The 135,346-nt window shown below is 40.1% G+C and overlaps 2 pseudogenes; both read right to left on the bottom strand.

Annotated features, from left to right (window-relative positions):
- LOC131523933 (tripartite motif-containing protein 16-like) overlaps window positions 1-2,490 on the bottom strand; it is a 3,170-nt pseudogene extending 680 nt beyond the window's left edge.
- Window positions 2,491-20,539: 18,049 nt separating this feature from the next.
- LOC131522177 (tripartite motif-containing protein 16-like) lies at window positions 20,540-72,548 on the bottom strand (annotated as a pseudogene).
- Window positions 72,549-135,346: the final 62,798 nt, after the last annotated feature.

The raw sequence follows: 135,346 nt of genomic DNA, 5'->3' as shown, positions 1-135,346 counted from the left end.
TCTACACAACACCTGACGATAACCATCAAATCTGTCTGGATGATCAGGATACGGCTGGACTGTGTCAGTGACAGTAATCACTCTGTTTCTCTCAGACAGATGGAGGAGTTTATGTGCTGTGTTCAGATCCAGAGTGAACTGATGGGAATCTGATGGAGATAAAACACATCAGAATCAGGAATTATGAATCTGTTTGATCTTTTCATGTATCTGAACTCTTCATGTTCAGTGTATCATCAGTGTCTCAGTACAGATGACCAGATATCTGTGCTAATCATCATTTACATCATCAATTATAAACTCTTCTTTCAGCTTCTACAGAAGAACATGAACACACTCAGAGAGTTTTTCTGCTGGTTTTCTTACTGACTTACATTGTAGGAAGTGGTTCCTGGTCCTGGGAACAATGTTGGTGAATGTTTCTGTGGAAATCAACAGACATGAACAGTGTGATTCTCATGATCCTGCATCCATTCCTAACACATTTCTAATATGATGTTCTCCATGATATGAGATGATGATGGACTGGTTTCTGAGAGCAGATGAATCTCCAGGACTTTACCTCTGTCTGAGATCTTCTTGAGCTCCTCTTTGCAGAAATCCTCCAGTTTGTCTCTCAGCTGATGGACAGATTCTCTCAGATCATCAGAAGAGACGAGAGAACTGAAGAGATCATCATTTACGTCTGTAGATTCAGGAGGAGCTGAGAGAGACTGGAAACTCTACAGAAAACACAAATCAAACTCATCAGCTTCACACGAGGATGTGTGAAAAGATGAGACCTATTTGAGCAAGACTTCCACAGCTGACAGCCATTTGTTTCTTTCAAAAGAAGACGATCAGATGAGAGTCTGACTGATGATTATATAATAACACACTCATGAAATGTTTCTCTGTGAGTCTGGTGTCACAGCAGGATCTGCTCAAGTCCACTATGACCCTGTTCTTCTAGATGTGTGTTACCTGCAGGAACTGGATGTGATCCTGTGTGTGTGAAAGCTGCTCCAGCTCAGCGTCTCTCCTCCTCAGATCATTGATCTCCTGCTCCAGTCGCTCCAGTCGTCCTTCAGCTCGACTCACTGCTTGCTTTTCCTGATCTCTGATCAGCCGTATCAGCTCAGAGCGGCTTCTCTCAATGGAGCGGATGAGCTCAGTAAAGATCCTCTCGCTGTCCTCCACTGCTGTCTGTGCAGAGCGCTGTTAGGACACACAGTGATTCAGGCTTCAGTGAGTCTGAACTGAGACTGAGACAAACTTCTCTTCTTCTCCAGACTCACCTTCTGAGACTCCACAGCCTCTCTCAGCTGCTGGAGATCTTTCTCTCTCTGCTGGATTCTCTGCTGGAGCGTCTTCTGCGTCTCCTTCAGCTGCTTCTGCAGGACAAACACATGATAGTGAATCTCACAGAAAATGGTTCTGGATTAAAACTCCAGATGTGATGATCGAACATTTACCACCATCATACATTCATTAACATGAAGATTAAGGCCTGTTTCAAGTGTAACTATCATAAAAGTAAAGCTGACACCAATGAAGAGCTTCACACTGACACTGTTTCTGTCGTCTGTCACTGCATTTAACCTGCACTTTTACTGATAGAAGTCTATATTTTGTCAAAGAATAGGTAAATAGTTCACTCCATTATTTCATGTTTCTTAATCAAGGCCTATTTTATGAAAGATCATGTTGATAAATGTTTACGGTGTATTTTCAGCAGTGAAACTCTTCTTGCAGCTGCTGTTCATTTCTGCTGTCGTGTGCAGTGTGAATGCTGTCAGCTGTTAATATGGTGCTGATATAAACACATATGAAACGAGTGTCAGCAATATTTCATCAGTGTCTAGTGTTAAATACCTGTTTCTCTGTCCTCTGTGCTGCAGCTGATACAGTGTCGTGGTTTTTATGTTCATCCATACACAGCACACATATACATTTCTGATCAGTGCGACAGAAAACCTCGAGGAGCTTCTCATGTTTCTGGCAGATCATCTCCTGCAGTCGTCCAGTGGCTTCAGTCAGATTGTGTCTCTTTCCTTTAAACAAACTCTCATGTTGTTCGAGGTGATTCTGACAGTAAGAGTTCAGACACACCAGACAGGACTTGACAGCTTTGTGTTTTCTTCCAGTACAGACGTCACACTGAACATCTCCAGCTCCAGCAGGAACCACACTTTGAAGTTTAGTCTTCTTCAGTTTCTCCACCATTTCAGCCAAGATGGTGTTTTACCTAAAATAGGTCTTGGACTGAAGGTCTGTCTGCACTGAGGGCAGCTGTAGACTCTCTTCTCATCCTCCTCATTCCAGCAGTCTGTAATACAGCTCTTACAGTAACTGTGTCCACACTGGATGGCCACTGGATCCTTCAGGAGATCCAGACACACCGGACACAAGAACTCATCCTGAGAAAATCTGGCTTCTGCCATTTTCCTGCATGTGAGGCTGATATAAAGTTGCAACAGGACAACAGCACTTAAGTTTCGGTTTCTCTGATTCTTCCTGGTTCTGTGTCTGAGAGACGGAACAACAGGCGTGTCTGTAAATTCCCGGATAATAGAAATGTCCACTAGATGTCAGCCTCATACAGACACTGAACTGGTGCTAATGGACTGCTAGCACAACCAATGAGTCCAGGTTTGGCTGCTTAGCATGGTATTCTAACGAAATCCTTTTTTTTTTTTGCAATATGGCTTATATAATATTATAAAATATTTGTGCAAATACAGTTATAAGTTAATCACACATCACGTGTCTAATCTCAAGCTCTTTTTATGTCAAATGTAATAACTGTACGCAACATCAGCTGCTGTGATAGATAGATACACACTTACTTCCGGTCTTGCGACATTCGCATTTACTGTAAAGGAAACTTACATATGAAACTTGGCTAGATAGATATAATTAATGTTTTTTAGATTAAATAGCGGATAGTGGTATTCATGGGTTCCAAAGACGTCACTTCCGCTATGCTCGCCGCCATATTTGTGTCCGATGTGACAACGAGCACAGCACATCTCTATGAGATTTAATAGATAATATATTGGAATAATAAATGACCTTTTACTACCATTTCCCACACTGCTCCCTGGCCTTGATTGTGTTTTTAGGACAGCAAGTGTGACAGTTAGACCATCTCCTGATAACTTGTAAATTTAAAGCTGACATCAGCTCAAAGCACTTTTGAGTCAATGATAGTGTAACAAGATAACGTTATTAGCTTACTACACAATCTGAATTTAATTAGCTAATATTAGCACAATTTATAATAAATCAGTCTTTCTGTACAAATTACTGTTTGAATTGAGAACGTAGCCGCTCGATGAAGGCTTTACGAGCTTGAAGAATCCTCTGCCGGCGGGTCGCTCCTGCTTCCGGAGGGGGGCTCGCGGTTCCCTTCTCCGTCCATGTTTTGATTTCAGCAAGTCAGTTTTGGTGAATGCAGCAACTTGATTACTGATCATGAGCCCAACATCCAGCAAGCCAAGAAAACATGCAATCTACCTGAGGGAAGACGTCTTTCACTTCTAGTGTGGATTTCATTATTGAAGCACAAATCCAGCCCACACCAAGTTCTCTTTAATTAAAAATATGCATTTTCATTTATTCATGGGCAACATGGCTGCAGTAACATTTCAGTTCAAAATTTGGCCATTGTTAAAAAATGCTTTACTGACTGACGATTCAGACTTTCAGTTTTATGCTCTCAAAATGTATGCCATATATATGTATGTAGGCTATGTCCTAAATTATTACACCACTTGTGCCGCCAGTCATTACTCAGGAGTTTTTTTTTTTTTTTTTTTTTGACAAATTCAATAATATGTTAAACAAATAGGTTTAGCAAAACAAGTGTGATTATTTTTGAGAACCTTGTCATTATTTTTATACACCTGTAAAATATATATATATATATATATATATATATATATACATATACATACACACACACACTTAACTGCAGACACAAACGACGTATGTGGTACAATACAAATAGTTTAGCGTCCTTTATTCTCCTATAAAGAATCACAATTGTCTCTTATTATCCTTTTCTGACTGTACGTTAGCTGCCAGTGCTGCCTTCTGATTGAAGCCAACAATTTATTCCACCTATCTAACCTCTTTGGGATCGAATCAATTTGTAATTCGGGGTTTTTATGACGATTGTTGTTACAGCACAACATATCCCGGGCATATTGTAACCTTATGAACCTTCTGGGAGTGTTTCGTTGATCTTCCTCTGGTAACTGTGGCTGCTGTGACCATAGACTGACAGGTCACGCAGCTGTGACTCGGACACAAAAATGGCGGCGATAAAACACTGTGACGTCACATGGAACCTATGGATAGACCCTTTTTGCGCCGACGTCACGATTACGTCACAGCGCTAGCTGGAGGCAAAACAAAGGGAGAGGCGGCCCATTCAAACCAGCGCAGATTCGGCTACATAAGGAGCTGAAAATATCATCTTCTTGTGATGTTGGATGCAAGAATCGACGTAGTACAGGCTCCAATTTAAAATTTTATCGCATATCCTTTACAAAAATAACCTACGGGAATCCTGCAGGATTTTCATTTGTTCTGGTATCCTGCAGGACAAATTGACAATATGTGCAGGTAATTCCTATAGGCTTTAGAGTCATGCAGGACGATCCAGCACTCTTTACGGAATCCTGCAGGATTTTAATTTTTTCTGGTATCTTATAGGAATTATAAAATCCTGCAGGACACATTGACAATATGTGCAGAAAATTTCTACAGGTTTTAGAATGGACCCAGAAACATGCAGCAAACACAAGTGAAAAATCCTGCAGGACTGCTGTGCACCTCATGCAGATATATATATATATATAAAGGAAAGTAGTTTTCTTATGGGAGATATTTCCTGTAATTGGAAAGTAAGACCTGCCTAAATACCTACAGGTTTTGGAATCTACAGGATTAGACTAGACTGGAGAATAAAACTCTGATAGTTGCTGTAATTTTATAGTGTATTTTTATTTAGATTCAAAGTAATGTACATTTCATGGAACTATTTTTGATATAAAAGGCACTGACTGTTGGCAGCAATAAAAAAAAATGTGTCCTAACAAATAATCAATACAGCAAACAAACAATAAATAAATAAATAAAAGTATGCTTGTAAATAGATTATAGGCAATTATACAAAATTAACCATTACTCTAAACCATTCAAAATTATGCATTTATGCAAACATCCAAGAAAGTTTCAATATTCAAGAGATATGACACTGTAAACTGTACACCTTTAGGTTTTATTTCTATACATTCATTAAAATGCTAGTCCAGCTATCTATTTTTAATCCAACTCCCATCTGTTTGGCTGGATGCAAAAAAACAATCTGCAAGACCTGGTAGGTCCTTGAGGTAGACACAGGTTGAATGTATGTCTGTGCATTTGATGAGTTCAACGGAGTCTATCCCTCTTTCGTTTAAAATGTTTGTTGCTGTTATCCCTGATTCTCTGTGTTTTCTGATGTTGTTACTTGTTGTTTTCATTACATCAATGAAGGCATGTCCCTCTCCTTGACCACTACCTACATCTATAAATGATCGTATTAATGCTACACACCCATGTTTAGTTTGAACTGCATGGTTGATTATTTTATTTCCATTACCTTGACAATCGTCAGTCTGTGATTTTATAATTTTTTTACCATGTTTACTTCAGTCCCGATGCAAGTGAAAGAGGAGCGTGAGGAGGATAATCATCAGCTCGAGGATCCTCAGCTTGTCCTCAGCATAACGGTTCAGATCTCAGAGCAGATAGATACATCTATAACAGCTGGGTTCACAAGTTTATCAGAGTACAGTAAAGTTTCACCTGGCTTTCCTATGAAAAATATATTATATTTGATCTAACACCTAAACATGACTTTTGTCATTGACTTTTGTAATATCTTAGTTTGAACCCAAAGAAATCTTTTTTTTTTTTTGATAAGTATTTTTATTAGTTTTATATTGCACAATAAACAACAACAATAAAAGAACAAAATACATAAAATAATAATGATTAAAAAATAAACAAATAAATAAATAAAAACAGACTTTTAAGAACAATCAGCGCAGGGCGTACATGCAGTTTCAATGGAAAAATGACTAGGCACTCAATAGTGGGCAGACAAGATACTAAGCATTACATTGCTGGTCAAAGTCAGCATTATATCGGTCCAAATGATCTAGAAATGGTTGCCATATACTGTAAAACGTATTAAGATTACCAATAACTCCATACCGGACTCTTTCCATGTGCAATATTCCAGTAAGATCAATATTCAGCCAGGTCTTAAACTGAGGAACAGTGTCTGATTTCCACAGCCTCAGAATGACACTCTTAGCAATAATCATTCCGCAAATTATGGTACTTTGTACAGACACATTATGATCTAACAGAGAAATAGAATAACCAAATAATGCAATTTCTGGATCAGGTGTAAAAACACAACCAGAACAACACCAGAAGTCGTATAGTTTTGGACATGGGTCAGAAAAGAGATGGGTCAGAGAGCCTTCTGCAGATATACACCTGTCACAAATAGGAGAAATAGTAGGAACAATTCTGTGCAATTTAGATTTTGAATAGTGCAGTCTATGTATCACCTTAAACTGAATTAACTGATGCCTAGAACTAATAGAGCAAGATCGAATCCTGCTGAGGCTCTCCTCCCATACATCAGCCTCAGTCTGTACGCCCAGCTCCTCCTCCCAAGCATTTTTCAAAAAATGTGTAGAATAACTCACTTCTTAAAAAAATACATTTACAAAATCTGAAACCAGATGTTTGGAATCAGGTGAGCCCAACAATAGCCTATAAATCCTCCTTTCTTCTGGCAGAGATTCAAAATTGGGTACCGCATGACGTATATAATTTCTAATCTGTAAATGTCGAAAGAAGTGGGTTGTGGGAAGAGAAAACTTCTCTTTTAACTGTGAAAATGAGGCAAAACGTTTGTTAATATATAACTCCTCCAGGTGACTATACCACTCAGCCTCCAGATACTGAATGTCGTATCAGAGATAGAAGGGGGCAGAAACAGCAGTGTCAGGTAATTGCAGCCCTTCTTAATTTGATGCCATATTTTCAGACAGTTTGAAACAATACAATTATCCATCTTAACAGATGCTAGCAATCCAGGAGCTGAAAAGAGAAGGGCTGGAAGCGAACTATTTTTAATTCCACTTTTTTCAATAGCAACCCAGGGAGGTGTATCAGGAGAGATTTCCACTTTATAATCCTCCTGCCAATAGACAAGGGCCCTGGCATTCGCTGCCGATAATAATGTAAGAAACATGGTAGCCCACCTTTATCTCTTGGCTTCTGTAAATGCATCTTTGATATTCTGTGAGCTTTAAAGCCCCAGATAAAAGGGAGAATTACAGAATCTAATGTTTTAAAAAAAGATTTTGTCAAATAAATAGGCAAGTTTTGAAAAAAGATATAAAAACTTAGGCAAAGAAACCATCTTGACAGCATTTATACGGCCTTATCATAGAGAGAGGAAGTGTCCTCTATTTGCTAATGTCTATCTTCAAATCTTCCAATTTCTTAAGAAAAATCAACTTAATGTATTTGGGGTTTTGGGCAGAACATCTCCAAGATACTTAAGTCTGTCTGTAATTTTAAAAGGGAGATTATGCAAGAATTCAGTATCAAGATCAGCACCTAAAGACATTAATTCACTCTTCTGCCAATTAATTGTATATCCAGAGACTGTACCAGATGATTTTATAAGACCTAACAGTATAGGGACCGAGTGTTCGGGATCTGACAGAAAAAGAACAATATCGTCTGCATATAAGGAAATGTAATGATCCACATTTCCCAGACTTACAGGTTTGATAGATGAATTATTTCTAATACTGATCGCAAGAGGCTCGATCGCAACCGCAAAAAGCAAAGGACTAAAGGGACATCCTTGACGTGTCCCACGATGTAATGAAAATGGCTTTGACTTCTCTTGATTTGTAAGTACAGAAGAAGTTGGTTGAGCCTACAATGTTGTAATCCATGACACAAAACCCACATTCTTCCAAAACTTTCACCATATAAGGCCATTCCAACTGATCAGATGCCTTCTCTGCGTCTAAACACAAGGCTGCCACCTTAGAGCTTTTTTAAACTCATGATGCATTATGTTCATTAATCTTATAACATTAAAAAAATGAGAATCTATTAGGAACAAAACCAGTTTGATCCATATATACAATGAAATATATTTATTTAATCTATTAGTGTCATAGTTTAATAATGCAATAGGTCTATAAGATGACGGCTCAGTCTCATTCCTACCGAAAAAGGCGATTAGTCACCAGAAGAGACGGACGGCAGCGCGTAAGTGTTTTAATACTCATTCTTAGCTCTGTTGTTTAAATTAATTCCTTGCTGCTAGGAAAGAATAGTTTGTTTCCTACCTATTTCTATTCTGCTTTTTCGTTGTGGTTTATATTTTTGATTGCACTTACTGGTCATTATAATAACTGCCCTTTAGCTGAAACTCCTTTCCTGCACTTAAGTGCGAAGTGTTAGTTTCGATTTGAGCCATTGCCCTGCGATTGGCTGGTGGTTGTGCTAATTAAAAGCGACCACAGCTTTTTCACTCTAGACTGTGTATTTGTTTGAGGTGTGCGCTGACGCCGAAGCGTTCAGCCGTCGTGTTCAGCCTCCTCGTGTGAAGACCGAGGAGTGTAAAGACCTGCGACTTTTTCCTGTGCGACTTGAACCGAGCAACGACACCTAAGTATCTTTTTTCCTTCCTCACTCTGCTCTCCTATCCTCTTTCCTTCTACCTCTATCATGTGTCTCCAAAACATTCCGGTTCTCTCTCAGCCACGCTCTAACATCACTCGCAGACGGCAACGTAATACTGCTAACCTCGCCCTATCTCTACATCTTCCACTACACCTCTGGCTTTCTCTGTGGGTCTCTGTAATTGTCAGTCAGCCGTCAACAAAGCTGACTTCATTTCTGCCTTTTCTTTAAAATCCACTCTCAGCATCTTGGGCTTGACTGAGACCTGGATTCGTCCAGAAGACTCAGCAACCCCAGCTGCTCTCTCTACTAATTTCTCTTTCTCTCATACTTCGCGTCAAGTTGGTCGGGGTGGGGGTACTGGCCTGCTCGTTTCACACAATTGGAAATACTCAACCCACTCTACCCTTTGCAATTACAACTCATTTGAATGTCATGCCATTACTGTATCAGCTCGATAAAACTCCAGATTGTGGTAATCTACCGTCCCCCTGGACAAATTCTAGCCACCTTCCTAGAGGAGCTGGACGGGTTGTTGTCCTCTTTTGTGGAGGATGGCACTCCACTCTTAGTCTTTGGTGATTTCAACATTCACCTAGACAAGCCTTATGCTACAGACTTCCACTCACTCCTAGCTTCATTTGATCTCAATCGCCTTACCACTACTAGCACGCACAAATCAGGCAACCAACTTGATTTAATTTACACACGCAATTGTACTGCAGATAACATTCTGGTACAACCGCTACATATCTCGGACCATTTCTTCATTACATTTACACTACATTTTGCTACCCGTGTGCCACCAACCCCCCTACCGGTTACTTTTAGACGAAACCTCGCTCCCTTTCTCCTTCCCATCTTTCCTCTGTAGTATCCTCCTCTCTTCCCTCATCTACCCATTTCTCATCTCTGGATGTAAACGCAGCTACTGAAACTTTATGCTCTACCTTAACTTCTTGTCTAGACGACATTTGTCCTCTCTCCTCTAGGTCAGCACGGACTGCCCCTTCTAACCCCTGGTTATCTGATGTTCTTCGTGAACATCGGACTAAACTCAGAGCGGCAGAGAGAAAATGGCACAAATCAAACAACCCGTCGGACCTGGTAGGTATCAGTCTCTGCTCTCATCTTTCTCTGCTGATGTCCACACTGCCAAATCCTCACATTTCCACAACAAGATCAACAGCGCTCCAGACATGCGTAATCTCTTCAGAACATTTAATTCTCTCCTCTGTCCCCTCCACCACCTCCCACCACTTCTATTACAGCTGATGACTTTGCTACTTTTTTTACAGACAAAACTAGATCGATCAGTGATCAGTTCTCACCTCCACGCACACAGGACCCCCAACCAACCACATCCACTGCTAAACCTCCCATCTTCTCCTTCTGTCCCCTGACGGAGGCTGAAGTATCAAACTTCTCCTCTCCAACCATCCTACAACATGTCCTCTTGACCCAATCCCTCGCACCTTCTGCAAGCAATCTCTCCCACGCTCTTACCGACACTCACACACATCATCAACACATCCCTCCTCACAGGCATCTTCCCCACTGCGTTCAAGCAGGCTCGGGTAACCCCACTGCTCAAAAAACCTACATTAAACACTTCTCTTATAGAAAACTATAGACCTGTCTCTCTCCTTCCATTCATAGCGAAAACACTTGAGCGTGTTGTCTTCAACCAGGTCTCATTGTTTCTTTCACAGAACAACAAACTGGACGCTAAACAGTCAGGTTTCAGGAGTGGCCATTCAACTGAGACTGCACTTCTCTCGGTCACTGAAGCACTGCGAATTGCAAAAGCCCATTCCAAATCATCAGTCCTCATTCTGCTGGATCTATCTGCCGCGTTTGACACTGTCAATCATCAGATACTCCTCTCCACTCTCTCATCACTGGGCATCGCTGGAATTCCACTTGCTGGTTTGAATCCTATCTCACTGGTAGGTCTTTCAGGGTGGCCTGGGAGGAGGTATCCAAAGCACATACACTGGTCACTGGGGTTCCTCAGGGATCGGTTCTTGGACCCTCCTCTTCTCCACATACACTACATCACTGGGTCCCATCATACAGGCACATGGATTCTCCTACCACTGCTATGCTGATGACACACAGCTCTATCTCTCTTTTCAACCAGATGATCCAACGGTAGCTGCAAGGATCTCAGGTTGCCTGGCGGACATCTCGGCATGGATGAAAGAACATCACCTCCAGCTCAACCTGGCAAAGACTGAGCTTCTTGTCTTTCCTGCCGCTCCAACTCTACAGCATGACATCACGATCCAGTTAGGTTCATCAACAATTACCCCATCAACTTCGGTCAGAAATCTTGGTGTAATCTTTGATGACCAGCTGACCTTCAAAGACCACATTGCAAAGACTGCTCGATCTTGCAGGTTTGCACTACACAACATCAGAAAGATCAGGCCCTTTCTGACGGAGCATGCTGCACAACTTCTTGTCCAGGCCCTTGTCATTTCTAGGCTGGACTACTGCAATGCTCTTCTGGCTGGACTTCCATCAAACACAGTCAAACCTCTACAAATGATTCAGAATGCGGCGGCACGACTGGTCTTCAAGGAACCCAAAAGAGCCCATGTTACACCTCTCTTTATCTCATTGCATTGGCTACCAATCGCAGCTCGCATCAAGTTCAAGACACTGATGCTTGCTCATAGAACAACCACAGGCTCAGCACCCGCCTACATGCACTCACTATTAAGAATCTACATCCTCCAGAAGTCTGAGATCTGCTAGTGAGCGACGCCTCGTGGTACCATCACAAAGAGGCTCAAAATCACTCTCCAGAACATTCTCGTTCACCGTTCCTGGCTGGTGGAATGATCTTCCCACCCATATTCGGAGTACTGGATCCCTGTCAATCTTCAAGCAACAGCTGAAAACTCATCTCTTTCGACACTACTTGACTTCAACCTACACATAAAAAAAAAAAAAAACTCTTTCTCCTTATTTATTCCTTCCCTTGCTAGCTTGTACTTATTTAAACAATGCCTGAGACTTGGTGTTACAAGCACTTCCTTTGTCGGATTGCCTCTTCAAGATGAATCGCTTCATGTGTTCCCCAAATTGTAAGTCGCTTTGGATAAAAGCGTCTGCAAAATGACTAAATGTAAATGTAAATGTACCCTCTTTCAATATTAGTGAGATATTAGCATTGTATAATGTGTCAGGACATTTTTGAGTTTCGAGAGAATGAGTGAACATCCTCAGCAAAAGGGGAGCCAGCTTCTCAGAATACTTTTTATATATTTCAATACCAAAACCGTCCGGCCCTGCTGCCTTGCCGTTAGGAAAAGATTTTATAGCATCAACAATCTCTTGAATAGTAATATTAGAATTTAAGGCCTCACGAGCATCATCACTCAGCTTAGGAAGATTCAAGGGTCCTAGCCAATTAGAAACATCCACTCTTGCTCTTGATGTATATAACTGTTCATAATATTCCCTGAAACAATCATTTATATGTTTAGGATCCACAATAATGTCCCCAGCTTTTGATCTAATTTTATGTATGGCTTTATTAGCTTGTAAGCTCCTCATCTGTCGAGCCAGCAATTTATGAGGTTTGTCCCCTAACTCAAAATATTTTTGTCTTATCCTTAACAATTGATCCCATACCTGTCCAGATAATACAGTATTATATTCATACTTTAACTTAAGAATATTCTGCAAGGTGGATGGGCCGGAGGAAATTCTATAAGAGGGTTCTAATTGAGATAATTCCTGTTCTATTTCTGAAAGGCGAACCTAAAGCAATCTTGACAAACTATATATCGTTTGAAAGCGTAAAGACTCTAGTTTTCATATTTGGTGACTGATTTTTGAAATATTTTACAGAGCAATTGCAATTTATTAATTTGCAAGAAGAGTACTTATCAGAGTCAGAGAGCGAGTTCTGACCTTTACTTTGAAAAATCAGTAAAAATCTGCATTCATGTTCATGTCAAGTGTTCAAAAGACAACATTCATTCTACTTTTTGAGAAAAAAAAGGTCTAAGTGTTTCGAATATAAAGAAAAAAACAATAGATTCTCAATTTTTGAAGCAGCGTGAACTATAACGTACGTCCAGGGTTCTTGTCGCATGTTTTTGTGTTTTTAGAGGTTGAATTGAAATCAAATACTGCCATACTGCCCTTAATACTTCTGAATGTGATGTCTATGTCATAAATATTGAGAAAAGTATGGAGAAACATGTTTCAGATCACTCAAACCGTGTATAGAAATGGAGCCGCCCTGATATGGTTACTAATGTGGTTTGATGGTCATCTAGTGGAAAAGCTTGGTATTACGCCCAAACAAAATTTCACTGAAAGCTAATTTTTTGAGATATCAACCTCATGTGACCCTGGACCACAAAACCAGTCATAAGTGTCAATTTTTCAAAATTGAGATTTATACATCATCTGAAAGCTGAACAAATAATCTTTCTGAGATACAACTATTTGAAAATCTGGAATCTGAGGGTGCAAAAAAATCAAAGTACTGAGAAAATCACCTTTAAATTTGACCAAATGAAGTTCTTAGCAATGCATATTACTAATCAAAAAGTAAGTTTTGATATATTTACGGTAGGAAATTTAATCACTTAATATCCTAATGATTTTTGGCATAAAAGAAAAATCAAAAGGACCAGATTTTTTGCCCGTCTCTGATATGGGAGAAACAGTCAGTCAAACAAAATGCAGCAGCTAGAGTCCTTACTAGAACCAGGAAGTATGACCACATTAGTCCTGTTCTGTCAACACTGCACTGGCTCCCTATCAAACATCGGATAGATTTTAAAATCTTGTTAATTACTTATAAAGCCCTGAATGGTTTAGCTCCTCAGTACTTGAGCGAGCTCTTATCACATTATAGTCCTCCACGTCCGCTGCGTTCTCAAAACTCTGGCCGTTTGATAATACCTAGAATATCAAAATCGACTGCGGGCGGCAGATCCTTTTCCTATTTAGTGCCCAAACTCTGGAACAGTCTACCTAACACTGTTCGGGAGGCAGACACACTCTGTCAGTTTAAATCTAGATTAAAGACACATCTCTTTAGCCTGGCTTACACATAACACACTAATACGCTTCTATTATTCAAATCCGTTAAAGGATTGTTAGGCTGCATTAATTAGATCAACCGGAACCGGGAACACTCCCCATAACACACGATGTACTCGTTACATCGTAAGTAGAATGGCATCTACGCTAATATTTGTCTGTTTCTTTCCTAGTCTGTTTCTCAGTCCGTATCCGGTCAGAAGGTGGATCAGCACCAAGAGATGATGTCTACAGCCCTGATCGTCAGCGGAGACCAGGACACCCAGATGACCCCCAGAGATATATCCCCAGCGAAGACCTCGATTAAAATACAATAAAACTAAAAATATAACAAAATAACTAAAAATAAAATAAAAAACCTAACTACATAATACTATTATTGTTAGAAATTGCAACAAAATAAAAAACAGAAATATAAACTTTTGAACTGCGGGTTTCGTCTGGCCAGAGGAGAACTGACCCCCGACTGAGCCTGGTTTCTCCAGAGCCATAGAGAGAGAGAGTTGCGACAACTCCGTTGACTCCAATGGACCGTTTTTTTACAGCAATGGCGGATCATGGAGCCGCTCAATAGTTCCCGGAAGTTAGTGCTCAGACTATCAGCGCCGTAGAGATGCAGCAGAAGAGACCGCTGTGATGAACTTTTAAAAGGTAAGACATTTATAGGACAAAGTTGTATATTATCAGCACAGCTAATCAAATTACCTTGTGCATTAAAACAGGTTATTATTAGATTATTCCTCACTTAATTAGTAGATTTACAGTATGTTATGCATTCTCTTCAGGCAGTTTCATGCATCGTTGTGTAATTAAGGCTTTTAAACGTGATTTCTGCTGCTGGGAAGTTATTTAATAGATTTAGATTTATTGCAAAGGATGCTGATGGACCTGAGTGAGAATAAAAAAAGTTTAAAATAGGCGAGCAGTTTTCATTTCAGAATCAAGAACCACCTGAAGACTCCCTGTAATGAGATATCACCCTCACAATGAGTCTCTTCACTGGGTTTGGCAAGTCTTTCCCTGTTCTTTGTGAAAAAGTGCCAGTTCCCATATGATTCCATCACATTTTGTTGGTGTAATCTATAGATTGCTGCTGCTGACTATATCCAGCCTCTTATGAAGACTTCAGATGACCAGCACCTGTGAAGAGATGACGCCAGCCCTTGAGCGGACTTCAGATGAAGCTGACTCTGAATAAACATACAAAACTGATCAATTTTCCTTTCATTGTAATCAACATCAAATCATGTAACCATTGCTTTAATTTAATTTGTTCATTGTTTCTGAATACATGACATTACTTAACTGCATGATTTGTATAGCCTAATTTCAGAACATTTCTGCCATATGAGCATTACTATGGCACAGTTACACCTGTTAACAGAACTCTTATTTGTAATGTAGAAACATTCATTTTCTGTAAAGCTGCTTTGAAACAATGTTTGTAATAAAAGTGCTATACAAATAAATGTGAATTGAACAAAACTTGATGCATCATTTTTTCTCCTCTCCATGTCAGTAGAAAAACCATACATTCACACTCCTTTCTGTGAGTGACTGGAGCGCTCCCATGCAGCACAGCAAACTATAGCGGAGACTGTTCAAGGACAGCATGCTTTATAGCATGTAAATAAGTGCATAACAAAAGTTAACATACATAAAATATGATTAAATGGATTTTAAGTTATTTTAAATTTGAATATACTACAAATATATATTTATATATATCAAAGAATCAAAAACATTAAAAGAGATTAATTCCCACTTAGTCTTAAAATATCTTCACATATTTGGAATTAATTTTCAAAGACAACAAACTTAACATTCACCATGAGATTAATAAAACGACAATGAACATTAAGATGTGATTGCACTTGACTAACATACAAGTTGTTTGAAAACACACACACATAATTATATTTATACAGAGAGGCTGAAGTTACCTTGGTAAAAGACCACGATGTCGTTTATATAGCAAACATGGACTTTTTCCATGGTAACATCAACCTAAAATATGTTAACATGGCAGGTAAGGATAGCTGGCCACATTAATCCTCAAATATTCGCGGATTTTATCTTTTAAAAGCAACACTGATACAGCTACATATACTACTTATAAATTAATTTATAAATAATGTAAATAAATTATTTTATTGTCTACTAATTACCAAAAATCGCAGTTCTGTCTCTCTAATGCCTGGCTCACACTACAGGATTTTTAAAATCCTAACCGATTATGAAATCTGGTTGCAGCACACACATAAGGAGAATCTTTGCAGATTATCTTCCCTCAAATCTTAAACATGCACACACTACAACATTTGAAATTCGTGGCGCATCACACACTACAAGATATTATTAAGATTATCATGCCAGAGGGAGCGCCTCACGTGATCTCACGCAGCAGCTCGTCAGCAATGTTTACATGTGTTAGCTAGCCTGCTAGCAGCTTTCACTCACCCTGTGCATTCAAAACTGAGGCGATTTCACCTCAGCGCTTCTTTCTCCTTATCGGTTGTGATACGTGTTCGACACATTATACAGACAATCGTGTTACTACAAAACTTCAAGAAGCAGTTTCCTCCGTCTCCACTATTCAACGGAGCCGTACAGCAGCTGTTTTGCGGTCACGCATTGGCTGTTAAAGTGCTGATGTAATCATATAGCCGTCATCATCCCGATTTAAATCCTAAATATCAAACATGTTTGATATGATCGGGGCGGCCCCGATTTGTGTGCTAGAGGATCGGGAGGTGCAAAGTTCTATCGGTGAACGCCTCACATTACCAGATAATCCGCGCCTCACATCGGGACCGATCGAGGTGCTCGACAAGATTTTCCCTCCGATTCTCGGGAGGGGGAAATGGGGGGTTAATCGGGCAAAAAATCCTGTAGTGTGAGCCAGGCATAACTCAATGCATTCCAATTGCCCGCTATTAACTTCCTGGAACTATTGAGGTCTACGTGAATCACGTCACGATCGAGCGTTTTGAACTTCCGTTATCGCAACTCTGTCTCTCTATGGCTCTGGGTTTCTCAGTCTTTCGCGAATTGATTTGCTGAAATCAAAACAGGGAGGATAATAGGTGGCGCCAGCCAATGAGATTGTCGTTGCGCATTAGTTCCGCCCACTACCAGAGAAACCGGCAGTTCTTAAAAGCTGAAGAATTCCAAAGGAACTCCGTGATTTTGACAGGAAAATACAACAAAGAATATCGTTTACATGTAGCGCGTCACTTCTGCATGTTATGAAAGACTCTCTTGCTCTGTATCTGTCTTTGCGTGCGTGTCTGTGAGAGAAAGCGGCGGCGAGTCGTGCGCTTCACACTAGAGTTTATGGTACATCAAATACAGCTACACTGCATCCATTCAGATGAACTGAAAAATGTAATTCTAATAATATAATATAGTAACGCCACATTTTATTGTCAGTAATGGTAACGGCGTTGTAACGGGGGAAACAGTAATTAGTTTGATTACTCGTTACTGAAAAGAATAACGCCATTAGTAACGTCGTTTATTTCTAACGCCGTTATTCCCATCACTGATCATTATACATTACTGACACTCTATCCTCCAATTTGATACTGTTAAGTGCTTTGACACAATCTGTATTGTTAAAAGCGCTATATAAATAAAGGTGACTTGACTTGACATATAGAATATGCACAATTCTGGATAAATTTATCACTTTTTTTTTTCAAATAGAGATCACATTCTCCTACGATTCTCAATAGACAACTAAACAAATAGCTTTTAATTTACTAGAGGTTCTGACAAAATGTTAATTGCTGCAGTCTATTTAATTTTTAAAATTTGAATTAGCCTATTTATTGCAAAATTTGCACCTCTGTTGAGGCTAATATTAATTTCATAATTATCCTTACTCCGTGAAGTAGCGTTCAGCCTTTCACTTAAAAAAAAATAAATAAAAATGGGGGCATAAAAAGAGTAGCTTATGCCCACTTCTCCAGGCACCACTACACCACTGCTCCTTACTCTCCACCCGTGATCAGTCAAACCTTGTGTTGGATGCAGGGTCGTCAAGTCCGAGTTTTTATTTTTTTCTTCTACTGAATTGGGCTACTTTTAAAACGGGTTAATTTCCCCCCCGTGGGTTAAGTGCTTGAAATATTGAATATAAGGCCTAAATTAAATTTCACTGAAATGCTTGTATTGAAATATTTTTCATTCTACCATAAAAATATTCTGGATGTTAAGTCTTGTGAAGGAGGGCCACTGGTAGGAAGCCTTTGAGTGTTTATGAAGCATAACAGCATAACAGTGACTGTAAAATATGTATTTTAGGTATGGAAATGAGTTTTGATATTTGGGTCCCGCGGGAGCCCAAACCCAATGCAGCCCTCTAGTCAGGTGCAACAATACTTCTGTCCATATAGTGTGTCTTACTTACCTGACTTACTATTAGACTTATTCTAGGTCCATAATTTAAACTAATGTGAAATGCTGATTTTAGACATGATTCAAAATGTGATGTTAATACTGTAGATGATTTTCATTCCTCTCCTGTGGAGAGACGTTGAGCAGGGAACAGTCATCTGTTTTTCCCAAAATGTTTTTGTTAATGTCTTAATGAGTCCAATCCACTGTTGGGACTCAAAATCCCCATCGGACGAAGATTCAGGTTTAATAATAAACACATAAGAAATAACTCTGAATATCTTGAATTCAATTGGTCCAGGAATAGAAGCCATCAGACAAATGAGGAAGGTTGATTAACAAAGTGAATTAGACAACATAGAAAATACACACAAATCAAAATCCTGACTGATAGCTGATAAACAACAATGTTCTTCCTGAAGGAGATCGGCCTGTTGGTGAAGAACCATTTTCTCTCTGGGATTGATGTTTTATCCAGATGTGCGGCACAGATCACAGCTGAAATACAACAGGTGTGCAAGTACTTTGATAATAGTCCTTATCTTCTATTCTTTTATAGCATTAATGTGGTATTTTGTGGCAAAATTCATCTGACACTATAGGCAACATGGATAGGTTGGTGACATGCCCTTATTTGCAGAAAAAATGTTGCTTTATTTATTTATTTAAAATTGATTCTACGTGCATCATATTGGAATTAGATAACCCATTTAAAATCTGGGTCCTGAAGTAAAACCAGCCGAGATTCACTGATTTCTTCTTTCATTTTTTAAAAATTTATTTATCCTTTATTTTATCAGGATAGTCCCACTGGGATGCAAAATCTCTTCTTCCAGAAAGTCCTGGCCAAAATTGCAGCACAAAAAGTTTCACAATAAAGCAAATTACAAACACATAAAACAACAAAATTTTGCCCTGCACTCATATAATAACAAATCAAAAAATTTCCAGCATTATAACACTCTGCACCATAATGAGCGGGTAAAAAAACAGAAGGCAGTTTTGTCAAACTCTGAGTATACTCTTGGAAACTTTAAAAGAAGTTTAGCAGTAGATCTAATGCTATAATTGCACGTGTAAAACATTTCCTTCTGAAGCAAGTACATAAAATCCCAGTTTTTCATCCAACCATATACCCAAATATTTGTAACGATTTACTCTTTTTCAGTATATTCCCTTGTAAAGTTAAAATAGGTTGATCTGTTTCAATGCGACGAGTTAAGAGCATACATTTTGTTTTGTTTTTGAGTTTAAAACCAATTTAAGTTGGACAAAGATTCCTGCAAAGCCTAAGGCTTGATTCACCGAATGTGCTGCTGTGTCAATAATTCTGTGCACACATGCATATATATAAGAAAAATATGTTATGTTTATATATTAAATATATTTACATATAATATAAATATATACATGTAAATACTATAAATATTTTCAAAATATATGTACTGTATGTGTGTCTATATATGTACATAATAAATACACACATATATTAGATAAACAAAAACGTTCATTTGGATGCACAAAAAGCACAAAACACACGGTCACTGGTGTGAGCAGGACTCACACACACACACACACACACACACACACACACACACACTGATCTTACTGTCTATATGAGGATTTATTACACACACATTTATTCTGATGATATTTTCCTGACAGAAGTTCAGCTGCAGTATTAATGTAATGAAGAGGAAATAAGAGACTCTATAACATCTCAGCAGGGGTGGACTGGGGCTAAAAAGTGGCCCTGGACTTTTTGGCACAGAGATAATTACTCTGGTTTTCAGCGTCACATGATCCTTCAGAAATTATTCTAATATGCTGATTTGCTGCTCAAGAAACATTTATTATTATCAATGTTGAAAACAGTTGTCCTGCTTCATATTATTGTGGAAAATGTGATACAAAACCATTCAGTCTGGAGTAAGTTTAAAAAAAAAAAACAAAAAAAAAAAACAATACTTTTATTCAAAAAGGTGGCATTCAATTGATTTAAGTGACAGTAAATATATACTTATTACAAATTATGTATATATATAAAATGCTGTTCTTTAACTTTGTATTAAACAAATAATCCTAAAAAAGTTAGTGTCACAGTTTACACAAAAATATTAGGAAACAAAAACAGTTTTCAGTATTGATAATAATAAGAACCATTATTAATAACTGAGCACAAATAATAATGAAAATAATTAAACAGCAAATCATGTGACACTGAAGACTGGATTAGTAAAGTCAGCTTTGATCACAGAAAAATTTAATTTAGCCTAAACATTAAACCATTAAAACATTTATATTAAAATATCATGCGGCTCAAAGCATTATGGGTAGAATCTCTCATCAGTCTATTCTGATTCATCAACACAGTTTCACTGATGATCCAGAACCAACACTAAACCCAGGATAGAGCGGCTGAGTGAATGTGGTCTGGACTGTGTGGATGAGGCTCATTGTGTCAGAGACGCTGTAGAAGGACAGAGTTCCTGCTCCGTGATCCACAAACACTCCTATTCTCCTGATGATGGGCTTCACAGAGAGATCAGTCTGTATGTTATTGTGTCTGAATGAGTATCTGGAGGAAGAGCAGAACAAACTCCAGGACTGATCATTAGATCCAAACAAACACTCTTTACCCGCTCCCTTCCTGCTGATGCTCTTATATGACACTGATATAGACACACCATAATCTCCACTCCACTCCAGCTCCCAGTAACAGCGTCCACACACACTCTCTCTACACAACACCTGAGACACATCAAATCTGTCTGGATGATCAGGATACGGCTGGACTGTGCCAGTGCGAGTAATCACTCTGTTTCTCTCAGACAGATGGAGGCGTTTATTCACTGTGTTCAGATCCAGAGTGAGCTGATGGGAATCTGATGGAGATAAAACACATCAGAATCAGGAATTATGAATCTGTTTGATCTTTTCATGTAGCTGAACTCTTCATGTTCAGTGTATCATCAGTGTCTCAGTACAGATGACCAGATATCTGTGCTAATCATCATTTACATCATCAATTATAAACTCTTCTTCCAGCTTCTACAGAAGAACATGAACACACTCAGTGAGTTTTTCTGCTGGTTTTCTTACTGACTTACATTGTAGGAAGTGGTTCCTGGTCCTGGGAACAATGTTGGTGAATGTGACTGTGGAAATCAACAGACATGAACAGTGTGATTCTCATGATCCTGCATCCATTCCTAACACATTTCTAATATGATGTTCTCCATGATATGAGATGATGATGGACTGGTTTCTGAGAGCAGATGAATCTCCAGGACTTTACCTCTGTCTGAGATCTTCTTGAGCTGCTCTTTGCAGAAATCCTCCAGTTTGTCTGTCAGCTGATGAACAGATTCTCTCAGATCATCAGAAGAGACGAGAACTGAAGAGATCATCATTTACGTCTGTAGATTCAGGAGGAGCTGAGAGAGACTGGAAACTCTACAGAAAACACAAATCAAACTCATCAGCTCCACACAGAGACACCGCTTATACAAGTGAAAGAACAGTTCTGACATGAGACCCACAGCTGAAAACCATTCGTTTCTTTCAAAAGAATATGATGCACTGTAAAAAAAAAAAAAAAAAGTCCATAAAAATACTGTACAATATACTGTAATAATTTGAAGGAATTTTCCGTATTTTTAAAAAAAAAATTTAATTATGCATTGCATTGTGGGAACAAGAATCTCAGTCGATTATCGGCGCGAAAAGTGCTTAGACGCTATTATTCACGGAGAGAGCCTTGGTCAAAATTTCATTTTAAAGTCGTATTTCGGGTTCGGGGAACCGTTCTTACACTTCCGCGGTGAATTATTTTTTGTCAAATGTAACGTTAAGTTAGTTGCTGTCTGCCTTGTTTGGCAAATGAATGTCGGAGCCATTTTACTGTACACTTTCAGCACACCGTCACATCTCACTCGACGTGGAGGTAAGTTTCGTGTAACAGTGTGCTCACTTTCCATTTTATAAATAAAGGTTTATTCAATTTTAATTGTTGTTGATGCGGTGTATTTGTTACTGAGCGTGTCTTAAAGCATCCTTACTGGTGATGTTAAGCTGTGATAACTTTAAATCTAAAGTGCGGTACAACTGTGTTTAGAGCGCTTTATGTCTTCAGCAGGAGCTGGCAGAGCAATTGTCAAGAAAAGAAGATACTATTACGACTTTTTGTTATTATTATTTAAAAGAGATTTACGACTAGGTGAAGATCTGACATCACGGAATTGTCAGATTCAATAACGCACCTTTTCCGCCAAACGAGGTAGGTTTAGACATTTTATTGCCTTATGATACACACACACACACACACACACACACACACTCACTAGAAGTTAATTCGGTAACGTAACTGGCGCGCTGTCTGTGACACATGTCATGCACGCGCAGCGAATACGGGAGTTTTCTCTCACACACACGGACAAAAGCACATACAATAATGTCAAAATGACAATTTTTGGCGAGTGACCGTCTTAAATTAGTTGTCTTAAAATGTCTTGACTGATGTAAAGAGTTGGGACGTGTCAGATGTGAGTCGATCCGAGTCATGTTTTGAAGGGACCGCAGTTCATGACATTCCTGGTGTTTCTTTTGTTTTCTTTTCTAATAACAGGTCGTTATTGCTGCTGTACTGTGCATCCCAAGCACCCCTGCATTCTTATCATGGGTTTGTATTCTGTTATATTTATTAACAGTGTTTATTTATGGAAGCATATGGTAAATAAATTTTGCATATTAAATTAGCAAAATTTAAATTGAAATGTAAAATGCAAAATGGCAATGTATTTCTGTATTTAAATTGACATTTTCCAATACATGTGCAATATTTAGTGCACAATGAAAATTCAATTATATAATTTACATTTGCCATTTCCTAAGCTAGTTTTAATATCCAAAATAAAAACATATTTTAATGCTTTATAAGTTGCAAAATGAAAATTTAAATGTATTACACAAATTGATTAGATGTGTTTAATATGTCCAAGTCAAGACTGTAGTAAAATGATCATTTAAATGCTGTTTTTCCTAAATGCATTTAGACTTGGGAGTTAGGACACTTGGGATTGCATTTTCATCATAATACCGCATGATAATTGTAGCAAAATGCAGTGAGAATTTGAGGATGCGTTCTGAGCCAAAGGTGCAGCAAAAGAGTAGCAAAATGGTGATTTAAATGTCTTTTATTTTTCTTAAATACATTGACACTTACATATCAGATGCTTCAATTGCATTTTCATTTAATACCTCACTATGGATATAAAGTCAATGTGGATTTGAAATGCATTTGAAAATGCCACACGCCCCTGACCTGTCAGTCGTTAGGCTCAGCTACAGGACGCACACTATGTCAATATTCACCGTTAACCAAACACTTTCCACATTTACTTAACTATATTCATTGCGGAGTATTAAATTAAAATGCTATTGAAACGTCTTATATGTAAGTGTCAATGCATTTAAGAAAAATAAAACATTTAAATCACCATTCTGCTACCCTTTTGCTGCACCTTTGGCTCAGAACGCATCCTCAAATTCTCACTGCATTTTGCTACAATTATCATGCGGTATTCTGATGTAAATGCAACCCCAAGTGTCCTACTCCTAAGTCTAAATGCATTTAGGAAAAACAGCATTTAAATGATAATTTTGCTGCAGTTTTTGCTTGGACATATTAAACATATCTAATCAATTTGTGTAATACATTTTCGTTTTAATTTTGCAACTTATAAAGTGTTAAAATATGTTGGGTATATGAGGGAGAGGGAGAGGGTGAGGGAGACTTTGACTTTTTAAAGCAATTTATTCTACATTTACAAACTTTTTAACATCTAACAAACAAACATTTTTATCAAAACATTACCATTTAAAAACGAGCTCTTCACCTTCTATAAATATCAAACTTTTGTTTACACACCATTTCTTCTCAAAACTAAGCAGATTGCAATTCATTTTATTAAATTCATATTCTAATCTTACCCTTGATTCAACCAAAGCTATGAATAAATTAACCATGTTAACTTCTTGTTCTTCCATTTCCATTTTATAAGCCTTCCAAATGGCTAACTTTGCTTGACCAACCAAAAAATTAGAAAACGTACAAATTTCCCACTTATCGCGAGAATATTTGCACCCAAAAATAAACACCATTTTCGAAAAACTTATCCCTAACCTACTCAAACATCTACCCACAACATCAAAAAGCGGAGATAATTTACAACATTCACAAAAAACATGAAAAACCGTGTCAAGTTCATTACACAAAGTACAGAAAGAAGAATCTGAAAATTCACAGTTAAACAAAAAAACTCTTGTTGGTAATGCACAATGCAAAATGCGCCACTGTAAATCCCCAGACCTTTTTGGTAAGGGATTTTTATACAATAACCGCCATGAAGGTGATTTATTCACTGTCACTGAAAGATGAGATCTCCATTTTGTATCTCTCCTCTCTCTTAACTGTCCAACAAAAAAAGACTTCACACAAATGTTATATACATTTTGTTTGTTCACTATAGAAAAAGGAAGGCTTTGTAAACCTTTAAAAGAGAGCAACAAGTTCACATTATCATCATTATCATTTCCATTTCCATTTTGGTCTACCTGTGGAGTTATAAACACTTCTGGAAAAGGAACTGCTGAATAATTATTGCCAGACATAAAATTGGTTATATATTCCCACAAAGAAGTAGGGAAAGATGTTTTCAAATTCTTTAATATATTTCCAACAATTCTCTCTGATCTACCTCCAATCTTTGTAGTAAAATGTTGTACTGAAATCCACTCTCTATTCGTTAAATCAATCAAATCTCCAACTTTAGTTACACCAGCTAAACTAAAGCTAGAAATATCAAATCCAGACATAATAAATGTATGGAAAAACCAAGGATTGTGAAAAAGTGGTTCATTAAAGCCAAAATGTTCTTTTCGCTCCGGCTTAAAATAACTCCAAGCTTCAAACACAGATCCATAAAACTTGATCATAAACATATCCTTTACAACATTTTCTGAGATGAGAAACATTTGTTTATCAAAAACCATCTTGTTTTTTCCCCGTAGAATGGCAAGACCAAAGCTAATCCACGGTACAGAGTCAGAAGAATAAAGCAGTTTTTGGGCAGTCTGTAACCTCATGGTTTTCACCTTAGAGGCTAGATGAATTAATCCTTGACCGCCCTCAATCACAGGAAGACAAAGTACCCCTTGGGGAAGCCAATAATGGCCCCCCCCCAAAAAAATCAACAAAGGCTTTTTGAAGTTGTGCTAACAACTCTTTCGGAGGGTCTAACACTGTTAGACGATGCCACAACATTGAGGCGGCTAGATTGTTCACTACTAACACTCTGCCTCTGTAAGAAAGCTGGGCTTGAATCCATTTCCATCTCTGGAGCTTTCCTGTCACTTTTTCTAGAAGTCCTTCCCAATTCTTTTTCATGAAGTGTTCAGACCCAAAGAACAGTCCAAGTATCTTAACACCTTCTTTATTCCAAAGGCACTGATGTGGAAGTTGCGGTGGATTCTGATTCAACCAATGACCTAATAATAAAGTGTCCGTTTTTTCCCAATTGACACGTGCTGAAGAAGCACTCTCATAGATGTTGAGGCATGAAATTAGATGTTTAACATCATCTTCAGATCTAATGATCACTGTAATGTCGTCAGCATAAGCTGTTATTTTCACTGATGGAGTATTTGAGAGGCTAGATGATGGAACCGTCAATCCTTGCAGCTTCTCTCTCAACATCCTCAACATCGGTTCAATGGAAATTGTGTACAAGAGACCAGATAAACTACATCCCTGTCTCACTCCTCTATGTACAGAAAAAGGTCTGGTCAGAAATCCATTAATTTTCAGCATACTATACACATCCTTATACAGAAGTCTTATCCATGAAATAAACTGTTTTCCAAAGCCAAAGCCCTCAAGTGTTTTGAACAAATATTCATGGTCAACTTTATCGAAAGCTTTTTCTTGGTCTAAACAAACAAGACCAAGATCAAACTTGTGCAGTTCAGTTAAATACAACATGTCCCGCACAAGAAAAAGATGGTCAAAAATAGACCGCTTTGGTACACAATAAGACTGATCTTCGTGGATAATGGATGCTATAAAAACCTTTAGACGATTTGTCAGAGCTTTAGATAAAATTTTATAGTCAATTCCCAAAAGAGAGACTGGTCGCCAGTTTTTTAATAGGCCAAGGTCTCCTTTCTTGGGTAAGAGAGTGACAACAGCTCTTCTACAACTCAGGGGTAAGATTCCTGATTTAAAACTGACACAAAACACAGCATACAAATCCTGTCCAATGAAGGACCAAAAGGCCTTGTAGAAATCAGATGTCAAACCATCCAACCCTGGTGATTTTCCTGAGGATTGCTGCTGAACAGCCTCACTTAGCTCTTGAAAAGTCAAATATTCCTCTAACTCAGCTTTATCTTCTTTTTTAAGATGTGGAAGTCCATCTAAAAGCTGGTTTGTTGTTTCAAAGTCACAAGGTTGTGCTGTGTATAAATCTTCGTAAAAGAGTAAAGTTTGTGAAAATATTTCTTTGTTTTCTGTTATTTGTTTTCCATGTGGTAATTTAAGATGATTTATGTTTTTCTTCTCTCTAGAGTTCCTCTCCAATGAAAAAAAGAAAGTTGTAGAAGAATCCATACTGTTCAAGTGAAGATATTTTCCTCGTATGGATGCACTATGGCTTCTTTCTTCATACAGATTCTTTAAAATCAAATTGTACTCCTTAAGCATTTTTACAGTTTCTGTCTCTTCACCATCACTGATGGAGCTGCTTAGTTTTAGAATTTGTTGTTCCAAAAACTGGACTTTTTCTTTCTGTTCCATCATACGACTTCTCATATATTGCTGGCAAAAGAGCTGGATCTGTACTTTTCCAATGTCCCACCACTGGCCTAAAGTTTTATACTGTAACTTTCTCTCTCTCCACTCTCTCCAAAACAAAGTAAAAAATTGTACAAAAGATTTATCTTGCAGTAATCTATTGTTAAAACGCCAACTATTATGGTGGGAAGTGCTCTGTGTTATAGTCATAGTTACCGCAATATAATGATGATCAGAAAATGATGTTGGCAAAATTTTACTATTAAAAAACCTTCCTCTGTTATTCCTTTGAACATAAAATCTATTAAGTCTTGCACCAGAGACTGTGTTGGAATTAATTTTCAACCATGTGTATTGCTTATCTCTAGGAAAGGCTTCTCTCCATACGTCTACAAGATCGTGACACAGGACAACGGTTTTGAGAGTTTCAGACGAATTTTTATTTGGTTCGACATGATTACGATCCATAGTGTAATCCAAAGTACAATTAAAATCACCAGCTAAAATTATTATTCTATTATTTGGAATTTTTGAAATAACATTTTTTAATTTAAAAAAAAAAGAAACTCTATCTACACTATCATTTGGAGCATAAATGTTAATAAGAGAAAAATATAACTCATATAATTTCATATCTATAATTTGCATTCTACCAGGTATAATTTCTTCAGCGCTGCTATCTTGTATTTGAATATCTGGAGAAATAAGAATTGCTACACCGGCACTAAGATTTGAACCATGGCTAAGGAAAGATTTACCTTTCCACTCACTTAGCCATTGCACCTGATTACTCATATCTGTGTGAGTTTCTTGCAGAAAAACTATGCTTGCCTTTTTCCAATTCAAAAAATTAAACAAAGCAAACCTTTTTTCAGCACCACGACATCCATTAACATTCAACGATCCAAAGTTTAAGGATGCCATGATGCGGACTATTAAAAAAAAAAGAGACTAAAGAGACTTTTTCAAACCTTCTTTACATTACGGTTTACCATATTTTTTACCTTTGTTATTATTTTCTTCAAGCGATAACGCTTCTGTCTACTTAATTCTTCGAAGGTTGCTTTGTTCATTGCAGATTTACATGACACTAAAAAGCGCTTCAAATCAGGGAAAAAAGTCTCAATTTTTGGTTTGCGCACTCCCTTAGTGCCATCTAGAAAGTCATTGATTTGCTTTACTGTGTACAATTTAGAGCCAAAAGACTCTGTTCTTTCAGCATCCTCTACCTCAGAAAGACTATCTATACTCTCAAGATCATTATCTGAATCATTTTCAGAATGGGCATACTCTGAACTCACAGTGCACATCTGGCTATAGTTTTCCTCAGCTGCCTCTCCTTCACCTTCTATCACTGTTTGGTCGTTTCCTGACTGTTTATCATCTTCAATTATCGTCAGAGCCGAATTTACTCCACTAGGCCTACTACTAGCCAGATTTACGATCTCCTCACCCGTATCATGATTTTCTACGTCTCTTACATCAGTGTTTTCTTTAGGTGCCGTTTCAACGACAGGAACAAGAGTATTATTTTGTCCAGCGTGTTGCTCAATTGTTTGCGAATTAGACGGCTTTTCTGATTGTTTATTTGGACATGTTTGTCTAACATGCCCATGTTCTCCGCACGAAAAACACCGCATGTAATCCGAACTAATAAAGATTATATAATCTTTGCCTTCATTTGTAAGTTTCACAGCCAAATTGAGCGGATCTTGTTGTTCATTCAATATCATGTACGTAAAGCGTCTAAAAGACATTACGTGCTTGATATTCGGATTTTTCAGACCCAGCGGAATCATTTTTATAGGTGCCGTTAATCTGCCATATCTTTCAAGAACGCCTTGGATAGCTTCGTTCTTAATGAACGGAGGAACGTTCGATAGTACAATTTTCTTTGATGGACTCGATAACGGCAGTACTGGCACAAACGTATCGTTAATCGTAATTCCGCGTTCAACCAAACTATCAACCATCTGAACATCGGCAAGAAAAACAACAACAGCTTTGTTCATTCTGGAAGCTGACTTGATATTTAAACCACCAACCTGTTCGCTGACTGCAACCACCACATCTTCCACAGATATTGAGTCATCAGGTGTGCATTTCAAACCGTGCCTAAGAGTCAAGTGTGAGAAGTCTCCGCTTGACCCCATTTTCCCTATCTAAGTTTGCTGACCTCAGTCAGTGCTCAAAAAGTTTTATAAAACAATTTTAATCCTTTAACGAAATCTACAAAAAAAGAAAACGAAAAAATAGATTCAAAAAGTAAAACAAACTCTCAAAAGCGTGCTCCTGAACTCTAATTACTCCCACTACCCACACTCCCGAACACTCCGCACATGCGCACAGAGAGCGAGAGAGGGAGAGGGTGAGGGAGAGGGAGAGGGTGAGGGTGAGGGAGAGGGAGAGGGAGAGGTGAGGGAGAGGGAGAGGAGAGGGAGAGGGTGAGGGTGAGGGAGAGGGAGGGAGAGGGTGAGGGAGAGGAGAGGAGAGGAGAGGAGAGGGTGAGGGTGAGGGAGAGGAGAGGAGAGGGTGAGGGAGAGGAGTGTTACCATGGTTATGATGGGAGTTGGCAACAAAATAATCAGCTCCTGATTTAACAACATTTTTACCAGAGAATGCATGTTTTTAATGACTCAAATCTTGATTAATTAATTGGATACCTAACTGTAAACAATAGAGGCAGAAGATTATTAAGGTAAGACCTCTAAAAAAAGTAATTTTTTTATTGATATCAACTGAAAACTGCAATATAATCAGTACATCAAGCGGCCTGCTAGCCAAGCTAACATTCCGTGGCAGTTAATTCAGTTGAGAACAAAATGGGCCTATCTAAAGCAGAGGCATTTTTCAAAAATGAAGAGGAGCTGGAGATAATATATCCAGCAGAAGTTAAATCTGCCAAAGACAAGAAAAAGATGAAAGAAATGATCCTGAGAGAGAACCCAGAGACACTGTTATCTGACTACAGTGGACCAGAAAACAACAGAGTCCGGTGTAACCTGCTCTTCTTTACCGAACACCCATCATCCTGGCACACCGTCCTCTGCTCCGCCATGACATGTATGAGGAAAGGAGGCATCAGCAAAGGTAGACAACTCACCCTGGAAGGAGACGACACAAAGCTGACTGTGAACCTTTATCACAATGGCACAGTCATGGTCCAGGGACTAGAAACCAGCCTCAATGAATTCCAGAGGAACTTCAGAAATCTTAAAGGGGAGGTTCAGAAAATTAAGAAAGCTCCTGAAGTAAAGAGCCAAGCAGAAGAGGAGGCCGGCACAACCTCAGTTACCATCACTGACCCCAGCTCAAGAACACATGGGCACACCAGCACTCCTCGTCTCCCAAGATAAAGGCTTTGAGAGATAACATCGCTGAGCTGGAGCAGGACTTCTTCCTGTTTAAAGAGGAAACGAACAACAACCTTCATCAGCTCCTGAACCTGACCAGTGTGCAACAGCTTCAACAACTCTGCTCTGCTGTAAGACACCTGGAGGAGGACAATCAAGAGCTGCGGCAGGAGCTGAGGAGGGTGAGAGAGGAACTGACCAGAAGAGAACAACACGGCCACACTCTGGAGAGACGGCTGGAGGAGACCAGAACCCAGCTGCACACAATACAACAGCAGCAGTGTGTCAGCACACGACCCCACAGCAGCCCCACGACCACAACTCAACACCAGAGGCGTGTCAGATCACAAACACCCAGCACCTCCACAAACTCAGCTCAACAGCAGCGTGTCAGCACACAGTCTCGGAGCTCCTTCACCCCTGCCACCCGTCAGTCTCCTCAAGCCCATCAGAACCTCAGCAGCACTCAGATTCATCCACCGACTACAACATCATCATCATTCACGAGCAACGGCAGAGAACAGGAGAGAAAAGACAACATCGTCATCCTCTGCGACTCCAACGGCCACCATCTTGACCCCAGACGACTGTTTCCGGGGAGATCCGTGAAGAAGTTCTGGTGTCCCACCTCACACTCTGCTTTAAGACTGCTGCAAGAGGGTGCATTGGGTGCCCCGTCACACATTATTATTCACACCGGAACAAACGACCTCAGCACCAGAAGGGTGGACGTCACAAAAGCCCTGACCAGCGTGGTGAGAACAGCTAGCAGGATCTACCCCAGAGCCAAAGTCATCATCTCGAGTCTTCTACCTCGCAGAGACGTGCCACAAAGGATCATCAACAACATCAACGTGGAGATAGCTAACATCTGTGCCCCAATACCGAATGTCCACATAGCCAACCATCAGCAAATCACACATCAGCATCTCTACGACCATATCCACATCCACCGAGAGGGCATGAGACTGTTTGCAAAACCATCAAGGCATCGACCCTGAACAGCCCTCAGAAGACACATCCGGACCGGGAGGAGAGCTGGGCAGCTTCCCGGCAGCGACGCCGCTGTAGCGGCACGACGAGGTACATCAGACTCCACTGACCTCATCCAGATCAAAAACATGCTGAAAATTATATGTGATAATCTATTAACTTAAGCACAAGATGGGTCTATAGTCAAGAATGATCATTATTTCTTAATGACTTATTTATTTTATTTTATTTTTTGCTTATTTACTTGTTTATTTTTAAATGTAACATTTGTAAAATAGACCCACTCACTGTATTTCTATATTCTCTATATCATCTTTTAATTGACTAATCTATATATTTATATGATTGTGTCATGAACTCATACATTATTCTGGTAATTACAATAATACTCAATGTCATCGTTTAAAATCACATGTTACAATATTCAAGGGATGTTCTCTTCAGCTTTTGGGGAGAAAATGACTAACTCTGATTTTGTTAATATTGTATATAGTTCAGATATAATTATATTACTTGAGACGTGGAGTCGTTTAGACTCCAAATCCTACACCCCTCCAAACTACAGAGAGCTGCGTATCCCTCAATCAAACAGCCTAATGTTAAAACGGAAGAGATTCAGGAGGAATCATAGTTTGGTTCAAAGACCATCTGTGGCAGTATATTCAGCCTGTGAAAAAGGAAAAACACATATTTGGATAAAACTTAAAAAAGAGATTTTGTGTTTAGATGAGGGCCTGTACCTATGTTCCACATATATCCCCCCACGTGAGTCGCCTTATTATAATGAAGACACCTTCTCAACTCTACAGTCAGAGATCATATACTTTCAGTCTCGAGGCCCAGTGCTGTTAATGGGGGATCTGAACGCTAGAACAGGGAGAGAAGCGGACTACATTAGTTCAGATGGAGATAAATATATTAACAGTTCACATACGTACCAACAAAAACGTTTTACTAAAGCACGACAGAATTATGACAACACAGTAAACAGACATGGAAAACAGGTCCTGCAGCTCTGCAAAAGCCTGGGTCTATACATAGTTAACGGCAGAATAAAGGGTGATTCTCTGGGTCGACTCACCTACTGCTCCTGTCTGGGCAGCAGCACAGTAGACTACGCCATTACGGATCTAGACCAAAGCAAAATCAACTATTTCACAGTGATGCCACAGCTACCGTTATCAGACCACAGCCACATAGTCCTCAGTCTGAACACGTCAGTGAATCTTCTGCCATCTTCAGAGCAGAAGGTCAAACTGTACCCCCTCCCCTCCACATTTATATGGAGTAAAGACAGTCCTGCCCAGTACGAAGCCGAGCTCCACAGCACTCATGTGGAGAACATGATGGACTCATTTCTACTGACTTCATTTGGTGAAGAGAAGAAAATGATCAATTTAGCAACAGAACAATTAACTTCAATTTTCTCTACCGTAGTCAGAAAAGCCCTGAGAAAAAGAAAACATTACAGATGTAAAAAGGAAATCGCTAAAGCTGGTTGGTTTGATAAAGAATGCCAAAAACTAAGAAAAGAATTACGATCATTATCAAATAAAAAACACAGAGACCCTGCAAACCAACAAACACGAGCCACATATCAACAAACCCTTAAGATATACAAGTCACTGCTAATACAGAAAAAAGCTGATCACATGAAGATAAAGCTCAACAAGATCGAGGAGGCAGTCGATCAAAATTCTTTTTGGGAATTATGGAATAATTTAGATAAATCCAGAGAAGCTAAACACATTCCCATCCACGACCCAAACATCTGGACTGAACATTTCGGAAAACTCTTTTCACAAAATGAACCTACCCTTACCCAAAAACATCTGACCTCTGAACTACACGACCTAGAATTCACCATTAAAGAGCAGCTAAACCATCTAGACAAACCCATAGCATTAAATGAACTAATAGACAAAATGAAATCCCTAAAAAATAAAAAATCCTGTGGCTTGGATGGAATATCTAACGAGATGCTGAAACACAGCAGCTCCAAATTGAAAGATGCTATTCTGAAATTATTCAATCTCGCACTAAAATCAGGACACTTTCCCGAAATCTGGAAAGAAAATCTAATAACTCCAATATTTAAACAAGGTGAGAAGTACGACCCAAACAATTATAGAGGCATCACAGTCAGCAGCAACCTCGGAAAACTATTCTGCTCGATTATTAATGACAGATTAGTTCAGTTCATTCAAGAACACAAAATTATAAACAACTGTCAAATTGGATTTATGCCTAAACAAAGAACATCAGATCACATTTACACACTCCACACTCTCATACAAAAATACGTTCAGCAGACAAAACAAGGAAAAATATTTGGTTGCTTCATTGATTTCCAAAAAGCCTTCGATTCGGTGTGGCACGATGGACTTTTCCTAAAACTTATCCAGAGTGGAATAGGAGGAAGGACATATGACATCATAAAGGACATATACAACGGGAACAAATGCTGTGTCAAAATCAGCGACAAGCGAACCGATAATTTCAGTCAGGCGAAAGGAGTCCGTCAAGGCTGCAGCCTCAGCCCGACTCTATTTAATATCTATATTAATGAACTGGCATCAGCACTTGATAAGTCATCAGGTGTGCATTTCAAACCGTGCCTAAGAGTCAAGTGTGAGAAGTCTCCGCTTGACCCCATTTTCCTATCTAAGTTTGCTGACCTCAGTCAGTGCTCAAAAGTTTTATAAAACAATTTTAATCCTTTAACGAAATCTACAAAAAAGAAAACGAAAAATAGATTCAAAAGTAAAACAAACTCTCAAAAGCGTGCTCCTGAACTCTAATTACTCCCACTACCCACACTCCCGAACACTCCGCACATGCGCACAGAGAGCGAGAGAGGGAGAGGTGAGGGAGAGGAGAGGTGAGGTGAGGGTGAGGGAGAGGAGAGGGTGAGGGAGAGGAGAGGGAGAGGAGAGGGTGAGGGTGAGGGAGAGGAGAGGAGAGGGAGAGGTGAGGGAGAGGAGAGGAGAGGGAGAGGGTGAGGGTGAGGGAGAGGGAGAGGGAGAGGGTGAGGGAGAGGGAGTGTTACCATGGTTATGATGGGAGTTGGCAACAAAATAATCAGCTCCTGATTTAACAACATTTTACCAGAGAATGTATGTTTTAATGACTCAAATCTTGATTAAATAATTGGATACCTAACTGTAAACAATAGAGGCAGAAGATTATTAAGGTAAGACCTCTAAAAAGTAATTTTTATTGATATCAACTGAAAACTGCAATATAATCAGTACATCAAGCGCCTGCTAGCCAAGCTAACATTCCGTGGCAGTTAATTCAGTTGAGAACAAAATGGGCCTATCTAAAGCAGAGGCATTTTTCAAAAATGAAGAGGAGCTGGAGATAATATATCCAGCAGAAGTTAAATCTGCCAAAGACAAGAAAAAGATGAAAGAAATGATCCTGAGAGAGAACCCAGAGACACTGTTATCTGACTACAGTGGACCAGAAAACAACAGAGTCCGGTGTAACCTGCTCTTCTTTACGAACACCCATCATCCTGGCACACCGTCCTCTGCTCCGCCATGACATGTATGAGGAAAGGAGGCATCAGCAAAGGTAGACAACTCACCCTGGAAGGAGACGACACAAAGCTGACTGTGAACCTTTATCACAATGGCACAGTCATGGTCCAGGGACTAGAAACCAGCCTCAATGAATTCCAGAGGAACTTCAGAAATCTTAAAGGGGAGGTTCAGAAAATTAAGAAAGCTCCTGAAGTAAAGAGCCAAGCAGAAGAGGAGGCCGGCACAACCTCAGTTACCATCACTGACCCCAGCTCAAGAACACATGGGCACACCAGCACTCCTCGTCTCCCAAGATAAAGGCTTTGAGAGATAACATCGCTGAGCTGGAGCAGGACTTCTTCCTGTTTAAAGAGGAAACGAACAACAACCTTCATCAGCTCCTGAACCTGACCAGTGTGCAACAGCTTCAACAACTCTGCTCTGCTGTAAGACACCTGGAGGAGGACAATCAAGAGCTGCGGCAGGAGCTGAGGAGGGTGAGAGAGGAACTGACCAGAAGAGAACAACACGGCCACACTCTGGAGAGACGGCTGGAGGAGACCAGAACCCAGCTGCACACAATACAACAGCAGCAGTGTGTCAGCACACGACCCCACAGCAGCCCCACGACCACAACTCAACACCAGAGGCGTGTCAGATCACAAACACCCAGCACCTCCACAAACTCAGCTCAACAGCAGCGTGTCAGCACACAGTCTCGGAGCTCCTTCACCCCTGCCACCCGTCAGTCTCCTCAAGCCCATCAGAACCTCAGCAGCACTCAGATTCATCCACCGACTACAACATCATCATCATTCACGAGCAACGGCAGAGAACAGGAGAGAAAAGACAACATCGTCATCCTCTGCGACTCCAACGGCCACCATCTTGACCCCAGACGACTGTTTCCGGGGAGATCCGTGAAGAAGTTCTGGTGTCCCACCTCACACTCTGCTTTAAGACTGCTGCAAGAGGGTGCATTGGGTGCCCCGTCACACATTATTATTCACACCGGAACAAACGACCTCAGCACCAGAAGGGTGGACGTCACAAAAGCCCTGACCAGCGTGGTGAGAACAGCTAGCAGGATCTACCCCAGAGCCAAAGTCATCATCTCGAGTCTTCTACCTCGCAGAGACGTGCCACAAAGGATCATCAACAACATCAACGTGGAGATAGCTAACATCTGTGCCCCAATACCGAATGTCCACATAGCCAACCATCAGCAAATCACACATCAGCATCTCTACGACCATATCCACATCCACCGAGAGGGCATGAGACTGTTTGCAAAACCATCAAGGCATCGACCCTGAACCGCCCTCAGAAGACACATCCGGACCGGGAGGAGAGAGCTGGGCAGCTTCCCGGCAGCGACGCCGCTGTAGCGGCACGACGAGGTACATCAGACTCCACTGACCTCATCCAGATCAAAAACATGCTGAAAATTATATGTGATAATCTATTAACTTAAGCACAAGATGGGTCTATAGTCAAGAATGATCATTATTTCTTAATGACTTATTTATTTATTTTATTTTTTTGCTTATTTACTTGTTTATTTTTAAATGTAACATTTGTAAAATAGACCCACTCACTGTATTTCTCTATATTCTCTATATCATCTTTTAATTGACTAATCTATATATTTATATGATTGTGTCATGAACTCATACATTATTCTGGTAATTACAATAATACTCAATGTCATCGTTTAAAATCACATGTTACAATATTCAAGGGATGTTCTCTTCAGCTTTTGGGAGAAAATTACTAACTCTGATTTTGTTAATATTGTATATAGTTCAGATATAATTATATTACTTGAGACGTGGAGTCGTTTAGACTCCAAATCCTACACCCTCAAACTACAGAGAGCTGCGTATCCCTCAATCAAACAGCCTAATGTTAAAACGGAAGAGATTCAGGAGGAATCATAGTTTGGTTCAAAGACCATCTGTGGCAGTATATTCAGCCTGTGAAAAAAGGAAAAACACATATTTGGATAAAACTTAAAAAAGAGATTTTGTGTTTAGATGAGGGCCTGTACCTATGTTCCACATATATCCCCCCACGTGAGTCGCCTTATTATAATGAAGACACCTTCTCAACTCTACAGTCAGAGATCATATACTTTCAGTCTCGAGGCCCAGTGCTGTTAATGGAGGATCTGAACGCTAGAACAGGGAGAGAAGCGGACTACATTAGTTCAGATGGAGATAAATATATTAACAGTTCACATACGTACCAACAAAAACGTTTTACTAAAGCACGACAGAATTATGACAACACAGTAAACAGACACGGAAAAAAGCTCCTGCAGCTCTGCAAAAGCCTGGGTCTATACATAGTTAACGGCAGAATAAAGGGTGACTCTCTGGGTCGACTCACCTACTGCTCCTGTCTGGGCAGCAGCACAGTAGACTACGCCATTACGGATCTAGACCAAAGCAAAATCAACTATTTCACAGTGATGCCACAGCTACCGTTATCAGACCACAGCCACATAGTCCTCAGTCTGAACACGTCAGTGAATCTTCTGCCATCTTCAGAGCAGAAGGTCAAACTGTACCCCCTCCCCTCCAAATTTATATGGAGTAAAGACCGTCCTGCCCAGTACGAAGCCGAGCTCCACAGCACTCATGTGGAGAACATGATGGACTCATTTCTACTGACTTCATTTGGTGAAGAGAAGAAAATGATCAATTTAGCAACAGAACAATTAACTTCAATTTTCTCACCGTAGTCAGAAAAGCCCTGAGAAAAAGAAAACATTACAGATGTAAAAAGGAAATCGCTAAAGCTGGTTGGTTTGATAAAGAATGCCAAAAACTAAGAAAAGAATTACGATCATTATCAAATAAAAAACACAGAGACCCTGCAAACCAACAAACACGAGCCACATATCAACAAACCCTTAAGATATACAAGTCACTGCTAATACAGAAAAAGCTGATCACATGAAGATAAAGCTCAACAAGATCGAGGAGGCAGTCGATCAAAATTCTTTTTGGGAATTATGGAATAATTTAGATAAATCCAGAGAAGCTAAACACATTCCCATCCACGACCCAAACATCTGGACTGAACATTTCGGAAAACTCTTTTCACAAAATGAACCTACCCTTACCCCAAAACATCTGACCTCTGAACTACACGACCTAGAATTCACCATTAAAGAGCAGCTAAACCATCTAGACAAACCCATAGCATTAAATGAACTAATAGACAAAATGAAATCCCTAAAAAATAAAAAATCCTGTGGCTTGGATGGAATATCTAACGAGATGCTGAAACACAGCAGCTCCAAATTGAAAGATGCTATTCTGAAATTATTCAATCTCGCACTAAAATCAGGACACTTTCGAAATCTGGAAAGAAAATCTAATAACTCCAATATTTAAACAAGGTGAGAAGTACGACCCAAACAATTATAGAGGCATCACAGTCAGCAGCAACCTCGGAAAACTATTCTGCTCGATTATTAATGACAGATTAGTTCAGTTCATTCAAGAACACAAAATTATAAACAACTGTCAAATTGGATTTATGCCTAAACAAAGAACATCAGATCACATTTACACACTCCACACTCTCATACAAAAATACGTTCAGCAGACAAAACAAGGAAAAATATTTGGTTGCTTCATTGATTTCCAAAAAGCCTTCGATTCGGTGTGGCACGATGGACTTTTCCTAAAACTTATCCAGAGTGGAATAGGAGGAAGGACATATGACATCATAAAGGACATATACAACGGAACAAATGCTGTGTCAAAATCAGCGACAAGCGAACCGATAATTTCAGTCAGGCGAAAGGAGTCCGTCAAGGCTGCAGCCTCAGCCCGACTCTATTTAATATCTATATTAATGAACTGGCATCAGCACTTGATAAGTCCTCTGGTCCTGGTCTGACCCTCGAGGGCAGAGAAATCAAATGCCTCCTGTATGCAGACGATCTTCTGCTCTTGTCTCCTCATGAAGAGGGGCTGCACCAGAGCCTCTCCATTCTGGAACAGTACAGTAACGATTGGGCCTTACCGATAAACATGGAGAAGTCAAAATCATGATCTTTCAGAAAAAGCCTCGTCTTGCTGACAAAAATATGAGTTCACAATCGGTGGAACAATTCTTAATCACGTCACCTGTTATAATTATTTGGGTCTGACGATCTCAGCCTCTGGCCAGCTCAATACTGCAATCAAAGATCTGACGGATAAGGCACGCAGGGCTTTTTACAGTATAAGACGACCCCTGTTCAGATTCAACCCACCCATTAAACTGTGGCTGAAAATCTTCGATAGCATCATCAAACCCATTCTCCTCTATGGATGTGAAATCTGGGGCCCCAAATTTAAATTAAACTATGAATCATGGGACAAAAACCATGGGGAGAGGGTGAGGGTGAGGGAGAGGGTGAGGGTGAGGTGAGGGTGAGGGTGAGGGTGAGGGAGAGGTGAGGGTGAGGTGAGGGTGAGGGAGAGGAGAGGGTGAGGAGAGGGAGAGGTGAGGGAGAGGGTGAGGGAGAGGAGAGGAGAGGGTGAGGGAGAGGGAGAGGAGAGGAGAGGGAGGGTGAGGGTGAGGGTGAGGGAGAGGGAGAGGTGAGGGAGATGGAGATGGAGAGGTGAGGGAGAGGGTGAGGGAGAGGGAGAGGAGGGGAGGGAGAGGGAGGGTGAGGGAGAGGGTGAGGGTGAGGGATGCAGTTTGTAACCTGTCACATGGACTTCTTTTCGCTGGCTCCAGATAACTTTTTGTTGCTTTTGAGTGCTAACCATTGGTGTTACTGTGAATTTAGTTGTAGATTTGTACATTTGTTTAGGATTTAAGAGTTTTGTAAGGAAACTTGTAGGGAGGTGGGTGCCTTCTTTCTTTAATTGCTTTTCTCCTGGTTATCTGGGTAGTCAAGGAGTTAGGGAAGTTGATTTTGTTATTCATTTGTTTTTGATTTATGTATAGATAAGTTATGTTTAAAACGGAGTTAGAAATCTTTTATGCTGGCCTTTGCCCCCTCCTGAAGTATGTTTCCTTTTATCTTTTTCTTATGATTTAATAATAAACAATAACAAGTTATTTTGTTTGGAGGTGTGTCATTGGGGCTGGAGACAAGAGGCCCCTGTGCTTTCTCTCTCCAAAGTTTGTTACTGCTATGCCCATTACCTCTAGACAAAAAGAGGGCTAGCACGTAACAGTGTACAAAACGTATTCTCGTCACTTCATAAAGTTCAGATTGAACCACTGATGGCAGAAGGACTGTTTTGGTCAGGAGCCCAGGTCAGGAAGCAGACAGACTGGCTAAACCGATCGTCTGCTAGCCGCCTCACGCCACCAAAGTCAGTTAACTCTCAGCACATAGAAACTTTTTCACCTAGATATCACTCTATAGAGACTGTGTCTGTTCCCCGAACTAGAAAATACAGAAAACATCCAAACCAAAGTAATAGTAACAATTTAATTGATGTTCAACAAATAAAAAAACGATATAATACAGATAAACACATGATAAAGCTTGGCTTATTAAATATTAGATCCCTTTCTTCAAAAGCACTTTTTGTAAATGATATGTTCACTGACCATAAACTAGATGTGCTTTGTCTGACAGAAACCTGGCTAAAACAAGATGATTACATTACTTTAAACGAGTCTACACCCCAAGATTACTGTTACAAGCATGAACCGCGTCCAAAAGGTAAAGGGGGAGGTGTTGCTACAATTTATAGAAATATTTTCAGTATCTCTCAGAGGTTGGGTTTCAAGTATAATTAGATTCAAGTAATGGTGCTTCATATAACGTTATCCAAAGAAACAAGTGTTAATGATAAATCCCTGTGATGTTTGTACTGGCTACTGTATACAGGCCACCAGGGCACCATACAGACTTTATTAAAGAATTTTCTGATCTTCTATCGGAGTTAGTGCTGACTGCAGATAAAGTCCTAATCGTTGGTGATTTTAATATCCATGTTGATAATGATAGAGATTCGTTGGGATCAGCATTTATAGACATTCTAAACTCAATTGGTGTTAAACAACACGTGTCAGGACCTACTCATTGTCGAAATCATACTCTAGATTTAATACTGTCACATGGAATTGATGTCAGTGGCGTTGAAATTTTGCAGCAGAGCGATGATATCTCAGATCATTATCTAGTCTCCTGTATATTCCATATAGCTAAAGCTGTAAAGCCAACTTCTTGTTACAAATATGGTAGAACCATTACCTCTACCACAAAAGACTGCTTTATAAATAATCTTCCTGACTTATCTCAGTTCCTCAGCATATCCAATAGCTCAGAACAACTTGATGATGTAACAGGAACTATGGACTCTCTCTTTTCTAGCACTTTAGATGCGGTTGCTCCTTTACGCTTAAGGAAGATTAAGGATAAGAGTCCAACACCGTGGTATAATGAGCACACTCGCCCTAAAGAGAGCAGCCCGGAAAATGGAGCGCAGCTGGAGGAAAACTAAATTAGAGGTATTTCGTTTAGCTTGGCGGAAAGTACCCTATCCTACAGAAAAGCATTAAAACTGCTAGATCTGATTACTTTTCGTCTCTTCTAGAAGAAAACAAACATAACCCCGTTATTTATTCAATACAGTAACTAAATTAATGAAAAATCAAGCATCAACAGGTGTTGGCATTTCCCAAGAGCATAGCAGTAATGACTTTATGAACTACTTCACTTCCAAGATCGATACTATCAGAGATAAAATTATATCCCTGCAGCCGTCAGCTACAGTATCGCATCAGATAGCGCACTATAGACCCCCTGAGGAACAATTCCACTCATTCTCTACTGTAGGAGAGGAAGAATTGTATAAACTTGTTAAATCATCTAAACCAACAACATGTATGTTAGACCCGATTCCATCTAAACTACTAAAAGAGCTGCTTCCAGAAGTCATAGATCCTCTTTTGGCTATTATTAATTCATCACTGTCATTAGGATATGTCCCCAAAACCTTCAAATTGGCTGTTATTAAGCCTCTCATTAAAAACCACAACTTGACCCCAAAGATCTAGTTAATTACAGACCGATCTCAAATCTCCTTTTCTGTCAAAGATACTAGAAAAGGTAGTATCCTCACAATTATAGTCCTTCCTAGAGAAAATGATATCTGTGAGGAATTCCAGTCAGGATTTAGATCGTATCATAGTACTGAGACTGCTCTCATTAGAGTTACAAATGACCTGCTTCTATCATCTGATTGTGGTTGTATCTCTTTATTAGTTCTACTGGATCTTAGCGCTGCGTCGACACTATCGACCACAACATTCTTTTGAATAGACTACAAAACTTTGTTGGCATTAGTGGAAGTGCCTTAGCATGGTTCAAATCGTACTTATCTGACCGCCATCAGTTCGTAGCAGTGAATGAAGAGGTATCATATCGATCACAAGTGCAGTATGGAGTACCTCAAGGCTCAGTACTAGGGCCGTTACTTTTCACGCCTATATGTTACCCTTGGGAGATATTATCAGGAGACATGGTGTTAGCTTTCACTGTTATGCTGATGATACTCAGCTCTATATTTCTTCGTGCCCGGTGAAACGCACCAAATTGAGAAACTAACGGAATGCATAGTCGATATAAAAACTGGATGACGAGTAATTTTTACTGCTAAATTCTGAAAAAACAGAGGTGTTAATTATCGGACCTAAAAATCCCACATGTAACCTAGAACATTATCTAACACTTGACGGCTGCTCTGTCAATTCTTCTTCATCAGTCAGGAACCTAGGTGTGCTGTTCGATAGCAATCTGTCATTTGAAAGCCATGTTTCTAGCATCTGTAAAACTGCATTTTTCATCTCAAAAGCATATCTAAATTGCGACCAATGCTCTCAACGTCAAATGCAGAAATGTTAATTCATGCGTTTATGACCTCAAGGTTAGACTATTGTAATGCTTTATTGGGTGGTTGTTCTGCACGCTTGATCAACAAACTACAGTTGGTCCAAAATGCAGCAGCTAGAGTCCTTACTAGAACCAGGAAATATGACCATATTAGCCCGGTTCTGTCAACACTGCACTGGCTCCCTATCAAGCATCGGATAGATTTTAAAATCTTGTTAATTACTTATAAAGCCCTGAATGGTTTAGCTCCTCAGTACTTGAGCGAGCTCTTATCGCATTATAGTCCTCCACGTCCGCTGCGTTCTCAAAACTCTGGCCGCTTGATAATACCTAGAATATCAAAATCGACTGCGGGCGGCAGATCCTTTTCCTATTTAGCACCCAAACTCTGGAACAGTCTACCTAACACTGTTCGGGAGGCAGACACACTCTGTCAGTTTAAATCTAGATTAAAGACCCATCTCTTTAGCCTGGCTTACACATAACACATTAATACGCTTCTATTATTCAAATCCGTTAAAGGATTGTTAGGCTGCATTAATTAGATCAACCGAACCGAACACTCCCCATAACACACGATGTACTCGTTACATCGTAAGTTGAATGGCATCTGCGCTAATGTTTGTCTGTTTCTTTCCTAGTCTGTTTCTCGGTCCGTGTCCGATCAGATGGTGGGTCGGCGCCGGAGGTGGCGTCTGCGGCCCTGATCGTCGGCGGAGACCAGGACGCCGGATGACCCCAGAGATATATCCCCAGATATATCAACCAAAAATAACAAAATAACTAAAATATAATAAAATACCTAACTACATAATACTACTATTGTTAGAAATTGCAACAAAATTAAAATAGAAATAGAAACTTTTGAACTGCGGGTTTCGTCTGGTCAGAGGAGAACTGGCCCCCCGACTGAGCCTGGTTTCTCCCAAGGTTTTTTTCTCCATTCTGTCTCAGAGGGAGTTTTGGTTCCTTGCCGCTGTCGCCTCTGGCTTGCTCAGTTGGGGACACTTAATTTCTAGCGATTATCGCCGATTTGATTGCACAGATACTATTTAAACTAAACTGAGCTAGACAATGACATCTCTGAATTCAATAATGAAATGCCTAAATGAAAATTGAGTGTTTAATCTTATCATTATACATTACTGACACTCTATCCTCCAATTTGATACTGTTAAGTGCTTTGACACAATCTGTATTGTAAAAGCGCTATATAAATAAAGGTGACTTGACTTGACTTGACTGTTTTGACGATGCTTTTCATGCTTCTCTGGGCCTTGACAGTGTAATTTACTTGGCAGTCAATGGGACAGTCATATTTCATCCAAAATAGCTTAAATAGTGTTCCGAAGACGAACAAAGCTTTTATGGGTTTGGAACGACATGGGGGTAAGTGATTAATGACACAAACATTTTGGGGTGGAGTAACCCTTTAAGTATATCATAAAACATTGTTGACAAGATCACATGACGGATGCAATTGGAAACCACTAGAAATTCAAGTTTAGCATTTTATAAACAATGTTTGAACTGGAACTTGATAATTCAATCTCAACCTGTTCTGCACGTTACTCTGTACTTCACTTTCATTCATTTCATTTCTTATAATTTCTAGTCTTCCTGTGAAGAAATCCTGAACGAGGGTCGACGGTTCAGATGAAGGGAACCTACGCTTCCAAGACTCATGTATGAACAACTTTGAGAATCCATGGACAATTTGAGCTTTTTTCAAATCTCAACATGGAACTTGGACCGAACATGCAGCAAAAGAAAATAAAAAAAGTAGTTTCCTCAAGCTGGCACATGGCAAGAGATACTAAAAGCACACAAACACTTGGAGCCCTGCTCTTAATTTAGATTGTATAGTTCTCTTAGTTTCACATTGAAATGTGAGGCATGAGTGCATGAATTTTTGTTCTTTATTTTCAAATGCTGTATAAAGTTTTTTTTTTTTTGCAGTACCATGTCAGTTGTAGATGACAGAATTCATTTTGGGTGAACTGTCCTTTTAAATAACATTTCACTTGACTATTGACTATAAGTCTATAGCAGTTGTTATTAACGACAGCCCTGTCTTTGTATAAATGTTTTCCCATGTATCTGAAAATGTTTTGAATCTTGACTGTTTCACAGTGAAGTTTATCTTTGTGACCACTATTTGGTGCAACACCAATATTGTACGAGTACCTGCTCATGTTTTCTTTTTTCTGCCTGTTGCTGTTTAAAACTAATATGTTTTCCATAATACAAGCATTTTCAACGGTGCTTTACATATTGTTAAATTAATTGATGTCATAATATTTTTGTCTTCACCTGTTAAAGGCAAATAAAAGCTACTGAACACAGTTTTAAAAATGTTTACACGAGGTAAAAACAAACCATGTTAAATTTGTACATATTGTGCTGGATCTATTTGCTGCTAAAGATAGGGCCTATGTTATCATTTTTTTTAGAAATTTTTGCGTAACGGATTGTCCGTTTATGGTACAGAAGAAAATGTAAATCTACAGAATTTAATTTACCAGAAAATGTCCTGGTAATTTTCTGCCAGCAAATTCTCAGTTTTTACGGAATTGTTTTTTACAGTGAGATATGAGAGTCTGACTGATGATTATATAATAAGACACTCATGAAATGTTTCTCTGTGAGTCTGGTGTCACAGCAGGATCTGCTCAAGTCCACTATGACCCTGTTCTTCTAGATGTGTGTTACCTGCAGGAACTGGATGTGATCCTGTGTGTGTGAAAGCTGCTCCAGCTCAGCGTCTCTCCTCCTCAGATCATTGATCTCCTGCTCCAGTCGCTCCAGTCGTCCTTCAGCTCGACTCACTGCTTGCTTTTCCTGATCTCTGATCAGCCGTATCAGCTCAGAGCGGCTTCTCTCAATGGAGCGGATGAGCTCAGTAAAGATCCTCTCGCTGTCCTCCACTGCTGTCTGTGCAGAGCGCTGTTAGGACACACAGTGATTCAGGCTTCAGTGAGTCTGAACTGAGACTGAGACAAACTTCTCTTCTTCTCCAGACTCACCTTCTGAGACTCCACAGCCTCTCTCAGCTGCTGGAGATCTTTCTCTCTCTGCTGGATTCTCTGCTGGAACGTCTTCTGCGTCTCCTTCAAGTCTCTCTGTTGAGGAAATAATGCTTAAATATGTTACACCGTACACCGTACCACAAAATGATTATATAAAGGTTGCGTGAATTTATTTATTTATTCAAAATTAGCATGTGAATACCTCCTGAACTAATATTGATATGAATACTAATATAATGTGTACTAGTACTACTTCTAGTTGTGATCATTATTGCAAAATAAACCCTTTCATTGTTACAAGCATTGATTGCACCATTAAGGTTTATTATTAACTGTTAATGATAATTATTTGTTGTTAAAGAACAAATAATATTGTTACCTCTTTATTATCTCTTAAAGAATAAAATCATGAATTAATCATAAGTTTAATTTCTCATCAGTCCTCACCTGTTTCTCTGTCCTCTGTGCTGCAGCTGATACAGTGTCGTGGTTTTTATGTTCATCCATACACAGCACACATATACATTTCTGATCAGTGCGACAGAAAACCTCGAGGAGCTTCTCATGTTTCTGGCAGATCATCTCCTGCAGTCGTCCAGTGGCTTCAGTCAGATTGTGTCTCTTTCCTTTAAACAAACTCTCATGTTGTTCGAGGTGATTCTGACAGTAAGAGTTCAGACACACCAGACAGGACTTGACAGCTTTGTGTTTTCTTCCAGTACAGACGTCACACTGAACATCTCCAGCTCCAGCAGGAACCACACTTTGAAGATTAGTCTTCTTCAGTTTCTCCACCATTTCAGCCAAGATGGTGTTTTTACCTAAAATAGGTCTTGGACTGAAGGTCTGTCTGCACTGAGGGCAGCTGTAGACTCTCTTCTCATCCTCCTGATCCCAGCAGTCTGTAATACAGCTCTTACAGTAACTGTGTCCACACTGGATGGCCACTGGATCCTTCAGGAGATCCAGACACACCGGACACAAGAACTGCTCCACTGAAATACGGGCTTCTGCCATTTTCCTGCATGTGAGGCTGATATAAAGTTGCAACAGGACAACAGCACTTAAGTTTCGGTTTCTCTGATTCTTCCTGGTTCTGTGTCTGAGAGACGGAACAACAGGCGTGTCTGTAAATTCCCGGATAATAGAAATGTCCACTAGATGTCAGCCTCATACAGACACTGGACTGGTTCTAATGGAATGCTAGCACAACCAAAGCAACAAATGGCTTATATATGGTTTTATAAAATATTTCTGAAAAAAACAAAACAATAACACTTAGCAGTTATTTATATATCACGTGTCTAATCTCAAGCTGTTTTTACGCGAGAGACTGTAATAAATGACAAGTGAGTGATTCTATAATTGCAGGTACATTTGGTGTCCAAAGTCATTATGTTTTCTGCTTTTTTCAAATGGATATATTTTTTTAATTATTTTAATATTGTGTTACTCAATTACAAGATGTTACAGTCCATAATAATATAATTAGTCAGTGCATTTTTTTCCATCATGTATCATTGTGTAATCAAAATATTTTATTATAGGCTACTTTTCATTTGTTAATATTTCATTCATTTTATTTATAAAAACCCTAAAGAGTAATTTTCCTAATTCTAAAACATTATTTGTTTTAAAAATAACTTTTTCTTATAAAATGTGTGACAGTAAATCTTGCATCAACTATGTAAGATACAGGAAATGATGTCACTTTCCTCGCTGATAAGATCTGAAGCACTGAAAAGTCTATATGCTCTCTGTAAGAAAATATTTTAATCTAAAAAGTTCTTACACCAAGAATTATTTTATAAAGTGTCAAAACTGTCACCACAATATTAATTGAAGTTTATTTGTATAGCGCTTTTTACGATACAATCGTTGCAAAGCAGCTTTACAGGAAATTAAGTTTCTACTATATATATGCATACACACACGCACACATGCACATATATATACATACATATACACATACACACAGAAGAAACCCAATATATTTAAGTTATGACAGACTTAACTTGGTAATTATGTGTTGTCTGAGGGTTGGCATCCTCCATGGTCCTCTGTGGTGTTGCCATCATCTCTTCTCAGGTGTTTGGTCATCTCGAATCTTTTTAAGGGTTGGATCCAGACTGACGCTTCAGTAATTCCTAGTTCGGCAGAATCAGAGAAACAGATAGAGACATAATTAGCGTAGCTGCTGTTCTATTCAAGCAAAAATGATTTGTTCAACCCAATCTAAAGAATTATAATGTACATTTGATCAGATATAAATGCAGTACAAGATTATAAGATGCATTATGTGAATGCTTGGCTAAAGAGATGTGTCTTTAATCTAGATTTAAACAGAGAGAGTGTGTCTGAACCCTGAACGTTATCAGGAAGGCTATTCCAGAGTTTGGGAGCCAAATGTGAAAAAGCTCTACCTCCTTTAGTGGACTTTGCTATCCTAGGTACTACCAAAAGTCCAGAATTTTGCGACCTTAGGGAGCGGGTTGGATTGTAGCGTGGTACACGTGGTACCTAGTTAGGTACGCAGGAGATAAACCATTTAGTGCCTTATAGGCAAGTAATAATATTTTGTAATTGATCCGGAACTTAATAGGTAGCCAGTGCAGAGACTGTAAAATTGGGGTAATATGATCATATTTTCTTGACCTGGTAAGGACTCTAGCCGCTGCATTTTGGACTATCTGTAGCTTGTTTATTGAAGATGCCGGACAACCACCTAACAGTGCATTACAATAGTCCAGTCTAGAGGTCATGAATGCATGAACTAGCTTTTCTGGATCTGAAACATCATGTTTCGAAGCTTGGCAATGTTTCTAAGATGGAAGAATGCTGTTTTTGTAACATGGGAAATATGATTTTCAAAGGACAAGTTGCTGTCTAATGTAACACCCAGATTTTTGACTGTAGAGGACGTAACAGTACATCCGTCTAGTTGCAAATTGTAATCCAAGAGATTCTGAGTACTGTTTTTGGACCAATAAGTAATATCTCGGTCTTATCCGAATTTAATAGGAGGAAATTATTGGTCATCCAATCTTTTACATTTTTAACACAATCTATTAGCTTAGATAGTTCAGACGTTTCATCTGGTCTTCTTGAGATATATAGTTGAGTATCATCAGCATAACAATGATAACTAATCCCGTATTTTCTAATAATATCACCAAGGGGCAACATGTATATTGAAAATAGCAGAGGACCTAGGACAGATCCTTGTGGTACTCCATACTTTACTGGTGATAGTTGAGATGACTCCCCGTTTAAATAAACAAAGTGGTAGCGATCGGATAGGTAGGATCTAAACCATCTTAAAGCCTGCCCTTGAATACCCGTATAGTTTTGTAATCGATCTATGAGTATGTCATGGTCTATAGTGTCAAACGCAGCACTAAGATCAAGTAAAACTAGCAATGAGGTGCAGCCTTGGTCTGACGCAAGTAGCAAGTCATTTGTAATTTTAACAAGTGCAGTTTCTGTGCTATGGTGAGGCCTGAAACCTGACTGAAATTCGTCATGGAGATCATTTTTTTGCAAGAAGCAGCACAATTGAGCAGACACAACTTTTTCTAAAATTTTAGACATAAACGGCAGATTTGAAATGGGTCTGAAATTTGCCAGTTCACTAGAATCTAGTTGTGGTTTCTTAATAAGAGACTTAATAACCGCCAGCTTGAATGGTTTTGGGACGTGACCTAAAGATAACGATGAGTTAATAATATTGAGAAGCGGTTCTTCTGCTACAGGTAACAACTCTTTCAGTAGTTTAGTGGGTACAGGATCTAATAAACATGTTGTTGGTTTAGATGCAGTGATAAGTTTATTTAGCTCTTCCTGTCCTATAGTTGTAAAGCACTGCAGTTTTTCTTTGGGAGCGGTGAATGAAACTGAAGTACTAGACGGTGTAGAACCTACATTTGTTATTGTATTTCTAATGTTATCTATTTTATCAGTGAAGAAATTCATAAAGTCATTACTATTAAACTGTGAGGGAATATTTAGATCGGGTGGCGTCTGTTTATTTGTTAGTCTAGCCACTGTGCTAAATAAAAACCTTGGATTGTTTTGGTTATTATCTATGAGTTTGTGGATATGCTCTGCCCTGGCAGCTTTTAGAGACTGTCTATAGCTGGACATACTGTTTTTCCACGCAATTCTAAAAACTTCCAAGTTAGTTTTTCTCCATTTGCGCTCAAGATTACGAGTTTCTTTCTTGAGAGAATGGGTATAACTGTTGTACCATGGCGCAGTACGTTTTTCTCTAACCTTTTTCATATTGAGGGGGGCAACAGCTTCTAATGTATTAGAGAAGATAGTGCCCATGTTGCTAGTCATTTCGTCTAGTTCACGTGTATTTATGGGTACACAGAGCAGTTGAGATAAATCAGGCAGGTTATTTGTGAAACTATCTTTGGTGGCTGGAACAATAGTTCTGCCCAGACGATAACGCGGAGCCATATAGTTAATATCGGTAATATGCAGCATGCATGATACAAGGAAATGATCAGTAACATCGTCACTTTGAGGTACGATATCTATATCAGTAAGATCAATTCCATGCGATATAATTAAATCTAGCGTATGATTGAAACTGTTGAGCGTCGAGTGCGCAGTTCACCATCACTCGTTTACGGAAACAAAAGCAAAACGTTGCTCATGGTTTATTCACCTCTTCAACTTGCTCTTTTATTCAGCATTAACTTTTTCACAATACATTCGTATCGCTCTCGTACAACGAGAGGCGTAAACACGTAACAACATACGTCACCACTTACGTACCTTAATACCTTCAAATAAAACAATAGGTAATTTGTCTGATACCGTAGTGCAATATATAAGAGTGCAATACTTAACACGCCCTCTCGCTCTTAGCTTATTGTATTATCAGAAAACTAACAAAAACAAAAATGAAAACAAATAAGACTTCTATTTTACATCAATAATGTAAACACACATATACTCTTAAGTCCCAAATATATCTCGAGCAAATCTCTTCAGTTTTTGCTTAGTTGCTGGCTTCGTCATAATGTCAGCAATCATTTTCTCAGTGGGACAATACTCCAAGATTACCTTGCCATCATTTACAGTTTCCCTTATAAAATGGTACTTGATGTCAATGTGCTTGCACCTTTGCCTACAGATCGGGTTTCTGGCTAGTGCTATGGTACCTTGGTTGTCTTCATACACCTTTGTTTGTGTGTACTGATATGTGTCCATATCCCTGAGTAACTGCTCTAAGTAGATACATTCCTGCATGGCTGATGCTAAGGACATGTATTCTGCTTCACAAGTAGACAGTGCCACTGTTGATTGTTTTCTGGTTTTCCATGAAATCAGAGAACTTCCTTCATTTAAACTGACTCAATAACCTGACGTACTACGTCTGTCTTTTGTGTCTGAAGCCCAATCAGCATCACTATATACTCTTAGACCTAATTTTGCTGTGACATTTCTTCTGAAACATAATCCCTGTTCTGCTGTACCTTTAAGGTATCTGAACACATGTTTTACTGTGTTCCAGTGTTGTTCTGTTGGTTCAGCAAAATGCTGAGATAATTTACTGACAACAAAACTTAAATCTGGTCGTGTGCAAGTGGACAAGTAGATTAAACTTTCCACTGCGTCCCTGAATCTCTGTGTCTGTCTCAGATGTCTGTGTTTCTCTTTCTTTGGTTGTCCTAGTTGTGAACTTCACCAACCTATGTTTTGGACCTTCCTGTGTTAGGATAGTACACTAGATAAGCTGGACTGTTTTGTCGTAGCCTATAAAAAGACCCCGATCACATCTAGAGTCTAGTTTACCTTTCTCTTGTTTGTAGGCAAAACATATTGATCCAAATTTCTGCATTATGGAAACATCTGGCTTTCTGCCCGTGAATAGCTCATATGGCGTTTTCTTTGTCCGTCTACAGTAGCACCTGTTTCTCACGTAAACTGATGTTTGCATAGCGTAGTTCCACAATTCATCTGGTAACTCACTCTCAATCAGTAAGCACCTGCTCATGTCATAGAGTGTTCTCCAACCTCTCTCTGCTGTGCCATTCTGGTGAGGCGAATAAGGTGCAGACGTTTCATGTCTAATCTTATTCTTTGTTAACAGTGCCTGAAAGTCTCGACTCTTAAACTCAGTGCCGTTATCTGAACGGATGCACTTGACTTCTCCATAAGGTGCTATGTCTGCCAAGAACTTTTCTGTGGCTTGTACTGTGTCTGCCTTAGACTTTAGAAAATACACTAGCATAGTACCTGAGTAATCGTCTGTCAAAGACTGTGCATACCTGTACCCTTCTTTTCTCTGTGTTGGCATAGGGCCGGCCAAATCAGTGTGAATTAGTTCTAAAGGTTTCTTTGCCTTTGTGTCTGGCTCTCTGTTTCTTGTCTGAGTGAATTTTCCCTTCGTACACACTTCACATAACCAATTTTGTCTAACCATGCTTCCCTTTATCTCCATGCCTCTAACCACACCTTGTAACTTTTGTACATCTTCGAAGTTACAATGACCCATAATTTCATGCCACGTTTGTAAATCATGACTTACTTTGCACTGGTCAACACTTTTTTCAATAGTTGGCAAATAATACAAATTTCCACTTTCGTGGATGTCAAACTTGCTACCGTCTTTGGTAACCATCTGACTGTCCCCCTTTTTAAAGGTAATCGCTGCTCCTCCGTTTGTTGCCCTTGCTACTGAAAAAATGTCATGTGGGTATGAAGGCATGTACAGTGCGTCCCTTAGTTGTGCTCTTTGATGTTTTCCAGTGTCGTCTAGAAAATATATCACTGCAGTTCCTCTTTGTTGTGCCATTCCGCTGCATTTTGTTCCATCGGCTAATTCCACTGAATGAGTCTCTGGTTGAAAAAGCTGTCAAAGTTTTGAACTTTCTGATGTCGTTCACGATGTGAGATGTTGCTCCGGCATCTACCATGATACTTTTCTTCTTTATATTGTCTGGCGGTCTTTCATACTCTGAGTGTTCAGCTTTGAAGAGGTGGTCTTGATCACTGTCTTGTTCATCTGCAACCTTTCTGGCACCATCTTGGTCACCCTTTTTCTTGCACAGGAATTCTGCATGTGTACTATTTTTACAATGGTTGCACCACACCCTCTTGTAACACTTTCTTGCTTTATGCCCTCTTGTTCCACATTTGTAACATGTCACATCTTCATCTTTTCTATCCTTAGTTTGTGACTTGGAAGGGCCTCGTCCTTGTCTCGTATGTGTCTTCATCACGTTATCTGTGGTTTCTGTTCTTTTAATTTTTTCCGCCTCCTCGTAAATCCGCAGTCGTCTTTTGAAGTCCGTGAACGTAACTTTGTCCTCATTTTGCGTAACGTGGACGGCAAGCGGCTTGAAAGAGTCTGGTAGCCCGCGGAGAATCATAGCAATGGTCAGCCCGTCGCTCATGGCTTCTCCTGCATCTCTTAGGCTGTGATGATGTTCTCTGCTCTTATTAAGTAATCGGTAACGCTCTCGTTGTCAGTCATGCGGATCTGGGTCAACAGCGTGTACATATTTATTATCCGTGGCTTACTTTTCCCTGAATAATGCTCCTTCATTATTTTCAGGGCTTTCCTGCCATCGTCAGCAGCTTCATGTCTTATCAGTGATAGGCTTTTATCATCTATCAGTCTTATCAGTTCAGCGTAGCAATCAGAATTTTTCCGTCTGTCTTCAGCTAGCTGTTCAGCATCGGCATCAGCGGGCTCATGCAAAATAGTCTCTTTTAGCTTTAGAGTATGCAGATAACCTAGAAATCTTGTTTCCCAAAGATCATATTTATCTTCTGATCCGTCAAACAAAAGCTGCGGTACCTGGAATCCTGTCGCTCTACTTGCCATTTTGTGGAGTCGCCGTCTTTCAGCTCTTTTCTGAATAACGCGTAATTCGTCGCGTATAACTTGCTCAAAAACACTCGCTTGTTTCCGTGACTGGGCCCATAACCTGTTGAGCGTCGAGTGCGCAGTTCACCATCACTCGTTTACGGAAACAAAAGCAAAACGTTGCTCATGGTTTATTCACCTCTTCAACTTGCTCTTTTATTCACCATGAACTTTTTCATAATACATTCGTATCGGCTCTCGTACAATGTAGAGACGTAAACACGTAACAACATACGTCACCACTTACGTACCTTAATACCTTCAAATAAAACAATAGGTAATTTGTCTGATACCGTAGTGCAATATATAAGAGTGCAATACTTAACAGAAACGATGAGTGGGCCCGGTGACGTTTTGCTTGACTCCAAAAGAGTTTATTAGGTCAGTAAACACAAGTCCTAACGCATCATTTGTATTATCAACGTGAATGTTAAAATCTCCGACAATTAGCGCTTTAATTGGGTCTCTCCAGATTTTGCAATTTTGCGGTATTTTTCTTACTCATCTCGGGCCTGTTCGTGCAGAACAGTTGTGCCTTTACATCGTACACCCGTTGTGAGCTTTTGGATATCGGTTTGCGAATTTCCGACATTTTTATGGACAATCTTCGACTCCTTCTTGAGATCGCTAGGACACCCGAGGCTATGCACCCTACCCGGCCGGGCGGAAGTGCTCGCAGGCGGTGTCGAGATCGTAAACAAAGGCGGGGGAAGCGTGGAGGACTAAGAGCTAAGCTAAGGCTAACACCACACCGGCTCTCTTTACCCAGCATTTTCCTTGCCAATGTACGGTTGCTAGTGAACAAAATGGAGGAGATTCGACTCAGCATCACACACAGCAAGAAACTTTTGAACTGTAACGTCCTAATCTTCACGGAAACCTGGTTAAACAGCGGAATACCGGACACCGCTATTGAGCTAGCGGACGCCACACACTCGGGCGGATAGAACATTAGATGGCTCGGTAAGACCAGAGGTGGTGGATTGTGCATTTACATTAACAAAGCTTGGTGCACAAACTCTGCTATTGTTGGGAGTCATTGTTCAGCTAACCTTGAGTTTCTCATGGTTAAATGTAGACCGTTTATCTACGCGGAGTTCACTTCCACCATTATAACTGCAGCCTATATTCCCCGGATGCTGATGCCAAGCTTGCTATGAAAGAACTTCACGCAGCCATCAGTAAACAACAGACTGATCACCCGGAAGCAGCTTTTATTGTTGCAGGTGACTTTAATCACTCAAACTTAAAGTCAGTGCTACCCAAGTTTCACCAGCATGTTTCCTGTCACACCAGAGGAAACAAAACCTTAGACCATGTTTACACAAACATGGCTGGAGCTACGTTGCGACACCCCTCCCCCACCTGGGACAGTCAGATCACCTTTCTTTGTTCCTCACCCCCAAATATGCACCCCTCATCAACCGTGTGAAGCCATCAGTGAAGACCATCAAGGTGTGGCCTGCGGGGGCAGATTCCACACTCCAGGAAAGGTTTCTACACTCAGACTGGAGTATGTTTGCTTCTCAAGCCACCAGTGGCGCTCACACAGACATTGACTCTTACACCTCCTCTGTATTGGATCATATCAATATCACCATTGACAGTGTTACAACCCAGAAACAGATCACCACATATCCAAATCAGAAGCCTTGGATGAACAAGGAAGTGCGACTCCTGTTGAAGTCACGCAACACTGCTTTCAGATCAGGAGATGCACAAGCCTACAGCATATCCAGAGCAAACCTGAAGAGGGGCATCAAAAGGCCAAGCACTGCTACAAGCTAAAGATAGAGGACACTTTTCCAACTCTGACCCTCGACGCATGTGGCAGGGCATTCAGGCTATCAGTGACTACAAACCCACCCACTCCACCCCGCAGCCACTGATGTCAACTTCCTGAACAAGCTAAATTACTTTTATGCTCGCTTTGAAAGAGACAACAGAGAAACTGCCACCAAGCTCAATCCCTCAGCTGACCACCCACCAATCATACTCTCCTCCACAGATGTCTGCAAGGCACTGAGCCGGATCAGCGCGCACAAGGCTGCTGGACCAGACAACATCCTGGTCGTGTTCTCAGGGCATGTGCGGAGCAGCTCGCTGGGGTTTTACAGACATTTTCAATCTGTCTCTTGCCCAAGCAGCCGTACCAACATGCTTTAAATGCACTTCCATTGTGCCAGTGCCAAAACACTCTAGTCCGAGGTGCCCTAATGACTACCGCCCTGTAGCACTCACACCCATCGTTATGAAGTGCTTTGAGCGGCTGGTCCTGGAACACCTAAAAGACTCTCTACCATCCACATTGGACTCACACCAGTTTGCCTACCGTAGCAATAGGAGCACAGAGGATGCAGTTTCCATGGCACTGCACTCTGTGCTCACTCACCTGGACAATAAGAACACTTATGCACGTATGCTGTTTGTTGACTTCAGCTCAGCATTCAACACTGTCATCCCAACCAAGTTAATAGCCAAACTTGGAGACCTGGGCATCAATACCTCAATGTGCAACTGGATTTTGGACTTCCTGACCAACAGACCCCAGAATGTTCGATCAGGATTCACCTGCTCTACATCCATCACACTTAACACTGGTGTATCACAGGGCTGTGTGCTAAGCCCGTTTCTCTACTCCCTCTTCACCTCCGACTGCAAGCCTGTGTATGGATCTAATTCCATCGTCAAGTTTGCAGACGACACCACGGTGATTGGCCTCATCAGTAACAACGATGAGACTGCCTATAGGAGGAGATCCAGCACCTGGCCACATGGTGCACTGAAAATAACCTGCTCCTCAACACCACCAAAACGAAGGAGCTCATCGTGGACTTCAGGAAGGAGTCAAGAGGCACACGACACCATCCACATCAATGGAATGGCTGTTGAGCGTGTCTCCAGTTTCAAGTTCCTGGGGATCCACATCTCGGCGGACATGTTGTGGAAAACCAACACCTCCAGCCTGGTCAAGAAGGCTCACCAGCGCCTCTTCTTTCTGAGGACACTGAGGAAGAATCAGCTATCCTCGGCTATCCTGGTGAACTTCTATCGCTGCGCAATAGAAAGCATCCTGACCAACTGTGTCACAGTATGGTATGGGAGCTGCTCTGTTGCGGAGCGCAAGGCCCTGCAGCGGGTGGTGAAAACTGCCCAGCGCATCACAGGGACTCCACTACCTGCCATCGAACACATCCAGAGGAAACGCTGTCTGCATCGAGCTCGCAGCATCCTTAAGGACTCCTCTCACCCAGCCCACAGACTGTTTTCTCTCCTGCCCTCCGGCAGGCGTTTCAGGTGCCTCCAGACCAGGACCAGCAGATTAAAGAACAGTTTCTTCCCCAGAACTGTCTCTTTACTGAACTCTAACCCCCGTTGATCCACTTCCTCATATATTGTTAACTCTTCTCTCCTACCTCACATCGGCCTTATTTGCACTACTGAATGTAAATTTTTATTACAGTAACAACTGTTTACTTTTGTATCTTGCACTACCATACCTAATTGGATTACGCTCATTTGCACTGCCGACTGTTGTTTACATTATCAATGTTTACATTAGCATTTTGCACCGTATGTCTAATTGTAATATGCAATCACTTCCACTGCACTTTTACACCTTGTTTATAGTAATAGCCATCTTTATATATATTATATTGATAGTACATATCACCTGTAAATTCTGTTTATAGTAATAGCCATCTGTATATTTATTCACTATACATATTCACCTGTAAATTCTGTTTATATTAATAACCATCTTTCTATATATATTTATACATATATTCAGTACATATCCTTGTCCTGCACTTATTCAACCATTGTATATACTGCACTTGCTGCTATTGCACTTCTGGTTAGGCCTAAACTGCATTTCGTTGCCCTGTACCTGTACTTGTGTAATGACAATAAAGTTGAATCTAATCTAATCTATTTATCAACATTAACCAATAGATCTGAGAGGAAATCTGCAAATTCTTTTAGGAATTCTGTATATGGCCCTGGTGGTCTATACACAGTAGCCAGAGCAAGAGATAGGAGAGATTTCTTTTGTATATCTGACAGTGTAACAATAAGTAGAAGTATTTCGAATGAGTTAAACCTGTATCCTGTTTTCTGAGTAACATTGAGAAAATCAGTATAAATTGTAGCGACACCACCGCCACGACCAGTCTGATTGCTTACTCTCCTCAAAGAGCTCTTAGGTCCAGTAATCAATTTCTCTTAACGATCCCTCGCTGTCGCTGTAAAACCAAGGGTGGCCGGGCTTTTTCAGCTACTGCCCCGAAACTTTGGAATAGTCTGCCTGTAAATGTGAGACTCGCTTCTTCACTAGCTAGTTTTAAGTCTGCTCTCAAATCTTATTTGTTCTCCCTGGCTTTTGAATAATGCCTGCTTAAGGCTCTGTTGCCAATTTGGCTTAGATTCTGTTTTCTGTTTTTAATTTTCATATGATGTTTTTTAATTTTTAAAATATATATATATACTGTATTTGCTGTATTGTATTTGTATCTGTTGTACAGCACTTTGGTGCAACTCTGTTGCTTTTAAACGTGCTATAGAAATAAACTTTGACTTGACTTGACGGGGTTCATGTTTATAACAGTAGCTTGGTGGAGTAGACTCATTTAGACCAATATAATAATTTGGTTTAAGCCAGGTTTCAGTCAAACAAAGTACATCAAAACTATTATCTGTGATCATTTCATTTACAATAACTGCTTTGGGTGCGAGTGATCTAATGTTTAGGAGCCCAAGCTTTAGAAATTGTTTTTGTTCAGTTATTTTGCATTTTTCAGGTTTAATCACAATCAGATTTTTTCTAGATCCTACATTAAATTTATATGTTGACCTCACTATTCGGGGAACAGACACAGTCTGTATAGATTGGACAACGCTAGTACTTCTGTCATTTAGGAGGGTAGAGCAAAAGCCATCATAGCAGTTATTTGAGAATTGGCTTACTAGTCAGATGGAGCGTAGCGTCCTGGAGATGTTGTCCGACAGGAGTTCCGCTTCCTCACTATCAAAAGGAAAACAGAATTTTTAATTGATCACACCTTGTGTTATTTAAAAGTCTTTTAATCATGATTTCATTAGTGCCATGTGCTCTTAGCTTTTAGCAAGTGGAGTTTTTGGCAAAAAATAAATAGAATTGTCAATTATGTTACCGTCAAACTCTGTTACCAAGGTAGAGTAACAATGCTGACAATGAGGTAACATAATTGACAGTTCCCCAGACAATTATGTCAATTATTTTACTTTACACTTCTGTTACTTAAAGGGTCAACTCTGTTTATGAACTATTTTAAAAATAAATAAATAAAATAATCTACTACATTACTTTTAATTTATAGTTCGTTACTGAGTACGCCCACAATTTGAATTGGTATTCAAACCTTTGACGGCATTTCAGTAGCCAATAAAGATGTCAGAGCGTAAAGGGACCAATAAAAGCCCTGATATCTGAACCTGGAAAAGCCGCCGCTGCAGCAGGTGGAGAGTTGATCGGACAGTGAGGGAACTCAACATAATTTATGGACTCAAAGTTTGGAGACACAAACTGCATGGTAGTGTTATCATAAATATCTATATTTTAATACCGATACTGAAATATCTGACACAGTTCCATCACTCATTTTCCACAGTATCTACCATATATACACCGATACAAGCTGCGTCTCTCTCCTCTCCGACAGCGAGTTTGAGACGCATCCGCCTCCTGTCAAGAGTCTGAAAGCGCGGGATTGCAGGTATTCCGCATAATTTGAATCATTCCCGCGCAAATGTTGCCAGCGCTTTATTGTAACGTGAGCACAGTCATGTAATCACAGAAAACTGATGCAAGCTCTCAAATAGTCCTAATGAACTGCTTGTCCTCTCACTCTGATATTGCTTGTGCGCAATCGCGATCTCTCCGTGCTTTTGAAGTAGAAATGATTTCTCTTTGCTCCTGGATTAAACTTTGTTGAAAGTTATCAACCATTCAGAATAGATCCAGATGAAAATCCTACTGGAAATGTTATTGGCTGTAGGCTAAGTGAAATGCACCAGAAAGTCTTTCAACAATCAAAGATGGAACTTTAATTTCTTTACAATGTAAGTATGCTAGAAATGTTTCGGAATGGGATATTTGTCTGATTTCTACATATAAATATATCCTAGTCTGCCTAACTGCATCACTACAGACATTACAGGTCAAAGCCATCTGATGCTCCATTTATCTAAACAAATAGACCTAAACAAATAACATATATGGCTCTTAAAAATTCAGTGTTGTCATATTTCGAGTGCCTTAACTGAATTGAGGTCATTTGTGTTTTTTTTTTTTTTTTTTATTACTGACTGTGTAGGCTACTTGTCATTTTTTGTAAATTCAATTCAGTTTGAAATCAAATTTGAAACCAAGCTTCCTTGTGCAGTAAGCTTTTGCAACAAAGTTACCCTATTTTAAAGACACAAATACACAGAATGAGTAAATGTTTAAGATTGAGATTTTTGTAATGGTAATTGATCAATATTTATGTATGTAAATAAAGGCCTATATTAAAATCTGTTCATCATATACACTGTAAAAAATTACCGTGATTTTAACGGTAAAAAACTGAAAAATCTACGGTAAAATCCTGTTAGATGGTTAACGGTAAGTTCCCCTAATATATATGGTGAAAAACTGTAATAGACATTTCAGACAATTTTACGGTGAAATACCGCTTTTGGAAGTGAAAAAGAATGTAAAATTTACAGAGAAAAAAACGTAATTTGACGTTCCCAGAATTCCCTGCGTTGCATTTCAAATTCTGTTTGAATTTGATGTTTTTTCTTTGAAATAACTAGGTTTCTTCTTAGTATTTTCTTATCAGTTATGTTTATTTGGGTTGTACAGTAGGGCAAAAAAGTATTTAGTCAGCCACCAATTGTGCAAGTTCTCCCACTTAAAAAGAAGAGAGAGGCCTGTAATTTTCATCATAGGTATACCTCAACTATGAGAGACAAAATGAGAAAAAAAAAAAATCCAGAAAAATCACATTGTAGGATTTTTAAAGAATTTATTTGCAAATTATGGTGGAAAATAAGTATTTGGTCAATAACAAAATTTCATCTCAATACTTTGTTATTGTAAGGGGAATTTACAGTAAAGACCCTCAGACCAGGTGTGTTGAATGAAGACCAGAAGTCAACAGATTCGATCAAAAATGAAGAAAATTTACTGAAGATAGTTTGCAGTTTCATCAGCAGAAGTCAGCTTCAAGACTCACAATAGAGTTCGTAGGCCGCTCTGCGTACAATTAAAAAACACCAGCAATTATACCCTAACAGAGGTTGCTAATTGCGTCAATGCATAAGTCATAAAAATTCTGATAGGTTCTAAAACCTAGATAAACTTAGACAATCTCCACATATGGACGTAAACGCTTCAAACGTATCTCCAGCAGATTGGGCAGACGTCAGCAATCAGGGATCATACAAGATAGGTGTCTTTCTATGGAGCGAATTTTGTGCCAATAATCATCAAACAAATCCAGTGTTTTGCAAATAAACACAATCTGCTTTGCAAAGAAAAACTCGATTTTCAAACAAACACAAACTGATTTGCAAATACAAAACTATTTGAGAGAAAATGCAGATGTATGGACAAATATGTATTGTGTGTTACAACTGTGAGACTCATTTGCCTTTTTATGACGAAATGTGACTTGATTTTCTCACAAATGCGGCGGATGCAGGCGGATTTTCTCACATGTGTGCAGACTGATTTTCTCACAAATGCAATCCAAAAACAGCAGATGGCGCTGTTGGTCAATTTATGCTAGTCTCTCGAGACCCGAAACACCCGTTTACCTTTTCAGGGAATACAGCAGACCAACATGAGCGGGGAACAGGTGAGTTTCTGTCTTACTATATCTATAATTAACCATTTAGCCTAGGTGTTTTCACAAAGCGTCCCCATTACAATGTTAGTGAGTGAAATTCACAATAAGTGCTGTAAAGTTGTTAACATGATTGATTAGTTCAAAAATCAGTAGTGACATGGCTAAACATTTAACTAGGCAGTCTTTCCCTATAAAAATGATCTGATCCATTCTCTGTACCTCTCATCCTTTTTGGATCGCAGGATATAGAATATATAGGCTACATATGTTGATACAATTGTTCAACATTAAAAAAAATGCATGGGGTATAACAATAAATTGTCACAATATATTGTAATGCTAAAATGCAGATGTATTTTGGATAGTGACAACTGTGTACCAAAAATGAATTTTATTTTTACGTTAGGTCAAGTAAGATTTATTGTCATTCTGCTATATATGTTGAGACATAGCCTACAGTGGAGAGAAATGTTGTAGGCTACCTCTGCAGTAAAAGTTTAAACAAGCATAAAACTACACATAGACAACGTACTGAAAGGAGTAGGCTAAACTAATTACAAATAGGCTACTATAATCAAACTAGTTTAAGTTCAGATGAGCTTTATTGTGATTCAGCTATATAAATGTACCGAAATATTATCTAAACATCGATATCCCTTTCGAAAATTAACCATGGTTTTACTAAATAAATACCATGGTATTTGCAGAAAAGCTGCCATTACAGAAATGGTAACCTGCAAAAAAACAAAAACATGGTTACCACACTTTTACTATAGTAAAACCAACATTAATTTTCATAAGGGATATCATAGTTTATTACCATATTTATGTTTATATATAGAATACAATAGTTTATATGCACGCCTTGTACAACATTTAAAACTAAAAGTGGCCTGTAAAGAGATATTTCATATTTCAACAAAAGCACATTGTTCTGTTATTAAGACTATACACCAATAAAAGTAGAACCTTTGCAGTTTAAAACTATGCAATACTCGTATCTGTATTTTTAGTTATTTTCGTGGTCTTCGACCCCAAAGATTATTTTCTAATCATTCCATTGTTAAAATCATTCTGAAATACTGGTAGACCACTGTTTATTAAAACACTGAATTTAGTATTATATCAGCATGAACTTGATCCTTCTCCCCAATTCACATGACAAGAGTGACACCAGAAGAGAAATATTCATCATTTTGCTTAGCTACAAAATTACATAATTATTTGACACAAATGATTGCACAGTGTTATAACATTTAAAGAGTTTTAGATATTGCACTAAATGTGATTTGTTTTACATTTTTTTTTTGTAAATAATGAATGACCTCTTGGGTGATATTACTATATCTGATACTAAATTAAATTGTCTAAGCTTTCATTTTTGGTACACAATATTGTCGCTATCCATAATACATTTGCATTTTAAAATGACTATATATAGTGACAATATATTGCTATACCCCTGCATTGTTTTGAATGTTGAACAATTGTATCAACATATGTAGCCTATATATTCTATATCCTGCGATCCAAAAGAGGATGAGAGGTACAGAGAATGGATCAGATCATTTTTATAGAGAAAGACTGCCTAGTTAAATGTTTAGCCATGTCACTCCTGATTTTTGAACTAATCAATCATGTTAACAACTTTACAGCACTTATTGTGAATTTCACTCACTAACATTGTAGTGGGGACTCTTTGTGAAAACACCTAGGCTAAATGGTTAATTATAGATATAGTAAGACAGAAACTCACCTGTTCTCTACTCATGTTGGTCTGCTGTATTCCCTGAAAAGGTAAACGGGTGTTTCGGGTCTCGAGAGACTAGCATAAATTGACCAACAGCACCATCTGCTGTTTTTGGATTGCATTTGTGAGAAAATCAGTCTGCATCCGCCGCATTTGTGAGAAAATCAAGTCACATTTCGTCATAAAAAGGAAAATGAGTCTCACAGTTGTAACACACAATACATATTTGTCCATACATCTGCATTTTCTCTCAGATAGTTTTGTATTTGCAAATCAGTTTGCGTTTGTTTGAAAGTCGAGTTTTTCTTTGCAAAGCAGATTGTGTTTATTTGCAAAACACTGGATTTGTTTGATGATTATTGGCACAAAATTCGCTCCATATTCCGGCTGCATTGAGTTCCATTGAAGCTCCATCTAAAAAGTATCATATGAGTTTTGTTCATTGTAATAATACATGTAGTTTTGTTCTAAAATGCACTTTACTCTTATTTAAATGTATGAAGTTTGTAAATAATATGAAGCATGTATTTTTTGGAGAGAATTCATGAGTTCATAAGCATGAGTGTGCAAGCTTTGTGGTTAAAATAGTCCCTTTCACTGATAGGTTGACGATACAAATGTGAAAGAAGGCCACAGATTCAAGCTTGTTATGATTTGTGTTTTTTATTCATGCGGGTATGTTCTCATTCATGCTTCTAATATTGTTTTGAATTTATGTAATGTTTCATTCTTTTTTTATGGAATATGTTGAACACTATTTGATTTGATTATATGAGAAAAAATTAAAACTGTAAAATGCCCCTCAGTTCGCGGCAAGCGCGATTGAGGAGAGGTTGACGATACAAATGTGAAAGAAGGCCACAGATTCAAGCTTGTTATGATTTGTGTTTTTTATTCATGCAGAATAAAATGTGGCCTGAGTAATTCACATTGCCTGATTCAATTCATCCACTCAACGCAGAGCTAAATGAAGATCGGTCACATCAGCAACTGTGAAGTGGAGCAGGACAATTTTTTCGGTTCCAAGATGGCGGCGCGATCAGGCGGCTGCTCCAGGTCCCAAAGACAGTGCTTTTTTGTCTTTTAATGTCGTCTGTTCGTCTCCAAATAGTGTAAATTTACCGCTAGTTCATAAGGAAATCACTCCTAAACTCAAATATGTTCGCCAAAGACTTTTGGATATCGGCAACGCATACAAAGACCAACTCTCGCCGGGCGGCTACTGAGAAGCTACGAGGCCTCTGTTTACTGCTGAAGCGGACCTCGAGACCGCGGCCTCGCCTACTGTCACTACCCGCACAAGGCGGGCGTGCAAGCGGTGTGAGAGAGGACGGAAGCGCTGTAAGCGGAGGTATCTGAGCTAGGCTGAGGGAAAACCCCACAAGACCGGCTCTTCCAACACTCATGCTCTCAAACGTTCGCTCTCTGGAAAACAAACTGGACTTAATTCAACTCAGTCGATCTACACAGCATGAGACAAGGGATTGTTGTGTGTTTGTTTTCACTGAAACATGGCTGAACGACAACATCCCGGACTCCGCCATTCAGCTGCACGGACTAACTTGCTACCGCGGACAGAGATTCATCACTGTCTGGTAAGACTCGCGGCGGTGGCTTGTGTGTGTCGTCAACAAAGAATGGTGTAACAATGCTGTGGTAGTATCAAAACACTGTTCATCACTGGTGGAGTTTATGTTTGTGAAGTGTCGACCGTTCTATTTGCCGCGGAGTTCACGGCCATTGTTATTGTCGCGTATACATCCCACCGTGCAAACGCAAAGGACGCGTCATGAGCTGTACAGCGCCATCAGCGAACAACAAACAAATAACCCCGACGGCTTTTTCATCATAGCCAGTGACTTCAACCACGCAAACCTAAAGACAGTTTTGCCAAAGTTCTACCAACATGTGAACTTTGCAACAAGGAAATAACACACTGGACTTTGTTTACACAACAGTTAAGAGCGCATACAAAGCTGAACCCGCCCCCACCTCGGGTACTCAGACCACATCTCTGTTATGCTAATCCCAGCATACAGACCACTTCTGAAACTGGCCAAACCGGTTCACAAACAGATCAGGTATGGCCAGACAATGCCACCTCAGCACTGCAGGACTGCTTCCAGGACACAGACTGGAACATGTTTAAAGAGGCGGCCACCTACAACAACCACACAGACCTGCAGGAGTACACTGAAACTGTGACTGCTTACATCCAAAAGTGCACTGATGATGTGACAGTCACCAAGACCATCACCACACGCCAACCAGAAGCCATGGATGACAGCAGAGGTTCGTGGGCTGCTAAAGACCAGAGATGAAGCATTCAGATCAGGAGATAAAGCAGCCCTCAAAACAGCAAGAGCCAATCTGTCCGCAGCATCAAAAATGCAAAACGGTCATATGCTCAAAAATCAACAATCACTTCACAGACAGCAGAGACACACGGAGCCTGTGGCAAGCTATTCAGACCATCACAGACTACAAGCCCCGCCACAGGCCTGTGATGACACATCCCTCCCAGATACACTCAACCACTTTTACTCACGGTTTGAAATGCAGAATGACACACCTGCACAAAACTGCCCACACCTCCCAACGACCAGGCTCTGTCTGTCTCCAGCCGACGTAAGGAAGTCCCTATCTAGGATCAACCCACGCAAGGCTGCGGGTCCCGACAACATACCTGGCCGTGTACTGAAAGACTGTGCTGCACAGCTGACAGATGTCCTAACAGATATCTTCAACACCTCGCTGAGCCAGGCAGTCGTCCCCACATGTCTCAAATCCACAACAATCATACCGGTACCAAAGAAATCACCTGTGTCCTGTCTAAATGACTACCGTCCCATAGCACTGACTCCAATCATAATGAAGTGCTTTGAGAGGTTAGTCATGCACAACATCAAAACCAGCCTCCCAACACACTCGATCCGCTCCAGTTTGCATACCGTCCGAACCGCTCTACGGACGATGCAATTTCCTCCTCTCCACCTGGCTCTTACCCACCTAGAAAATAAAGACTCTACGTTAGAATGCTGTTCATTGACTTCAGCTCAGCATTCAACACAATAATCCCACAACAGCTCATAAATAAACTCAACCTGCTGGGCCTTAACAATTCCCTCTGCAATTGGATCCTGGACTTTCTAACCGAAGACCTCAGTCAGTCCGTGTCGGCCACAACACCTCGAGCACTACCACACTGAACACAGGTGCCCCACAAGGCTGTGTGCTCAGCCCGCTGCTCTTCACGCTGCTGACCCACGACTGCACTGCCAAGTCCAGCTCCAACCACATCATCAAGTTCGCTGATGACACAACAGTGGTAGGCCTCATCAGCAACAACGATGAAACGCACTACAGAGAGGAAGTGGCACAGCTGGCTGAATGGTGTGGCACTAACAACCTGTCCCTCAATGTGAGTAAGACAAAGGAGGTTGTGATGGACTTCAGGAGAAACTCCGGTGATCACCCCCCACTGACCATCGACAGCTCGCCTGTGGAGAGTCAGCAGCACTAAATTCCTGGGGTGCACATCACAGAGGATCTCACCTGGTCCACCAACACCATGTCACTCTCCAAGAAGGCACAACAGCGCCTACACTTCCTCCGCCGGCTGAAAAGAGCAAGTCTCCCTCCACCCATCCTCACCACTTTCTACAGGGGCACCATTGAGAGTGTGCTGACCAGCTGCATCACTGTCTGGTACGGGAACTGTACTGCAGCAGACCGCAAGACCCTCCAGCGGACAGTGAACACGCTGCAAGGATCATCGGTGCCCCTCTCCCTCCATCCTGGATATTTTCCTCACACGATGCTCCAGCAAAGCCAATAGTATCGTGAAGGACTCCACACACCCTCCCACAGTCTCTTCCAGCTCCTACCATCAGGAAGACGGTGCGGAGCATCAGAGCCCGCTCTGCCAGACTGCTCAACAGCTTTTTCCCCAGGCTGTGAGAGCCCTGAACTCAAATCACCCCGCCTCTCTGAACCCCCATACAAACCCCTACCTCCTGTAACATGTAACGTGCAATTCAAGTGTGCTACACACAGGTGAGTGGGCCTGTACAAACCACCTGTAGTAGCACACTCTCCTCCTCTATGCGCACTAGTCACTTTTCACACACACTGCTGTGTGTACACAAATCCACAAAAGAACTCCGTAATATATGTATGTTTACATGCTCATGCACTACAAATCATCCTGCACTGTTCCCCAGCCAGCTGCTTGAACTCAATGTTTCTCCTTGCACATGTACAGTACTTATCTGAAGCATTCGTATAGTTTGTATTTTTTAGTTTGTATAGGTACTTTTTTATAGATAGTATATTTATATTTATAGTCAAAATCTATCAGTAGGATAGTTGTGTATAGGTTTATATTGTCTTACTCCATTGTTGTATGCCTGTATTTATGTAGCACCGTGGTCCTGTGAGGCACGACATTTCGTTCCACTGTATGCCCCCGCATGTAGCGGAATGACAATAAAGCTCAACTTGAACTTGAACTTGACTTGACAAACAAATTTGGCCAGATTTGGCATGCATCCGGCACTGGCATACAGCATGTAGGCCAAACATGGCCCAGGTTTGGCAGAGATGGTACCGGATTTAAGACGGCACACAAGACATGGCCCAGATGTCAAATATAGATATGTGGGCCACATAAGTATTGCCGATCTTGACCCACATTTAAAATGCATTTCAAATATTTTTGAGTGAAATGCCAATGTTTTCTCATACAGAAAGGTAATATATTCACATAAATGTGAAATACTGTTAAATGTATTTTGAAAATATATTTTTAAAATGTATAACATAAAGCTCATGTTGTGTGTTATTATGTGTTTACTTGTATGCAAAATTATATTCATGCCTCATATTATATTATATAATATATATAGTATATTATAGAATAATATATTCTGTTGTTATATATATATATATATATATATATATTCATCTGCCATTTCATCCGGCACTGGCATACAGCATGTGGGCCAAACATGGCCCGGGTTTGGTAGAGAGGTTTCCGGGTTTAAGAAGGCACACAAGACATGGGCCAGACGTCAAATATAGATATGTGGGCCACATAAGTATTGCCGATCTTGACCCACATTTAAAATCCATTTCAAATATTTTTGAGTGAAATGCCAATGTTTTCTCATACAGAAAGGTAATATATTCACATATATGTGAAACACTGTTAAATATATTGAAATACATTTTGAAAATATATTTTAAAATGCATAACATAAAGCTCATATTGTGTGTTTAATTGTGTTTGCATGTGAAATTATATTCATGCCTCATATGATATTATATTATATGTTATATTATAGAACAGTATATCCTGTTGTTTTATTTATAGACAACTGACTTCAAACAATGTTTTGCATTCACTGCTTTCATATTCTCATTCAATTTACAGTTTGATGTAGGCCTACTAAACAATACATGATGAAGTTTCAGGACATTTTATTTGACTTTTATGTACTATTTATGTAAATGCCTAACCTTGATGTGTTTTAGGCCATGTTGGCCAAGCAGGAGCCTGAAAAAGTTTTCAGTAGGCGGAGATAACAGCGCAGGCTCCGACGGCACAAGCCAAAAACTCCGGTTTAGCTGTCTACATGATAACACTGCAACCGGAGTTTTTTGAAAATCTTCACCTTGGCAGGAGTTTTCAAAATGTTCGGTTTCAGTGACCTGCTGCAGTGTTTGCGTGAGGACGAACAGTCAAACCGCAGAGAAAAAGCTGCTGTTTTGAAAATAACCGCGTTCGTGTGGACGGCCAATGAGCGCGCGCTTTGAGCATTCAAATCACATTTAAACTGAAGCTGAGGAGGTTACCGTGGTAACAGGGCGTCAACTCACTCAGCTGACAAGTAGCGAGAAGTTGTCTCTCTGCTCTTTTCACTGCTTTCAGGTAAGTTTAGTCCCTACAGTTACACAAATAATACATACAACTGTATGGAAGCAAATAAGAGACATAACTATTTGAAATTTAACAGCCACTGAATACTTAGTTTTGAAATATTTTATTTTGAAAAACATTTATCTGAATTTATTTGCTCTGAATTCACTCCTTTGAAATTATTTTACTTTGGAAACCATGTATCTGAATTTATTTGTTTCGAATTTACCTCTCAAAACCTGAATTTCGATTAATATTTTTCAATGCTCACAAATTCAGATAAAAAAAAAAAAAAAATCAACTTACAGAATTTCAGATAAAATAGATTCAGGTTGATCAAATTTGATTGCTCAAATTCAGATCTCAAATTTCAAGTTAATGTTTTTCAAAGAAAACCTCAGTCTAATTCGACTGCTCAAATTCAGATCGAAAAATTCAAGTTAAATATTCACATGGTAACATCCGGGCTACCCAGGATAGGAAAAACAGTTGAGCGCCGAGCACGACGATCATGTGCGCAAGGTATACAGTAGGTGGCGGTAATCATAGATATATATATAAACACTAGATACCTCGTACGCGCTGATGGCCAATGGAGGTCGACGTCCGCACACGGCAGCCATCTTGCCACAGGGTGCTCGCTCACTCGTAACATTGTGTTGTATGAAGCATGTACTTTTAAATAACCATAACTTGCTCAATTATCTACCGATTTTCAAACGGTTTGATTTGTTATCAACGTCAGAGATGTAGTTATGACACTGCATACATATGAATAATTATAACAATCTGCAATTTCAACATGTTACAGCATTCAGAATTATAGCCACGTTAATAACGTTTGTAAGAAACCAAACCGTTTGTAAATCCGTCAAGATTTCAGCGAGATAAGAAGATTTATGTTCGTGCTGATCACTCATCTTACCTCAGATACCTCAGAACTTGCCAGAAAGCTTCCCTGTGGCAAGATGGCCGCCCTATGATGCCGGAAGTGACTCCGCCTTAAGAGATCTAGTGTTTATATATATATCTGTGGCGGTAATACTCCTAAGCAGTGAACGGCCATGAAACGGAAAGAAGAAGAAGAAGAAGAGCACGACGACCTGTCTGTCATGATCCAAGAAGTAAACATGCAAAGAACCTGTAAGGATGACTTCCAGGGAAAACGAAGCCCAGATAGCAAGCACATTAGGGCCGATTCTGGCTGAAATGCGGCACTGTCGGCTCAGTCACGACGTCGGTGAGAAGATAATGGGCCAGAGCTGCGCCGACTCTACAAAACACTGACTGACAGACAGCTTTTTCTCTCTGGGCCGATCTCGGCTGAAAGCTGTTGTACGTGCGGCAGGTCCGCACTCGGTGTAGTTGCGTGAATTTACCTTCGGCCCGAGCTGGTTTTGTCTCCGGCGGCCACTGCTAGAATGAAGATCCGCCGCTGAGAGAAAGATTTGGCGGTTAATCCTGAGGAGATTTCGGCGGGCACAGTTCTCAAGAGGAATACTTCAGCTGCAAAAAGGTAAGTTAAGTTATTTAATGATCAATCTTGTGTTGTTTGATGTTTAAATGCCACGAAGAGTATAGTTTTTAGATGGTTTCTGTTAGGTTTGCGATGATAACATAGCGTCAGAAAAACCATTCGGTCCGGATATATTGAGTGTTGATGAGTAAAGTTAGGCCTAACTGTCAGGCGCGGTCTCTTTAGGAAAACAATATGTAATTTTTTAATATGAAAAACCGATGAGCTGTATCCAGTGCACGATAATGTTAGGTAATTAAATTTTAATGAGTTAAATTCTATTTTGTTTGCTAGAATTCATTCGATTCGTCTTTTCAGCAGTGATTGCTATTGAATCAAAGGAGTCGGACCGCTGGTGGCGCCATAAACATCTAACGTTATACGAGTGACTCTCTGATTCGATTCACTTAACCATTCAAATGAGTCATTTGTTTGTGAATCAAACTGAGCACGCTGTTGTAGCATTACACCTGCTAAGACAATTCAATATGTGCAATCTGAATTTAATAATAATATTTATTTTGTGGTAACACTGCCGTGTGGAAAGCTCTGACAGAGAAAAACACTATAGATACGTAAGAGAAAGCCGTAAAATGTAAGTGCATCATCTTTTGTTCCTGAATGGAGGCCTAATCTGTCTGCTGCACTTGAGCAGGTTCAGTTTTTAGAGTGAATGAAAGCATAGATATGCCGTATGATGTGATTTAAAATCATACTTATTTTACTCTGGTGGGGATTATTATGAGCAAACAAACTTAAAAGTTTAATCTGAACACTATATACAGTATATGTAATCTGACATTTATTTTCTTCTTTTTTTTTTTTTGAACATTCATGAAACATATAAGGTGCGAATTCTGGGTCTGGTCCTAATGATTGTAAAAAGCTGTAATGCTTAAGATTAAATAATTACCTTACAATATATATTTGTACATATTTCAAGGCTGCAATTTGGAAAAAACTTTCAAGCTAATGCTGCTGAAATGGATGTCAAGGGGACTATGAAGAGGTGGCTCTAGCTGATCAAAAGGGTGGACTTCAGGAGGCAGACACACTCTGTGAGTTTAAAAGACCCATCTCTTTAATCTTCCATACACATGACACACTATCACATCTCTATAATTCAAATCTCTTAAAGGATCTTTATGCTGCACCAATTAGTGTAAGCAGCAACACTTCCTATAATATCTAATGTACTTGTTAATTTGTAAGAAGAATGACATCATTGCTTATATTAGTTGCTTATATACTGTCTCACCCTTATCCCTAGGTTACAGTAATCAGCTGATCCAGCAGTATCCAGACCAGACGGTGGACCTGCACCAGGAGTGACCACAACACATCCCTGACTGTCAGCGGAGACCATGTCAGCTAGATGACAGATCCCTGTGAAGACCTCACTGATGGCCCCAGCACAGATCCTCAGCAAAGACTACGAGAACCAGACAAGCCCTCTGCGCAGACCCTTTTTACCAGCTTCACCTGCTGGCGTGATATTACTTCATGCAGAAGAAGTTGGATGAAATATTCTGAATGATATCAATCCACAATCTGACTTGTGATGCAGCCTGGAATAATCACACCACGTTCATTCGTTTGGCCAGACGAGACTGTTTCCTGACTGAGCCGGGTCTTGTTTGGGCTCCTTGTCACTGTTGCCTTTTGTCTTGCTTGGTTGAAGACACCTAATATTCAGCAATATTACTGACTTGACTGCACTGACACCATTTGATAAGAACTGAACTGAATTATGACACACAATGTTTTATATATGAAGAGTTTATTTGCAAAAACAGACAACTCCGTTTTTAAATATTTTTAAAAATCTCATGTTTTTATTGTGTTAGTTAGATAGTATTTATTAGTTATTCTTTACCTAATCAAAATAACCTGAATGCAGTTTGATTGAGATTAATTGGAATGCACAATGAAAAAACATGATTTTTAAAAATTGTTAAAAACAAAGTTATCTGTTTCTGCAAATGAACTCTTCATATATACATATAATATACAGTAAATATAATTTACTTGTCACTTTGTGGCTTAAAAAGTGTTAATGTTTATACTGTAGTGCATTTGTTCATTGTTCATATATATATTTATATTAAAGTATTTGGTAATTTTATAATTAAAGCCTTTTTAATGTTTTTAAATGGTTGTATTTGTGTTTCACTGCTGAATTACATTTAGCAGTTTCTGGGCCACATTCGGCCCGGGGACCAAGCCGAGTCTCAGTCAGATCTGGCTTAAAGTGTCTGGGCCAGATCTGGGCCACATAAAATAATAGAAGTCACTCTACAGTATGCGGGTCAGATCTGGGCCACGTCAATAAATAAGAGTCATTTTGCAGGGCGTGGGCCGCATCTGGGCCAGAGGAAATTGTTCGAGTCTGTTTTCAGTGTGTGTGCCAGGTTTGGGCGGGGACCCAGCCAGAACTGGGCCAGAAGCTAAGCAAGGTTGTGGCCCAGAGGTGGGCCAGACAAATTTTGCTATCTGGGAAGGCGCCCCGGTAAGTTTGCTGTTTATGTACAATCGGACTCAGGGCTCGACAGAACAGAAGTATGTTGTTGCTAATTATGTTTGGAACACATATGCTATATACAGTGAGGAAAATAAGTATTTGAACACCTGAGAAAATCAATGTTAATATTTGGTACAGTAGCCTTCGTTTGCAATTACAGAGGTCAAACTTTTCCTGTAGTTTTTCACCAGGTTTGCACACACTGCAGGAGGATTTTGGCCCACTCCTCCACACAGATCTTCTCTAGATCAGTCAGGTTTCTGGCTTTGAGCTCCTCAAAGATTCTCTATTGGGTTTAGGTCTGAGACTGGCTAGGCCACGCCAGAACCTTGATATGCTTCTTACAGAGCCACTCCTTGGTTATCCTGGCTGTGTGCTTCGGGTCATTGTCATGTTGGAAGACCCAGCCTCGACCCATCTTCAATGCTCTAACTGAGGGAAGGAGGTTGTTCCCAAAATCTCGCAATACATGGCCCCGGTCATCCTCTCCTTAATACAGTGCAGTCGCCCTGTCCCATGTGCAGAAAAACACCCCAAAGCATGATGCTACCACCCCATGCTTCACAGTAGGGATGGTGTTCTTGGGATGGAACTCATCATTCTTCTTCCTCCAAACACGTTTAGTGGAATTATGACCAAAAGTTCTATTTTGGTCTCATCTGACCACATGACTTTCTCCCATGACTCCTCTGGATCATCCAAATGGTCATTGGCAAACTTAAGTCCCTGGACATGTGCTGGTTTAAGCAGGGGAACCTTCCGTGCCATGCATGATTTCAAACCATGACGTCTTAGTGTATTACCAACAGTAACCTTGGAAACGGTGGTCCCAGCTCTTTTCAGGTCATTGACCAGCTCCTCCCGTGTAGTTCTGGGCTGATTTCTCACCTTTCTTAGGATCATTGAGACCCCACGAGGTGAGATCTTGCATGGAGCCCCAGTCCGAGGAGATTGACAGTCATGTTAGCTTCTTCCATTTTCTAATGATTGCTCAACAGTGGACCTTTTTTCACCAAGCTGCTTGGCAATTTCCCCGTAGCCCTTTCCAGCCTTGTGGAGGTGTACAATTTTGTCTCTAGTGTCTTTGGCAGAGGTGGGTAGAGTACCCGAAAACTGTACTCAAGTAAAAGTAAAAGTAATAGTCTGAATAGTTACTTGAGTAAGAGTAAAAAAGTATCGGATAAAAAAAACTACTCAAGTAGTTAGTTACTAGTTACTTTGGATATACTGAATATAGTCTATTTTTATTTAGATATATAGATATTTAGATACATTTTTTATACACACACACACACACACTGCCGTTCAAAATACTTTTAATGTTTTTTTTTAAATTTTTTTATGTAATTTATTTCAGTGATGCAAATCAGAATTTTTATCAGCGTGATTTATTATCAATGCTGTTTTTTTTTAGCTTTCTATTCATAAAAGAATCCTGAACAAAATGTCACAGGTTCCAAAAAATATTAAGCAGCAAAACTGTTCCCTGTTGAAAAAAACAGTATATGCTGGTATGGTATGTTTTGAAGCATGGGATGCTGGTTTGAGCACCAGCTCAAGACCAGCACATGACCAGCACAAACCAACATCCCAGCTTCAAAACATACCATACCAGCATATGCTGTTTTTTTTGTTTGTTTTTTTTCAACAACACATTATAAATCAATATATTTGAATGATTTCTGAAGGATCATATGACTCTGAAAACTGGAGCAACAGCTGATACAAATTCTGATTTGCATCACTGAGTTAAATTAAATTATATTTTAAAGTTTAATTATGTATTATAAATGTATATAACCTCTGACACGGAGAAGAGTGAAATCTCCTCACATGACCGCTACAGAATATCTGAACATAAAACAAATGCACTTCTTCCGTCTGTTCTGCAAAATGTAAACAAATGTAGCCTTTATTTCTGCAAGCGTAAATATTGTGAAAATATCAATATTAATTGTGTCTTGGCAAGGCATTCCTCCTGGAACTAACGCGGGTTTGGCGGGTGTTTATTTCATACTCTGTGACAATGAATAAATTATACATTGTATAGAAGGTACATGTACAACAAACTAGTAATGTCATGGTATCGTGTACTGTGTCGAATCTATACCTGTGGAAAGCGACAGCACACGCGGTGTTCGTCTAATAAAGATCTTCATAGCTAGCAATAGCCTTTCCACGTCTTCAACACTCTTGATGTTACAACTCTGAGTGAGAACTGCTTCAGGCGACTCAGCGTGCGGCAGGGAACTGAACGATTCATTCAAACTGATTCGCGAACCGATTCACTGGTCTGCCAACTGGTTTGATCAAGCCTTGAACAGAATTGACTCAAAAGAATGAATCATTCATGAACGGGCATCTCTCATTGCCCAGAAAAAAAAAAAAAAAGTAGACGCGCTTAGAATAAATTGAAGGATTTTAATGCATTAAGATAAAGTAACGAGAGGGCGTCACCCACAGTAACAGTAAAAGTACCGTTTTTCACTAAAATGTACTTGAGTAAGAGTAAAAGTACCCATTTTAAATATACTCTAAAAGTATTAGTTACCCAAAAATTTACTCAAGTAAATGTAACAGTAAATGTAACTCGTTACTACCCACCTCTGGTCTTTGGACAGCTCTTTGGTCTTGGCCATGTTAGTATTTGGATTCTTACTGATTGTATGGGGTGGACAGGTGTCTTTATGCAGCTAACGACCTCAAACAGGTGCATCTAATTTAGGATAATAAATGGAGTGGAGGTGGACATTTTAAAGGCAGACTAACAGGTCTTTGAGGGTCAGAATTCTAACTGATAGACAGGTGTTCAAATACTTATTTGCAGCTGTATCATACAAATAAATAGTTAAAAATCATACATTGTGATTTCTGGATTTTTTAGATTATGTCTCTCACAGTGGACATGCACCTACGATGACAATTTCAGACCCTCCATGATTTCTAAGTGGGAGAACTTGCAAAATAGCAGGGTGTTCAAATACTTATTTTCCTCACTGTAGCTATGGTTTGTGTGACTCGTCTCCCTATGTAAGTTAAGTCAGCTAAACAACACGTTATAGCTAGCAAGATAACTTTAGAGCTCAACGGTGGCCGCCCACTTTTTGGCTGAAAGCTACATTAACGTTTATAAAAAGCTATTTATATCACACAAATACCCCGCTGTAACGTTACGTTATACTTTATGTGATGACTCTTTTAACCGTATCCATCTATACTGATGGCTCCCAGTCTGTCTGTGAGCTTCTACCATTGAAATCTTTTTTTTTTTTTTGCCGTTTAAAAAAAAGAAAAATGCGGCGCCAAATCAAATGTTTTATTGTCAAGATTCATCTCGGAGCTGTTGGCTTGGTTCCAGGCTTACACCTTTTTATAAACGTTAATGTAGCTTTCAGCCAAAAAGTGGGCGGCCACCGTTGAGCTCTAAAGTTATCTTGCTAGCTATAACGTGTTGTTTAGCTGACTTAACTTACATAGGGAGACGAGTCACACAAACCATAGCTATATAGCATATGTGTTCCAAACATAATTAGCAACAACATACTTCTGTTCTGTCGAGCCCTGAGTCCGATTGTACATAAACAGCAAACTTACCGGGGTGCCTTCATTTTCCCTGGAAGTCATCTTTACAGGTTCTTTACATCTTTACATCTTGGATCATGACAGACAGGTCGTCGTGCTCTTCTTCTTCTTCTTCTTTCTGTTTCATGGCCGTTCACTGCTTAGGAGTATTACCGCCACCTACTGTATACCTTGCGCACATGATCGTCGTGCTCGGCGCTCAACTGTTTTTCCTATCCTGGGTAGCCCGGATGTTACCATGTGAATATTTAACTTGAATTTTTCGATCTGAATTTGAGCAGTCGAATTAGACTGAGGTTTTCTTTGAAAAACATTAACTTGAAATTTGAGATCTGAATTTGAGCAATCAAATTTGATCAACCTGAATCTATTTTATCTGAAATTCTGTAAGTTGATTTTTTTTTTTTTTATCTGAATTTGTGAGCATTGAAAAATATTCATCGAAATTCAGGTTTTGAGAGGTAAATTCGAAACAAATAAATTCAGATACATGGTTTCCAAAGTAAAATAATTTCAAAGGGGTGAATTCAGAGCAAATAAATTCAGATAAATGTTTTTCAAAATAAAATATTTCAAAACTAAGTATTCAGTGGCTGTTAAATTTCATATAGTTATGTCTCTTATTTGCTTCCATACAACTGTTCCTGACACTTTCTTACATGTTACTGACACGTTTCTGTTGAATCTTTACTTTACAGAAGTGGTTTAGTGTCTTCAAAAGACCGCTAGCATCACAACCGTTAACTAGAGGCTAACAATTAGAGGTAAGCTAACTTATAGATTTGAGCTCTTATTAATGAACGTTTGAGCTTTTAAGCACCTTTTATGTGTAGATGAGCGGCTCTGATAGTTTTGTAAATGTTTTGCTGATACTTTGTCAATAGATAAATGGAAGTCACTATAAGCTAATTAATTTAACCTAAAAGTCTGCACTGTGGGGTCAATCGGTAATGTCACTTACATGAACTAATGGGCTGAAACTATTTCAAACACGTTTTGAACTTTCATTGCAAACAAATATTGATAAACTGTACTGTGATTTCAGGAGCGTCAGAAAAAAATACCTAAAACAGGGGAAGTTACAAGAAAATTTGTAATGAGAGCTGCTGACAGAGATACAGGAAACACAGGTGATCTGAGAAATCTTATTAAATAACTTTATATGAATTTTTCACAGTATATTTCAACTATATCATCACGCATCTGTAAAACCTAAAAATATGAATTCTGGTATCTTCAGATTTTTTGTATGTTTTGAATATTATTATTATTATTATTATTATTATTATTATTGCATTTCACCTCTGCTGTAGTTTGTTTATTTCTAATAATACTGATATTGTATACTACATTTTGTTGGCTATGTGACATATTGTTCCTATTCTTCCATGCTGATGGCTGTGCTGCAGAGCTGAAGCGGAGCGGATCTCCTGTCGAAGAACATCTCCAAAGCGCCATGAACCATCTGACTAGTAAGTAAAACCTCAAACATTCAAAAGTTTGTCAAATATTCAAAAAAATATATCAAATAAATATCAAGTATTTCCCAGACAGCAAGCAGTGTCGGCCCAGATCCGGCCCACATCTGGCCCGCATGGATTTCACGCAGGCCAGATGCAGGCCAGAGCTGGGCCAATACTATGTTGCTGTCTGGGTTCCTGTGTGTCCTACAAGGCCATCTTGTTTAACTCTGCTCTGAGAACACTTCATACACAACAACCTACAGAGGGGTCAATCATAATTCAAAAAAAGACACAGATGATAATAAAAAAGTTCTTGAAATTAAAATTAATAACCGTAAGACAGAACCAGTACTGTGAACACACCTCACTTCAAACTGTAGCAGTCTGTATGTATATTATTTTCTAAACTTTAAATGTAGTGAAATTTTTGTTCAAGCAGACTTTGTTGCTTGTGGAAACCTCACGCAAGCCTGAAAGATACTTAAAACCTAAAATAATATTTGCACTCTTGAAGACTGTTCACCAAAGACTAAATCTCAGTCCAGCAGAATTTTCTGCTCGCTTCACCACCGAGGCCAAAATGAGCATTGTGAATGTAAGAGCCTCACACTACATTGTTTGTTTGAATTGTATTTCAGGGCAGTTCGTGAAGACGGATAACCTGGACAGAAGTCAGTTCAAGATCCAGCCTCCACACCAGACTTCTCACTCACAAGGATTGCTGTCTACTAGATATTATGTGTACTCTTCAGACTTGGGTTCATGCAGATATTATTCAGGGACATGAACACTTGAATATTGCAAAAATAGAGAAACTACCTTATTTAAGAATTTTGTGTTAATTACGTGAACATTAAACAAATATCGTATCGTATCGTATGTCTTTATTGTCATTGTACAAGCACAACGAAATTGAAAAAGCAAACCTTTAAGGTGCAAGAACAATAAAAGAAAAAATAAATAAAAAGCTAGGCATATTTATACCTAGAAACATACAAGAACACAACAGGAGAAACATACAAGCACAACTCAACATTCACAGATTACATTCACATTTCTGCCGGTCATTGCACGATCCCGTCTTTTTGCACAGTAAATGATTGCACAATAGATAATTACTAAGTGTTTAATTCTTGGTTGTGTTCAGTGCAGTTATTACTCTGGGGTAAAAACTGTTTTTTAGTCTATTAGTCCGAGTTATCATTATTCTATAACGTCTGCCTGAGGGCAGCAATTCAAAGTGAGTGTGTCCGGGGTGAGATGGGTCTCTGAGAATGTTATGTGCCTTCCTGAGACAGTGGGAACTATACCGGTCTTCCAGGGAGGGGAGGGGGCAACCGATAATCTTTTGGGCCGTGTTAACAACCCTCTGGAGCGCCTTCCTTTCTGCAACTGTACAACTGGAAAACCACACACAGATACAGTATGTGAGGATACTCTCTATGGTGCAGCGGTAGAATAAAACCAACAGTTTCTGTGTGAGTTGATTTTTCCTAAGAATTCTCAGAAAGTATAGTCTCTGCTGTGCCTTCTTGATGGTGCTATTGGTGCTCCAGGTCAGGTTATCATCAAGGTGAACGCCCAGGAATCGGAAGTTGGAGGCCCTCTCCACACAGTCCCCATTAATAAACAGGGGCTTAATGTCCGTTTTCTTTCTCCTGCAGTCAATAATCAGTTCCTTTGTTTTGGTGGTATTCAGGGCCAGGTTGTTTTCTATACACCACACTGACAGCTGCTCCACCTCGTCCTGGTATGCGGACTTGTCTCCCCCAGATATAAGCCCCACCACGGTGGTATCGTCAGCAAACTTGATGATGGTGTTGCTGGAGTGGGTGGGGGTGCAGTCATGGGTGTAGAGGGTGTAAAGAAGCGGACTCAGCACACAGCCCTGGGGAGAGCCGGTGCTGAGGCTAAGGCATGAGAAGGAGTGGCGGCCTACCCTCACCTTCTGCGGGCGATCGGACAGAAAGTGCTTAATCCACAGACAGATGGAGTGAGATATTCCCAGGTCTAACAGTTTGGTCATCAGTCTATCGGGGAGGATGGTGTTAAATGCCGAGCTAAAGTCCACAAAGAGCAGCCGCACATAGCTCCCCTGCTGCTCCAGGTGACATAGAGCCGAGTGGAGAGCTGTGGTGATGGCGTCCTCCGTGGACCTGTTGGCTCTGTAGGCGAACTGGTGAGGGACGAAGCTGGATGGGAGGATTGAGACTATGTGGGTGATGTGTGCAACTGGACGATAGTCATTCAAACAGCTGATGATGTTCTTCTTTGGGACTGGAATAATTGTGGAGGTATTCAGGCAGGATGGAACGGTAGCCTGAGAGAGGGACTGGTTAAAGATCTTGGTGAAGCCCCCTGCCAGCTGGCCCGCACAGTCCCTCGACACCTGTCCCTCGACACCGTCAGGACCCGTAGCTTTCCTCGGGTTCACGGCCCTCATCGTGCGCCTCACCTCATGCTCCTCCACCGTGAGGATGTGGCTGCTGTAGGCTGGTGGATGTATTTTGGCAGTCCCCCTTGGCTCCACCTCGAAGCGGGCGAAGAAGTGATTCAGCTCCTCCGCCAGTGAGGTATCACCATCAGTGGCGGAAATGTTACTGGGTCTGTAGTTGGTCATGTGCTGGACCCCCTGTCACACCTGCCTGGGGTTGTTACTCCGTAAGCAGTCCTCAATCCTCCTCCTCTGGGCAGCCTTGGCCTCTCTGATCTCTCTCTTCAGGTCAGCTCTGGCAGCACTGTATAGCACCCGATCGCCAGACCTGAAGGCTGTGTCCCTCTCCCTGAGCAGGCGCCGCACATTTTTTGTCATCCAGGGCTTTGTGTTGGGATAGACACGGATGTATTTGTCCACAGTAACAGTGTCTGTGCAGTGCTTGATGTATCCCAGGACCGCTGCTGTGTACTGCTCCAGGTTTTGCTGTTCAAAGATCTCCCAGTCTGTTGACTCAAAGCAGTCCTGCAACTGTTGGGAAGCACCTTCAGGCCAGGTTTTTACAATTTTGGTTGTGGTAGGAGTTCTTTTCCTCAGGGGAGTATATGCTGGAATTAAGTGCACGGACATGTGATCTGACAGGCCCAGCTGTGGTAGTGGCTTGGCCCTAAAGCCCATCCTGATGTTAGAATAGACCTTGTCCAGTGTATTTGCTCCCCTGGTGGCACACTTAATGTGCTGATGGAGTTTAGGGAGCACTACCTTCAGATTAGCATGGTTAAAGTCCCTTGAAATGATGTGAACAGCCTCAGGATATATGCTCTGCTGGTTATTAATAGTGTCATGTAAATATCCGAGGGCCGAGCTAGCGTTAGCATCTGGTGCAATATATACAGCTGTAAGCATGACAACAGTATGTTCTCTGACTAGATATATGGGCCTGCATTTAACAGTTACATACTTCAGATCCGGGGAGCAGTAACTGCTTACTATCCTAGTATTAGTAACCCATTTGTTGTTTAGGTAAACGCATAAACCCCCTCCTCTGTTCTTACCGGAATCTGTGGTTCTGTCGTGTCGGTATACAGTGCGGCCTGCTAGCTCGATAGCCGTGTCCGGAATGGATGAATTGAGCCAAGTTTCTGTGATGAGCAGAACGCAGCTGTTCTTCACAGTGTTGTTCGTAGCCACCAGTAGTCTCAGTTTGTCCATTTTATTAGCAAGGGATCTTGCATTCGTGAGAAAAATGCTCGGAAGCGGCAGCTTGTGTGGCTGCTTCCTTAGCCTAGCTAGCACACCCGCCCTGCAGCCTCGCTTCTGCTTCCTCTGCCGGCGCCGCCTACCCCTCCTTCCTGCGGGAATAATAATCCACGGAGAGTCTGGGCTTCTGGCTATGTCCGCCGGAATGTCGTGGGAGCGGAGAAACTCGGCTGTTATAGCCCGCTCACTAAGTAATCCTATTTGTAACAGATCGTGCTGACTGTAAATGTTGTTTCGCCCAGCAAGATGTTATCCAGTCGAGTAACCACACACAAAAAAGTAGACGAAAAAAGCACCAAAAAGGAGAGCCCTGAGCCGCTGCGTCTATGAGCGCCGCCATTTTGCGGTCCCAGTGCACACACACAGCAGTGAACACACACCGTGAGCACTATATATATTTCTTATTCTTATTGTTTTTTGTTTTGTTTTCCAAAGCACCTAAAAGCCAATTCACACTGCCATACTCCAACAGGGTGAACACACTGACCAAGCAAAACAAATAAGCATGTTTTTTATAGTTTTTGTGAAAGTGTGAACTGACCATAATGCTGTATGTTAGGTGTGAGATTCATTCAACTTGGTTTGCTGATTAAACATGATTAAATATTTGTTCAGAATATTGTCGTTGTTGTGACTATTCATCTGGGAGGGGTGTGTATCAAGTGGCTTGGTCATGGTTTGGTTATGTTGAGGCTGACATGTGGAACCCATCTGGTCCAGCGTATAGCACCAGAATAGGGCCAGGTATGGTCATACAGGACCTATGATCCCACATAGCAATTTTTCTCTGGCCCAGCTCCGGCCCACATAGCAATTTTTCTCTGGCCCAGCTCTGGCCCACACAATCAGCTTTTGCTTGGCCCACATACTGCAATGACTTATGGTCCTAGTGTGGACCAGGTCTGGATTCCAGACAAGGGCCATACATGGGCCAGAACTGGCCCGATTCAGGGCCAGTTATGGTTATTTAACTTGGCTGAGACTTGGGCCAGTTATGGCCCATGTGTGGCCCTTGTCTGGAATCCAGACCTGGTACACACTAGGACCGTAAGTCATTGCGGTATGTGGGAACAAGCAAAAGCTGATTGTGTGGGCCAGAGAAAAATTGCTATGTGGGTCCCACCAGTCCTTGTTTCGGACTCTCATCCACAGGCAACCTGTTTTGTGCGCAGGGAGGGGCATTTTTCTGCATGATAAATATGAGCAGCACGACACTGTGGTTTATATGTATATTTGTCCAGAAATGCAAAAATATTAATTCTGCTGATAAAAACAAATAAAGAACAGAGTGTAGTTATCATGTGCAAACAGTGTGAGAAACTCTATATTTGTGCAGTGTACGCATGTCCAAAAAAACCCCAATTACGATTTGAAGCTTGTGACATATAAACGCGCACATCAACCCGATCACTTTATTTCAATGGGAATGAATTCAGTCCGATTTAACCAAAAATTGTGCATGTAAACGTGTCTGGTCTCGTTTATACGAAGTGGACTACTTATGCTATCACAGCGACTTACCTGCTACTTACCTCCTTGTGTACTTACCTCCAGTGTTCTCTCCAGCGTTGTGTCTCCGGCGTACCCCAGTCTGTCTGCTCCAGTGATCTGTTCCAGACGTCTGCTACTCCGCCTGTGTGCGGTGTGTGCTCTGACCCGAATTCCTAGTATTCCTGTCGAGACAAAGATCTCCAATCATCTTCTCATCGAACGTCAACTGGATATTATACTTACCATTTTCAGTCACCATTGCTCTGCTGATCCTAAAATAAACATCTGTTGTTAATCCGATTCCCTGTCTAAGTCTGCTTCTGTAACAGTAAAGAGCTTCGCGTGTAAAAGATCATCTAAGTGTACTCAACTGTGCTATTTTGAGACACCATGAATATGAACTAAAATGCACTTTTAACATACTATCTTTGTATTTAAAAAATGTATTTAATTACCACTTGTAGTACACTTGAACCCATCTTTCATACACTAGTACACTCAAGTTTACTACAAGTGGTAGCTAAATACATTTTTTAAATACAGAGATAGTATGTTAAAAGTGCATTTTAGTTCATATTCATGGTGTCTCAAAATAGCACAGTTGAGTACACTTAGATGATCTTAAGTTTATCTTAAGAAGTACTAAATGATCATTTTTAGTATATCAAGTACAAAATTATAGTGCAAAAATAGAGCACTTTAAGTGCATTATGGAAGTGCACTTAAGCAACTGTGTGTAAAGGGCTGCAGTGAGCCTAGAATAGAGTGAACGATTTGGGGCTGGCGAGTCACTCGTATATGGAAAGAATCTGTTCAGAATCTAGAAATGCATACATGACATATATAAAGATAACTGTCCAAAAACACAGCGGTGCATATATGGAATGCTGTGAAAACTTCAGGATGTGAGTTTGAGACAAGACTCAGGAGTGCTATTCGAACATCTACTCGGCCTTTTGTTAACTTGTTAATAAAGGTCTATCTGAATTCAAAACCTCCTTAGAGCGATTTATTTTGAACAAGGAAAATCCACAACACACTATCACACTGGCAGTGTTATTAATGTCTATGTATTTAGAATTAGATGTCATTAAAGTCCTTTACAGTCAGGTGTTCCTTTACTTCTGTCCATATAGTCTATTACTTACTTACCTGACTTACTATTAGACTTATTCTATGTCCAGAATTTAAAAAAAAAAAAAAAAAAAAAAATGCTTATTTTATTCCAAAGGCGATGTTTATACTATGATTTTCATTCCTCTCCTGTGGTGAGAAGTTGAGCAAGGAATAGTCATATATTTATCCCAAAATGACTTTGTTAATGTCTCAAGGAGCCCGACCCACTCTTCGGACTTTGGTCTTATAAGCAAAGTTCCCACAGGACCAAAGATTCAGGTATAATAACTAAACACATAATGAATAACTGTGAAGATCTTACATTCAATTGGTCCAGGAATAGAAACCATCAGACAAAGGAGGAAAGCTGACTATCTAACAGAGTGAATTAGACAACATAGAAAACACACACGATTCAAAATACTAACTCTGATAAACAACAATGTTCTTCCTGAAAGAGATCAGCCCGCTGGTGAAGAACTATTTTCTCTCTGGGACTGATGTTTTATCGACAAGTGTGTCACAGATCACAGATTAAATACTACAGGTGGGGTATTACTTTGATAATAGTCTCTCATATTTTATTCTTTTATGACATTATGGTATTTTGGTACAAACTTGTCTGATACTAAATTGAAATTAGACAGATGGTAACATGGATAGACTGTGATGCCCTCATTTCTGAAGAACTTGTCACTTTTTAGCAGGCCCGGAGTGGCCAACGGGAGAACCGGGAGAATTCCCGGTGGGCCGCTCTACCCCGCTCATAAATTGGGCCGAGCTTTTTATTTTATTTTTATTTTTATTTTTTTACATACACAGAATAACGTCTATGTGTTTAAGTTACTGTGTGGCTGATAACTAAGCTAATATCACTATATTTGAATTTAACATTAAAATGTGACGTTTTCTGTTGTCAGAGCGCGCGTCCCAGGTCGTTGCCATGGAGACAAACCGAAACCATTAATGCTGTGGTGAGAGTGCGCTAATCGCGGGAAGAATAAAATGGATAGTAAAAAAAAAAAAAAAGAAAGGCATTGGAGGATGACGCGGCCAAATGTGCTAAACTGACAAATATTTTTTCAAGAAGAAAAACGAGCACACGTGACCTGGCGACTCAAGGTACACTCAACATTTACAGTTATGCATTTGGCAAACGCTTTTATCCAAACTGACTTACATTGAAGGAATTTGTTTTTATTCGGTTTAGTATTCAGTTTTTTTTCTATTGATTTTCTTTTTCAATTAAATGTAAGTGATTTTAACCTGTTCTTTCTTTCTTTCTTTCTTTCTTTCGAGATGCTTACTGATTTTCCATTTAGTTATTGATGACTGCTTGGCAGCTTTCAATTTTGAATTGAACTTTTTTTGTTACAGTTGTATGTTTTGTTGCAGTTGAAATGTTTCATATAATTTATTTCATTATTTTATTTATTACATTGACGTGGATATAAAAAAAAACAATAGTGCAAAAAGTATATTTCTTACTGCACTACTTTATTTTCGTTTGAATGCAAACCATTTTTTCATAATGTAACTACTTGTTACTACTTGTTGCAGAAAACTCAGTATGTGATTTGTTATTGATATTTATGGCCATATTTACATTATTCATATTTTTTATTGAAACATGTCAAAAATAAATATAACAGGATAGTAAGAACAGATCTGTCACTTCATTTATCCAGATTCCACCACGGTGGGAGGGGGTGGGATGGGGATAGGTGGTGGGCTGGTCTTGAGCATTACACTCCCGGGCTGAAAATTTATCCCTCTCCAGCCCTGCTTTTTAGTGTTTGACTTTACTGACATGTTTGTTCACTTTTGTATCATATTGGAATTAGATAACCAGCTGACTCCTGTCTTGAATCATTTTTTAAGCAGTAGTCTGATGTTATGGTTACACAGGGACACATTAAACCCTTTTGTGACTCGTCTGATTGTTACGTCGACTGATTTTAGTGTGAGAGAAGAAACTATAATGAGGTGCTTGATTTGTCTTCTGGAGATCTGCACAGAGGAGGAATAAAACCCATCACCTTTGTTCATCAAGTTGGGTAGAAGATTTATTTATATCAGAGAACTGAAATAACACTGAAAAAATCATTGAAATAACATTAAAAATGAAAAGATCAATTATTAATCATATTATTATTTATATGATTAACTAAATGACTGATTTTAATTAACACAAATGTAGGTTGAGAAAAGCACAGAAACACAAGGTCACTCAGCAGGACTCACACACACACTGATCTTACTGTCTATATGAGGATTTATTACATTTATTCGGATTCATGTTATTTCACTGACAGAAGTAAAGCTGCAGTATTAATGTCATAAAGAGAAAAGAAGAGACTCAATAACAGTGTTACTGATTTATCATGCAGCTCAAAGCATTATGGGTAGAATCTCTCGTTAGTCTATTCTGATTCATCAACACAGTTTCACTGATGATTGATAACCAACATAAAACCCAGGATAGAGCGGCTGAGTGAATGTGGTCTGGACTGTGTGGATGAGGCTCATTGTGTCAGAGACGCTGTAGAAGGACAGAGTTCCTGCTCCGTGATCCACAAACACTCCTATTCTATAAATATCATCATCATCATCATCATCATCATACACTCCTATTCTACTGATGATGGGCTTCACAGAGAGAGCAGTCTGTATGTTATTGTGTCTGAATGAGTATCTGGAGGAAGAGCAGATCAAACTCCAGGACTGATCATTACGTCCAAACACACAATCAACACCTCGTCCCTTCCTGCTGATGCTCTTATATGACACTGATATACGCACTTCTCTCCCACTCCACTCCAGCTCCCAGTAACAGCGTCCACACACACTCTCTCTACACAACACCTGAGCATACTCATCAAATCTGTCTGAATGATCAGGATACGGCTGATCTGTGCCAGTGTAAGTAACCACTCTGTTTCTCTCAGACAGATGGAGGCGTTTATGTGCTGTGTTCAGATCCAGAGTGAACTGATGGGAATCTGATGGAGATAAAACACATCAGAATCAGGATGTTTACATCAATTATAAACTCTTCTTTCAGCTTCTACAGAAGAACATGAACACACTCAGAGAGTTTTTCTGCTGGTTTTCTTACTGACTTACATTGTAGGAAGTGGTTCCTGGTCCTGGGAACAATGTTGGTGAATGTTTCTGTGGAAATCAACAGACATGAACAGTGTGATTCTCATGATCCTGCATCCATTCATAACACATTTCTAATATGATGTTCTCCATGATATGAGATGATGATGGACTGGTTTCTGAGAGCAGATGAATCTCCAGGACTTTACCTCTGTCTGAGATCTTCTTGAGCTCCTCTTTGCAGAAATCCTCCAGTTTGTCTCTCAGCTGATGGACAGATTCTCTCAGAGCATCAGAAGAGACGAGAGAACTGAAGAGGTCATCATTTACGTCTGTAGATTCAGGAGGAGCTGAGAGAGACTGGAAACTCTACAGAAAACACAAATCAAACTCATCAGCTTCACACGGGGATGTGTGAAAAGATGAGACCTATTTGAGCAAGACTTCCACAGCTGACAGCCATTTGTTTCTTTCAAAAGAAGACAATCAGATGAGAGTCTGACTGATGATTATATAATAAGACACTCATGAAATGTTTCTCTGTGAGTCTGGTGTCACAGCAGGATCTGCTCAAGTCCACTATGACCCTGTTCTTCTAGATGTGTGTTACCTGCAGGAACTGGATGTGATCCTGTGTGTGTGAAAGCTGCTCCAGCTCAGCGTCTCTCCTCCTCAGATCATTGATCTCCTGCTCCAGTCGCTCCAGTCGTCCTTCAGCTCGACTCACTGCTTGCTTTTCCTGATCTCTGATCAGCCGTATCAGCTCAGAGCGGCTTCTCTCAATGGAGCGGATGAGCTCAGTAAAGATCCTCTCGCTGTCCTCCACTGCTGTCTGTGCAGAGCGCTGTTAGGACACACAGTGATTCAGGCTTCAGTGAGTCTGAACTGAGACTGAGACAAACTTCTCTTCTTCTCCAGACTCACCTTCTGAGACTCCACAGCCTCTCTCAGCTGCTGGAGATCTTTCTCTCTCTGCTGGATTCTCTGCTGGAGCGTCTTCTGCGTCTCCTTCAGCTGCTTCTGCAGGACAAACAGATGATAGTGAATCTCACAGAAAACTACTGGCACTAAATCATCATGTGAACAGATGAATCCAGGAAAAGTGGAGCTGATAATTAATGACGGTAGGTTCAAACTCCAGAAGAAACGATTGATAATTTACCACCATCATACATTCATTAACATGAAGATTAAAGGGATAGTTCACCCAAAAATGAAAATTCTGTCATTTACTCGCCCTCAAGTAGTTCCAAACCTGTTTGTCAAAGAATAGGTAAATAGTTCACTCCATTATTTCATGTTTCTTAATCAAGGCCTATTTTATGAAAGATCATGTTGATAAATGTTTACGGTGTATTTTCAGCAGTGAAACTCTTCTTGCAGCTGCTGTTCATTTCTGCTGTCGTGTGCAGTGTGAATGCTGTCAGCTGTTAATATGGTGCTGATATAAACACATATGAAACGAGTGTCAGCAATATTTCATCAGTGTTTAGTGTTAAATACCTGTTTCTCTGTCCTCTGTGCTGCAGCTGATACAGTGTCGTGGTTTTTATGTTCATCCATACACAGCACACATATACATTTCTGATCAGTGCGACAGAAAACCTCGAGGAGCTTCTCATGTTTCTGGCAGATCATCTCCTGCAGTCGTCCAGTGGCTTCAGTCAGATTGTGTCTCTTTCCTTTAAACAAACTCTCATGTTGTTCGAGGTGATTCTGACAGTAAGAGTTCAGACACACCAGACAGGACTTGACAGCTTTGTGTTTTCTTCCAGTACAGACGTCACACTGAACATCTCCAGCTCCAGCAGGAACCGCACTTTGAAGTTTAGTCTTCTTCAGTTTCTCCACCATTTCAACCAAGATGGTGTTTTACCTAAAATAGGTCTTGGACTGAAGGTCTGTCTGCACTGAGGGCAGCTGTAGACTCTCTTCTCATCCTCCTGATCCCAGCAGTCTGTAATACAGCTCTTACAGTAACTGTGTCCACACTGGATGGTCACTGGATCCTTCAGGAGATCCAGACACACCGGACACAAGAACTGCTCCACTGAAAAATCTGGCTTCTGCCATTTTCCTGCATGTGAGGCTGATATAAAGTTGCAACAGGACAACAGCACTTAAGTTTCGGTTTCTCTGATTCTTCCTGGTTCTGTGTCTGAGAGACGGGAACAACAGGCGTGTCTGTAAATTCCCGGATAATAGAAATGTCCACTAGATGTCAGCCTCATACAGACACTGAATTGGTGCTAATGGACTGCTAGCACAAGCAAAGAGTCCAGGTTTGGCTGCTTAGCATGGTATTGTAACAAAATACTTTTTTCTGCAAGCAACATATGGCTTATATGATATTATAAAATATTTGTGAAAATACAGTTATCAGTTATTCACACATCACGTGTATAATCTCAAGCTCTTTTTATGCCACAACTGTAATAACTGACAACTCTACGCAACATCAGCTGCTGTGATAGATAGACAGATAGATAGATAGATAGATACTAAATATTGAAATGGTTAGTGTTTATTTTACATTTTTAGATCATACATTTCAACATGTAATAGACTTGGTTGGTTAGACTTGGTAAAATTAAAAATGGAAAAACTTGGAAAAAAAATCTATGTAATTCAAACATTTTCGAGAAATAAGTAATTTGTACATTTACATAATTGGTAAGGGAAAAATACATTGTGTAGCTGTGTGTACACACCATGAGTTCAACTTTCGTTTCGTGAACAAGGATTGTATTTCCTTCATTCACCGGACACAGGGCCGGTTATTCTAAATCTAAATTAACTTGGCTTCATAGTAATGCGGTTTCGCGCCGCCCTCCACCCACCTGAGCGGCGTCAATAGGCTACTCTACATGCAAAACATCCTAATGTACATTCATAAATGTCATCAAAACAAATAAAACTATCCAGACATGAATGACTTTTGCTGCTGGTGATGTCTGATGAGTTTTAAAGCCTGACACGTGCTTCTGAAAGGTAAGATTATAGCCTAATGTATGTGTGTGAGAGAGAAAGTGCGGGGAGACAGATAATAGATAACACAAGTGTAATGTTCAGTGTTGGGCACGTTACTTTAAAAAGTAATTGGATATAGTTACTAGTTACTTCTCACAAATAGTAACTGAGTTACATCATTATAAAAGTCATTATAAAACTAATTACCAGGGAAAGTAACTATTGCGTTACTTTTTAAAAAATGTTCAAATGTCAAATAACTTTGGATGCCCCCAATATTAAATATGTTAAATTAATGAAATGGACACTAAAAATAATAAATTATTATTATAAAACATTGTACATTAATCTACACTATTTATCTACTGACACTTAGTATCAGTCAGTCAAGCATTATAATATAATATTATAATAATTATATGATGATAGAACTTTAGTAATTAGAATAACCAAGTGAATGCATATTTGTCATCAATATAAAATGCACTAAGGATTAATGAGTTGCTGGGTTCATGAAAATTAAATCACGTTGTCTGCGTTCGCTCGAATTGATTTGCTGAAATCAAAACAGGGATGATAATAGGTGAGCGCCAGCCAATGAGATTGTCGTTTGGGCATTAGCTCCACTACCAGAGAACCGGCAGTTCTTAAAAGCTGAAGAATTCCAAAAGGAACGCCGTGATTTTGACAGGAAAATACAACAAAGAATATCGTTTAAATGTAGCGCGTCACTTCTGCATGTTATGAAAGACTCTCTCGCTCTGTATCTTTCTGTGCGTGCGTGTCTGTGAGAGAAAGCGACGGCGAGTCGTGCGCTTCACACTAGAGTTTACGGTACGTCAAATACAGCTACACTGCATCCATTCAGATGAACTGAAAAATTAAATTCTAATAATATAATATAGTAACGCCACATTTTATTGTCAGTAACGGTAATGGCGCTATAACGGGGAAACAGTAATTCGTTTGATTACTCGTTACTGAAAAAAATAACGCCATTAGTAACGCCGTTATTCCCATCACTGGTAATGTTATCTATTAAATAGGCCTACGTACATCCAAAACCGTGTTTTAAATTAAAGTGCTTTGTCATGTTGGTGGTGACACCTCTTGCAACATGTTTAGCTATCACAGATATTATAGCTTTTTTGGCTTCTGATCGCAAATGTAGGCAAACTTTGGAGCACTTAGATTAGCCAGTAAGGCTCAGGCAGATCGTTAGGTCGGGTCCTCACTCCTCACAGATGAAGAAAAAAAAAAACCCCACATAGGAATCGATAGGCGGAATCAAAATTTTTATTTGACAGCAAGTATCCGATCCTAGAATCAGAATCAATTTTCGATTCCCAACCCTAATTAACACATGTAGACCTTGTTAGGTTGCTTGCTGCTTGAAGAAAAGGCTCAAGTTTAACAAGCAATATTGTGATCACTACAAGGCCTTGGAGGAGATAATTAACAAAGGTGCTGCTCAACCAGGCTCAGCGAAACCTGGAGGAGAGACTGTATGGTCCATTCCACACTGGGCTGTACCACTCTCAGAAACCAGATAAGCTGAGGGTTGTGTTCTTTTTAGTGCGAGTACTCTGAAGCTTAAGGAAAGAAACTTATCGCAGTCACCTGTGAAATAGATGTTTCAACAGTTGCTCGTTCCTCCTGATGAACGCAATTATCTAAGGTTTCTATGGTGCGAGGGTGGAGACTTAGAGCCAGGGTTGCCAGGTACTCACAACAAAACTCACCCAATTGCTACTCAAAACTAGCCCAATGGCATTTTGAGGGGGGTCCCCCAGTAAAAATGGTGTTCTGGGGGTAAAATACACGTTTTTTGCTGGGGTTCCCCTGGTAATATTCGCATTGAATAGGCTAAATATCAACCCACGCTTCAACCCACAGCAACAGTGTTAAAGTAGCCCATTTGGCAAAACTGCTTAGAACCTCAAGACTATCGCATGGCAGTCCATCGCTTCAGCACTACATCGTCTCCAAGGCTAATCACAAGACCAATCACCCATCAGCCTCAGTGTTTGTTGAAAAGAACATCTATGTAGACGATGGGTTAACCAGTGTTCGTTCAGCTGATGAAGCCAAAGAACTGGTCATTGACGCTCAAGCGCTGTGTGAATGCAGACGGCTTACGGCTTCAGAAATTCAACTCAAATGAGGAAGATTTTCTCTGTTGCATACAGTAGATCCATCAGAAAGGGATATCACATCTAAGATCCTTGACTTGATCCTTGAAGCAACTTCAACATTAGACAGGATTAGACAGAACAACGGTCAGAGGAGACAGATTGAGTTGATGTGTGAGGAGAACAGGGAAGGTGTCTAGGTAAGAGACCAGTGTTAGCTTACAGATATACACATGTTAGTGTAGCAGACTTCAAATGGTAACCTCCGGACACCACAGAAACACGACTACACCAATAGTGGGATGATGGATTCACTGAGTTTATTCCTTAAACAAAGTAGTGAGGCAAAATTAGTATACACGGACATCCGAAGGCCTACTCTCACATCCCTCTGCTTCTCCGTTCGCATACGTTATGCGTCTGAGCGCGAACGCTTAAAGGAGAAGTGATATAATTTTGATAACATATGCAAATGTAGGTACTGAATTACCTCACATAACATAACAGTCTAAATGAAAGGTGGCAGTTAGATTAATACGTGACATACTTGTAAAAGTTAACATTCAAATATGCTGTAAACTCATTGGAACACACATATAATGAACTGTAACTCTAAACTGCATTAAACTCTGGTTGTGGACAATACAATTCTTTTTGCACCAACTACCCGTGTCATTGCATGAATATATACCACAAGACAATTAGTATATAAAACCCAGCATACACTGAAGTAATTCAAATTCACGAATTACACAATAACCAGTTAAACTAATGTCAACAAATTGAAATATCATACCTTAACAAAGTAGTGAGGCAAAATTAGTATACACGGACATCAAGGCCTACTCTCACATCCCTGTATGGAGAAATACGTGCGAATGAAGCGCTAAACTTTAACACGGTTAAAATCGCTACTTTCAATGAAAATAAGTTAATCACACTGATACACATTATGACAGAACCTCTTAACAATGCTTTAACATCATAAATGCAGTGATTACGATTACCAAGAGACAGTAAATGCAAGATAAATATGAGAGTGTAAAACTACCTCTGCTTCTCTGTTCGCATCGTTATGCGTCTGAGCGAACGCTTAAAGGAGAAGTGATATATTTTCCTTCGGTGTCCCACTAATTAAGGCCCCACCTACAACAATTGATAGGAACTCCCAATTGGAACCATTGAAAAATAGAACATTAAATGCAAGTTTTGCTGAAGTTAACTAATTTATGTAACATTTCTCCTTACATATCTGAATTAATTAGTCTTTTTATATATGTCTCAATCCATCGGCTACATACTCCCCCCTTAACTTCACAAAACTTGTGCTACTACATGTTTGTCAATTAAATAAGGAGCAAATAAGGCAAGTCACCATTCGTCATGCAACATACATGTTACCCAAACATCACGGGAAAAAGAAGAAAAGAAAGTTGATCAGGCTCTCAAATGTTCTTTTGCTAAAGAGGTGCCTTGTACACCGCTCAATTTGACTCAAGTGACTGGTTTTCCTTTTACCTCAATTTTTATGTAGCTCCGATTTACCCCAAGGCTTCCTATAACAAAAAGGACTTAGTGGCATCACTGACTGCGTTGTGAATTTGTGAATGTGTTTTCTGAGTCATATTCTGAATCAGTCTATTCACAGGTCTAACTAGCCTACCAACCCGTGTTCGAACCAGAGTCACTACTTCAGACACATTAGGGGGTGCACTAGAAATGGATAGTGTACTGATGGCCCTATGCCGCTCTCTGACACCATGCATGGTACCATCAGTACATACATCATCTTGAGTGTCTGTTGAATTTGGCGGAATGATCCGAGAATTGAACGGAGGACAATCATTTTCAGTCTCTTGGTCGTTCGTTAATCTCTCGGGCTCCCCAGGATCCAATGCACTCTCCAGATCTCCTGTGTCTGATCTTCCTTTAACTGAATCATCTGTGGCAGGTAAGGAGGCCACCCAATCAGCAATGCGCTCTGTTTCAGGAGGATTATACTGTGGTGTTGATTTCTGCGTCAAAGTCTCATCCGACTGGTCCTGACTGAATAGTGAGCCGTCATGACAAGACTCAATCTCCTCTACCTCAAGGGGTAAAAAGTTGGCCTGCAGCATAAGATTGCGGTGTACCACCTTTTCTTGGCCAGTGCTGGTGTTTTTGACTCGGAAAGTATGGCATCTGGGGTCTTTTGAGACCACCACATAAGGTACAGATTCCCACTTATCAGCCAACTTCCTGCGTCCTCTTTCACCCTTATTGGCTAGTAACACCCAATCTCCTTCCTCAATGTCACAGCCTTTTGCCCTCATGTTATAGAGTTCAGTCTGTCGTTGCTGACTTGAGCTTGCATTCGCTTGGGCAAGGTTAAGAGCCTCCTTGAGATCATCCCTCATCTTTGAAACGTAGCTGCCATAGTCTGCGATGTCATCGTCCCTCCCAACACTGCGGAACATAACATCTACTGGCAGACGAGGAATCCTTCCATACATCAGGTAAAATGGTGCGTAACCTGTAGATTCATGAGCAGTGCAGTTGTAGGCAAACGTCAGTGTCTGTAACATCTGGGGCCATTGTTGTTTATCCCTAGGGGGTAATGCTCGTATCATGCTGCCTAGCGTTCGATTAAACCGCTCTGTGAGACCATTCCCCATAGGGTGATAAGCCGTCGTCCTTGACTTCCTGACACCTGCAAGCTGCATCAGCTCCTGGATCAGTTCACTCTCAAAGTTTGCACCCTGATCAGCATGGATCCTCTCTGGGAACCCATAGATGCAAAAATATCTGTCCCATAGTTGGCGAGCTACTTGTTTAGCTGACTGATTGCTACATGCAAAGGCATGTGCCATCTTTGTAAAGTGGTCGGTAACCACTAGCACATCCACACTCCCGCCCTTACGATCCTCTGCGCACCAGAAGTCGATACACACCAGCTCCAATGGCCTAGTTGTCTTTACACTCTCGAGTGGTGCCCTCGCCTCTGGCTCAGGCGTCTTGCTTACCACACAGCGCTTACAGCACTTAACGTACTCTCTAGCGTCTCGCTCCATGCCCACCCAGAAGAATCGTTCTCTGGCTAAGTAAAGTGTTCTGGCCTGGCCTTGATGACCAGCCTTGTCATGTACCCCCTGCAAGACTTGCTCAGTCAGTGAGGCAGGGACAACATATTGCCAGCGTTTTTTTCCCGTAAGCTGATCTTTGCATACACGATACAAGATCCCATCTAACATCTTTAATTTTTCCCACTGTTTAAGAGTCTTCAGAATCCTTGGCGTCTCTTTTGTCCTCTCGCGTCTTGATGGCCGTCTGCCACGGGCGACATAAGAAAGAACTCGGGCCAGGACAGGATCTTCTAACTGTTTATCCTGAAGTTCTCTCAGTGTAAATACTGGTAGTGCGCTCTGACCAGCTGGGACCAAGTTGTGTACGTCCTGAGTCAGCCAGTGATGCAATTTATCCTTCGGTCCCGCGCTCCACTCCATCTGGTTCTCCAGTAAAGCCAACACTTCATCCGAGGAAAGAGTCTCTCGCCTTTGACCCAAGAACGGAGGTTCAACAGACTGGCACTGGGAACTGATGCGGAAAGCATGTTGAACTACATCTTCCTTGAAATGATTAGCTTCCTCCAACAAGGTCTCGTAGGGTTCTGTCACCAGCCTCTGACTCACACGTCCTTGGACAAAAGGTTGTCGACTCATCGCGTCTGCTACCACGTTCTTGCTCCCTGGGATGTACTGGATGCTAAAGTTGTAAGGTGCTAGCTTTGCAACCCACCTCTGCTCACACGCATCAAGCCTTGGCTTCGTTAAGATGTAGGTTAACGGGTTGTTGTCCGTCCAAACGGTGAGGGAATGACCTTTCAGCCAATGGCTGAAACTCCAAGCAGTGAGCAGGGTAGTTGCTTTGGGCGCGTGTGAGGGCCTTGTTGGCGAAAGCAACAGGGCGGGCTCCAGTCTCGCCTTCTGGGACCTGAGAAAGTACAGCGCCCAGTCCATCCAGTGAAGCATCTGTTGATAGAATGAACGGGCGATTGAAATCCGGGTGTGCAAGCACCACGGACTCCAAAAGGGCAGACTTCAGCTGATTGAAGGAGTCACGCTGTTCTTTCTTCCAGTCGCTTGGGCTTAGCTTCCTAAAAGCAGACAACTTTGTTCCACGGTTCTTTTGCCCCTTTGGTGCAGCAGTCAACGCGAACAAAGGCTTGGCTATGCTAGAACAGTTCTGTATGAAGCGTTGATAAAACATAACCATCCCAAGAAATGATTTTATCTTTTTTTGAGATGGTGTAACCCCATCGTCTATCATAAGATCTCTTTCAGTCATAGCTGTAATGGCCTGGACTTTATCAGGATCGGTCGCTACCCCTTTTTCATCAATCACGTGGCCTAGAAACCGTACACTCCGACGTAACAAGTGGCATTTTTTTGGAGCAAGTTTTAAGCCATGAGCTCTCAGACGGCTGAACACCAACTCAAGCCTCTTCAATGCCACACACTCATTCGGTGCAACCACTAGAAGGTCATCTAGATAGCAGAGCATGGTCAGGAAGTTCTGGTCTCCGAAAATGTGCATCATGAGCCGCATAAAACTTGCGGGACTGTTGCACAACCCCTGAGGAAGCCTGTTGAATTCATAAAGCCCCATGGGTGTTGTAAATGGTCAATTTTTTGTCTTCTTCAGCCATCTCTATATTATAGAATCCCAAGTGAGATCCATCGCACTGAATATGGCATTGCCTCCGAGTGCAGCTAGACAATCTGCCTGGTGTGGCAAGGGATGGGCATCTTTAGTAGTGGGCGTTCAGCCACCTGTAGTCAACACAGATGCGCAGATCTCCGCTTTTCTTCCAGACAAGCACTAGAGGAGAGGCCCATTCACTGGAGGACTTGGATGATCTCACGCTCCTCCATCTCTGAAAGGACCTGTCTGAGCTTGTGGTAATGGGCTGGTGGCACACGTCGATAAGGAAGCCTAAAGGCCGATCATCGACAAGATGTATTCGATGGCTGAAATCTTTCGCCCTGCCACAATCCAGTTTATTCTTTGAGAACACATCCTCATACTTGCATATCAGCTGCACAAGCTGTTCCTTCCAATGTTGGGACACTTCGCAAGCTTCAATGTCGAGGTCGCTAAGGCCAAGTGTATTCAGTCGATCAAGAAATCTTAAGTCAGCAGGCACACTATTAACATCCATGTCAAGGATCGTTTGGTTAAAGGTTTTAGCTCATGACTGGCTGGATGTTGGGGCTTATGTCCAGATCCTCTAGAGCTATACAAGGGAATACATCGGCCAACTTTGTGTTCCTTCGCAATGTTACAGGGTTATTGCTAGCATTTAGAACTTTGACTGGCACCCATCCGTCACTGCTCATGGATGCCACAACCCGGCCAATGACAATGTTCTTGCATGAGTGTGACTTTGAAGGCTCAACCAGGATAGCGCTTCCCTCGGAAACAGGTACAGTAGCAGGTAACTTGGCCCAAACGAGGTGTTCTTGCTGGGGACACAACACTACGGCTTGGGTAAGTTTGGCTGTCCCTACCTTACTGGGCATTTCAGTGCCTCTCCATCTGTGGAGGCCAGACAACATGTCCAAAAACTGTACAATTTCGTCATTTTCCGAACTTTCAGGTCGACTCAGGACACGCCAGTACCCCTGTACATTCTTCATCTGGCTGATAATGTATTTGATGACATTAGTCCCCAGGATCATTTCATCTCGCTGACCAGGAACAACTAAAGTGGGAACACTGACCGCATGTCCGTAAACTTCCATCTCAAGCTGGTAAATACTTTCAGGCTGAATGCTGACACCGCCGCAACCAACGAGGATGATATCAGGACATGTTTCACTGGGTGCAAGCACAACTCCTGTGCTCTTCAACTTGCGTTCAGCCTCCTCATTCATGGTACAGGCCATGGACCCACTGTCGAGGAGTGCAAGTAATATAACTTTAGCACTTGCAATAGAAACATCAGTGTAAAATAGGCTGTCAGCTCTTTCCAACTTCATCACATTTTGATATAGGACACTTTTGTCAGGGATTGCTTTGCAGCTTTCCTCATACATCAGAAGATCATCTTTGTCGCTGAGGGTCTCACACTTCCGCTCACATCGTCCCTCTCCAATGCGAGCATGCTCGTTTCCCTGAGAGTGTGACGCACCAGTTGGTTGAAAGGCTGGTTCCACAGCACTAGGACAGTCTTTACGCTGGTGTCCAACCCTCATGCAGATGAGACACCGTTTTTCTCGCATACAGTGTGAACGGGTGGAATGTGCCGAATCGCCACAAACACGGCAAGATGAGAAGCGAGCCCTGTGTGTCTGAAAGGACCCTGAAGAGCTGTGTGCCGGCTGACTGGTTCGCTCCAACACTCTCTCCAACATGCTAAGGACACGCTCCAATGCATCAGAATTAGATGGGACTGTTTTAGCTGCCTCAGGATGGCTACTAGAGATGCATGCTGCACTGTTAATGGCAGTGATTTCACCCCCCACAACTTCCTCAGAGCTGGGGACTGCCTTAGCTGTCGATACTTGGAAGGCGTGGGGCTTAACTGTACTAGGATTTCTGTGACATTGACTTTCTCTCTGATGTTCATCAATAGCCTCCTGAATCTCTTCGATGGACCATCTGCTCATGGGCCTGCACTTAAACACACTGGACAGTTCAGGGTCAGGACAATTTCGTATGAACATCATGGCCACTTCTGCACTCATGTTTTCCATGTTACTCCCACTGCGTTGTAAATGACTATTGGCTCGCTCTGCTGCGGAGTTCAATCTCACCCAGTAATCTACAGGGCTTTCCTTAGCTTTAGGCTGCGTTGCATAGAAATCTGCCAATGGCAAAAGTGACACAGGGTGATCGCTAAAGTAGTGTCTTAACATGTCATAAATTCTCTCAACACTAGCTGAACTAGTGGAAGCAGTGCTTTTTAGTCCCACTTTAATTATGTTCTTAGCCCTTCCCAGAAGATGACTTAGTACAGTGTCTGCTTTCTCCGCTTCAGGGCAGCTACTTTTCTGCAAGTACAGTTCCATAACGTCTATCCACTCTTGGACATTGTATTTGTCACTTTCATCTCCTCTGAACATGGGTGGCTCTTTGATATCTGACCTCACTATGAAGCTGACTTTAGAAGAATCAAGCAAGGGCTCTGACTTGGTTAACCCTGATGTAGTTGTGGGTGACGGGCTGGCAACAATTTGACTAGTTAATATGCGGCTGGCTATGGACTCACCAATCTGATTACCCAGCTCCCCTATTAACTCTCGTAACTGCTGTGTGACATTGTTATTGTCGGAAGGAGTCGAGCAAGCTGGCTGTGCTAACTCAGGATGGGGGCTCACCTCTGGTACCGACAAAGTACTTGGGAACAAAAGCTTTGGTATAGCTCCTGTACTCTCCCCCACTCCGTATATGCCTCTACCCCTCCCAGCTAGTGGGGTGAATAAATCTGATGTATCTTGACCCCTTCTAGCCATTTTGTATGGTACAATAACTTAAATTTTGAATAAAACAACTCAAACTAAGGGATATGTAAATATGGAAAATACACAGATGTACAAATCCCAAATGACAATGTAGAATTCGACGGAGGAAAAGGCAGTCCTCAGAAGTATGCAAGTCCAAATGTCCAAATATTTAAAATATGCATGAATGTAAAATGTGTGTCACAGTCTATAGTTTATGTGGAACTTCACTGCCGAAGAATATAAGTTCGTGTTTGTGCAAATGTCAAAATCACTTGTAAAATCACTTGAATATCTGCTGCGTAGATCCTCGTCTTATTAGTATACACGGACATCCGAAGGCCTACTCTCACATCCCTCTGCTTCTCCGTTCGCATACGTTATGCGTCTGAGCGCGAACGCTTAAAGGAGAAGTGATATAATTTTGATAACATATGAAAATGTAGGTACTGAATTACCTCACATAACATAACAGTCTAAATGAAAGGTGGCAGTTAGATTAATACGTGACATACTTGTAAAAGTTAACATTCAAATATGCTGTAAACTCATTGGAACACACATATAATGAACTGTAACTCTAAACTGCATTAAACTCTGGTTGTGGACAATACAATTCTTTTTGCACCAACTACCCGTGTCATTGCATGAATATATACCACAAGACAATTAGTATATAAAAAACCCCAGCATACACTGAAGTAATTCAAATTCACGAATTACACAATAACCAGTTAAACTAATGTCAACAAATTGAAATATCATACCTTAAACAAAGTAGTGAGGCAAAATTAGTATACACGGACATCCGAAGGCCTACTCTCACATCCCTGTATGGAGAAATACACGTGCGAATGAAGCGCTAAACTTTAACACGGTTAAAAGCGCTACTTTCAATGAAAATAAGTTAATCACACTGATACACATTATGACAGAACCTCTTAACAATGCTTTAACATCATAAATGCAGTGATTACGATTACCAAGAGACAGTAAATGCAAGATAAATATGAGAGTGTAAAACTACCTCTGCTTCTCCGTTCGCATCGTTATGCGTCTGAGCGAACGCTTAAAGGAGAAGTGATATAATTTTGATAACATATGAAAATGTAGGTACTGAATTACCTCACATAACATAACAGTCTAAATGAAAGGTGGCAGTTAGATTAATACGTGACATACTTGTAAAGTTAACATTCAAATATGCTGTAAACTCATTGGAACACACATATAATGAACTGTAACTCTAAACTGCATTAAACTCTGGTTGTGGACAATACAATTCTTTTTGCACCAACTACCCGTGTCATTGCATGAATATATACCACAAGACAATTAGTATATAAAAAAAAAAACCCCAGCATACACTGAAGTAATTCAAATTCACGAATTACACAATAACCAGTTAAACTAATGTCAACAAATTGAAATATCATACCTTAAACAAAGTAGTGAGGCAAAATTAGTATACACGGACATCCGAAGGCCTACTCTCACATCCCTGCATGGAGAAATACATGTGCGAATGAAGCGCTAAAATTTAACACGGTTAAAAGCGCTACTTTCAATGAAAATAAGTTAATCACACTGATACACATTATGACAGAACCTCTTAACAATGCTTTAACATCATAAATGCAGTGATTACGATTACCAAGAGACAGTAAATGCAAGATAAATATGAGAGTGTAAAACTACCTCTGCTTCTCCGTTCGCATACGTTATGCGTCTGAGCGCGAACGCTTAAAGGAGAAGTGATATATTTTCCTTCGGTGTCCCACTAATTAAGGCCCCACCTACAACAATCGATAGGAACTCCCAATTGGAACCATTGAAAAATAGAACATTAAATGCAAGTTTTGCTGAAGTTAACTCATTTATGTAACATTTCTCCTTACATATCTGAATTAATTAGTCTTTTTATATATGTCTCAATCCATCGGCTACATTAGCTAACGATATGTAATCAGGCAATAGCAAAGCTAGTATTGGTCATCTGTGAGTATTGATACTTACCAGTAACGGAAACTAATTAGCGTTGATCAGGCATGTCACACTCGTTAATATCCGACACAAACGTTACGTGATATAACGGTTTCTCATCACCGCAGGAGAAAGAGAGAGGGAGATAAACATGTTTTTGTTTCATTATGTGCTTGTGTGGGAAAAGCGAGGCCATGGTCACAGCTGAGGAAAGTCAGTGCTGCAGGGAGTTAGATACGTTACACACCGGGTCTTAGTGGAGAATGTGACCCCCACATTTGATGTGTCGTGTCTGACTCTGCTCACAGGCTTTGAGGCTTGCTGTCTGAACCTGTATGTGCTACAGATAACCTATATATGCACTTCAGACAGGAGCACAGACCTCTCCAGGCCAGCAGACATGAGTGTGTTTAGGGCAGAGATCATTTATTACTCTGAGCTAAATACTTGTATGTATAAATACATAGCAAATTAAAGATTTGAATATTAAAAACATCTGAATAATTTTGTTTTGTTCAATTACAAGTTGCCTATATTTAGGTCACGACTACCTTTTTGATGCCATTTGTATAAGACAATCAGTATTGACAGCATACAGGTGAGTTGTCCGCTGGGCCTGTGGTGTTCTGAGCAGCCCTCACCTGCACGTGTTGAGTCAGATATTAGAAGACAGTTTCCAGAGAAAGGAGGACTTTATAAAGGTTTTGAATGGCCCCATTTTGGTGACAATCAATAAAAAATAATCACAATCACAAATTTTTTTACTGTATAAAAACTTGTCAAGCAGATCTGCATTTATGGTTAATTCAATTCAGTTTTATTTATACAGCACTAAATCATAACAAATATTATTTCATAGCACTGTTAATACCCAACTCAAAGCACAACATTGCAACTGTTAATATATGTAGGTGTACGAAACATATACTACCTAAAGAAAAATATACCATCGGATCCATTTAAAAACATTTAACAATCTTTCAGTCTGGGTATCACACTAATGTGTTGTTGAAGTGTGTTAAATGGTGAATGCTGTGCTAGATACACGCCAGCAGCCTCATCTTGTTGATCCTCTGGAGGTATCTGGAGAGAGCAGCAGGTGTAGTGGAAGACAGACAGTGCTGTGTTCTCCTGGAGCCTGTGGTGACCTGCAGTATTCCTCTCTCAGAGACTCCATGAGTGCTGATGCATATGCTGGGAGAAGCAAGCAAACGTTCAGATCACATTCACTGCTGACCATGCTTTTCCACTTGGCCTCCATCATATCTGCATCTCCATCAGGAGAGGAAGCTGCAGTCCAGTAATGTTAGCGGTGGTTCATAACAGCTGGCCTCCACTGCTTCAGATCTTCACACTCCCTCATTACAAACATAAATATCTCCCAAAGCCTTATAAACACACCACATGACAAAAAAAATTACCAATTAGCTGTGCAAACAAAGTCACTAATCTGTAACTAGACTTGATGGTTATAATATTAGCAAACTGAGATTAATTTACCAGCTATGTCTTCTCATATGGTAACGTTTTTACATGGTTTTGAAAAATATAACATTATTGCTAATGCTTACAAACTACCTGCGGTGCTTTACAACAACTTATACACATCTCGTTGTGTCTTATTATTTAAATAATTATGTTCACTGATTTGGTAGTTAGCAAATGTTAAAAAAACAAGACTTACAGTACACAGTTCACGTTTTCGTGGAGCAGCATCTCTGACGGATCCGTGAGCATCATGTCTCCCGCCGGCGGCCGAACCACAGGCTGAGTGGGACCCGATGAAGGAACCGCACCAGCTCTGAGTCTCACTTGGTTCTTGCTTTGGCATCCCATGTTGAACTGTATCATATCGCCGGGATGATAATCCTCCGGTGTAAGGTGATCGCAAAGTTACACACCACCGTGTTTTTCGAAGCACATTCATGAGGGCAGTCCAGTCTCTTCAGCTGCACTAATGCACCGAGGCCTGGAAGATACGTCTTATTTCTTGTTAGGTAACCTGTGGACTCGATGTCCTGAAAGGCTGGAGTTAGTGCTACCTCCACAAACACAATAATTTACCATGACGATGATAAATTGAAATAAAAATAACTACCGAAAACACACTGACTCACGACCTCTCAAAGCAGAGCATGGCACACGACTCCCTCTCGTGATGTAATATGACGCGATGTTGAAAAAAAGAGCTTTTTAAGAACTGTCTCTTCTAAATTTGTGCTCTCACATCTTGTAAAACATTTTCAAATCCTGCATTAACGGATTTTCATACAAGGTTATATATTCATTTGAAAAAAAAAAATGTAACCTGCAATGTGCACTTTAAGGTTGTTGCAAGGATAAAAAGACTGGGTTCAAAACAGAAATACTCCAGTGATCATGTGACTGTTAAGGAGCGTCAGAGGGCTGCTGAGTTGGTGATCAAGAATGATCTTCAGAGTTCTAGTGCATTGTACCACCTAAAACCCATTTTGGATAAAGGTCTCCTTCGTGTGAAGTCTCCCGAAAGTCCTATCACATTACTGTGCCATTGTTTGTCATTATTGATACCAAACTCAAAGCTTAGAACAAATGGATTTTGGATCATTGGAGGCAGCAAGTCAGGTTGTACCAGAGTATGTGAGGAGCGGTATGATTCTGAATGAGGAGTGAATTTTTCAATTCATGCCAATGGCCCGTAATATAACTGCATATTTAGCAAGAATTCACATGTTAAACACATTTAGCTAGATATAGAAGGATCACTCAAATCAGAAAGAATGTGAAGGTTTTGATGACGGCAATGTACATGAGCAGGAAGTTGTAGTTCTCAAGGAATTTGTTTGTTCCTTAGATACTGAATATTTTCAGCTGAAAGCATGATTTAAACAAGTACGACACTTATTCACACGCAATCGCTCTTGCAATAATGCATTCAAACAGGGACATGCACAGACATTTTGAGGGGCAGGGGCTCAAGTGGAAAAAAGGGCACTTCTCATATTTATTTTAAACAATAATTCTAAACAAAATGTTAAATATAATAGGGGTGTGCGATATTGACAAAAATATATCTCAGTATTTTCTGGGATTTTATCGGTAATGATATTTTAATAACAATATTTTTGGTACATTTAAACATTGTCACATTCTTTACTTGCATAATAAAATAAAATAAAATAAAATAAAAAAAGACAATATTTTGCTGGGTGTGTTATTGTGCTGGTATCTTAAGGACTGCCGTGGACAGCTGACTCCTAAAGTTTTTGATATTCTGCATAGTAATCAGTTCACAGCAGTGATAGAAATGACAGGTGCATCTCAATAAATTAGAATGTCGTGGAAAAGTTCATTTATTTCAGTAATTCAACTCAAATTGTTAAACTCGTGTATTAAATAAATTCAATGCACACAGACTGAAGTAGTTTAAGTCTTTGGTTCTTCTAATTGTGATGATTTTGGCTCACATTTAACAAAAACCCACCAATTCACTATCTCAACAAATTAGAATATGGTGACATGCCAATCAGCTTATCAACTCAAAACACCTGCAAAGGTTTCCTGAGCCTTCAAAATGGTCTCTCAGTTTGGTTCACTAGGCTACACAATCATGGGGAAGACTGCTGATCTGACAGTTGTCCAGAAGACAATCATTGACTCCCTTCACAAGGAGGGTAAGCCACAAACATTCATTGCCAAAGAAGCTGGCTGTTCACAGAGTGCTGTATCCAAGCATGTTAACAGAAAGTTGAGTGGAAGGAAAAAGTGTGGAAGATGCACAACCAACCGAGAGAACCACAGCCTTATGAGGATCGTCAAGCAAAATCGATTCAAGAATTTGGGTGAACTTTACAAGGAATGGACTGAGGCTGGGGTCAAGGCATCAAGAGCCACCACACACAGACGTGTCAAGGAATTTGGCTACAGTTGTCATATTCCTCTTGTTAAGCCACTCCTGAACCACAGACAACGTCAGAGGCGTCTTACCTGGGCTAAGGAGAAGAAGAACTGGACTGTTGCTCAGTGGTCCAAAGTCCTCTTTTCAGATGAGAGCAAGTTTTGTGTTTCATTTGGAAACCAAGGTCCTAGAGTCTGGAGGAAAGGTGGAGAAGCTTATAGCCCAAGTTGCTTGAAGTCCAGTGTTAAGTTTCCACAGTCTGTGATGATTTGGGGTGCAATGTCATCTTCTGGTGTTGGTCCATTGTGTTTTTTGAAAACCAAAGTCACTGCACCCGTTTACCAAGAAATTTTGGAGCACTTCATGCTTCCTTCTGCTGACCAGCTTTTTAAAGATGCTGATTTGATTTTCCAGCAGGATTTGGCACCTGCCCACACTGCCAAAAGCACCAAAAGTTGGTTAAATGACCATGTGTTGGTGTGCTTGACTGGCCAGCAAACTCACCAGACATGAACCCCATAGAGAATCTATGGGGTATTGTCAAAAAGAAAATGAGAAACAAAAGACCAAAAAATGCAGATGAGCTGAAGGCCACTGTCAAAGATTCCTGGGCTTCCATACCACCTCAGCAGTGCCACAAACTGATCACCTCCATGCCACGCCGAATTGAGGCAGTAATTAAAGCAAAAGAGCCCCTACCAAGTATTGAGTACATATACAGTAAATGAACATACTTCCCAGAAGGCCATCAATTCACTAATGTTTTTTTTTTTTTTTATTGGTCTTCTGAAGTATTCTAATTTGTTGAGATAGTGAATTGGTGGGTTTTTGTTAAATGTGAGCCAAAATCATCACAATTAAAAGAACCAAAGACTTGAACTACTTCAGTCTGTGTGCATTGAATTTATTTAATACACGAGTTTCACAGTTTGAGTTGAATAACTGAAATGAACTTTTCCACGACATTCTAATTTATTGATATGAACCTGTAATATTTTCCAATAAGTTTAAATTGATTGATTTTCTTTTTTCTTTTTAAATCTTTTATGGCCATTTTTACCTTTTATAAAGCCCTATTTTTCTAAAAGTGTGCATCATCTTTTGAGTCAAATTCTTAAATTGAATCAGTCAGTTAGAATAATAAGTCATTTGGGCTGTTACCAAGCAAATTAAATCAGTATTGACAAAATTAATCTTTGCAATGCAGAGAAAACACAGAAGCTGCATCTGTGGCATTTAGATGTATTTACACACTGTTTAATGCAGTAATGTTTAATGCATGAATGCTTTAACCTGCAGTTACAAATGCATTAATACTGTTTTGATATTTTAAACATAAAACTTTGAATACGGATATTTGAAATGATATATATATATCTATATATAAAGAAAATATACTTTAAATGTGAAATTAAAACTGCCAGTAGGTGGCAGCAAGTCACTGTTAATAAGTGAGTCAATGCGATTGAACCGAATCATTTAAACGATTGATTCATTCAGGAACGAAACAGCATCATGTTGCTCAGAGACACATATTGGAATTATAGTTGTCAAAATACAGCAAAAACTGTCAATATTGTGTCTAAAACGTAAGTAGCTTAATATTAAATTCTTGTTTATTGAACTGCTGTAAAATAAATATCACATTTGTAATCATGCTGCTTTTGGTGGAAAAAAACGTGTGATACTGATTAACTATATGAAATATATATATATATATATATATATATATATATATATATATATATATATTTCTGCCCCATATCTTGAATTTTGTGATCATTCTAAATGCATTTTAATGAACTGAATCATGCAGTGAAAGAACTCGCACTGGTCTAACCTACTAGACTTCCTATTGCCATAGCTAAACTTAAGCTAACTTACATGGTAAGTCATGGGTGTTCCCAAGACAAATTAACTATATTTTGCCTTTTGTATAATTAGCTGTAAATTCGAGGCACAGGTAGCTTAGTCTTTTGTTCATCACCACTCACCTCCACAGCAAGACAAACACAACTGGAAAGGGAGGGAGGGCTTCACTTCTGCGGCTCTCAGTCTGTCTGTGACTGTGATGTGCGGCTGATCAGTGTGTGTTACACTGCTGTGCTGCGCGCGCCTGCGCCGAGACGCAGAGGGGAGAAAGACATCGTAACTCAACAGAGTCTCATTTCCCGACCCGACCTGATATTTAGATTTTTCCACTCCGCTCACAAACTCTGGGTTGTACACAAACGTGAAATTGAAAGTGACATGACGTGTTATCCTCTGACCAGACGAAACCTGCAGTTCAATTCCAACTGCAGCAAAGTCAGATTGTGTAAAGGACTCATCTGGTTCTCGTGGTCTTGTCCCGATGGCTGTCTAGGTGACGAGGTCTTCACTGGGGATCTGTCTCTGGGGCTCATCTAGTTGTCCTGATCTTCGCTGATGTTCAGGGCTGTAGAGGTCACCTCTAGGTGCTGATCCACCATCTGATCTGGATACGGACTGGATCGGGTGGCTACGGTGACCTCAGAATTACTCTTGTCAGTCTTCTTTTGATGTAACAAGTACATTGGGTGTTATGGGAAGTATTCCTGGTTCTGGTTGATCTAATTAATGCAGCCTAACAATCGTTTAACGGATTTGAATAATAGAAGCGTATTAGTGTGTTATGTGTAAGCCAGGCTAAAGAGATCTGTCTTTAATCTAGATTTAAACTGACAGAGTGTGTCTGCCTCCCGAACAGTGTTGGGTAGATTGTTCCAGAGTTTGGGCGCCAAATAGTGTAGGGGAATTTACAGTAAAGACCCTCGGACCAGGTGTGTTGAATGAAGACCAGAAGTCATGAGATTCGATCAAAAATGAAGAAAATTTACTGAAGATAGTTTGCAGTTTCATCAGCAGAAGTCAGCGTCAAGACTCACAATAGAGTTCGTAGGCCGCTCTGCGTACAATTAAAAAACACCAGCAATTATACCCTAACAGAGGTTGCTAATTGCGTCAATGCATAAGTCATCAAAATTCTGATAGCTTCTAAAACCTAGATAAACTTAGACAATCTCCACATATGGACGTAAAAGCTTCAAACATATCTCCATCAGATTGGGCAGACGTCAGCGATCAGGGATCATACAAGATAGGTGTCTTCCGGACACCTATTTTTGGTGAGGATGGCGGCAGCTGACAGAGACAGTCTTCTAACACACAGAGAGCGAGCTACCAGCACACACACAGAGCACTTATCAGAACTTCAAGGCCGCCTTGCCTTCGTTACACACACACACTATGAAGTCATCATCTTAGAGAGTAGAAGTACAGCATAAAGCAGGATTCTTTAATATCTCATAAGCACACATAAGGTTATACATTTCACTCTCGCCATAACTTGATTAATAGTCAAACAAGAAATAATGTAATAATATAATTAATATCAATATGAAGGATATGGCAGCTCGGCATCCACTTCTTCAGTCCCCCGTTTTAGACCAATGTGGGGTCCATACCCCACGTCTGGTCTACTAAATGAGGTCACTACGGAAAGTGTAGTTGCGATACATGCTAATAACGCAGGCTGTTGGTCAACTTAAGCAGGTGCATATACTTAACATCTCTGGTACTGTCTGACATTTCTAGTAATAAACACATTCTTTTGTACAAAATACTTCCCATATACATTCATCAACTTACTTAATCCCACTATTTCCGCACTTGCACTAGTCTTTCTTCACATAAAAAGTTATGCCTTTTCCAGTGAATCATTCTTTCTGTCCCTCTAACTGGAAAAGTGTTCTCCATCCATATATGCTTTCATCACACCTTTGTAAATACCTCTCTTCCTACTACAGCTACTTCACACTGACCTTCTAAAACAAAACATTTAGCCAACAGCCTAAAAACTAAATTTGCATATTCATTAACCAGATTTAACAAACCATTAAAGCATTATGAAGGAAAACTGCATGCACAATAACTAATTCATTTTCATGACCCTTTAGAAATAAATTTGCCTTGTTTGTTTTTTTACATGTCTTATACAACTATGATGAATTTTTGTTAATTTGGTCATGTCGTAAAATAAGTCGATTACAATAAACACATATATAATTATTTTTTTCTCTCTCTCTCTGGAAGCCGGGCTAAATGAATAAACACTGTTATTGCATTCCTGATATGGTTCAGACCCTCAGTCACCTCACAGATACCAAATACAGACATTGCTTATAACCTAAATGCCAGGATAGATACACTGGTTTTACAAAAACTATTTCCAATCCATTATAAAGTGCAAGAAGAGGGATTGTAAATCCACTCATTCACGCCTCCATTAGAAACCATGTTGGGGGTCAAAACAAAGTGGTAGTCTAACTTAAAATAACCCATAAATAAGTAAGACCCAGATTAAACCATCCTTGAAAATGGAAATAAAAGAAAACAATCAATATTTCCACTATAGTTCCTAATTTTTATTAATTAATAGCCCTTTCATGAAGTTTTGCTTTCACCACAGATCCACTTACAATCATTATAGTCCACATGCTATTTAAACAAACTTGTCAATGTTAAAAACATTTGGTTGAAATTACATTTTAAGTCTCGAAGTGTATAACTTCAAAAATACAACTAACTTGTTCACTTATTGTCATGCATGTATTTTTATATCATGACATTAACAATGTTAATCATACTCATTGCCTTATTATTATTTTATTGCAATCTTCTCAATTATCATACCATATTACTGTACTCAGACTAAATTAACGGCACATTCAGAAGCAAATTCTCAAGACCTCGTGTAAAGTCAATTTAGTTCTCACGGTTTTGTCAGTTAGAAATGCTTACAGGTCAGTGGATCAAAGTCTTAAATCCCTTCAATCATATATGTCTTTTGGCAGTGATACTTCTCAAATCAAAAATGTTATAAACTGAACAATAGCCGACTGATTTCACAATCCTATCACCAAATAATATTGCTAGATCTAAATTGTCAAATATTCATTAAAGAGACATCCTCAGTTTCTATAAATCTGTTTCGAAACAGTATAAACTATCAAGAAGTCCTGTCAGCGTTCACAATAATATTAATTTAATTTGACTTGACAGGTGTTCATAAACAGCTCCGTAGATCCTATTCCAATTTTGTTGTTTTAAACATTAACTTAAACTGCTATATTTCATTTAATTAAAACCTCTTGTTATTGTCTTCCGCCATCAATGGGTTAGCCAGCAGATCCAAAAGTTTTTGTTAAACTGATCTCTGTTCTACATAACCCAAACTATTATGTCACTCAGTCCTTGAGGACACACACAGACAGCCTTATAGCTGCTTTGTCTTTAACCCATATCACATCAACTGTGTTCACTCCTTTGTCTTCCCTCCAGCCTTTCTTTATGTGAGGGTGCTCTCTGGATAATTTGGTTAGTGACTTAGCCAATGTGTCACTGTTTCTCTGCCGTCAAGTCTAAAATATTTACCTTTACCATTCGAATAACCAAGTGTTAACTTGTTTAAATTTAGACCCTCAGTTGAATTTAGGCATGGATTTTTAACCCATTATGGACGGCAATCTTAAATTTCACAAATCCGAATCATAAACACTTTTAAACATATTAATCCAGAGAGTGATTCAAATCAGCATTATTAAGGCCAAAAGAAGTCGTTATTACCAGTAGCAGACAGAGCTGGATAACCAATCCAGTTAAAGCTCGTCCCGTTCTGTATCCTCTTTTCATCAGATTCTCTCAGAATTATCGACTTCTGTAAAGTTTGCCATTTCACTTAACCCATCTGTAATGATAAAACACTAATTCCAGAGGTTAGTGACACAATATACACAAAACAGAAACAGAATTATCCCCCAAAATATAGAGTAGTCATCCTCACGCACATACTAGACACGTGAATATTGAAGCAGCTTATATATTCAAGGTTTGCTTTTGGTGTTAAATCGGAAGGATTTAAACTTAACATTTTTTTCGTCAGTTTTACCTAGTTTGTAGCTAGTCTCAAAGTTCGCCTGTTCATTAATCAGCTGGGTTGTTTTGGTCTTAAAATAATTTCTTTGTTTTGGTTACTCTTGCTCAGCAGGCCAACAAGAGAAGCAGAGCACCGTCCCTGCCTCCACTCCAGCAGTCTCTCTCTCTTACTGGGCAAATGATCATTTGACAGTCTCACCAATCTTTAACTTAGACTATAATATCAAATTCATTACAACATATAACCCAACATCATTCAAATATGTTAAAAATGTCAAAGCGTCTATATCTCAAATCTCAATTTAGAGTAGACTTGTTTAAAATACATAATGCTAGGAGCATTTCTTAAAATTATTTTTATCTTAAATGCTTAATTCCCTTAACCTTTGTTATCCAAACTATCTCTTGAATCAGAAAAAGCAGTCTTCATTTTTAGCCACCACCATGTCTTGTAATAATCTTATGCCATGCATGAGTAAAAACTATGATATAGACATTTTAGTTCAATATCATCTCAGCCTCATAAGAAATTTTGTCTCAAAATAATGGTTGTCATCACATGGTTCTTGAAAACCCATTGCCATTAACTCTTTATAAATAAGCTCCTTTTCCTCAGGGTGGGATCCCCTGGCATAGTTGCATCAAGTTGTGGACGCTTGTCACAACAAGCCATGAAGGAATGCGGTTGTTGGTGATCAGGTCTGGAGGAGCTCACATTTTTTGAGGCAGATAGCTGTAACTTCTTACAGTTCCCCTCTTAGCGATGCTGTAGGCCTATCAAGCATCCGCTCAACTCCACTACCATCTCACATTTAACACCTCCCTTCTGGGCAGGTGCCCAGAAGAGGATCTTACCCGTCATTGAGAAATCACCTCATGCACACTGGGGAAGCACATGGCGGAGGCTCAGGAGGAGGACGGACAACCGGGAGGGGGCCGGCTGACAGAGACCAGGGAGGTGACAAAGGAGGGAGGAGCCAGGGAAGAGCCAGGAGGGACCTGGAGCAGGAGGAGCCTGGCAAGACCCAGGCCACAGCCATGATGATGGCCCATGGTGGAGCCAGCGGAGGGAGGAGCCATGGCCGCCGACTCCAGGGGGCCGACCAACGGCGGCGGAGCAGATGGTGGAGGAGCCCGAGGCGGAGAGCCGACGAGCCAGGGGGATGCCGAGGATCCGGGGGGCCAAGGTGGAGCCGAGTGCTCTGGCGACCGAGGCGAAGGCGGAGCTCTGGAGATCCGCGGCGGAGCCGGAGTGACTGAGGACCAAGGTGGAGCTGGCGGGAGGAAGGAGCCCAACTGAGCCGGTGGGACGGAGCAACGAGGTGCAGCTGGAGGAGCGGAGTCCTGAGGCGATGGCAGGTCGACGCCCGACCAAGGCGGAGCCAGAGGGACGAGGGAGCCCAGTGGAGCTGGAGGATCGATGGGTGACGGTGGAGGCGAGGGAGCTAGGAGCCGAGGTGGAGCCGCTGGGTCAACGGGCCGAGGAGGCTGGAGGCGAAGGTGAGGGATACTCCAGCCCCGGCGACGCTGGAGGATGGCAGTCCCATGGGGCGAGCAGAGAGGCTGCCAGACGACAGCGGTGGAGGAGGCAGGAGCGTGTGGGCATTTTCGAGGAGCGGGCACTGGAGGGCATTTTCAAGGAGCAGGCACTGGAGGATCTGAAGCCCCCTCAGGGCTGAACAAGGCAACCAAGGACGAAGGAGGGCTGGACGGGACCAGCGGGGACGAAGGAGAGAGGAGAGGGGGCAGTTCGAATTCCAGTTCAGTTACCCAGTCAATTAAATCCTCCTCCATGTCCAGCAGTCCCAGATGTATAATCAGCTCACCCTCAGCCACGGTGCGGAGCTCCACTCCACGCTCACACCGTCAACGGCTGGCTCCCTCGTTGTGGGCACTGTCGCCGGCTCTCGCACCTGATCTGACGGGTTGGGCTCAACTTCCGGGATGATCTTCCGCTCAGTCGCTCGGCTTCGCGCTGGCTCGCAGATCACGGCGGGAAATGGCTCTCCGTCATCGGTGGGCTCGGGCTGACACTCCGTGGGAGTTGGTGGGCTGGGCTCTGGGTCTGGAGTGGATCTGGCGAGATCATCCTCGGGAGAGACGGTGAGGGGTGATCTCCACGAAGGCGGCAAAATCCTCTAGAGGACCATCCTCGGACGACAGCGCTCCGCACGCGGTGTTAAAGCTTGCGTTGTAGAAAGAGCAGAGCGCATCGTCCGGGTAGCTGGTGGCATTTGCTAGCAACAGGAACAGTCTTGTATGGCCCTCGAGAGATCTGTCCCCCTGCTCCAGCAGGAGGAGGAGGAATTCGGGCCGAACAAGGGGATCCATGGGGACACAAAGAAAAAAGAGAAAGAAAAAAAACACTGAGATAATAATGAGGAAACAAAACGGAGGGAAAAACATGGAGGTTACTGTTGTAGGTCATTCTTTCTGTCACACTTCACGGGGAGCGAGAGAACCAGGAACGAGGAGACGTAGGAATTCTGCAAAACGAGAGTCTTTAATCCAAATAACACACACGGGCAGGGAAGACATTCAAAGACCGACAAACATGAACTGAATGGACTGGGGCTTATAAAGACAGGATAACGAGGGAACTAAGGGGACACACCTGGAATCAAATTAACAATCAGACAGGGGAAAAACTGGGTCACAGAACACATGGGGAGCAAAAACACAACAAAACAGTCCAGGGGCGTGACAGCAACATCCTCGACAGTTTTCTTCCAGCATCCGGTATTTTCTGCGGCTTAGGAAAGGTGCACCCAAGAACCACGAGAACCTTTGACAGCACCTACTAGTATTAAAACATTGAGACAGGTTAATCATACTAATATTTAATCACTAAAATCAATTGGATATCTTTAAGCCATCATGCTGAGATTACTCAGTGAATTTATTTTTCACACCCGTCCATTCAGTGTAATTTTCTGTTACTTCTATAGCTGCAGCCATCGGGCCTGTATGATGGTGGAGACTAAAAATAAGACAGATAAGTTACTGGTCATAGAACAAGCAGCAATACAACTGTTTAATTATTCAAAATCATTACTTCTATAGCTCAGGGTCTAATATGATTTTAGAGGCTTCATGTCTCTTCAACAATAGCCCCTAGATTGTTCCTTTAACATCTCAGGGTCTATGATTTTCAGCTGAAACACTGTGCTTTACTATAAACAGCTTGTTATCACCTATGACACAGGCTCAGATAACAGTATTGACTTTGAATGAGAGAGAGAAAACTGAGGGATTCAGGACTGGTAGCGATGCATTTTCATTAACTTTCAACAATTTCATTGTACTATCATTTTACTCTAGCCCAGCTTAAAATTTATCGAAATTACATGCATTTTCAAATAAACATCTTTCTTTTTACTTTATTTTTGCAACTCAAAGGTTTCTTCAAAGTTAGTTCTTTTGCAGTCCTTATCGGTACATTGTACATCAACATGTATTTATTCATTCACTTAATTCTGGCCATGGCTTTGGAATTTCAACAATGGTTTTAAATCTGTCAGGGGTTATCAGACCCAGATATGTAACTTCGGGTCATGCTAGCATGCCTTCTTCAAAGTTAACCTAGAAACCCCCGTTTATGTTACTTGTTTACAACATTATCAGCTCATCATTTTTCACTGGAAATGGGCATTTGGCTAGGATGCTGAGTGGCTAAATTTTTACAATCCGACAGTAAAATTACTCTTTTGCCCAAACATCAGTAAATATAGAAATTACAAATTTTCCACTCAGAACCAGAGTCATGGTGGGGGTCAGCATGAGATAAAAACAACTGTTTCATTGCAGTCAAATGCAATCTTATCTTCTAAAGCAAAACATAAGCATTTGTACATAACACACCTGTACACACAAATGCCATTTATTGTCCACTTTGTACAAAACTGGATTGGTCAGTTTGAGGTAGTGAGTGATCGCTCACACTTAGGTCTCAAGAATGAAGAACTGTGACCAGTGAAAGACCACATGGTGATTGGATCAGTCTGTCAACCATGAAATGCTGAAGTCCTTGTCCTGCCTTCCACAATTGATATGTTTGAGGGAGAATAAAGCAGTTTCTGCATGGGGGTTACTGTATGCTAATGTTAACCCCAGACTCATTGTGGGAAAGGAGTTGTGGCCATCTTGAACGCTGTAATGCTGTTTAAAATACAGTTTAAGATGGAATATATCATGTCACATTGCCAGACATGTCAACTGCTTAAAAGAATTTCAAACTCCCATTTTTCCAGCTTCTATCTTCATGTCATGCTTGCACTATTACCTTTGCAGTTTGCTTTGTAAAAATAGAAAAACAACAATCCTTCCATTGTGTAGAACTGGTTTAAAATTTAAAAGAACTGAAACTATTTACTTTGCATGTGGGTTGTTCACTTTATCAGCATGTTTGTGTCATGCGAACTGTAAAACCTTTGTGGACATTTTGTGTGGTATAGCGTGTCACAATAATATTCTACATTTCCTCTTCAGAAAATAGGAAAAACAGGAGTCATCACTTACTGACATAACTGTGCAACAGTATCAATTTCGTTGACGAATAACTTTCGTCAATTTTCGCCAACAAATATTTTTTCACTGACGACAACGAGACAATATGACGAAAACTCTTTTTGAATGACAAAAATTATGACGTAAACCTATTGACATTTACGTCAACGAATAAAAACGAGACGAAAATGTTAGGGAGGGCCGATTTGGGAAGAGATTCATTCAGAACGAATCTGCTGCATAGGAGGTTAGATGCGAACATATGAACCGGCGGGACATAAGCTAAAATACACTTGCTGCATGGCACATAAAACGTTCAAAAATGTCAATATGTGGGAGTAAGAGAAGAGTAGGCATATGGATAAATCTGTCCACGCAAGACAACTCAATTCAGTCTGGTTTTCTGAGCACAGACACTGAAGCATACACACACAGAAAACGCGTCTCACAGCACGTGAGTACTCTTTCACGTCGCATAAATGGAGAAATGCACACAAAATTATGTTCAAATGTCCGTTTTGACGAGTATTCACGTAAACACAGTTGTTTACATCTTAAGTGAACGTAAACGGTCCGTGTATGTTTTGATCATTTATTTTTCAATTTGAAATGAAATAAGCAGAAACCAGAAAACGGTCGTTTATTAGTTTTTTCATTTGTTCAAAAAAACGAAAAACGATTTTCGTTTTTTTGGTTCACGGGTAGAAAACGGATAAACAACTTCAAAATTCGTTTTCATCTTGTGGGCGGTCATGACACGCCCCTTTCCGCCGATTGGCCAACCATATCTGAGCCTGTGACGTCATCCTCAGTTCGTTCAGCAAAATAATAGTCCTCTGCTGCCGTGCGGGGCAGGTCCTAGATCGGGCTTTCTTCTGTGCAACCTAACGCGTTTCGCAGAAATATTTCTGCTTTCCTGTAGCTCAAATAGTAGAGCATGGCGCTAGCAATGCCAAGATCATGGGTTCGATTCCCAGGGAAAGCAAGAGCTGATAAAATGTAAAAACTGTTACTTGAATGCAGTGTAAGTCGCTTTGGATAAAAGCGTCTGCTAAATGCATAAATGTAAATATTTATTTCAGAAATTTTAATGAGCACCCAGCCTGTTTTATTTAGCTGTGCGTGTTGTTAAATCGGTATGGTGACGCTGCGCTACCCATAGACTGCAGAACAGATGAGAAGCACAGATTGAAAAAAAAGAAATAGACTAGGGGGGTCCCCCAGATATTTTTGGTAAAAAATAATAAGTCTGATTAAGCTCACGCAGTTAGGATACAGTACATTTCGTTAATTAATTGTTTACAGTCATTCATGTGACTAAAGTCTGTTTTTAGGATATCAAAATGTGAATTCCTCAATTAGGGTCGGCGCCAGAGCACACAAAGCGAGGGGGCATGCACAATTTATTTATTTATTTTTATTTTTTGGGGGGGTGGGGGAGGGGGTTACTTTGAAAAGAAAATAACCTGTTTCTAAATATTAATTAACACCAGTGTTATGGTTCAAAATACACTCTCGCACATTTAACAAGAAAAGATGTTGATGACGTTCAGCATGTGTAGCTCTTATTTATCGTTAATGTTTGATCTTTACATCTTCCCCCATCTTTTAACCAAAATATTATTAACAAAACGAATAAGACATTACCTGTAGGCTACCCGAGTTGTAACACAAATAAATGAAAGACCTATGGATTTTCCCCTTACTGAAGACATGCTTAGTTTTTGGTTCATTAAAACTGGCTAAACCTTTATTAACAAAACGACTAAAACTGATTACATCCGCTTTAAAACAAACTTTTTCCCCATTAAAACAAACGCTCAGTTTGTGGTCCATTATTACTTTAATGTAAAAAAAGAAAAGAAACTCACTTATAGGCAATTAAACAAATAAATATATATCTTTTATATTAACAAAAGCTCTGCGCGTTTGCCGGAGTCGCTATGGTCCTGTCAATCTTGCGCTGCGGCTCGTGCTGTATGAAGCAGATGCTTGTCTGCTGTCCAACTCAACTAGGCTACATTATTTATGTTAGGCGGCAGGCCTATTGTATAAAAATCGGTGGATGGCCGAGCACACAGGCACAAACCTTAAGAGTCAGTTATTTATCTATCTACTTATTTATCAACATGTTACTAAGCGTCGAGGTCTGTGCACACTCATAACATTAATCCTGGCTAAATGCAACATTCCCGCAGCTATGATTAGCCTACAGTAGCCTACAGTAAAAATTAAATCCACCCTCAGCCGATTTGCATTTACAGTAGGCTATTTGCAATGACCATCCCATGTCCAAAACTGAGCGTACTGTCTAAAAGTGCTCAAATTGAGGTACGCGGACTCCCTCTAGTGGTACGCAGAGGAATCACTGAATTAAATATAAATTAATGTTAAAACACTTTTAAAAGGTTGATGCCTGTTATTTTTTTTTCATCAAGTACTGTGCATTTTTTACTTTACATAAGTACAGTACAGTTTTTTTGTTTTACTTTTTAAGTACAGTACAGTTTTTATTTAACTTTTATGTACAGTGCATTTTAATTTAATCAATTAAGTTTTTTTGTTTACCTGTATGTAAGCACAGTGCAGTGTTAATGTTCAAACTGTTTTTACAATGTTTAAAGTGGCCGACAATAATAAATATTCTTATTAGGAATAAAACACCCTCGTTTTTGAACTGTGCATAGCTGTAGCTGAATAATTAGGCCTACTACGCTACTGTATTTTAATGTTGGTCATTATGGTGATACTTGGAGAGCCAAATATTTTCTGAGGTGGTACTTGGTGTAAAAAGTTTGAGAACCACTGCTATAGGGGGTCCCCTTTTTTGAAGAGGCTGGGGGTTGTTATGTTAGTGTTGCTATAGGCTATAGCATAATATAATTTATAAGAACAGGCTTTTGAGTTCATCAACAATATGTACAAAAAGATACATATTCAGTCAATGCAATGTTAGGCTATATAACAACGAGAGATAAGCTATTGTTCGTCTTTTTAATTGCTTACCCTAATTAATATTTGAGGTGATTTCCAAATACATTGAAATATCTAAAAAAAAAAAAAAAAAAAAAAAAGTAGAAAATAAACTCACTGGAGAGTATCACTGTCAAATTCAGTAGCAATTTATTTGATTATTTAATCTTCATTTACTAATGAAAATTCCAATCTGAGCAATGGTGCAGCTGTCCCTTTGCACCACCAGGTGGAGATTTCACTAATGAGTTTGTATGACTGCATACTGTATACTTCAAAGAATGTCATGCACCATCATTTTGATTAATTTTCGACATTTTGGGGAGTTTTGATGCCATGAGCCAGTTCTCATTTGTAAATAATTTTTGGATAAAAGTGTCTGCTAAATGATTAAATGTAGGCTAAATGTATAAAATGTTAAAATTTTAATAATGAAAATTTAGTGCACGTTTCCAATGTATGTAGGTAAGACACAACAATTCTGACATTGTAGGGACCCCCTACGTCTATTTCTTGTTCTGCAGTCTATGGGTAGGGCAGTGACACCATACCGATTTAACAACAAGCACAGCTAAATAAAACAGGCTGGGTGCTGATTAAAATTTCTGAAATAAATATTTCTGCGAAACGCGTTAGATTGCACAGAAGAAAGCCCGATCTAGGACCTGCCCCGTACAGCAGCAGAGGAATATTATTTTGCTGAAAATGCCCACGAGGGGAAAACGAATTTTGAAGTTGTTTATCCGTTTTCTACCCGTGAACCGAAAAAACGACTGTTTTCTGGTTTCTGCTTATTTAATTTCAAATTGAAAAACAAATGATCAAAACGTACACGGACCGTAAACAGTAGGGAGAACGTGTATCAGTACATTGCATCCGTGCATTCGTTTTAAAGGGACAGCAGCCTAATTTAGTCACTATTGTCCGAGTCCTTGCGTTAATCAAGCAACAAAAGAAAGACAGAAAATCACTCACTGCTCTTGACTGAATCACTTTAGTAGCCCTAAAGATTAATCTAAATTTATTTATAGAAATAAATATGTCTGCTTGAAAGAATGGAGAATATGGTAAACAAGTTGTTATAAATAATGCATAATTAGCCTATGGTATTTCACTGAAAAGAAGATGTTCTTGTTCTTTATGAGAAGTGGTTTTATCTAACTTTAACAAAGACATGTTGTGTGTCACCAGAGTTAAATCGCAGTCAATCATGATAAAACCTTCATATCAAACCTATATAATGAGTTTGGAAATTTTAGAGAAATGCTTAATAAATGCACTGTAACTACTAAACCCATTAGATTTTAGCCGACTAAATTTACTGTAGATTTAGTAGACTAAAACTAAAAACAATTCAGATGACTAAAATATGACTAAAATATGACAAAAGACTATGACTAAAACTAAATCAAAATTTGCTGTCAAAATTAACACTGCTGTGCAACCTGCTCACAACAGTCAAAAACACAAATACACAAAACAGTCTGTCTGGAAGAAACACAGAAGGAATAATACAAACAGTGAAAGCTTTTAAATATCAAAGTACAATATTTTTCTTAAAAGGTATGTTCTATAAGTTACCAATATGTGAATAATAAAAATGTATCACTATAAAGCTTGTCATATTTCTTCTCTTCTGATATGTGTCCTGTCATTCTGATTGACTGATGATTGATTGATTGATTCAATATTTGCTGTTCAGTTAGTTGAAACTTTAGTATTATACTCTACATGCAGAACCAGGGGAATTCTAGGCCACAGTGAACATCAGTGGCGTAGCGTCTGGGTATGCAGGTGCATATGGACCCAAGCAGATTGGGGGCCTGCCGAGCCGGGGGGAACTTTTAATTGAAAGAGGGAATGAATTCTTAAATTCCCTTGTCCAACAGCTTATCAGAATTCTCAGCCCAAATCCGACTGGAGCCCGTGTCTTTTTTCTCTCTCTCTTCCACATTATACAGCTGCTGTTGCAGCCATTAAATATAGTTCAGTTTCGGTTTTTAATGGCAAAGTGGTAATATTTATAGTTGTTTCTTTATTAAGTTAATTTAGAAATATGTTTGGAACATTTTATGTTTGTTAAATTCAAGTTTTTGTTTTTTTAAAGGAACGACCAAGCGGCCAGCGGCAGACAGTGAGTTGAGCATATATGTTTGATCAATTTAGCCTTCTCAAATCAACACGATGACTTGCCTAAAATAAAACCTATAGACATAAAACACTTAATGCATTTCACAGTATTAATTTAAACATTTAACCTGAATAAATATGCGCTGTTAGGCACATATCCAATTGTTTATGCGGAAAATGGAAGCTGAATCGCGCTTTGCAGGACATGGAGGAGCCAGCGCAATCACTTGCATTTTTTTTTGTAATAACAGTGGAAGCTTAAAAATACACCATTTTTGCTCATAAAGGTAAGAGTATACATCATTCGGAACTGCAAAGGGTCTACTTTTATTTGTGTGCACTCACAATATCAACAAATCCTTGTGCTTTTGTAAAAAAAAAAGGAAAACAAACGCTTTCTGATGCGCTTTCTGTCGTTTTTCAGACTCAGTGTGCAATGACCTTAAGCCTTGTCTGTGAAACCGGGGCATAATGTTTAAATAGGCATGCTCTCTTTTAACAGTTATGAGGGCCATTACTTACACTTCCAAAGCATCTCTTCTTCCTTCCAAAACAAGACAGTCGTTAAGAGGGCTCTGAACCTAGATAGAACAGAAGTATATTCATCCATTTTTGTATTTGTACCGTTAATTAATTTAAACTTACTCTTTTAAACAACAGCCATGTCTATTAAACGTGGTCATTAAATTATTGCACTCACCATATTAGCGCCACCATAGTCTCTCCTCCGCTGGAATCACGGCTGCTGTATGAGTAAAATCAACTTACACTCCTCATAAACAACATCGAGTGAAAAAGAAAAAGGAAAAAAGTAAAATAATCTCAGTCGATCTCGCTGGTCTGGGGTTCAAATGCAGTTTGCAGGTGCGTGAGAAAGCAATCTAACGGATGAGAAATGTCCCGTCGTTAAGACAATTTTCGCCGATCACAAACACCCTGCAAACAGGCCTGCGGTGGCCCTTTACGGGCCCACTTAGGGCTAGCCTAAGGGCCCACAGAAGGCTGCCAGTGCAGGGCCCCTGAGAATTTGCTCATTGGCAAAACGTTGGCCCCTTAGCGCTGGCCCTGCACGGGTAGCCCTCACTTAGCCCCCAGGAAGCCCTCACTAGGTCCACACAGGGCCCGCAGCTACTATAACTTAAGTCTTTGGGGAAAACAGTTATTATACATCTGAAATGGATGCAGTCACCACATAACTAATGTCTGTATTGTCAAAAATGTACAGTAGTTAAAGGGATTTCAAATCAATTTATTAAATACAAAACATTCAATTCAGGTTAATACAGCTACATACAGCCGAAAATGTAAATACACAAAAGTACAAAAAAAAGAAAAAAAGAAAAGAAAGCAAACAAAGAAATGTAAAGGCCATACATTCAAGTAACATCTCTGCAAAAAAACATCAACTCCTTACTTTAAACTAGGCTTGAAATTACACATTTCCCAACCAGGACACAGCACAATATGCTTAGCAGCACTTTTACAATATGCTATGCTGCTTGTTATTGCTAACTCCCTCTACCCACATGGCTTTACATAAGGAAACCTAAAACACCCTAGCACCCCTAATGGTAAGGAAGAAAACTGCCCACAAAATTCTTGTTAACAGGCTCATTTCTGTTACACCTCAAATATGACTCTTGAGACCCACTTTCCTGCAGAGTTTAGCTACAACTTGATCAAACTCACCCAACTGTGATTTTCTAATGATCCTGAAGATATTGATTAGCATGCTCAGGTGTGTTTGATTAAGGTTAGAACTAAACTCTGCAGGAAAGTGAATCTCATGAGCCAGATTCGAGGATCCCTGGCCTATATGAAACAACAGGCTCTGGAAAGGTCTCTTTTGGTTTGAGCCATTCCAGTTTAATTGAGTGGCTAAAGAATGGCCAGTCAATGTTAGTATTCTCCTAGTTGCATTACAGGGCTGCCTACACCAAACCTGCATGGGCCCAAAGGTACAAAAGTTGCTCTGGGCCCGAACGGGATCCATCATTGGATTAATGTGGGCAGTCCCATAGTGTGGGCTGCTCACAGAGAGTCTGCGGTGAGCCCAAAGCTGTGGGCCTCGCCTGGGCAAGCCCGCACTGGGCCTGTTTAGGTTTGGTGTGGGCTGGCCCTAGTCCACTGTGCCCGCAAGAAGCCAGCATGGGCCCCGCAGGGGCATGTTTGCAGGGCATTCTCTGGAGGAAAAGAGATAGCGATAAAAGGTAAATGGCAGAAAATAAAGTCGATAAAAGTTATCTTAAAGTTTCCACCTTCTCATCCACAGCTCCTTGAATTAACACAATCACGATGACAAAATGGTGTAGTTAACTGACTCGCAGCACCAGTGTGTGGAGGCGTGGTCAGGAGATAAACTTAATAATAGATTAATCCAACCTTGATATTTTACATTCCTCAAAACAAATACAGGTGCATCTCAATAAATTAGAATGTCGTGGAAAAGTTAATTTAATTCAGTAATTCAACTCAAATTGTGAAACTTGTGTATTAAATAAATTCAATGCACACAGACTGAAGTAGTTCAAGTCTTTGGTTCTTTTAATTGTGATGATTTTGGCTCACATTTAACAAAAACCCACCAATTCTGTCACTGTTGATAGAATCACTGTCTTATCCTTGCTTGTCTGTTGTGGTGTGAGTGGGTGTGTCCGAGCTCGTGATTACGGGCTGATCAGTCCCAGCTGTGGCTCATTACTGGGGCTATTTAAGATCAGCTAACGCTCCTCTCTTTGTCAGATCCTCAGAGTTTCTCAGTGTTCCAGTCCTGCATGTTCTGTCTCCTGATGTGTTCCTGTCTCTGCCCTGGCTTCGGAGGATTGCACAGCTGGACTTGGCTGCCCACTGCGTCCCTGTGCCTGTCTTCCATCCACGCTGTGCACGAGCTCTGTTCCGACTAGTGACTTCTCAATAAACTGTTGTATATCTGCAATTGAATCCTTTCTCTTGATTTCATAACAAATTCAACAAATTAGAAAATGATGACATGCCAATCAGCTAATCAACTCAAAACAACTGCAAAGGTTTCCTGAGCCTTCAAAATGGTCTCTCGGTTTGGTTCACTAGGCTACACAATCATGGGGAAGACTGCTGATCTGACAGTTGTCCAGAAGACAATCATTGACACCTTTCACAAGGAGGGTAAGCCACAAACATTCATTGCCAAAGAAGCTGGCTGTTCACAGAGTGCTGTATCCAAGCATGTTAACAGAAAGCTTAGTGGAAGAAAAAGATGCACAACCAACTGAGAGAACCGCAGCCTTATGAGGATTGTCAAGCAAAATCGATTCAAGAATTTGGGTGAACTTCACAAGGAATGGACTGAGGCTGGGGTCAAGGCATCAAGAGCCACCACACACAAACGTGTCAAGGAATTTGGCTACAATTGTCGTATTCCTCTTGTTAAGCCACTCCTGAACCACAGACGTCAGAGGCGTCTTACCTGGGCTAAGGAGAAGAAGAACTGGACTGTTGCCCAGTGGTCCAAAGTCCTCTTTTCAGATGAGAGCAAGTTTTGCATTTCATTTGGAAACCAAGGTCCTAGAGTCTGGAGGAAGGGTGGAGAAGCTCATAGCCCAAGTTGCTTGAAGTCCAGTGTTAAGTTTCCACAGTCTGTGATGTTTTGGGGTGCAATGTTATCTGCTGGTGTTGGTCCATTGTGTTTTTTGAAAACCAAAGTCACTGCACCCATTTGCCAAGAAATTTTGGAGCACTTCATGCTTCCTTTTCAGGATTTCATTTTCCAACAGGATTTAGCACCTGCCCACACTGCCAAAAGCACCAAAAGTTGGTTATATGACCATGGTGTTGGTGTGCTTGACTGGCCAGCAAACTCACCAGACCTGAACCCCATAGAGAATCTATGGGGTATTGTCAAGAGGAAAATGAGAAACAAGAGACCAAAAAATGCAGATGAGCTGAAGGCCACTGTCAAAGAAACCTGGGCTTCCAGACCACCTCAGCAGTGCCACAAACTGATCACCTCCATGCCACGCCGAATTGAGGCAATAATTAAAGCAAAAGGAGCCCCTACCAAGTATTGAGTACATATACAGTAAATGAACATACTTTCCAGAAGGCCAACAATTCACTAAAAATGTTTTTTTTATTGGTCTTATGAAGTATTCTAATTTGTTGAGATAGTGAATTGGTGGGTTTTTGTTAAATGTGAGCCAAAATCATCACAATTAAAAGAACCAAAGACTTAAACTACTTCAGTCTGTGTGCATTGAATTTATTTAATACATGAGTTTCACAATTTGAGTTGAATTACTGAAATAAATTAACTTTTCCACAACATTCTAATTTATTGAGATGCACCTGTATGTCTTAGTTGAGCTCTTAATGAAAAAAATATTTATATTTATCAATGTTTTGAACTAAAAAAAAATATTACTTGAGGGAAATGACGTGACCCTTCAGCGGCAATGAACGCATAGTCCTTTGCTCTGCTAACTTTGTCAGAAATTGTATATATCCTGTTAGTACATTTTGAACCACTCTTTATCTAGCTCACTATCAGTGCCCCAGCAGTCAAGGACAGCTGGAAAAGAGAGTATCCAGCATCTCCAGAGAGGATCTCGACGCTGCTATAGCTAACGGTATCAAGCTAGCGCTTAAAGAGCAACAAAGTACTCTTGATTCGGTAGTGGCTTCGACTGTAAGAGAAGCGATAGACTCTGTACTTACCCCAGCACTCCGTGATCTACATTTGGATATACAAACGACCAACGATTCTGTAAAAGAGCTAAAAGCAGAAGTTGAAAAGCTAGCCATCACGGTGAAACAGACACGTGACTGGGTCGATTCTGTTCAAGCAGCTGCACGTGAGGATAGGAGGACAGTCACAAACTTAAGAAATCAGCTGGAGCAACTCACCGAAAAAATGACGAACATTGAAGATAGGAGCAGGATAAATAACGTGCGACTGGTCGGGTTGCCGGAGGGGGCGGAGGGCTCCGATGCAGCTGGCTTCCTCAGAGCTAATCTTTCCAAGTGGATCCCTTCCCTGAAAGGCCGTGACATCGAGACTAACCAGGCTCATCACGTGTATGACGGAAGGAAAAACTCAGATCGGCCGCGTACTCTCATCTTCCGTGTACTAAGATGGCATGACAGATCAGCAGTCCTGAGGGGTGCTCGGCAGGCTTATTTGGTGAGGTATGCGCAGGACGGTGTCACACTGCTGTTTTTTTCCCGACTTTAGTCCAGCCACGGCTACCAGGAGAAAGAGCTTTAATCCAGTCTTGAAGAAGATGACAGCACTTGGTCTCCAGCCCTTCCTCACCTATCCGGCAGTAATTAAACTACGGCACAAAGGTGAGCAGATGATGTTCGACTCTCCTCAATAGGCGGAGGATTTTGTTACTTCACTGTCACTGAAGACGATTCTGCAGCGCTGCAAAGCAGCGGGAAAGCAACGGCTACCATCTCCATCCTCTCAGCTCAATGAGGGAAAATTAACGATGAGGTCTGTGGAGATCCTAACTGCCCTGAAGAGGACAATAGCAAGGTGGCCAAGGACACTTGTTAATTTCTTTTTGGAATCTTGCCCCTGCCCTGTACGTTCGTCCACTGATTGGTAAATAATAACGATTTATTTTCTTTATTTTTCTTTATTATTATTATTATTATTCTTCAGGCTGATGGAGAGCAGGTTCAATCACTAAGCTTTTGGGTCAGTGGGCCTTTTGGGGACATGCCTTACGTTGAAGTGGACTGGTCACGCATCAACATTTGTTTCTGTTGTGTATGCAGACCTACACTCGCGGTAATATGCGGTCTGCTTTGGTTTTTATACACAGTTGTTTGTCGTTCCTTGTTTTTGCTTTTTTTTCTATGCCCTTCAACAGACATCAATACTTTTATTTATTCTGCTTTTCTTTTAAAAGAACCATGCATCTAGGTGGATTGGTATCTAGGATACATACTTATATTTACATGTCACTGGCAGTATGGCATTGCTTTTGTTTCTCTTCACTTAGACAGAATCTTGGCATTGCGAACACACAATGCATGTGCTGAATATCTTATCATTGAATGTGACTGGCCTAAATTCTCCTATTAGGCGTACCCTGATATTAGAATACTTGCACTGTAAATAGATTTTCTGTGCCCTGATACAAGAGTCTCACTTAAAACAAAACAAGTATTACAAACTGGCAGCCTTCTCTTGTGCCCCTAATAAAACTAGGGGGGTGCTTGTCTTGGTCGATGGGAAGTTACATTTAACTATTGAACATACCGGGAATGATGATGAAGGTAGATTTTTTTTAATACGCTGTAAAATACATGGTGACAGGTTAACACTTTTCTCCATTTGCTGCCCGAATGAGGCAGACAGTGCATTTTTCCCAAATATGTCCAATATATCACCTGAGCAGATTGATTGTCCTTTAGTGATGGGTGGTGATTTTAATGCTGTTTTGGATCCTGCTCTGGATAAATCTCACCCTGATGCTACAGCTAACCCATCCTCTAAGTTGTTGAATGGATTTATCAATGAACTTAATGTGGTCGATCTTTGGAGAATCCAAAATACTACATCTAAGGACTTCTTTTTTCTTTTTCTTTTTTCTCTAAAAAGGCTGGAACGTCTGATGGGAGGACCTTTCAAATTTTGTAACAGCACACCCTTATGGCACAACTTTAATTTTTTATGTTGAAATTGGCCATTTGTCCAGTCCTGTTGGTCTACATTGGGCGGAAACACATGCGGTGACTTATATGATAACCAGGGACTCTGCTCAATTCAAGAACCAAGAACTAAGTTTTGTTTACCAGCATCATCATATTTTGTCTTTTTTCAGTTACGTTCTGCTCTCAAGGCCAATGGACTTCCCTGGGCATCCCCTATTTTCTCTCATCCTATGTGGGATTGGATCGCACCACCCTCTTGTCGGCCATCTGTCTCTTTAATATATGGTAAACTTAATGTTCACGCTGCAAAGTCTCTTTCTATTAAATCTATCTGGAATCGTGAAATAACAGATTTGGATTTATCGGTTGACTGGGAGAGGGTGTGGTCTAATCTAATCTTAACTTCTAAAAACTTGGTTCATCGTCTTATCCATTTAAAAGTCATCCATTGAGCATACATAACTCCTTACAAGAGGTTTAAAATGAAACTGCAATCAACCTATAACTGTCATATCTGTAACACTGTATCAGCAGGTACTTTTCTCCATGTTTTGGGAATGTTCAATTGTTGTCAGTCTGTGGACTCATTGCAAATTGAAATTGTTATGGTGTGTCTGTTGGTTCCCCCCTCCCCTGTTGTTTGTTTGTGTGAATGTTGTTTTGTTGATTTAAAAAAAAAAAAAAAAGTTGATCACAAAAAAAAAAAAAATATATATATATATATATATATATATTGTTTTACGGTGCTAAATTCTATACACCTTCTACCTTATTTTATTTATTCTCGGGTAAGGTAAAGAAAGTCGAGTCTGTCCAATCCTATAAGCATTTAAATTTCATACTCACAAAATAGGTCTCAGAAGACTTCTCCGTGGTCTGTTCTTGCTCAAGTCTATAAATCAGACCCTTCAGGCAGGCGAGCTTCTTAGTTATTATTAAATATAATTTTATTGTATATAGGTTAAATACATTACAAATAAAATATAAAAACTAAGGTTTGCAAGCTCGATTTTCTTAAGGCATCTCTGGCAAGGCAAATCTGGCACCGGAGAGCTGTCACGCAGAACCAGCATCTGATTCTCTTCGTCGTACTTCAGTCCTTTATAGACAGCAGGTGGATTCCAATGTCTTGATGTCATGAGGTCTTTGGAATTTCCCTGAATTTCCCTCAGAAGACTCCTATATAAAGTCCTCCATTTTCTCATTTTTCTTCTCCGGGACCTTCTTCTAAGATGTCTCCTTCGCTGCGTCCGCAACACATCATTCAACGGTAACATTCCTTTCCTTAAAGCTCTGGCTAATACATATTTCTTTCCTGGCTATCTTCCTATTGATATATGCTATAACACTTTCTCAATAAATGCTTAATACAATACCATGTGTTGTGTCTTTCTTTATAAACTACTTTCAATAAAACAAATACAATAACATGTGTGGTCTCTTTCTTAATAAACCACTTTCAATAAAATGAATACAATAACATGTTTTGTGTATTTCTTAATAAACTACTTTCAATAAAATGATTACAATAACATGTGTGGTGTCTTTCTTAATAAACAAACACATATAATAACTTGTAGTTACAATAAAAAGGCATTAAAGAAATTAAAAGGCAAACATGCAATAGGACAATTGCTCATTTTCCTTAACACCCCAGTCATGCAAGTTTGTCTGCTATTTACTCTCTCATCTCAAAGTTTATGTAAGGTACATAACATTTCTTCTTTTTGTTATACTTGCTCAGTGTAGTATACACTTGTCCTGATTCAGTTAGGACGTTCATCTGAAATACGTTGAAGTAGTGATCAACCCAGGGTCTTTTGTTCTTAGGCCTCACAATTTTGCTTTCTATAACTTTTCCCCTCACAATATCTCCAATAGGCCAAATTCCTGTGCTTTGTTTTATAATAGTCAAATACTGTCCAAATTTGTATCTCATCAAATTTCCATCAGTAATTTCATGATAGCATGCTCCAATTAAATGCCAATTAGAGTCTTCACAAATAAACGTGCGGCTTCTTCCATAAATCAGGCATCTTCTACAATACCCAATAAATGAAATGTTGGATTCAGGTTTAGATACTGCCCCAAAAGCCGTCTTCGTCATTTTGAAGCTCTGTCGAGACAATCGTGTCTGTGGTGGATGTTCTGTCATCTCCAGTGACCTTGTCAATGTTCTCGTCTATAAAATAAAATACTTCATCAAACTTCACCACTCTTACAACATCATTGTTGTATTTGCCACGTAATTCATGTACTAAAAACAAATCATATTTTAGCCACTCTGTGTGAGCACTCAAGTCATTGTACAAATCTCTGACCTCTGGGTGTAGCACTTTCAACTTATTTTTACATTGTTCAAACACTTCTGTACTCAGACATGTTATCAGCTCATGTGATCTTACACAATACTCCAATGTCCCATTCTCATGGGTGTACCAGATTACAAGTCTAATCTTTTTAAAACAGTTTTGACACAGATCTCCCATGACAAAACCAGCCTTTTGAATGAACAACATCTGATGACAATTCATGCATTCATCATCCCTAACAGCAATCCAATAATCCTGATGTCGTGACAACATTTGCCCTCTTTCTGTTCGTTTAAACGATAAACAATTTTATTCTATAAACAAACATATTTCAAATGATTTCTTCATTTCTAATATTACATGTTTTATCTTTTTCTTTAATTACAAAGTTCAGTTATTATCAGTAAACAGCATTATTCTTTCTTTGATAGAATAATTCAGTAATGTTTACCAGTATGTCGAAATGATCCAGGCTGTCTAAGTGTCCATTGGACTCTGAGGTATACATCCTACTAAAAGCCATTGTCTGCTCGTGTCGATTTCTCAAGCGTTCTGTCTCATATGTTTTAAACATACGTCTTTTCATATGGCTTCACAACACCAATTTCTTTATTCGCATGACGAGTTGAATGTAAATTACTATCAGTGGGCTGTCTCTCTCCTCTTTTACACTTTCTCAGAAATGTACAGGTTTTGAAACAAATCATTCTTAGGAGTTTCCCTATGCCAGTCTGCTCCAAAATAATTAGTAGGAACAGTCCAGTTACTATGATTAATATCATGCGAAAATGACTTATTATCCACTTCAAGGTTCTGTATGTGCGTACTGAGTCTGTAGCTACTGGTCTGTAGCTAAAACTAACCCCCAAACTTTTGACAAAAGGTGGCACTATTGCTGCGTTTGATTGCTCCTCTGAGTTCAATTGCTTCAGTCTGTTGTGCTGCTGAGAGGTTTGTGTTTGTAGCTCCGTGTACCTTCGCTTTTTATTGAATCTCTACCTTACTTTCAATCCCTTTTGTCTAAAGTGATAATATATAACTTAATTCCCACCATATTTCTGGTGTTATCTTTCAAACTAATCTAACTAATTTGATCGTTCTCCTTTAAAAACCACGAGTGCAGCTTGTTAGCCCGTTAGCTTGTCACTCGCGGTTCCATTTCCATTTCTATTCGCGCCTATTATTATTTAATTTTTTCCTCGCTCCGTTTTTCACGAGCTCATCAAACAACAGTGGTAAGTGGTAAGTTAAGTTGGTATCATTCATCAATCACGGTGAGTAATGGCTTCTTCTCCTGCTATTGTTGTTTGCACTGTTTGCCACATGTATAGTTTATCTGTCTCTGTCAGCAGCGAGGGATTCACATGTGATAAATGCAGGGAAATAGTTAGGCTGACAGAGAAGGTTTTAGAACTAGAGACAGGCATCCAAACTTTAGTTGAGGACAGTAAGAATGTGAGGGCTGTAGATACTGCTTTGGATGCGACTAGCTCAGGAGTCCTGTACATTGTTCGGTTCGGTTGAGCCCGTGCAGCAGAGCAACTGGGTGACAGTGAGGCGGCATAGTCGCGGGTCAAAACACCACTCTTCCGTTCCGATCAGAACATCAAACAGGTTCTCCCCACTCGGTGACGCACCCACTGAGAAACCTGATGAAAGTGCTCTAGTTATTGGCGATTCTATTGTATGCGGAACTTGAAAATAGAGACACCAGCCACCATAGTCCATTGTTTACCAGGAGCCAGAGCGCCTGACATCTTGGCAAATTTAAAAGTGCTGACTAATGCTAAGCGTAAATTCAGTAAGATTGTTATCCATGTCGGCGCTAATGATGTTCGACTTCGCCAGTCGGAGATCACCAAAAATAATGTTAAAGAGGTGTGTGAACTTGCAAGTACGATGTCAGACACTGTAATATGCTCTGGTCCGCTCCCTGCTTACCGGGGTGATGAGATTCATAGCAGACTGTCGTCACTTAATGGCTGGATGTCTAAGTGGTGCCAAAAATAACATAGGCTTTATAGACAATTGGAAGAATTTTTGGGGCAGACCTGACCTGTTGAAAAGAGATGGTGTTCATCCCTCCTGGGGTGGTGCCGCTCTTCTCTCTAGAAATATGGCACATAGTCTTAGAGTTTGTACTTGACTAACTGGAGCCCAGGTCAGGAAGCAGACAGACTGGCTAAACCGACCGTCTGCTAGCCGCCTCACGTCACAGAAGTCAGTTAACTCTCAGCACATAGAAACTTTTCACCTAGATATCACGCTATAGAGACTGTGTCTGTTCCCGAACTAGAAAATACAGAAAACATCCAAACCAAAGTAATAGTAACAATTTAATTTATGTTTAACAAAAAAAAAAAACGATATAATACAGATAAACACATGATAAAGCTTGGCTTATTAAATATTAGATCCCTTTCTTCAAAAGCACTTTTGTAAATGATATGTTCACTGACCATAAACTAGATGTGCTTTGTCTGACAGAAACCTGGCTAAAACAAGATGATTACATTACTTTAAACGAGTCTACACCCCAAGATTACTGTTACAAACATGAACCGCGTCCAAAAGGTAAAGGGGGAGGTGTTGCTACAATTTATAGAAATATTTTCAGTATCTCTCAGAGGTTGGGTTTCAAGTATAATTCGTTCGAAGTAATGGTGCTTCATATAACGCTATCCAAAGAAACAAGTGTTAATGATAAATCCCCTGTGATGTTTGTACTGGCTACTGTATACAGGCCACCAGGGCACCATACAGACTTTATTAAAGAATTTTCTGATCTTCTATCGGAGTTAGTGCTGACTGCAGATAAAGTCCTAATCGTTGGTGATTTTAATATCCATGTTGATAATGATAGAGATTCGTTGGGATCAGCATTTATAGACATTCTAAACTCAATTGGTGTTAAACAACACGTGTCAGGACCTACTCATTGTCGAAATCATACTCTAGATTTAATACTGTCACATGGAATTGATGTCAGTGGCGTTGAAATTTTGCAGCAGAGCGATGATATCTCAGATCATTATCTAGTCTCCTGTATATTCCATATAGCTAAAGCTGTAAAGCCAACTTCTTGTTACAAATATGGTAGAACCATTACCTCTGCCACAAAAGACTGCTTTATAAATAATCTTCCTGACTTATCTCAGTTCCTCAGCATATCCAATAGCTCAGAACAACTTGATGATGTAACAGGAACTATGGACTCTCTCTTTTCTAGCACTTTAGATGCGGTTGCTCCTTTACGCTAAGGAAGATTAAGGATAAGAGTCCAACACCGTGGTATAATGAGCACACTCGCTCCTAAAGAGAGCAGCCGGAAAATGGAGCGCAGCTAGAGGAAAACTAAATTAGAGGTATTTCCTTTAGCTTGGCGGGAAAGTACCCTATCCTACAGAAAAGCATTAAAACTGCTAGATCTGATTACTTTTCGTCTCTTCTAGAAGAAAACAAACATAACCCCGGTATTTATTCAATACAGTAACTAAATTAACGAAAAATCAAGCATCAACAGGTGTTGGCATTTCCCAAGAGCATAGCAGTAATGACTTTATGAACTACTTCACTTCCAAGATCGATACTATCAGAGAAAATTGTATCCCTGCAGCCGTCAGCTACAGTATCGCATCAGATGGCGCACTATAGACCCCCTGAGGAACAATTCCACTCATTCTCTACTGTGGAGAGGAAGAATTGTATAAACTTGTTAAATCATCTAAACCAACAACATGTATGTTAGACCCGATTCCATCTAAACTACTAAAAGGAGTGCATAGTCGATATAAAAAACTGGATGACGAGTAATTTTTTACTGCTAAATTCTGAAAAACAGAGGTGTTAATTATCGGACCTAAAACCCCACATGTAATAACCTAGAACATTATCTAACACTTGACGGCTGCTCTGTCAATTCTTCTTCATCAGTCAGGAACCTAGGTGTGCTGTTCGATAGCAATCTGTAATTTGAAAGCCATGTTTCTAGCATCTGTAAAACTGCATTTTTCATCTCAAAAGCATATCTAAATTGCGACCAATGCTCTCAACGTCAAATGCAGAAATGTTAATTCATGCGTTTATGACCTCAAGGTTAGACTATTGTAATGCTTTATTGGGTGCTTGTTCTGCACGCTTGATCAACAAACTACAGTTAGTCCAAAATGCAGCAGCTAGAGTCCTTACTAGAACCAGGAAGTATGACCACATTAGTCCTGTTCTGTCAACACTGCACTGGCTCCCTATCAAGCATCGGATAGATTTTAAAATCTTGTTAATTACTTATAAAGCCCTGAATGGTTTAGCTCCTCAGTACTTGAGCGAGCTCTTATCGCATTATAGTCCTCCACGTCCGCTGCGTTCTCAAAACTCCGGCCGTTTGATAATACCTAGAATATCAAAATCGACTGCGGGCGGCAGATCCTATTCTATTTAGCACCCAAACTCTGGAACAATCTACCTAACACTGTTCGGGAGGCAGACACACTCTGTCAGTTTAAATCTAGATTAAAGACCCATCTCTTTAGCCTGGCTTACACATAACACATTAATACGCTTCTATTATTCAAATCCGTTAAAGGATTGTTAGGCTGCATTAATTAGATCAACCGG

The sequence above is a fragment of the Onychostoma macrolepis genome, chromosome 02, assembly GCF_012432095.1.
Source record: "Onychostoma macrolepis isolate SWU-2019 chromosome 02, ASM1243209v1, whole genome shotgun sequence".
NCBI classification, from domain to species: Eukaryota; Metazoa; Chordata; class Actinopteri; order Cypriniformes; family Cyprinidae; genus Onychostoma; species Onychostoma macrolepis.
Note: the sequence above shows the minus strand (reverse complement) of the source record. Positions and strands in the feature narration are given on the sequence as shown.